Source organism: Polypterus senegalus, chromosome 10, assembly GCF_016835505.1.
Source record: "Polypterus senegalus isolate Bchr_013 chromosome 10, ASM1683550v1, whole genome shotgun sequence".
Classification (NCBI taxonomy): Eukaryota; Metazoa; Chordata; class Cladistia; order Polypteriformes; family Polypteridae; genus Polypterus; species Polypterus senegalus.
Window position 1 is genome coordinate 148,400,976 of NC_053163.1, and position 113,418 is coordinate 148,514,393.

At 40.8% G+C, this 113,418-nt stretch overlaps 2 protein-coding genes across 5 annotated transcripts; one reads left to right on the forward strand and one right to left on the reverse strand.

Moving 5' to 3' along the window:
- Window positions 1-15,554: 15,554 nt before the first annotated feature.
- Window positions 15,555-66,373, forward strand: ctns (cystinosin, lysosomal cystine transporter). 4 transcript variants are annotated; one of them, XR_005635393.1, is made up of 12 exons: window positions 15,555-15,623; window positions 16,816-16,946; window positions 22,528-22,606; window positions 23,058-23,142; window positions 32,373-32,476; window positions 36,147-36,284; window positions 36,362-36,461; window positions 44,919-45,038; window positions 48,302-48,472; window positions 58,304-58,421; window positions 58,514-58,761; window positions 66,336-66,373. XR_005635393.1 is itself a non-coding variant. In XM_039767035.1 (11 exons), exons 2-11 carry the CDS (start codon window positions 16,886-16,888, stop codon window positions 58,645-58,647), a joined length of 1,110 nt encoding a protein of 369 aa, XP_039622969.1. In that variant the 5' UTR covers window positions 15,555-15,623; window positions 16,816-16,885; the 3' UTR covers window positions 58,648-59,825. The 4 variants fall into 4 exon arrangements, 3 of the variants coding, with proteins under 3 accessions (XP_039622969.1, XP_039622970.1, XP_039622971.1); XM_039767035.1 differs by lacking the exon at window positions 66,336-66,373 and having other exon boundaries at window positions 58,514-59,825; XM_039767036.1 differs by lacking the exons at window positions 15,555-15,623; window positions 16,816-16,946; window positions 66,336-66,373 and adding an exon at window positions 16,960-17,019 and having other exon boundaries at window positions 58,514-59,825.
- A 10,633-nt stretch (window positions 66,374-77,006) lies between these two features.
- On the reverse strand, window positions 77,007-95,875 carry tax1bp3 (Tax1 (human T-cell leukemia virus type I) binding protein 3). Its single transcript, XM_039767039.1, has 4 exons — window positions 95,734-95,875; window positions 85,092-85,211; window positions 82,736-82,813; window positions 77,007-79,641 (listed from the first exon to the last, which is right to left on the reverse strand). The coding sequence occupies exons 1-4, from the start codon at window positions 95,770-95,772 to the stop codon at window positions 79,504-79,506; spliced, it is 375 nt and encodes a 124-aa protein (XP_039622973.1). The 5' UTR covers window positions 95,773-95,875; the 3' UTR covers window positions 77,007-79,503.
- Between the last annotated feature and the right edge of the window lie 17,543 nt (window positions 95,876-113,418).

Genomic DNA, 113,418 nt, shown 5'->3' on the forward strand with positions numbered 1-113,418 from the left:
TGTTAGCGCTGCTGCCTCGCAGTGAGGAGACCTGGGTTCACTTCCCGGGTCCTTCCTGCGTGGAGTTTGCATGTTCTCCCTGTGTCTGCGTGAGTTTCCTCCCATAGTCCACAGACATGCAGGTTAGGTGCATTGGCGATCTTAAATTGTCCTTAGTGTGTGTGTTCAGAACTGCCATAATTCTTCAGATCGTAGATTCAGCAAGGTGCTGGAAATATTCCTCAGGGATTTTGCTCCGTATTGACATGATAGCATCACCCAGTTGCTGCAGATTTGTCGGCTGCACATCCATGATGTAAATCTCCCGTTCTGCCACATACCAAAGGTGCTCCATGGGATTTAGATGTGGGGACTGTGGAGGGCATTTGAGTGCAGTGAACTCCTTGTCATGTTCAAGAAACCAGTCTGAGATGATTTGAGTTTTGTGACATAGTGTGATATGCTGTTGGAAGTGGCTATCAGAAGATGGGCACATGTGGTCACAAACAGATGGACATGTCCAGCAACAATATACAGGTAAGGCTGTGGCATTTAAACAACACTCAGTTGGTACTAAGGGGCCCAAAGTATACCAAGAAAATATCCCCCACCCCATTACACCACCAGCCTGAATCGTTGATACAAGTTAGGATGGATCCCTGCTTTCATGTTGTTGGCACCAAATTCTGACTCATGTGAATTGTTGCCTCAGTTGCCTGTTCTTAGCTGACAGGAGTGGCACCCATGTGGTCTCCTTCTGCTGTAGCCCATCAGCTTCAAGGTTTGATGCTCTTCTGCACACCTCGGTTGTAATGAGTGCTTATATGATTTACTGTTGCCTTTCTATCAGCTCAGACCAGTCTGGCCATTCTCCTCTGACCTCTGCCATCAATCAACAAGGCATTATATACATAAACTAGCAAAATACCCGCGCTTCGCAGCGGAGAAGTGGTGTGTTAAAGAAGTAATAAAAAAGAAAAGGAAACATTTTAATAATAACGTAACATGATTGACATTGTAATTGTGTTGTCATTGTCATGAGTGTTGCTGGCATATATATATATATATATATATATATATATATATATATATATATATATATATATATATATATATATATATATATATATATATACACACACACACACACACATATAAACATATATATACACATCATATATACTTACAGTGGTGCGAAAAACTTTTTGCCCCCTTCCTGATTTCTTATTCTTTTGCATGTCTTTTGCAGGGCCATGTAGGTTTGGATTTTTTTTCTCCCTAAATAATAAAAACCATCATTTAAAAACTGTATTTTGTGTTTACTTGTGTTATATTTGACTAATGGTTAAATGTGTTTGATGATCAGAAACATTTTGTGTGACAAACATGCAAAAGAATAAGAAATCAGGAAGAGGGCAAATAGTTTTTCACACCACTGTATATACATACATATATACATATAGACATATATATATATACATATATACACATATATACACACACATATATATACATATACATATCAACATATATACTGTATATACACATATATATATATATACAAATCTACATATATATATCTACATATATATATTAGGGGTGGGACTCGATTAAAAAAATTTATCTAATTAATTAGAGGCTGTGTAATAATTAATCTTGATTAATCGTATGTAATCACACATGAAAATTTGCCCCAAATCGGAAATGTTTTTTTTTCAATTTAAAAGGGTTTTAGTGGGCGACAGAATCAAATAATAGACATGGACATGAATATTGTAAACTCAAGCTCTTTTAATTTCTGGAAAAAAAAATGCTTTTAAACTGCATTTCAATTCAAAACAGAAACAAAAATATCATCCCTGGCTAAAATTGGGTAGACTTAAAAATAAAGTGGTAGTTTAAGTACTTTAAGTACATTTTCAGAATGGTATTGTCTTTAAATAATAAGAACCAAAATTTCAACATAAAGTGCAGTTTTTCTTCTTAAAAAAATAAGTCAGAAACATAAAAGGTAATTTGACCAGCTTCACCTTTAAACTCTGAGTAACCTTAGCAAAAATTATTTTGTACATTTGGCTAAAACAGTGTGATCATTGAACATTTTGTAATTAGATGTAATCAGAATTACTAACGGTCACGGAAGTCCAATGATCCCCAGCTAGAGCCACAAAGTCCGCTTTCTGTAATGCATTTAATTTTGCTTGCTTTTCAGTGTGCATCAATGTAATCGATGTTCAGGGCCGCTGCTGGCCAAATCGGTGCCCTAAGCAGAAATTTACTTTTGTGCCCCCTCCCCCAAGTATTACAGAAGTAAAAATAAAATAATAAAAAAAAACACCTACTATAGGGGCCAAAATAGAACTTCATTCAAATAAAAGTAAATACATAAATAAATTGTATCATTTATAAATTACAATTGTAGCTCTACAGCAAAAAATACAAACTAAAATTACACTTTAAATAAAACATTCATAATAAATAAAATAAACAATAATAAACTGAAATAAAATCAACACTGTCATCTGCTGGAGCTTTCCAAAGTTCAAAATTTACAAAGGCACACTTCTGCTTTTTCTTGAGGCAAAGTCGTAAATGAGCTCTTCATATGATAAAGCCTTTGCTAATTCAGAGTTGATGCTGACAATTGCCAGACCACTCATGCGCTCTTGTGCCAAAGATGAGCGCAAGTACATTTTGATGAGCTTCATTTTAGAAAAACTTCGCTCAGCAGAGGCAACAGTTACAGGGAGCGTCACTGCTATGCGCAGAGCAGTCTAGAGATTTGGTTACATGCACGGGCTTCATCTTGGTCTTTTTTTTCTTTCGTTTCTCGGCGCCGGACTGTTGATGTCTCTTTCCAGGAGCAGGCATATTGTTCAATAATTATTATTTTTGACCAAATAGGCTGCCGTAACAGAGGTGAGGGCGAGCGCGTCATTACGTGTGCTTAGCCTACTCTGCGTTCACCTGCAATATATACATTTATATTTTTGTTTATTTGTATATGTATATTACTAATATTAATTTATTATTATAATATATAAAAACGATTTTTTTTGAGCAGCTGGGATGGTGCCCCCCTGGGAGTTGGTGCCCTACGCAGACTGCGTACTCTGCGTATAGGGAGCGGCGGTACTGTCGATGTACCAGGAAATCATGCATTGACAAAAGTTCCCCTTTCCTTGGAATTGAAAGTGTGATTAAATGCGTTATTTTTTTTAACGCGTTATGGAGTACATGCGTCAAAGCTTCTCAGCTGTGCTTGTGCTAAGAAAGGGAAACATTTCAAAAATAACGTAACATGATTCTGCATTAACTGCATATTTTTTCATACGTCTCAAACCAAGGGGATGCGAGGCTAAAATGAATCGGGAAGCACGCTTACACACTCAGTGAATCCCCTCTCGGGAATCAAACCTCGGATTTCAGCACTAGAGGCAAAGCCCCTACCATTGCGCCACGGTGTGTGGCTTATCTATTTGAGAGTATGTAGATCGAGGTATAGATATACATATATATATATATATATATATATATATATATATATATATATATATATATATATATATCTATACTAATAAAAGGCAAAGCCCTCACTCACTCACTCACTCACTCACTCACTCACTCACTGACTCATCACTAATTCTCCAACTTCCCGTGTGGGTGGAAGGCTGAAATTTGGCAGGTTCATTCCTTACAGCTTCCTTACAAAAGTTGGGCAGGTTTTATATCGAAATTCTACGCGTAATGGTCATAACTGGAAGCAGTTTTTCTCCATTTACTGTAATGGAGATTAGCTTCAACGCCGTGGGGCGGAGTTTCGTGTGACATCATCACGCCCCCACGTAATCACGCAGTACATAGAAAACCAGGAAGACCTCAAAAAAGCGCTGAAGAAAACATGCATTATATAATTGAGAAGGCAGCGAAACAATAAGAAGCGTGCGAGTGACATATACAACCATATTCATGAGTTCTGCTACTGGAAACAAAGCACGATGTAAACCTACACTTTAAATTAAGTTCATAGACAGGCTGCCGCTGGCGTTTGTAATTTAGTGCCTGCCCATATAAGGCCGTCCGTCAGCGGCAATCCAATAGCAAACTAAAGCTAAATACTAAAGCTACAAAACTAAGGTAAATATTCACGGGTGAAGGACTGTGCTTATGGAGAGGAAGATGAGATGGTCAGGGTGGTGTTTGACACAAACTCAGCAAAACTGCGAGAGAAAGTTTTAAGTGCCAGGACTAAGGTAACATTAAATACAGCCATGGACATAGCACGAGATGGCACCAGCACAGCTGGGAAACTTCGATGCATGTACACCGAGTGGCTCACGTGAACTGACGCAGTGCACAGATAAAAGGCAACAGTTCCAAAGAGCGCTGAACAAAAACCGAATTACACAATTGAAAAGGCAGCAAAAATATGAAGCGTCTGATAAGCATATTCATAAATGCAGCTACTGTGGAAACAAAGCACACGGTGGAAAAAGTCAATGTCCCGCTAAAGGAAGACAGTGTAAAAAAAAACCCGTGCATGCAGTGTGTCAGGTCTCAGATAAAGAAGAAGACGAGCTGTTTATTGATGCAGTAAGAAACGAATCGATGAATGAAACCTGTCATCTTTACAACGATTGACAAACACGGAATGTAACTTGAACACAACACATCCTACAAATACGAACCTGATTGAAAGAAATAATGATAATCAAATCCTTGATGACAGCAACACTCAGTAACACTCACAAAACAAATACTGTATATTGACAGTCATGTTACGTTATTTTTAAAATGTTCCCTTTTCTTTTTCTACCTTTTTAACACACTACTTCTCCTGCGACGCGGGTATATATATATGTATATATATATCCCGCTCTACAAACTGGAATAATGGATACTTTATTCGCCATCAATGATTGTTTTGGTAAAGCCATACTCAGTGTATTCATTAGATGAACGGTAAAAAAGGAAGAGCTAGGGGAGGATGACTTATTGAGGCATGCAGGCTGTAGTGCGTCAACTCTATCTGAATTGCGCGATCACATTTGAAAAATATATCTTTTCAAGTTCTATTTAGTCCATATGTGTCAAACTCAAGGGTCGCGGGCCACATCCGGCCCGGCATGTAATTATATCCGCCCGAGATCATTTTATATACTGTATTATTGTTATTAAAGCCCAGGTATATGAAGCGCTGGTAACACAATAAACTACAGATCCCATAATGCAGCGCTTCAGCTGCCTTGCCGAACAGTTACCGCGTTAATCAAGTCTACCTTATGATGCTGCAAGTTATTGCGAAGCTAGAGTTATTGCGCACTGAGTTTGCACGGCGCTTTGGTGACTTTGAAGAACAAAAAAAGTCCGTCTACATGCAGCTCGAACCTTGTGCATGTTTGGTAGCACATATCTGTGTGAGAAGCTCTTCTCAGTGATAAAGACTAACAAAACAGCACACAGGAGTCGCCTCACTGATGAGCACCTGCAATCCATCCTGAGAATCTCCACAACACAGAACCTCACAGCAAACAGAAACGAACTTGTGGCCAAAAAAAGATGCCAGGCGTCCAGCTCTAAAATGACATCTGAGCAAAGACAACTGAATGATTTGATTTGTTATTGCACGTAAGAGCGGGATGTCAACCGTTTTAACAAACAGCGTATTGCACTGATACGAAATAGCTGTGTGTGTATATATGTAGATATGTATGTATATGTATATATATGTTTATATATGTGTGTGTGTATGTATGTATATATATATATATATGTATTTGTGTGTATATATGTGTGTGTATGTATGTATGTGTGTGTATATATGTGTGTGTATATATCTAGATATATATATGTATGTATATATGTGTATATGTATAGATATGTATATATATATATGTTTATGTGTGTGTGTGTAAATATATATATATATATATGACAACAACACTCATCACTCACAACAGTGACAAAACAATTACATTGACAATCAGGTTATATATATATATATATATATACTAGCAAAATACCCGCGTTTCGCAGCAGAGAAGTAGTGTTAAAGAAGTTATGAAAAAGAAAAGGGAACATTTTAAAAATAATGTAACATGATTGTCAATATACAGTAATTGTTTTGTGAGTGTTGCTGTCATCAAGGATTTGATCATCATTATTTCTTGCAATCAGGTTCGTATTTGGAGGATGTGTTTATTTAATGGTAGCTAAGACCCAGCACTTAAACATTTCTTGCTACAGCAATTTTAACTCCGTTACAAAGTCATCCAAAGTCTCATTTATACCTCGTGTCTTCTCGGTAAGACGTCGTAGGCATGACAAACGGCAGCGGGAGTGTGTCTATAAACTTAACGTAAACTTACGGTTCACGCCATGCTTTGTTTTTCCGCAGTAGCTGCACTTATGAATATGCACTGGACTCGCTCACTGAGTGTAAGGAAAAAAAATAAAGTGTAGCCTATAAGTTATTAATAGTAAAACATTAACGTTTTGTTCAGTTTCTTGCTACAGCAATTTTAACTCCGTTACAAAGTGATCCAAAGTCTCGTTTATACCTCGTGTCTTCTCGGTAAACTTGTATCTGGCGAATACCATCATTCGCCGTAGGCATGACAAACGGCAGCGGGAGTGTGTCTATAAACTTAATATAAACTTACGGTTCACACCGTGCTTTGTTTCCGCAGTAGCTGTACTTATGAATATGCTTGTATATTATGAATATGCTTGTATGCATCACTTGCTTAATAATCTTTTTCTGCCTTCTCAATTGTGAAATGGCGTTTTTTGTTCAGCGCTGTTTGAAGGTCTTCCTTGTTCTCTACGTACTTACGTAGGAGGCGTGATGATGTCACACGAAACTCCGCCCCCCCACGGCCATCCAGCTCAACTCCATTACATTATATGGAGAAAAATAGCTTCCAGTTATGACCATTACGCGTAGAATTTCAAAATGAAACCTGCCCAACTTTTGTAAGTAAGCTGTAAGGAATGAGCCTGCCAAATTTCAGCCTTCTACCCACACGGGAAGTTGGAGAATTAGTGATCAGTGAGTGAGTGAGTCAGTGAGTGAGGGCTTTGCCTTTTATTAATATAGATGTATTGTTAGAAATCCACAAATGGAGAAGATGACTCATGTATCTTAAAATAGTTTTTTATTCCTGAATTTTCAGCTTCTATCAGCAGTCATCATCAGAAGGGCTTCTACCCAGCCGGGTTGAATTCTTAAGGAAAGGACTGAGGATAGGAGGTTGCACAGAGAAGTACCTCCCCTGGAACGACAGAGGGCAGTCCCCCTGGCTTGCTTGCAATGGAAGCTCAACCCTTTTGGGGGCTGAGGCCACTGCCAGGGGGCACATGGGGAACAGCTGAGCCCTTCTCTGCAGGGCTGCTGCTACACCTGAAAATACACCAGGAAGGAGATTCTGGTACACCATACAGTACTTCCATGTGCTCTATAAAAGGAACAACCTCATTCCATTCATGAAGCCAGAGTCGTGAGGGAGGGAGACGAAGCTTGCCAGGAGAAGTGGAGGCAGAAAGAAAGAAAGAAAGACAGAAAGAAACAAACAAACAAACAAACAAACAAAGTGCTGTGTGCTGTTTTCCTAGGGTTTTGTACTGTGCTACACTGGTGGGAAACCTGGGAAATGTTTCTCACAGCTGAATAAAGCATGTGTTGTGCTGGGCCTTCTGCTTGTGTCTGTTGTGTTTGGGAAGCTATGCATCCCCTGGTGGTCACAATATCCGCACACACACACATACAGTACATATATTTTTATGTTAGCTACGTAAGCCTGTGGATTCTGGCACTTCAATCAATCAATCGCATCAGTTGTGTATTAGCAACTAAGCGAGGTTCTCTCTCCTCTGAGGTTTTGTTTTGCTGGTGTGCTCACCTCACTTGTGTATTAGCGGCTAAGCATGTTTCTCTTTTCTCGGCGGTTTCACTTTGGCAACAGAGTCGCTTTGTTTGAGCTTCATGCTGTAGCCACGTACTTCCGGGCCGGACAAACAGACACCACACTTCCACGCGTAGATGTTTATATATAAGTCAATGAAACTTCTGGGCTATTGATCTGGTCAGTTAAGTAGCAGAGCGGCTTGTTCATCAGTTTCAGCTGCTTAGCTGTACTAAAGGGGCAACAATGAGATGACCCCCAAAACAGGAATGAATGGTTTAACAGGTGGAAGGAGGCCACTGACATGTTTCTCTCCTCGTCTGATTTTTCACTAGTTTTGTATTTGGCTACGGTCAGTGTCACTGCTGGATCCTACAGAGGTGGCATACGTAGTTCAACTTCTCCAGGATGGCACATCAATACCACGTGCCATTGCCAGAAGGTCTGCTGTGTCTCCCAGCACAGTCTCAAGGGCAAGGAGGAGATTCCAGGAGACAGGCAGTTACTCTAGGAGAGCTGGACAGGGCCACTCGTAGAAGGTCCATGAGTAGGACCTTTGGGCAAGGAGGAACAGGGTGAGAACTGCCAGAGCCTACAAAATGACCTCCAGCAGGCCACTGGTGTGAATGTCTCTAACCAAACAATCAGAAACAGACTTCAAGAGGGTCCTGTGCTCACTGCCCAGCACCTTGGAGATCAATGGGCATTTGCTATAGAATACCAGAATTGGCAGGTCCACCACTGGCGCCCTGTGCTTTTCACAGATGACAGCAGGTTCACTCTGAACACATGTAACAGACGTGAAAAGGTCTGGAGAAGCCGTGGAGAACGTTATGCTGTCTGTAACATCGTTTAGCATGACCGGTTTGGTGGTGGGTCAGTGAAGGTATATCTGGGGAGGCATATTCATGGAGTGACGCACAGACCTCTACAGGATAGACAAAGGCACCTTGACTGCAATTTTGGTATCGGGATAAAATCTTTGGACGCTTTGTCAGACTCTGTGCTGGCACATTGGGTATTGGGTTCCTCCTGGTGCACGGCAATGCCAGCCTCATGTAGTGAGAGTATGGAGGCAGTTCTTGAAGGATGAAGGAATTGATACCACTGACTGGCCCCTACACTCACTGGCCTGACCAAAATCCAATAGAACACCTCTGGGACATTATGTTTGGGTTTACCCAACGCCACCAAGTTGCACCTCACACTGTCCAGGAGTTCAGTGATGCCCTGGTCCAGATCTGGGGGGAGATCCCCCAGAACACCATCTGTCATCTTATTAGGAGAATGCCCTCCCCAGCATTGTCAGGAATGCATACAAGCACGTAGGGGGCCATACAAACTACTGAGTACAATTTGGAGTTGCTGCATTGAAATTTGCAAAATGGGCTCACCTGCCAGCCACATCATTTTTTCATATATATATATATTGTCACGCACGCGTGCATGGGAGGCAGCTAAAGGGCTCGAGTGAAGGCAGTTCTGAGGCATGCCGGGATGTGGCAGAGTGCACTAACTCTCTTTCTCACTTCCCTGTAGACCAAACCCGGGAGGCTCCACCTGGCTCTCTTGACATCACTTCTGGGACCGAACCAATGGAAACAGACCTTACCAGCTCCGGCCCCCCTGATGCCTGATCCAATGAATAATGAACAGGTGCCCGATCCTTATGACCTCACTTCCTGTCTTCCCCTTTAAAAGCATACCCTTTTCCCTTCTCCCCCAGTCTGGTTTTGGACTCCATTGTATGCACTTCAGTGCTAGTTGCTTTAAAAAAACGACTTTTGCAGCCAGGATACCAAATTATATGGGTGGCTGGCTCAAACCTTTATCTGTCTTTGTGTCGTTTTGTGACTATATATATATATAGAAAAATAATTGAAATGCAGAGTCGGCGATTTCGTTTTGCGGATGTGCTCGCCCTCCTTATCTATCAGCGGCTAAGTGAGTTTCTCTCTCGTTTGTCTTTCCTCGGCAGTTTCACTTTGGCGTCCGGAGTCGCTTTCTTTCTGCTTCATGGTGTAGCCTTGTACTTCTTTCTTCTTCTGACTCATTAACTTGGGACTGCCTTGTTAGCTCTTTGAGCTTCATGCTTAGATTAGCACTTGCGGGCTGGACAGACAAACACACACACTTCCATGCACAGACGTTTATATATAAGATATCAGCCTGCATAATAATTGACTCTACTTTCAACAAAAAAGATAACAGTCTTTCATTTCCTAGTTCCTATGAAATGTGTCTTTCATTTCATAGGAACATAGGAGTACTCGGGTGTTTTCCGAACAAAGATTTTTAGTGAATCAGTATTTAGTTGTATGAAATTAAATCAAATGTGAAAAACTGGCTGTGCAAAAATGTTGGTCCCCTTGTAATTTTGCTGATTTGAACGCCTGTCACTGATCAATGCTGATTACTTGCAACATCAAATTGGTTGGATGAGCTGGTTAAGCCTTGAACTTCATAGACAGGAGTGTCCAATCATGAGTGGTAAAAGGTATTTAAGGTGGTCAGTTGCAAGTTGTGCTTCCCTTTGACTCTCCTCTGAAGAACGACAGACAGCATGGGATCCTCAAAGCAACTCTCAAAAGATCTGAAAACAAAGATTGTTGAGTCTCCTGGTTTAGGAGAAGGCTACAAAAAACTATCTGAGAGGTTTAAACTGTCAGTTTCAAATGTAAGGAATGGAATCAGGAAATGGAAGGCCACAGGCATAGTTGCTGTTAAACTCAGCAGGTCTGGCAGGCCAAGAAAAATACAGGAGCGGCATATGTGTAGGATTGTGAGAATGGTTACAGACAAGCCACAGATCACCTCCAAAGACCTGCAAGAACATCTCGCTGCAGATGGTGTATCTGTACATCGATCTACAATTCAGCACAATTTGCACAAAGAACATCTGTATGGTAGGTTGATGAGAAAGAAGCCCTTTCTGCACTCACGCCACAAACAGAGTCGCTTGTTGTATGCCAATGCTCATTTAGACAAGCCAGAGTCATTTTGGAACAAAGTGCTTTGGACTGATGAGACAAAAATGAGTTATTTGGTCATAACAAAAAGCACTTTGCATGGCAGAAGAAGAACATCGCATTGCAAGAAAAACACCTGCTACCTACTGTCAAATTTGGTGGAGGTCCCATCATGCTCTGGGGCTGTGTGGCTAGTTCAGGGACTGGGGCCCTTGTTAAAGTCGAGGGTCAGATGATTTCAACCCAATATCAACAAATTCTTCAGGATAATGTTCAAGCATCAGTCACAAAGTTGAAGTCACTCAGGGGTTGGATATTCCAACAAGACAATGACCCAAAACACAGTTCGAAATCTACAAAGGCATTCACACAGACGGAGAAGTACAATGTTCTGGAATGGCCATCACAGTCCCCTGACTTGAATATCATCGAAAATCTATGGGATGATTTGAAGCAGGCTGTTCATGCTCGGCAGCCATCAAATTGAACTGAACTGGAGAGATTTTGTATGAAGAATGGTCAACAATACCTCCATCCAGAATCCAGACACTCATCAAAGGCTATAGGAGGACAGCGTCTAGAGGTTGTTAGATTAGCAAAAGGAGGCTCAACTTGATGTCATATCTCTGTTGTGGTACCCAGATTTATGCACCTGTCTAATTTTGTTATGATGCATATTGCATATTTTCTGTTAATCCAATAAACTTAATGTCACTGCTGACATACTACTGTTTCCATAAGGCCTGTCATATTTTAAAAGGAAGTTGCTACTTTGAAAGCTCAGCCAATGATAAACAAAAATCCAAACAATTAAGAGGTGTTCCCAAACTTTATCATATGATTGTATGTGCACAGTGACACCATTTTCATAATTTTGGCTCTGTATGCCACCACAATGGATTTTAAATGAAGAAATCATTCCATGATTGAAGTGTAGTCTTTCAGCATTAATTCAAAGGGTTAAACAGAAATATCATATGAATCATTTAGGAATGACAGCCATTTTATACATGGTCCCGTCATTTTCAGAGGCTCATTTTGGACATTTGACTGACAAGCTGTTCCATAGCCAGGGGGGCACAGGCCCCACATTATTTCATTATCTATTAAGCACATAGAAGGTCTGGAGTTGATTCCGACTGTGGAATTTGCATATGGAGGCTGTCACTGTGAACTGTCAATATGAGGTCCAAAGAGCTGTCCATGCAAATAAAAACAGGCCATCATTAGGCTGAGGAAACCAAACATACCCATCAGAGAGACAGAAGAAACACCAGGACTGGTCACATCAACCATCTGGTACATTCTTAAAGAGAAGGAACACACCGGTGAGCTCAGCAACTCTAGGAGGTCTGGACAACCACGGAAGACAACTGTGCTGGATGATTACAGAATTCTTTCCTTAACGACGTATAACCCCCTTTAACAAAATTTAGTCAAACCAAGACCACTCACTGGGAGGTAGGCCTGTCATTGGCAAAGTCTACAATCAAGAGAAGACTTCATGAAAGCAAAGACAGAGGGTTTACTACAAGATGCAAACCACTGGTAAACCTCAAGCATAGGAAGCACAGATTAGACTTGAAAAGAAAACAGTGATATTTTGGAATAGTTTTCTTTGGACAAATGAATTAAGATCAACATGTACCATAATGATGGATAGAGTAGAGTATGGAGAAGAGAAGGAACGGCTCGTGATCTGTAGCCTACCACATCATCTGTGAAACATGGCGGTGGCCGTGTTATGGTCCGATCATACGTGACTGCTAATGGAAGTTGGTCACCGGTGTTTATTGATGATGTGACTGCTGACAGAAGTCTACTGTCTGCTCAGATTCAGACAAATGCTGCAGAACTGACAGAAACACACTGGGACAGCAAACCAAGTGCTTTACAACACAAAGTAGTGGAATATTCTTCAATGGCCAAGTCAATCAACTGACCTCAACCCAAGTGGCTATGCATTTCACTTGTGAAGACAGTAGCAGTAAAGGCCTGGCAAAGTATCACTGGGGTGGAAACCCAGCACGTGGAGATGGCCGGGGTTCAGACTTCAGGCAGCCATTGACTGGAAAGGACTTTCAAGAAAAGTATTGAAAATGTTTGTCAGTCAGACAGTCTTTGTCCAACCTGCTATATCGTAACACAGGGTCACAGGGGTCTGCTGGAGCCAATCCCCAGCCAACACAGGGCGTAAGGCAGGAACAAATCCCGGGCAGGGCGCCAGCCCACTGCAGGGCACACACCCACACACCAAGCACACACTAGGGACAATTTAGGATCACAAATGCACCTAACCTGCATGTCTTTTGGATCCTCAAAACTAAAGTTATGTAACACATCTGCTTCCATACTTAGTAGAGATAAGGCATCTAGCCTACCTCTATTATTATTATTGTTATTATGGGATATATATGTCCCATAAGTAATTTTTTTTTTCATTTAACATGGAAGCCACTTTTTGTGGTACCTGGTCCAGCTGCATTATTTACAGTTTTACACCATATGATCCATGGTAAGTGGTGATGGAAAATTTCTGTGGCGCCCAATTCCCTTTATGTCCTAAGCACAGGCTTATTTTGCTTAATGGTTAATCCAGCCCTGGTATGTTTTATTTAAAAGACACAAACAAGGGACTTCAAACACTTCAGCAACAAACGTGTCTAACATCAAATATCGTGAGTCCTCAAACAGAACCTTAATGTTAAGTACCAAGATGCATAATTATTTGCAGTAACAGAAATGTAACCTCTGAAACAGAAGCTTACAGTTTATATCGGAGCAGGTTAACGACCTTGGCAGTTCAAAATCACCGCCCCTGCTTTGAGCGCCGCCTTCATGAAGCGTTGGACTGGTTTAGAAATGTGAAACTCAGTGAGCCATCTAGTTGTTTCCACCCAATTTTAAGCAAAATTCACTCATGGCTGTCTCCAGATGTATATACTGTACGTGTGGCTTCAGTTTTCCTAAATCCAATATACGCGCCCGAGGTCCAGTAGAGTTTGTCTTGAAGTGAAACCAATATATGATCCAGCATTGAAGTGTGCTGAATCCAAGACGTGCTACAAATCAACAGAATTGTGCTTAAGCAGAACCCATACATGCACCAGCATTTCAACCTAGCCATACACTAAAAATGCACACTTTTTTTTTCCATCTTAATAGAGTCAGTTCTTCCCAGTTGGAGCTCTAGTGGAGGCTTTGGGCTGCAGAGACATATGCAAGGACCTGGGTGGTCAGGAATGAGCTGTTGTAGTATATCCATCCATCCATTATCCAACCCGCTATATCCTAACTACAGGGTCATGGGGGGTCTGCTGGAGCCAATCCCAGCCAGCACAGGGCGCAAGGCAGAAAACAAACCCCAGGGCAGGGCGCCAGCCCACACACACACTTGGGACGAAACCCACGCAGAGAGGACCTGGGGAGTGAACCCAGGTCTCTTAACTGTGAGGCAGCAGCGCTACCCACTGCGTCACTGTGCCGCCTGTTGTAGCATATAGAAGTATGAAATAACTTTTGACCTTGGAGCAACATATACATAATCAACGGACAAGCAAGAGATACTTAAAAAACTAGATAAATAAATAATAATAATAAATAATGCGTAAGAGAATAGATAGTAATTATGAATAGATAGTATTAACAAAAGTAATAAGATAGTAATAATAATCCACTAACTTCTCATATAAAGATTTACAAAACTGTAAATACATTTTAATGTTACAGAATAATAAATTCAAACACATTATCACTAAAATAGAATACTTATTTTTAACTATAGTGCGAAAGCAAAAACCTATAACTGACAGCTAAAAAGTGTCTTTTGTGGAAAAAAATGTTACATGATGGGAAAAATGTTTTTCGTTTTTTAATTCAGTACCCAAAAATATAAAGAAACACATGAAGCATTGGAAATATTTTTTTCAGCGTATACCTGTGTATCAAATGGATAGTAAATCCTAACCACTGTGCGGTGTCTCCAGCATCCTCTGTTCCTTTAATTGGGACCCTGGTGGCAGAGTGATTGCTACTAAAGAAATAGAAAGTCTTTGGAAATAAACATCCATCCATTCATTATCCAACCCGCTATATCCTAACTACAGGGTCATGGGGGTCTGCTGGAGCCAATCCGGAAATGAACAGGTGTTCAGAAAGTAGTTTTAACACAATATGGACTGGCGAGTGGCGACACATCCCGGACTGGCTCCTGCCTTATGACAATTTACTGCTAAGACAACTAAATTTCTTCCATGAACTCGTAATGTTTAAGATCAGCTCATAACTTTGGCAGATTCAACGGAAATATTACTGTTCTCATACAAAATGCATAATCCTTTTAATGTAACAGACTTTACTCAGATCTGTGATATTAGAATTTCGGTAAAATATACAAAAGCAATTTAAAAATCGTAGCACATATTAGACGAGTCTTCTTTTATGAATATAAGAAAGCTGAAACAGCGCCTCCTTCTAATGATACGTTTTCGCGGAACGCACTTAACCTCGTGGTCATCTAATGACCGTGAAAGTCCAATAACGAACTTGTCAACTCAGGTACTACAACTGCAGCATGAGCCTGGCTCAATCAAACGTCAATTATTCCGAGGTCCTCTTTTGTGTTTCTATTGGTTACTACTGCTATTGAGGCGTGGCCACCAGCCCTAATCCCGCCCACGGAGCAGCGGATGATTTGTATCACGTGAATGCCTTCAGTCACTAACCAGGAAGCAGGTTAAAAAGTGGAAGTATATTGTAAAACTGCAAGCACGTAAGCGTTGTGATTTGTACATCTGTTTATAAATTTGTATTTTTTTCATTGATGAATATCTTATTTTTATTCGCCGTCATTAATTTACCTGTTAGTATTTGTTACAACGATGCTTTAACTAGTTAGGCAAATGTTTCAGCTAACGGGAATTCTACAGTAACTCGTTTTAACCTCGGTTTTTAATAATTGAGTGCGGCATGCAGCGCTACGGTTTCCGCTGCTGCTGCATACACCCGATGCTCGGAGTTCGAATCTTTCACCTGTAAATTGTGCGCGTGGAGTTTGTATGATCTCTCTGTGACGACGTAATCCCTCGTCTGTTTTAATAAGAATTTGCGTGTGGGTGAGTAAGAAGAGTCTGCGATGGACTAGTATCCGCTCCTGGGCTTACGGGATAGGCTCAGGAGATGATGATGATTTTGCTGTAACTGGGCAAAGATTTGACAAATGCAATGGCAAGTTACTCCAAATGACATTTATTTAATAAAGAAACACTAAACTGAGCCAAACAAACGGAGAACCATTATTTCACACAAGTCATGATATGTATGGTGACACTGTGGTTAAGGATCTGTTTTGGTATAGGAGAGGTTGCCGGTTCAAATCATGTTACAGCCAGAAGGGATCCTGTTCCGTTGGGCAGTTGATCAAGTCGCTTAACTTGAAAATTACTCCTGGGTTGCTGTACTATGGCTGTCTCTGCACTCAGACCGCTCAGGAATTAACAAAGTACTGTATATCAAATGAAAAAGGTCCAAAAAAAAAGTGTGCCAACATACGCATTATATACTTTATTTTTAAATTCCTGTCCAGGGCGGTTTGTCCTAAGGTCTTTGTGATTTTTTTTTTTTTTTTTTGCAGTGCTGCTGACTCGGGTGTTTTTTTCGTTTTTATTTAGCTGACTGGCCTACAGTACAAGTCTGAATATGTTTAGTTGTTTTAATGTCTGGTCTCATGCCAAGAGTGGCATTTGAGTAGCTTATGGCACCATGCCTCTTCACCCTGCCCCACTTGACAATTTGTTTCCAGCTGACAGGCAATTTACCTGTCAAATCGTACTTCTTTATTTATATACCATGTCTGCTTGTCGATTTGGATCTGTTTCATTTTTACTTGTCTGAGGTAAAACATTCACTTCTGTATTTTTGTGTGCATATTCATCAGGTTTTTTTTTCATCTTTTCTTCTTTTAGATAATCATTTGCTGAAGGAGGCATGTTTCCACTTTGTTTTTAGCAGTTACAAACTGGTGTTTTCAGGAAGATGACACCGTGCCAGATGTTGACACTTTTCAGCTTCTTCTGCGCATTATTTGCTGTTGAAGGTGAGAGAGAGCTTCTGCGAATTCTAATTACACATTCCACCAGTTAACCACTGGGCTATGTTAACTAAGCAAGGTAATACAAACCTCATCTTATTAGCACTGCATGCCAGTGCCATTTTAAAAACAAGTATATTGTGCTAGTTTACAACGTTAGGTTTGGTGCTGTTTTTTGTTTTTTTTAAGCTCGGCTAATTACAAAGCAACTTGGTATACAAGCCGATGCTGCTGTAGTTGGTCTCACTTATGTGTTTCTATCTCGCAGCTCTTTAAATAAGAATAAAACGCATCAGTTCAGCATAGGAAGTGTTGTTGGCAGGAAAAGATCAAGAAAAAATGCACAGTATGCAACAATTACAGGCTATCCATCCATCCATTATCCAACCTGCTATATCCTAACTACAGGGCCACAGGGGTCTCCTGGAGCCAACACAGGGCACAAGGCAGGAAACAAACCCCGGGCAGGGCGCCAGCCCACCGCAGCATTACATGCTAATACAGAAAAAGTAGTAATGTGCTTAATAAAAGTAAATTGTTGATTTAATTTTTTTCAGTACTAGCTGAGTTACCTGACATTGCCTGGATTAGACAGTGGAAAGGTGTAAAAAGAAATAATAATAATTACAAGTTATCTATTCCATCCATCTGTTTTCTGCTGCTTGTCTGGGTCATGGAGGCAGCAGTCTGAGCAAAGATGCCCAGGTGTCCCTTTTCCCTGCCAAGTCTTTGAACTCCCCCAGGGGGGATACTGAGGCGTTCCTAGACCAGCTGAAAGATCTAACCTCTCCAGTGTGTCCTGAGTCAATCCTGAGGTCTTCTCCTGGTTGGACATGTGTGAAACACCTCTTAAGGGAGGCATCCTAATCAGATGCTCCAAACAAAAACCGCAACAATATTTATTTATTTCAAAAGCACATTTTCATACAAATGGTGTTGCTCAGTGTGCTCTACAAGGTGAAGAAAGAAAAGTTTATCCATCCATTATCCAACCCGCTATATCCTAACTACAAGGTCACGGGGGGTCTGCTGGAGCCAATAACAGCCAACACAGGGTGCAAGGCAGCAAACAAACCCCGGGCAGGGCGCCAGCCCACCACAGAGAAAAGTTTATATGAAACAGAAATAAAAATTGGCAATACAAGTACAGTGGAACCTCGGTTTGCGAGCATAATTCGTTCCAGAAACGCGCTCGCAGTCCAAAGCACTCGTATATCAAATTGAATTTCCCCGTAAGAAATAATGGAAACTTAGATGATTCGTTCCACAACCCAAAACTATTCATATAAAAATGATTAATACAAAATATAAGTTAAAAATACATAAAACAAATTAACCTGCACTTTACGTTTAAAAAGAATCATGGCTGGTGTGAGTGAGTTTCTAAACTCTTGTGGGATTCCACCCAACGGGACGACACGCGGAAGAGCGTCCCAAAGCAACCGCAGGCTCCAATCGCTGTAGCAGTTCGCCGTATAAGCGTATCCAAAAAGATCGCGTATATGCAGACGGAGAATAAGAGACGATTGCCCGAGAGAGATAGAGAGAGATATATATATATATATATATATGCACGCGTGCGCGAGAGAGACGAACCATCAGCTCAATTGTGATCACATGACGCTCAGCAGACAAAATGTATCCATACTACTCGTATTGCAAGATATCGCTCATTTATCAAGTCAAAATTTATTAAAAAAATTAGCTCGTCTTGCAAAACACCCGGAAACCAAGTTACTCGCAAACCGAAGTTCCACTGTATAACTAGGGTGTGAAAAAAAAAAAAAAAAAATGAAAAAAATCCTTACCTTTATTACTTCTCACATCTCAATTTTTTTAAGTTTTTATGGGAGTGAGTGTTGTAAATCTGAAACGTTGTATGTCAAGACGTTGTAACTCGAGGACTCTCTGTATTGCACAAACCTGCACATGCATACACAAACACACACAGGTGTGTGCACAGGTTGGAGAGCCTGCACTGGTACAGCGCGTTACCACACGCATCACATGGTGAAACAGCTTGGCATCCTGGTTGGCAACCCCCCAGGCAGACACGCGGTCCAGTCCAACCCTCTGGAAATGAGCCTCTTTCTGCTACAGCCAGGTTTTTTGTAGGTATCCCCTTGGCCTGGTCTAGCCACTCAGGTCCTCAACAATGAGGAACCTGCGAGCCCGATTACCCTCGGGGACACTGATGTCGCACTTTCCCCAACCCTCGGCCTGTAGCCTCTGTTTCGGATTAACGCAAATAAATCATTCTAGCAAGTGAACTATGATACTTAGCGTGATGAACCGGAATTTTCAAACATAGAAAAAAAAATCTATATCCGTTAAGTAGATCTCAAGTGAAAAGCAGACAGACAGACATTGGGTTTTAAATATATATACCAGTAACGATGCACTGCACAACAACATGCAGTGAATACACTTGACTTGAGCATTCATAGCTTTCATCCTCTTTCTCTGTACGTTTAGCATTTGTTTGCTCAGAGGTTGATGCGATTGCTGCTTCCTGAGCAGCTCTTGTTTACTCCACCCTAGCAGCCCGCTTCTCTTCTTTCGTCGGCATCTTTTTGCTTTAAAACTGATTAAGTCAGTGTTTGTTTTGCAATTACTAAGTACGTTTTCTTTAATTTTTCACTTGAGCTGGCACTTCAGTCTGCTTCAAGAATGATTTAAGATATGAAGAGGTAGGGGAAGTGACGGCGAAGGTGGTAGGGATGAGAATGGCACCCGTACACATGCACCACATGGCCACCCTGCTGGTCACTGCCAAGAGTTGATTCTACAATAACATAAAATAAATATAAAAGGAGGAATAACCTTGGAGGTCAATCATCACCCCAAAAGTGGATAGTAGAGGTCATGTAGTATATGTGTACCAAATTTCAGGTCAGTAGTTCAAATGGTTTGCAAGCTACAGGTGATTTAAAATCCTGGACAGACAAACTGAACAGCCACGGAAGCGTATTATATAAGAGGACAGAGATATGAAATATAAAGCAAATGCAGTCCTAGCTCAAGAATACTGGATATGCAAAATATTTAAGATCTGTTCATATATACTATAAAATATACTTTTTATGGTGCAGTTGGCTTATAATGTGGAAAGCACCTACTGTGGTTGTCATGTTTGTCTATATAAACAACATTTGGCTTTTAGTGGACCAAGTTTGTTGGAATTTGGCACACTAATTGTTCAAAGAAATTTGTCTGCACAGTTGCCTTTTTTTTTTTTTTTTTTAGAAATATCGCCATTAGGCACATGGTTTACATTTTTGAAATTTCAAAATCGCCCATTGAAAAACACTGATGAATTTTCAAACTCATCTGTCATAACACAGAAAACAAAAAAACCCAATCTAAATCCGTTAAGTAGTTCTCTCATGAAAAGTGGATGCACAGACAGACAGACATTGGATCTATACTAATAAAAGGCAAAGCCCTCACTCACTCACTCATCACTAATTCTCCAACTTCCCGTGTAGGTAGAAGGCTGAAATTTGGCAGGCTTATTTCTTACAGCTTACTTACAAAAGTTGGGGAGGTTTCATTTCGAAATTCTACACGTAATAGTCATAACTGGAACCTATTTTTTCGTCCATATACTATAATAGACTTCTGCTCGATGCCCATGGGAGGCGGAGTTACGCCTCCCACATAATTTAGTGCCTGCCCATATAAGGCCGTCCGTCAGCGGCAATCCAATAGAAACACTGCCGCTAAATATTCACGGGTGAAGGACTGTGCTTATGCAGAGGAAGATGAGATGGTCAGGGTGGTGTTTGGCACAAACTCGGCGAAACTGCGAGAGAAACTTTAAATAACATTAAATACAGCCGTGGACATCGCACGAGATGGCACAAGAAAACAGCTGGAAACCTTCGATGCATGTACACCGAGCGGCTCACGTGAACTGACGCAGTGCACAGACAAAAAGCAACAGTTCCAAAGAGTGCTGAACAAAAACCGAATTACACAATTGAGAAGGCAGCAAAAAAATATGAAGCGTGTGATACATACAAGCATATTCATAAGTGCAGCTACTGCGGAAACAAAGCACACGGTGGAAAAAGTCAACGTCCAGCTAAAGGAACAAAGTGTTTATAAAAAAAAACCCGTGCATGCAGTGTGTCACGTCTCAGATAAAGAGGAAGACGAGCTGTTTATTGATGCAGTAAGAAACGAATCGATGAATGAAACCTGTTATCTTTATAACGATTGACAAACGCGGAATGTAACTTGAACACATCCTACAAATATGAACCTGATCGAAAGAAATAATGATAATCAAATCCTTGATGACAGCAACACTCCTAACACTCACAAAACAATTACTGTATGTTGACACTCATGTTACGTTATTTGTAAAATGTTCCCTTTTCTTTTTCATAACTTCTTTAACACACTACGTCTCCGCTGTGAAGCGCGGATATATATATATATATATATATATATATATATATATATGTACACTCCAATCTACATACTCCCAAATAGATAAACCACATTTTAATTATTTAGGAATGGATAAATAAATTAAGATTTTGTACAAATAATGGTTTTCATTTTTCTTCCATGATGGATTCTGCCAGCAACAGTTGCTCGCACCCCAAAGAGTGTATGTATGTATATATATATATATATATGATAGCAACACTCATCACTCACAACAGTGACAAAACAATTACATTGACAATCATGTTACGTTATTTTCAGAATGTTTCCTTTTCTTTTTCATAACTTCTTTAACACACTACTTCTCAGCTGCGAAGCGCGGGTATTTTGCTAGTTTTATATATATAGAGAGATAAGGGACTTGCGCATCTGCAGATTTCCGTATCCACAGGGGATCCTGGAACCAAACCCCTGTGGATGCGGAGGGCCATCTGCACATAGTTTTCCTTCCATATGCCTAAGCCGTGCAGATTAAGTTGTTTGGTGACTCTAAATTGGCCCGGTGTTAATGTTGGTATATAAGTGCCTGTGCCCTGCAATCGGCTGGTGCTCCATCTAGGGTTCAAGCTTATTACCACGTGCACACTGCACAATGAGCATCTATTTTACATATCTCACCCAGACTATTATCAGTAGTATAAAGAGTATAGTTAGCAGAGAAAGGCCTTATGAAATTCACTGTCAAGGTGGCTAAGTAATTTTAAGATTAGGCAGATGTATAATTCTGTGAGAAATTTTGTTGTGAGGTCTTGAGAGCAAAGTTTCAAGGTAAGGTAGTTATATCACTAATCATGACATCGGAGAGTGGCAATGTGCTACATGTTGCTTAGTACATGCATGTTAAGAATTTTGCAGTACCCAGTACACATGAACGTAATGATCATATCACTAACACCATGTAAGATATTCAAAGAACGTACATTAGGTGTAATCAAGCAGTAGTCAGTATGAGACTGCCTTGTTTCCATACTATAGGTTACCAGCAACCGTGCAACTCCTAACTGGAATAAAGAGGCTTAGAAAATTATCTTTTTAAAACTTTGGCAGGATGAAAATATTGTTCAGTTGCAAATTTTTTTTTTTTTTTTTACTTCATTCATCATTTTTCTTTTGTATTTATTTGTTTTAGAAGCAAGTGTCACTCTTTTGGCTCCTGCTGTTACAACCTTACAAAATGGTAGTTCACATAATATAACTATCCAGCCAAGGTAAGCAAAGATAATAAAGTACTGGCCTTCTGAGTCTTGAATACTTGCATTCATGAGTATATTCTGTCTTTCTTGCATTTTAATATCTGTAGATGGCCACTGGTTGCATGGTGTCTGGGAGTGGCGCTGGTAAATTACAGATTAAGGATGATCAATTTTTACACTCATTTTGGAGTCACATAGAAAGGCAGAGAGAAACTACTTTATCAGTTGTCTTCTGCTATGTAATAAATCAATGTCAAGCTAGAGGTTTGATGAACTTTACAGAATACAAAATCTTACACAGAAATGCAACTTTTGTATTTAAAATAATTGGAAGTTTTCCATTGTTTGTAGGCCACTTTGGACTGTTAATCATTCATATCTCTGATTATTTAAAATATATTCTGTGTGTAACTCTTTCTTCTTTTCTGACCTTGCTTTATTGTTTGTCTTTCCAATGCTCCCACAGTGTACCAGTCAGTGTGACAACAGTGATCACATTAAATGTCACCTTTTCTTCAAAGACCACCAGCATTGTGATACTGCCTGCTCAGGTAGGTGTTTAAAGCAGAAAAATATTTTCCTTGAAATGGTACCTGCCTGTCGTAGAGCATTCCTTATATTTTGCTTTCCAATATTGTAATGTAAACGAAGAAACAAGGGTCATATATATTCTTAAACAATTTGCAGTTTACTTTGTAGTACTAGGATGTTGTACTGTGTTCGCCATTATGAATGTAGTAAGAAGTAAAGCAAATTGACACCTTTTATTGGCTAACTAGAAAGATTACAATATGCAGGCTTTCAAGGCAACTTCGGCCTCTTCCTCAGGCAAGACGTAATACAGGAACTGGCGTTCCCTGTGTTTGTATAGACACCTGGGGCCTCGTGTATAATGTCGTGCGTAGAACTCACACTATAACTTGGTGTAAGCACAAAAGCGAGAATGTGCGTACGCACAGAAAAATCCAGATGCAGGAATCTGTGTGTACGCAAACTTCCACATTCTTCCACTACATAAATCCCGATCAGCGTAAAAAGTAACGCTCGTGCACGCGCCTGCTGTCCCACCCCAACTCCTTTCAGAATTACGCCTCTTTGAATATGTAAATCAATATAAATAGCCATTAAGATCAGCCTTCTGTGAAAGACAATGGGAAAAGCATGGGAAAAATATAAGAATTTCAGCGAATACCAAGTGGAGGCAAGGAAAAACGTACCATTTGTTGGTTTAAACGGTGGTATAAACAATAAAAGGAAGTTGATCGAGTGACAGAGAGTGTCGGAGAACCTCGAAAGCTCAAGTTCACAAAGTCGCACAGTGCCGAAATAAAAAAGTTGTCACATATCAAAGTCGCCGTGAAAAGGCGAGTCGTAGCCCACCGTCTGAGTGTCATATGAAAGAGAGCAAAATATTATAAGTTATTTAAGGTTTGAGTTGATTTATCCTGGAATAATATTCTGTCGACTAAATAAAAATTCCTTCTATTTAAAATTTAAATAGAACTTGAACAGAAACGATAGTTCATAATATCCACGCAGACTTGCACATAAGAGCGGGAGTCATCCGTTTTAACAAGCAGCGTATTGCGCTGATACGAAATAGCCTGCCCATTTAATTATTTAGGAATGGATAAATTAAGATTTTGTACAAATAATGTTTTTAATTTTTCTTCCTTCATGGATTCTGGCACCCCCAGCAACAGTTGCTCGCACCCCAAAGACTGTATATATATATGTGTGTGTGTGTGTGTGTATATATGTGTATGTGTGTGTGTGTATATATATATATATATATATGTGGATGTATTTGTATGTATGTATATGTAGATATGTAGATACATCCAGAATATGGATTATTTAAATGAAGTTAAAGTTTTACCTGTATAATATAATAAACATATTTTGCTGCATTTCATCTTAAAAATGATATCGTCATCAAATGTAAATACGCGCTTTATAAAGTGGCTCATGTTGTGCAATATTGTAACTGTAGTGCAAGTTTACAGTGAGGTAACTGTACTTATAAGTACAAACAGTTCTACAAGGAGCACTTGATGGAGTGCGTTTATAGTTTTTGGGATGAAACTCTTTCTGAACCGCGAGGTCCATACAGGAAAGGCTTTGAAACGTTTGCCGTGTGAAAGCAGTTCAATAGACAGCATGGCTGAGGCAGCGTGTGCTTGGTGCTGTATACCTGATAATTCTCTTTCTCAGCTGCTGTAGGTCTGTGATTCCCCACTCAGATGCAGTGATAAAAATACTCTGAGTGTTTCAGTGAGAGTAATATGGAAAAAGATGATCCGCTGTGGCAACTCCTAACGGGAGCAGCTGAAAGAAGAAGGTGCAGTGAGAGTAACAACGCTAAAGCAGCTATTGTATTTAGAACAGTTTGGCCATTCCGTGGACCATTATATTGTTACTGGTTAATTACAATCAGATGCATTAAACTAATAAACAATATGCGGTTAATTTCAGTATATTTATAAAGCCGCGTCAGGGATGTTGATCTAAAAAAGAAAGGGTAACCACACAGGAACAGTAGCACTGCTTTGAAGCTGGGTGCCGCCAGTCTGCAAAACCGAGCGCAGAACTTGCGTACGACAGGGTATGAAGTACCGTGGAAATGTGTGTGGCTTTATGGCAAGTTTAGGTTTTATACATCGCGATTTGAACGTGGAAATGTTCTTACGCAACATTTCTGTGCATATGCACCATTTATACATGAGGCCCCAGGACTGAGGCAGCATTGGAAAAACTTAGCCTGGAGAGGTCTGTTAATTTTTTACATCTAAGATGTCTAAGATTCATTTAGCAAGAGTGGAGAACAATGTATAGTAAAGATCTTTAGATAAGATAACTGTCCAACATCGTCTTTTTATGTTCCTGATGAGTTTTTCCATACAATGTGGATCTGTGGTCAGGTTGTCTGGGTCAGTCCGAGGGATGCAAACAATCCTCATATCTGGCCATAAAACTCTTGTCTCGATTTTAAACCACATTCACATCTTGCCTGAAGAAGGGGCCTGAGTTGCCACAAAAGCTTGCCTTTTGTAATCTTTTTAGTTAGCCAATTAAAAGGTATAATTTTGCTTGACGTCTCACTACAGTTTACTTTGTTAAAGTTATTCTATTTTATTCAGCATTTAGGTTTTGATAAAAAGAAGCAGAGAAACAGATCATATATAGCTAGTCTTGTATGGTATTTTTGTAGATCCGATTATTAGTAATTTTAGCTACAAGCTTTGCTCTTTTAACAGACATGCATACTTGCACCTCATTCTTGATCTGCCATGCATTTGAAATTTTGCAAAGCTATTTAATATTGTTTTGTAATTAGTTTTTGTTATTTGCATTTTGGCTAATTCTATTCAAAGTATACTACAACATGATGCCATATGAAAACTTGTGTGCGTGTTACTCTCATCATTTACATGAAATATTCCATGAAGTTATGATATGAAAAAAAATGATCAACTGTGGCAAACCCTAACGGGAGCAGCCGAAAGAAGAAGATTCAATGAAGTTTTGAATGATACTTTTTAACCACTACACTTAAGACATTTTACTTATTTGGTTGATGCTTTTATTCAAGGTTATTGCCACATTTGTGATGCAATACATTATTTTTTTTTTTCCTCATTTGGAGCACAAACGGGTGAAGTGATCACCTCACGATCACAAAGTGTCATTAATGGGATTTGAACCCACAGCCTCAGTGTTTGAAGTCAAGCACCTTAACTACTATGCCACACTGCCTGCCAATTTAGTGTGACAGTTTAATATTTTTTATACATGTTACAACACTTGGACCAAATTGGCCTTTGACTTTGTCATCATTCCTTCTTAATAAAGACATTAAACACTTTTAGGGGCAGGTAAATTAAAGTGCTGTACTGCCCATATGTGGCAAACATTATCTTGCACAATTTGTAGGAAGAGCCGAAGGCTATTGTGCTCTTACATCTTGAGAAGGCAGAAGGTATTCCTCTACCTGCAGATGCGAGCAGTCCTCGTGCTGCTGGTGATTATGTGACGGCGACAGCACATACCATTCATTTAGATTCTGGGATGGAGTGCTACCAACCCCTGTATTTGAGACAAGGATCGAAGGTAAACAGCAAGCGCACATCCCATTTATGTCACAGACAATGTGCATAATATTATAAAGCACAGCTAACACAGCATTGACACCCTGGCTGTGTGGTGCATTGGCGGGTAATAATCGATGATTAATTTCCCGATCATCAATTTGGGAAAGGGGCATTTATGCCGAATATACTTTTTACTTTACCTTACCTTGCTCTTTGCCTGTAATTCTAGTTCTTGTTCTAAATAGCTCACATGTAAATAATTACACTGCTAATCACTTTTATATTTGACTTGAATTAAACAGACGAGTGGCAATATACTGCATTGTCTGTTATACCTGCATACCTGCATTTTTATCACTCTTTAATATTGTTTTTTATCTTATGCTGCTGCTGGAGTATGTGAATTTCCCCTTGGGATTAATAAAGTCTATCTATCTATCTATCTATCTATCTATCTATCTATCTATCTATCTATCTATCTATCTATCTATCTATCTATCTATCTATCTATCTATCTATCTATCTATCTATCTATCTATCTATCTATCTATCTATCTATCTATCTATCTATCTATCTATCTATCTATCTATCGTGACTTAAGAATCTGTACATGCGACATTAAACTTGCGCATGAACCTTAACCAGATGAAACCTTTTATATGAAGCATGTCAAGCATTTATATGCATTTAGGGACACTCATAAACAAACTCAACTGGCCTCAAGTAAGTAACTAGGTATTTAATGCACAGTGTCACTAAATTAGTTAATCAGCCTGTTAAGTGCATTGTGTAAACTTAAAATGCTGAAAATGATCCTTCCATTCATTTTTCCATACCCACTCATCCATTGAGATTCACAGGTGGCTGAAGCCTTTGCCTATGTTATTGAATGCATGGCAGGAATCATTCCTGACTATGGTTATGGTGCCAGGTCACTGGAAGGCATATTCTTACAAATACCCATTACCCACTCATGTCATGCTAATTTAGAGAAGCTATTTGACATAACCTGCTCATCTGTGGGATGTAACTGGAAAAATGGGGAGTGGTCTCCCCTAGACTTTCTCATATACTCAGGATATGGGGATGGATATTTGAGGAGTAAACCACAAGACAATGATTACATTTTTATATTACCTACATTAAAGGACCATCAACAACAAATTAATATATTGAACAATTATTATAAAAGTAAAGTTGAATAAATCGGACTGTGCGGCTGCATGAATAAAAAAGTACCAGTTCCGGGTTAGTGGAAATAGCCCAAAAGTTGATAGAAATCTATGTTTTGTACCTAATACATTGTATGCAAAATTTAGTTGATCTAAGTGCAAGCGTATTCAGTTTATCATGTTTACACATACTCGCACAGACATAATTCCAAAAATGGTATTTTCGGACTCAGGGAGGTCTAAAACATCGAGCTTCATCAAAATCTCGAAATCAAATATTTGGAAGATTACAATACTTTCCTTGTACTTCATATACGAGAAAGTAAAAAGGAGTATCCAGAGAAATACCCATGTGAACATGTGAGGGGGTGGGTGTGCAAGGTCAACACAACCAGCGACTGATCTGGTGGCTACAGTGCTAACTATCCAGTTGTGCTGCTGTTATTATTAGAGTCTCCTCTGCTCATTGCACACCCCTCTTCAGGGAGTGATCCGCATGAGCAGATCAATGTGCTATTTGTTTAAAAGAATGGCTTGTACTAAACATGCAAATAGAAATCCAAATAGCTTGCCAATGACACAAGCTGAAAATTCAAGCAAATAATACTGATGATTAAGCAATACTGAAGAAGAGACTGCCTGTCACGTTCCTAGATCTTGGCACTAAAATTTGATACTATTGACTGCCAGTTCCAGACATGGACAAATTTGTTGGTACCACCTCCACGAAAAAATAAGAACCCACAATTGCCTCTGAAATAACTTGAAACTGAAAAAATGTAATTGGCACCCATCATTTTTATTCCATATTTAACAAAATATGATGGCACAGAATATTTCAAATGATAAAACAAATGAAAATGACACAGATAAAAATGATAGGACCTTTATCCTTAACCTGATATTTTGTTGCACAACCTTTAGAGGCAATTGCTGCCAAAAAGTGACTCCTGTAGTTAGCAATGAGATTTCTGCTCCTGTCCAGTTTGAAGGGGTCTTCTCCAGACTGCATGTTTCAATTCTTTCCATAGATGTTCAATAGGATTCAAATCAGGGCTCCTAGCAGGTCACTTCAGAACAGTCCAGTGTTGAGTTCTTTGCCATTCTTGGGTGCTTTTAGCCATCTGTTTTGGCTCATTAGCCTGTTGGAAGATCCATGACTCGAGACTAAGACAGAACTTATTGATACTGGGCAGTACGATTTGCTCCAGAATGTCTTGATAATTCATGAAATTTTATATTTGCCTGTGCATATTCAAGGCACTCTGTGCCAGACACAGCAAATCAACCCCAAAACATAACCAAGGCTCTTCCATGTTTCACATAACGTATGCTTCATTTTTTCATCTGTGGAGATGGAGCTGATGTGACTTGTACAAAACCCAGTTTTGTCTCCTCTGTCTAAAGGACATTCGCTCAGAAGCATTGTGTCTTGTCAATATGCATTTTAGCAAATTCCAGCCTGGCTGTCAAGAGTGTAGTCCTCCTGGGTCTTCTTCCATTGAGCGTAATGTCACTCAATAAGCGACTGATGGTGTTAATTAGACACTGATGGACCTTGACCTTGGATTCAGCTGGTATCTCTTTGGTAGTCATCCTTGGCATTTTGTTTCCGATTCTCATTCTTTTTCAGCCAATTTTGGGGTTGATTTTCCTCTTGCAGCCGTGTCCAGGGAGGTTGGCTACAGTCCCATGAACCTTAAATGTCTTAATAATAACTGTTGTCACAAGAACATCAAGCTGCTTGGAGATGATGGTCTTCTAGCCTTTGTCTTTAACATGCTTGTCAGTGTGAGGGACACAATAGAGTGGCTACTTGTCTCCATTTAAATCCGCTGAATGACTGATTGCACAATTTGAAACATGTGTGATAGTAATTGAAGAAAACAGCTAGTTTTAAAAAATTACTCGGGTCCAATTATTTATGATCTTTTCTAGGGCTACCAAAAATGTGTCCAGGCCATTTTAAAATATATTTGTAGAATATGCAATACTTTTCACACTTGCTTTGCTTTACCCAAGGGCATATCAAAGGCATGCAGGGAGACATGGGACAGTTTCTTTTCATTTAATCACTTTTCAGGAGGCATACAACACGTTAATGAGCTGTAAAAGTAATAAAACGTTTGTCCATATCTGTATGATTCCATATTGACTACGTCATTGTAGCCAGTGATCTCAAAGAACAACAATGGGACATTAAATACATGAGAACATCAAATTAGGCATTTATGGTTAAAAAAAAAAACAAACTTCAAAGTCACATTTTTCTGTGTTATATATAGTTTAGGGGGTACACCCGTTTCTACCCGTTGTGTGTTGCAATAGGACATGAAGCATACCTAACTTTTGTAAGTACACTGCAAGGAATGAGCATGCGAATTTCAGTTTCCCAGTATATGGAAAGTGGAAGAATTAGTGATGAGTCAGTGAGGGCTATACAGTTGTACTTGAAAGTTTGTGAACCCTTTAGAATTTTCTATATTTCTGCATAAATATGACCTAAAACATCATCAGATTTTCACTCAAGTCCTAAAAGTAGATAAAGAGAAGCCAGATAAACAAATGAGACAAAAATATTATACTTGGTCATTTATTTATTAAGGAAAATGATCGAATATTACATATTTGTGAGTGGCAAAAGCATGTGAACCTTTGCTTTCAGTATCTGGTGTGACCCCCCAATAACTGCAACTAAAGGTTTCCGGTTACTTTTGATCAGTCCGGCACACTGGATGGAGGAATTTCAGCCCATTCCTCCGTACAGAAGAGCTTCAACTCTGAGATGTTGGTGGGTTTCCTCACATGAACTGCTCGCTTCAGGTCCTTCCACAACATTTCGATTGGATTAAGGTCAGGACTTTGACTTGGCCATTCCAAAACATTAACTTTATTCTTCTTTAACCATTCTTTGATAGAACGACTTGTGTGCTTAGGGTCGTTGTCTTGCTGCATGACCCACCTTCTCCTGAGATTCAGTTCATGGACAGATGTCCTGACATTTTCCTTTAGAATTCTCTGATATAATTCAGAATTCATTGTTCCATCAATGAAGGCAAGCTGTCCTGGCCCGGATGCAGCAAAACAGGCCCAAGCCATGATACTATCACCACCATGTTTCACAGATGGGATAAGGTTCTTATTCTGGAATGCAGTGTTTTCCTTTCTCCAAACATAACGCTTTTTATTTAAACCAAAAAGTTCTATTTTGGTCTCATCCATCCACAAAACATTCTTCCAATAGCCTTCTGTTTTGGCAACGTGATCTTTAGCAAACTGCAGATGAGCAGCAATGTTTTTTTTTGGAGAGCAGTGGCTTTCTCCTTGCAACCCTGCCATGCACACCATTGTTGTTCGGGGTTCTCCTGATGGTGGACACATGAACATGAACATTAGCCAATGTGAGAGAGGCCTTCAGTTGCTTAGAAGCTACCCTGTGGTCCTTTGTGACCTTGCCGGCTATTACACGCCCTGCTCTTGGAGTGATCTTTGTTGGTCGACCACTCCTGGGGAGGGTCACAATGGTCTTGAATTTCCTCCATTTGTACACAGTCTGTCTGACTGTGGATTGGTGGAGTCCAAACTCTTTAGAGATGGTTTTGTAACCTTTTCCAGCCTGATGAGCTTCAACAACTCCTTTTGTGAGGTCCTCAGAAATCTCCTTTGTTCGTGCCCTGATACACTTCCACAAACATGTGTTGTGAAGAGCAGACTGATAGATCCTGTTCTTTAAATAACACAGGGTGCCCACTCACAGCTGATTGGCATCCCACCGGACTCGAATTTCACCTTCACACTAACTGATAATCCGTGAGGTTCATATACTTTTGCCACTCACAAATATGTAATATTCGATCATTTTCCTCAATAAATAAATGACCAAGTGTAATATTTTTGTCTTATTTGTTTAACTGGTTTATCTTGATCTACTTTTAGGACTTGAGTGAAAATCTGATAATGTTTTAGGTCAAATTTATGCAGAAATATAGAAAATTCTAAAGGGTTCACAAACTTTCAAGCACAACTGTAAATATGTTCATAACTAAATTACAGCGAGGAGAGAATTTAAAATTATTGATAAATAGTAAGACTTCTGTACAGTGTGGTTTATAATGAAAGAAGATTATAGAATAAATCTGGACCTTTTTTAGATTCAGTCTGACCATGCTTTTTGGTATTTAATATTTGTTCTCTAAAATGTCTACTGCTGTGCTGCTGTTAGTGGTAAACTGTAACTCCAACAGGTAACATTGAGGTTCCCTTCACTGGATGTTCTCTCCTGCTATTAGCCATTGCTTTTATTTACTTATTGAATTGGCTTTTTTTCTCTCTCAAAATAACAGTCACTCTGAAGCCCAGTTCACGATACTGTACATGTCACGCATAATATTAAACCATTTAGAAAAACTGATCTTGCCAAAATAACTTGACAGCTATGTGATTTCTAGCTTGGCTTCCACTTTTCCTACTTCAAGTCCCAAACAACAAACACCTAATTCATTGTTCTCTTATTACAGGTGACACTGCTACCCAAAGCAGTTTCTGTTGACTTTGAAGTTTTGGCTGTAGATATTGGTCAAGTCACTACATATCTTGACTGCAATAACACCAATGTGTCCAGGTATGCAAGGCTGTGTTCTACGTTTTGTTTTTATTGTGTCAGAAAATAGGCATACTACTAGCACAGGGTTATCTGGCACACACAGCTCTTGAAACATGGCAGGAAGCCTTTTTTGTTTTAAATTTTACAATATAATTGTTACTTGGATTATAGGAGCATCAGATTTCACATGGTAAAACTGGCCATGTTTTATGTAATAATGAAAATACATATTGTTTATCTGGTACAGGCAGCTATAGAATGTGTCCCACAAGACAGCAACCAACTTTAGATTTAACACAAATATCCGTAATGAGAACCTGCTCCAGAGGGCTCTGGAATTCAAATTTGGCTGAAAGTCCACCTTCCAACAGGACAGTAACCCTAAGCACAAAGCACAAAGCACAGACAACATAGGAGTGGCTTAAGGGACGACTCTGGAAATGTCCTTGAGTTGCTCAGCCAGAGCCCAAACTTGAACCTAATTGAACATCTCTGTCCGCCACTGATCTCTAGCCAACCTGACAAAATGGCAAATATCTGCAAGTCCAGGTGTGTAAAGCCTTTCACGTCATATCCAAGAAGATTCCAGGTGGTAATCACTGACAGAGGTGCGTCAACTAAGTACTGAGTAAAACGTATGAATACTTGTGTCAATGTGAGATTATTATTACTATTTTTTTTTTAATAAGTTGGCAAATATTTCTAAAATCTTGTCATTCTGGGGTATCAAGTGCTGCTTAATGAGGGAAACAATTAATTTAAATGATGTTAGCACAAGCCTGCAACATAATAAAATCTGAAAACATTGAAGGAGTAAAAATACTTTCTTAATAAACAGTATGTGCATATTAAAACTCCATTCATTCTTCTTCAACCTGCTAAATTTAATTTCACGGTTACAGGGGCTGGAACCTATCCTGGCAGCATGGGCATAAGGTAGTAACCAACCAACCAGTTTCCAACCCGCTGAATCCGAACACAGGGTCACGGGGGTCTGCTGGAGCCAATCCCAGCCAACACAGGGCGCAAGGCAGGAACCAATCCCATGCAGGGTGCCAACCCACCGCAGGACGCACACAAACACACCCACACACCAAGCACACACTAGGGCCAATTTAGAATCGTCAATCCACCTAACCGGCATGTCTTTGGACTGTGGGAGGAAACGCAGACACGGGGAGAACATGCAAACTCCACGCAGGGAGGACCCGGGAAGCAAACCCGGGTGTCCTAACTGAGAGACAGCAGCGCTACCACTGTGCCACCGTGCTGCCCAGGTAGTAACCAACCCCCTGTAAATATGTATATATTGTAAAGTGAATAGCCTTGACACACTTACTTAAGAAGGTTTGGGGCAGCCACCCATATATTGTCCCTGGCTGCAAAAGGGTTTTGACACAGCACTCGTATGCACTATTTTGAGTTCTCCACTGAACTGACTAGTGGTGGAAAGATGGCAGCTTTCTAAGGCGGAAATGATGTCTAGGGGCCGGAACCGGAAGTGACTTCAGTCTAGGGGCCGGGACCGGAAGTGACTTCAGTCTAGGGGCCGGAACTGGAAGTGTCATTACATCAGGCAGGTTTTCCCATTTTTGGCCTGTAAAGATAGCAGAGGTAGGTTTATTGCACCCCGCCACCCCCTGGCCTGGCAAGTAATTACCTCCACTTGGTCCCTTGGTCCACTCGGCTCACTCCTAGTCACACATGTGACACGCACCCCCAGCCCAGAACAAATCGGGTTGGATGTACCTGGTCGTGAGGTTGTGGCTTCGGGAAAGGATATCAGCAATGGCCTGCAGTACATCACGATGATAAATAACTGAAAACTTGTAAGGCTGTAGGTCTAAAAACCACCTTGTGACTCGTGGATTCGAATCCCTGTATAACGCTATCCATTGTAATGGTGAATGGTCGGTCACCAGGGTGAACTCGCATCCCAGGAGGTAGTACATCAGCTGAATAATTGACCATTTTATCGCCAAAGCTTCCAGCTCCACTGCCGCATACCTCGTCTTCCGGTCCAACAGTTTCCGGCTCCAGTTACATTACAGGGTATTCTACTCCATCAACGCTCTGGCTCAGTACGGCACCAACACCTGTGTCCGAAGTATCCGTCTGGAGAATGAAAGGCAAAGAAAAATCAGCTGCTTGCAAAATAGGAGCTGACATAAGGGCCTGCTTACCACTAGAATTACCAGAGCCTACGAAAAAACTCGTAAATCCGTCCCACCTTAAATCGCTTCTTAAAATCGTTCACAGCTCTCCACCAGCGTCTTTTGTCATCTAAATGTGCTGATAAAAATCAGGCTGCAAATCAGCCGGCTATTCCATCCCCCCACCGACTTAGAATGTGCACAAACTTCTCCCAGCTCATGCCTTGATTGATTTTCTGGGAGTGAAGTGGAGTTTTAGAGTGGAAATAATAGATCGTTGTTTGGAACACACGCATTTCATGTCCTATTTCTACAGTAATCTGTGTAAACACATTGTTAAAACAGAAACGTTTTTTATATTCTACTAGTAGATGACAAAATGTAGGCATAAACTATATAATGTATGAAGCCTGAAGTATCACACAAATACTTTCACAAAAGCTACAAATCTAACACAGCAGTTGCGCTTTTATTCAAAAATATACTGGAGAAACAAAAAGCCACCTTAACATGCGACATTGACACCCGTTTATTATGACTGCCTCCGTAGCGCAATCGAATCAGCCGGCGACTGGGAATCAAAAGGTTGCGAGTTCGATCCTGCACCACTCCGTTTTGAGAAGCAAACTGTTCTTAGTCTTACAATTTTAGAATAAAAACATACATTTGATTTCAGTCTGTAACAGCCGGTGTAATAATTATGATACTTGTAAAGGTTAGCTTTGTTTTTTTTTAGTCAGTTTTATTATCTCAGCCGCGTTCACGAGCCCAAATACACCCCACCCCCGCATCTGATACTGTGACACTGCTGTTTTCACATATACGCGCTGTAACAGAGATAAACTCAGCTCCCTTCTACATCGGAGCAAGAATGCACATACCATTGCTTGCATACTAAAGTGTCAGCAGGCACTTTTCGTGGCATTACACACAGTTTTGCGCATGCCCTCTGCACACTACTTGTGACTTTAGGCTTTAGGAAGTAAGTAAATAAATAAAGGTAAATCGTGTTGGTAGAATCGGCTACAGCCCCATGTGGACATAGACTCCAAAAGTGGGCTTGGAAAAAATAATTTAAAGATATTCATAATACTAAAACTGGTAATCCTAATATGTAAGCGGATGTTATTACCATTGAAAAACTATTCAGTGTGTTTTTAAAATCCATCCAGAAGAAAATTCTATTCAGCATTTCAAAGAGAAAGCAAGTTCATACCTGAGAGGCCCATCAGAAATTGTGAATAACTTAAGATGTACTTTGACCAGTGCCACCTCATGCCTTTTAGATGTGACCCTGCATTGTTAAGTAAGTAAAGAGAGACCCTGGTTCACAGGTAAATAGATCCGCTAAGAAATGTACCCCAGTTTAATATTTGACATATCCCATTTTTTTCCTTTGTGGAGGATAAAATAATTATTCTGTTTTTAGGTTATGTCAGATACTCTCAGGGAACATTTTTGCTTTAATAGTTAAGTTGAGAAAGTGTTGAAATATTTGCACTGAAAATTATAAGATTTTTTTTTTTTTATTTCAGCCCTAGTGCCAGGCTTCGATTTATGGTGGTGCACAGTTCAGTCCTTTCTATTATTAATCAAGTAATTGGCTGGATTTACTTTGTGGCCTGGTCAGTTTCATTCTACCCTCAAGTGTATGAAAACTGGAAAAGAAAAAGGTAAAATAAGTCCTCTTGTGTGCTTGTTTATATGCCTATTAGATCCTAACCTAATTTTGTCCTCTTTTTCATTGTAGTGTGGTTGGCTTGAATTTGGACTATGTGGCCTTAAACCTTACTGGCTTTATTGCTTACAGTGTCTTTAATGTTGGTCTTTTCTGGGTTGACTATATTAAGGTAAGCATTTTATTTTTTTGTGGTTGAAGTTCATTACCTTGACTCCAGAAAAGTCCTCTCGGCTAAGAGGGATCTGCAACATTGAAAGGAAATGTTTAGTCACTTAGGTGAAAATGCTATAACTATTCTTAATTTTTTTGGTGATACATGCATGTTCATTTTTCAGTAATTTTGCAATAAACTTAGTATAAAGTTTCCTAGATTCAGACATTTTGTTTACACTTGCATACTGGAGTGAAATATGCCATCATAAATATTTTCATCTCCTGAAAGTTAATGCAAAGCACATGAAGCACAATGTTAGATCATTAAAATCTGAAAGAAATCCTATTGTTACTTTAAATATAGAGAGTGTTCTCATAGTGAGATCAGAGTGAGTGGTGGGAATGTCATTATTCTTATCCTATTCCTTACCAACATTGAAGGGGTCATGACCAACATCAGCATAGATGAACCCAGTGGACTCAATAAAAGCATATGAAGGACCACATCATTCTTACAAATCTCATGGTGCCACCATGCAACCAAACTGAATGTTTTAATGATGAATAGGTATGCCAACCAGCAATGTCAACATCAGTAAATTCAAGATTAAAGCAATCATTGTGATTACATTTCTTAAGACTCCAATCAGCAAAGTCAAGGGAGACCAAAAGATAGCAATACAAACGTGATAAGATCATAGGGTGCTTTTTTTTTTAACACCTTTGAATTGTTTCAATGAGCAAACAACTCAACTCTTGTCTTGTCTCAAGCTGAAATCAAACAAAACAAACTACCAGATAATATTTATCCTATTTATCCTCGAGTTCTTAAGGAGGCTAGTGAATACAGATATAAACTCTTAACACAAATATAGGAAATCACTGTGCACTGGAGAGAATCCGAAGGACTGGAAAATGGCAAATACCATCCCATTAAATAAAAAGGGTGACAGGGCAGATCTAAGCAACTGTAGGCCAGTAAGCTTAACATGCATCACAGGAAAATTAATGGAAGAATTTATTAAGGATAAGATTGAGCGACACATGGCAAGGACAAGATATTATTCTGAACAGTCAGCATGGGTTCAGAAGAAGGAGGTCGTATTTTACTAACATGCTGGGATTCTATGAGGAGGCAACAAAAGGATACGATCAGAGTGGAGCAGATGATATTCTTTATCTGGACTTTCATTATGTATTTGATAAGGTGCCACATGAGAGGTTGGGCATCAAATTAAAAGAAGTGGGAGTTCAGGGTGATGTTTTTAGATGTGTGCAGAATTGGCTCAGACACAGGAAGCAGAGGGTGAGGGTGCGAGGAACCTCATCAGAATTGGCCGATGTTAAGAGTGGTGACCAGCAGGGGTCAGTGCTGGGGCTGCTGCTATTTTTAATATATATAAATGATTTAGATAGGAATATAAGTAACAAGCTGGTTAAGTTTGCAGATGATACCAAAACAGGTGGATTAGCAGATAATTTGGAATCCGTTATATCATCACAGAAGGACTTGGATAGCATACAGGCTTGGGCAGATTTGTGGATGATAAAATTTAATGTCAGTAAATGTAAAGAATTACACATAGGAAGTAAAAATGTGAGGTTTGAATACACAATGGGCAGTCAGAAAATCAAGAGTACACCTTATGAGAAGGATTTAGGAGTCGTAGTGGACTCTAAGCTATCAACTTCCCGACAGTATTCAGAAGCCATTAAGAAGGCTAACGGAATGTCAGGTTATATAGCGCCTTGATGTGTGGAGTACAAGTCATGGGAGGTTCTGCTCCAGCTTTATAACACACTGGTGAGTCCTCATCTGGAGTCCTATGTGCAGTTTTGGTCTCCAGGCTACAAAAAGGACATAGCAGCACTAAACAAGGTCCAGAGAAGAGCAATAGAGCTGATTCCAGGGCTACAGGGGTTGAATTATGAGGAAAGATTAAAAGAGCTAAGCCAAAAGAAGATTAAGGGGTGACATGAGTGAAGTGTTTAAAATTATGGACGGAATTAGTGCAGTGGATCAAGTCTGGGACTTTAAAATGAGTTCATCAAGAACACGTGGACACAGTTGGGAACTTGTTAAGATTAAATTCAGCACAAACATTAAGAAGTTTTTCTTTACACAAAGAACGATAGATACTTGGAATAAGCTACCAAGTAGTGTGGTAGACAGTAAGACGTTAGGGACTCTCAAAACACGACTTGATGTTTTTTTTTGGAAGAAATAAGTGGGATAGGCCTGGTGAGCTTTGTTGGGCTGAATGGCTTGTTCTCTTCTCTAGAGTGTTCTAATGTTCTTAAAACTATATACAACAACATTGAATCTGTTTTTCTGCATTATTCACATCATCCAAGCTGTCATGAGAAAGCTAGTGTCATATAACCCCTTTTTAAAATTATATTATACATATATATAAAATGCTAAGAGTTGTATCTGTCTGTCACACAATTTCTTGTGAACCACCTAGGCTAGAACCTTAAACTTGGTAATAATCAAAATCTTATAATGTGATACATGCTGGTTAAGCAAAACATGTGCTCAACAGCAACCTCTGAGAAGTTATCTGTGTACGTACCATTCTTATGGTAGACTGCAAAGGCAAACTGATCGAGGAGGTTACATGAGGAGGAGGAAAAATAAAGATCAGCAAGATCTGCTGAGCATTAAGGCGAATTGCAGAAGCTGATTACTTGACAGGAAGAAGAAGAATGACATTGGCGGCATTCGCTGCATATCAGTTACATACAGCATGGCAAATCACTTGTACTCATAAACTGCTATGGCTGGAACCTTGATCTTGGGAGGACCAGAGGTCCCAGTGTTTCCTAGTATGGTTGTCTGTCATAAAGAGAGTTAGCCATCAAACTCTAAACTATACTAATAAAAGGCAAAGCCCTCACTGACTGACTGACTGACTGACTCATCACTAATTCTCCAACTTCCCGTGTAGGTAGAAGGCTGAAATTTGGCAGGCTTATTCCTTACAGCTTACTTACAAAAGTTAAGCAGGTTTCATTTCGAAATTCTACACGTAACGGTCATAACGGTCGACAACGTCCGCCATGTTGAACTTTCTTATTTATGGCCCCATCTTCACGAAATTTGGTAGGCGGCTTCCCTGCGCTAACCGAAACCGATGTACGTACTTATTTCGATGGTATGACGCCACTGTCGGCCGCCATATTGAACTTTCAAACGTCACTAATTTTCCAACTTCCCGTGTAGGTAGAAGGCTGAAATTTGGCAGGCTCATTCCTTACAGCTTACTTACAAAAGTTAAGCAGGTTTGATTTCGAAATTCAATGCGTAACAGTCAACAACATCCGCCATGTTGAACTTTCTTATTCATGGCTTCATCTTCACGAAATTTGGTAGGCAGCTACCGCTACTGCGCTAACCGAAACCAATGTACGTACTTTTTTCAGTGGTATGACGCCACTGTCAGCCGCCATATTGAAATTACCAACGTCACTAATTCTCCAACTTCCCATGAAGGTAGAAGGCTGAAATTTGGTACTTATTTCGGTGGTATGATGCCACTGTCGGCCGCCATATTGAACTTTTCAACAGTCTTTGTTACTTATGGGCCCATCTTCAAGAAATTTGGTACGCGGGTTCCCAACGCTTACTGAATCCTACTTACGTACATATACACGTCCATAGCCTGCAGCTCGGTCACCGTATGAGACGGCATTGGGTCCCCCATCCCAACGCCTCCCACATTGTTGGCTGCCTTCCTATATAAGGACGTCCGTCGCTCCGATCTCTACATTCCCTTCCTTGCTTCGCCACGGGATTCACGTCTCCCTGCTGATAACTACAGCCTTTTATTTAATCCACAGCTACTCCGCTGTTTTATTGTTCATTTATTACAATTATAGTTATTGTGTAGGTATTTTAGACTTACTTTACATTGTTCAGGTACCCATTTCCTTTATCATTCCAACCGTACCCCCATTAACATGTCTATTGAGGTGATCACCATCGATCAAAGAACTGTCACTTACCAAGTGGTTTCCATGCCCGGAGATGGCACCTACCTTTTCCATTCTCTTTGTTACATATTGCACGGCCATATCAGGCTCACTCTTGATATCCGGAGGAACATTGTGTCTTATGTATTGAATGACTGGGACAGGTTCAAGGTGTGGACTGATAACGGTACAGGAGATAATTAGACTACACAGGAGCACTAGAAGAGTGAAATGCTTAAGCCCTTCACCTATGCTTCTGCTTGTGAGTTGATGGCTGCCGCTGAATTGTTCGGTTATCGCTTTCAAGTGTACCGAAATGGCCAAATATTTTACACCTTTGGACAAACGCCAATGCCTATTAAACACCTTAGATTCACAGGTGACGATTTCAGTAGTGGACACTTTGATGTTTATGAATGTTTAAACTCTCAAAAGCTGGATGTGAAGTTATCGATGACACTGGTTGTATACTTACAACGCTTGACAGATGCTAAATGTCACTTCAACACAAGTCCTACAAATACTGTCGTAATTGAAACAAACCATGAAAATCAAACCGATTATTACAGCAGCAATCCAAGCTGTGAGATTTGAGACAAGATTACTGTTCACATGGCCGACTGTACGTTACATGCTTAAGAGTAAGCTCAGCACACAGGAGGGCCGAACTCACAATGTGGTATACAAAGAGATCCTTAACAAATAATTATTGGTATATTTTCCCTCAGTTTAAAAAGGTTTAATTTTCTTCTTTTTATTTATTTATTTATTTATTTTAATATTTTTATTTTTTATTAATTTTATTACAATCCATACAAAGCAATCAAGTTTTTACAAAAAGAAAAATTGAGTTAAGAACAAATTGATCCCCACCACTGAGAGAGAGAGCAAGCCAAACGGCGTAAAATTTAAGGCTTGTAAACATACCTAAATTATTAAATTCTCGGTGCTTTATAAACTTATTTTAAAATATTAATGATTAGATCCTGCCATGTTTTGAAAAAAGTCTGTACGGATCCTCTAACTTAGTATTTGATTTTTTCCAATTTCAAATAATATAACACATCGGTTTCTCACTGACTTAAAAGAGGAGAGTTTTGGTTCTTCCAGTTTATCAGAATGAGTCTGCGTGCCAAGATTGTAGTGAATGCCATCACAATTTGTTTGTCCTTCTCCACTTTAAACCCCTCTGGAAGAACCCCAAACACAGCTGTTAATGGATTAGGTGGGATTGTGAGTCCAAGGCTGTCTGAGAGGTAATTAAAAATTTTTGTCCAGAACAATGTTAATTTGGTGCAGGCCCAGAACATGTGACCCAGTGAGTCTGTGACTTGATTGCAACGTTCACAGGTTGGATCATACCTGGAAACATTTTGGAGAGTTTTAGTCGAGACAGATGTGCTCGATATATAATTTTGAGTTGTATAATTGTATGCTTTGCGCATATGGAGCTCGAGTGAATTCTCTGCATTGCTACTTTCCACTCCTTTTCTGATATATTAATTGAGAGATCTTTTTCCCAGTGTCCTCTTGGATCTTTGAAAGGAAGGGATTGTAAAATGATTTTATATATTGTTGAGATGGAGTCTACTTCCTTGAGATTGAGCAATATTTTTTCCAGCGTGGATGAGGGTGCAAGATGTGGAAAATCTGAAAGGTTCTGTTTAACAAAGTTTCTGATTTGAAGATAGTGAAAGAAATTTGTAGCTGGAATGTTAAATTTGGAATGTAATTGTTCATAGGATGCAAAGACGTTGTCTATATAAAAATCTCTAATTAATTTTCTTGTTAATAAAACTTTTTGGGCAGTACTTCGCCGCTGCGAAGCGGGTATTTTGCTAGTATATATATGACAGCAACACTCATCACTCACAACAGTGACAAAACAATTACATTGACAGTCATGTTATTTTCAAAATGTTTCCTTTTCTTTTTCATTACTTCTTTAACACACTACTTCTCCGCAGCGAAGCGCGGGTATTTTGCTAGTATGTGTTTATTTGCATGTGTATAAAGTAATAATTTGCCTAGCTGTCATTTTAGGAAATCCCCAGTTTGTTGCGTTTGTTTATTTATCACAAATAAAATGTACAATTACTTTAATAACCTACGACCTGGGTGATGACAATAAGTTTTCGTCTAATTTTTGCTTTGCGCATTCCCCCACCATAACCTATTGTCTATGGGGGAGGAGAGAACGCTTTAGATTCTTCAAAAATTTCGATCTTCGGTTTTCAACAGATCGCGACATTTTAGGAAAAACATTTATATCTATTGGTGAGTGTGTTTCGTTTGTGTGTCACAGTTTCTTAAGGACAGTCTACAGCTAAAACGGCTGAACGGAAAAATACCATACTTGAGACTTAAGCCTGCATGACAATGTGGTGATTAGTTTTTAAACCAAAGCGTGCTAGAGGAACCCTCAAATGAATTTTTGCTAATATCTTGAGAATTATGGTAAATACTGTAATTCTGCAATGAATTATGAATTCTTCTCATCAGTTGCTATTTTATAATAAGAAAGATCAACATCAGAGCTGTAAATAATCACTGAAATGTTATAGAATACTTTGGGTAACTTGGTCCCTAGGGCACAAAGCCTGCTGACACTCATGTTCAAATTTTTTTATTTTATTTTTGAGATCTAAAATGGATACGTTTTTTCACATCAGCAGCATGCAAAACGGCACACTGCCACATCAGTTTAGGCCACACGTGGCAGAGTTTGCCCCTTTCATTAATGGTTTTCCTCTGAATTTTAATATATTTAAAATGTGACTGTGATTTAAAAAAAAAACAAAAAGGAATTACTGTAATTTCCTTTATTTCATTCTCTCCAGTTCTGCTGTTACTTGTCTCCTGCTGGTTTCAGAAGTCGGCAGCTAAGATGTTAATGAAGACTAACAAAAGAGCCCACAATATATGAGGGACATTAAAGTTTCCGCACTTTTAACTCTATTTATTTTCAAAATCAAATGAAATCACTTTTCTACATAGTCACCTTCCTTTGCGATGCAATTTTCCCAGGGTCATATCAACTTTTTAATGCTATCATCAAAAAAAATGTTTTTGGTTGAGCGTATAACCACTGATGCACTGCTGCTTTCACATCAGGGTTCTTCATTCCTCGTGGTCATGGCTGTAGCTGAACATCCGGAGTGCTCTGCATCCGTCAAACTAGTATGGCCATTTTCGAACATTTCAGTCCATTCATAGACGACTCTACAAGAGAGAACTTTATCCCCATACTGAGCCCACATACAGAGGTATGTTCCTCTTTGGTGCAATTTATACATTTCGCCACCATCTTCACCACATGGTGACAACTCAAATAATAAACTGCCAGACAGAACTAGTAACATGACACTCTCAGACACAACCAGTTACTACTCCTGCCTTCATCGTTTCCAGCAAAACCTTTTGAACGTCCCTCGTACCATTCCAAATTTTTTTCCCCACTGGCTGACAATTTATTTTTGAAACCTACTTTATATTTTACTTGCTTTAATATTTTTGCCTGTTTTGTGTCAAACTACAGTAATCCCTCGCTATATCGCACTTTGACTTTCGCGGCTTCACTCTATCGCGGATTTTGAATGTAAGCATATCTAAATATATATCACGGATTTTTCGCTGGTTCCCAGATTTCTGCGGACAATGGGTCTTTTAATTTATGGTACATGCTTCCTCAGTTTGTTTGCCCAGTTGATTTCATACAAGGGACGCTATTGGCGGATGGCTTAGAAGCTACCCAATCAGAGCATGTATTACATATTAACTAAAACTCCTCAATGATATAAGATATGCTTCCCGCGCGGTGCTTGATTGTTTGCTTCTCTCTATCTCTCTCACTCTCTCTGCCTGACGGAGGGGGTGTGAGCAGAGGGGCTGTTTGCACAGAGGCTGTTTGCCTAGAAGATACAGACGCTCCTCTACAAAATGCCGCTTTATCGCGGTGCTTCTGCATACTTAAGAGCACGTATTGATTTTTTGATTGTTTGCTTTTCTTAGTGAGCGCTCTCTCTGACATTCTCTGCTCCTGACGAAGCTCATTTGAAGAGAAGATATGTTTGCATTCTTTTAATTGTGAGAAAGAACTGCCATCTCTGTCTTGTCATGGAGCACAGTTTAAACTTTTGACTAAAGGGTGTTATTTCATGTCTAGAGGCCTCTAATAATGTTAACAGTGTGGGAGAGTTTATAAGGGCTTAAATATATAAAAATTACCATACAAACATATAGTTTCTACTTCGCGGATTTTCATCGAGGAGGGATTACTGTACATATCTAAGTTGCTGGAGTCCTAAAATAGAGAGAGCATCATGATAAAATGAACACTTGATTTACTACTAAAGGTAAAAGGGACCTTCCCTTGTTTTCCTTATTCCTTCCTTCCTTCTTTCTTTCCTTCCTTCACTTCATTTCCTCTTGTATTGCTAATATTTTATTATTTTGGTAAACAGTTTCTTATTGTTGATTGTGTATCCTATATAAACAGGAGGAATTTCTGAAAAAGTATCCCAATGGTGTGAATCCTGTGGCAGCCAATGACGTTTTCTTCAGCCTTCATGCAGTTACCTTGGTTTTGGTTATCGTCCTTCAAGCGAGTATCTATGAGGCAAGTTTCCCTACCAAAGGGCCTTTATGTCCATGTCTTGAAATGCCAGCAGTGTGTCTGACAAGTTTAACAAAATTTCTCTCTAACTCCCATAAGTCTACTTTTTAGCTTAGACAACATGCTAAATGGGAATGCACATTAAAATCATGGGAATATTGTACATTTTGTTTCATTCTGTTTTTTTTGTGCACCTCTTCTCAAATGCAGGCAAACCACAAGCAAAAAGTGAAAATATTAATACTAAGAAATATAAAGCAAATGCTCTCCTTGCACAAGAATACTGGATATACAACATCCTAAATATGTAAGCTATGTTGAGATACAACAGAAAATTTCCCTTTTATGTTGCAATTCGCTTATAATACGGAAAGCACCTACTACGGCTAGCATGTCGCTCAGTCTGACTGTTTTGCCATCAGAATCTAATTTGCCGTGAGAAGCGGCTGTCCGAATACTAAAAGAGGTAAATACTGTTTAAAAAATATACATGTGGAAATAACCTCTCTCATGGTAAATGTTGAAATGGTAAACTAATCTGCAGTTAAAACTTCACGGAATGTTTCTCTGTGTTATGACAGATGAGTTTGAAAATTCATCAGTTTTTTCAATAGGCGATTTTGAAATTTCAAAAATGTAAACTGCACACTTATTTGCAATATTTCTTAAAAACGAAAAATGCAACTGCGCAGACAAATTTCTTTGAACAATTAGTGTGCCAAATTTCAACAAACTTGGTCCACTAAAAGCCAAGATTTGTATATACAGACCGACATGACAACTGCAGTAGGTGCTTTTCGCATTATATGCTAACTGCAATATAAAAAGTTTATTTTATAATATATCTGAACGTATCTTAAATATTTTGGATATTTTGCATATCTAGTATTCTTGTGCCAGGAGTGCATTTGCTTTATATTTCATATCTCTCTCTCTCTCTCTCTCTCTCTCTATATATATATCTATATATATATATATATATATATATATATATATATATATATATATATATATATATATATATATATATATATATAAAAATTTTTGGTCGAGACGTGATCATCTCGGAGAGACACTTTGACATCACGCGAGACTAGACATTAGGAATTAAGACCTGTGAGACAGTTTTTCACGTCACACCCTACTTACAAACAATTTCTCAGAGAAACTTTGAAGTCCCGCAAGACAAGGAAGTAAGACAAAATTTACAGCTGCTGTACAGGCTTTTAAATGATCAATGCGCACCGTGACATGCAGATCACGCAGCACGGCACAAGAGGCAGCTGGGGAGGGAGAATAACTCATTTACTACAGCTTTATTACTGGCAAATATCAAGTAATAAAAAATGAATGAAAATGAATGAAATGAAAATAATCTCTTTAAATTGTATATCCGGTTCACCAAACCCGGTGAACTTCACGGATTTAGGTTGGGTTTTTTTCTATAATTTGCTTGAACATTCTGGTTGATTTTGCAACTTCTCTCATCCTGCTAAGAACCATAGTTTGCTTGAGGGAGTGATATATTCGTTCTTATCCGAGACAGAGGCTGCAGGCCGAGGAGAGGGGAAGCGTGACGTCAGGAGTGGGGAGCCTGGCAGGGCCCTCCTCGCTGTCCTGTTTCACTACTATGCAGGCAGAGCCACATCGGTTGGCTAGTTATTAATATTTTCACTTGTTTGCTTGCTGTTTGCCTACATTTGATTCATGCAGGTGAAAACGTGACACTTGAAAACACGGCTCTTCAACAAAAGCAGGATTGTCAACATGCATAACCAAACAGAAAGTAGGATGATGCCCAGGTCACATACAAAAAAACAGACATAAATCATGATTGGTCAATTACATTATTTTAAAAAAAAAACACAGCAGGTGACTACAGATTAGGCATGCAGGACCTCACCTGATATTAATTAATCTTATATGTCAAATGCAGTCATTTGTTGTTTTTTCTTCCTTTTTATAGTATACACCTAGTGGACCACTGACTGGTATCGCCGGACCTAATTAGGTACTTCATAGCACTGGACTCTAGTTGAGTGTTGTTGACAGGAACCAACAGTCAATGAATAACATTCAGGACTTCTGGTTACAGCAAAAATGTTATACAGATGACCAAAATGCTTTTCTTTCATTACCTCTTTGTTTTAAGCATTGGGTATTAAATGAGGGGGCCACATAAAGCACTTAACTGTGTGATGAATGCGTTTAGGATGAGGGAGCTAAACAACCACTGCTGAAATTGAAAAAGATGTTAAAAAATTGTGACTTTGAAGCCATAGCAACAGAAAAATCTGAAGAATTGTGCTCTATAAAAACATTCAAATGCGGGATGAAGAAATGCAAGTGAACTTGTATCCCATTTGATCCAACATCAAAGAGATTTGTAAAACTCTGCAAGTCTTAGCTAAGTTAAGATATTGATAGATATTGTTGGGTTCTGTTTACAGTGCCTTCCCTCCTTAATGTTTGGGACAAAGACCTATTTTTTCATTGATTTACCCCTCTGCTCCACGGTTTAAAATTAAACAATTCGGACATTGTGATTAAAGTACACATGACAGCCTTTCATTTAAGGATATTTGCAGACATTTCCGTCACACCGTATAGAAATGACAACACTTTGTCTTCACTGTCCTTCCATTTCAGGGCACCATAATGTTTTGCACACAGCAGTGACAGACGTATTAAATCAGTTATATTTACTAATTTGTTGCATATCCTTTACATGCAGTGACAGCTTGAAGCCTGTGATTCATAGGCGTCACTACAAGGCTGTTATGCAAATGCTGGTGTGTTGAGCAGAAATGTGGAAAACCCTGGTGTGGTTAATTATAATTATTAATCTGTCACTGGTGTCACTGCTTCTGTAACCACCCTAGCTTTATCAGTATAACTGGAGCAGACACTCCATGCTGATTGCAGATTTTCTAAACAATGAAAAGTTAAAACCTGTTTCATTAATTGCAGGTCTTTAAAGGGCTTTGACTGTTTCATTGTTGATGGGTATTTTGGATGCCATATTTTTAAATGTTCTGTCACCTTGCTGTTATTAGACGATCTATCCTAGAGGTGAGGACTGGTTCAGGACCCTTTAAGGTTGTCTGTGTAATCTCGGGCACTAACTCAGTCTCCATTAAACCCCTTACAATTTTCTAAGTTGCTTGTCATAAAAATGTGTGCTAAATAAATACATGTAAAGAAGTGGCATTAAAAAACTTCTGTAGATCATATTGCTGAGTGTGAAATCTGTTTGTTTGGTGCAGAGAGATAATCAGAAGGTGTCCAAGATAGCCATTGGACTGCTGGTGATTGCATGGGCCTTTGCCTTCTTCTCCATGTTTGTGGCCATTGCTGGGACCATCACATGGTTGGATTACCTGTATTACTTCTCCTACATTAAACTGGGGGTCACGCTGGTAAAGTACATTCCTCAGGTAAGTATAAAGGAAACTTATAAATCAGTCAACTGCAGTTATCCAACTGGGTGATATTTCTTTTAAAATATTGTGCTGTATGTTCATGTCACACTCCTTTTCAACATATCCTTTTATTTAAATGGTTAAGTAATATTTATTTTTTTGCTTATGGTCAGATTTTATAACCAGGTGCATTATGGGATTGTAGAATTGGAGAAAATGTGTTTTGAGAGTAATTTCTCTAACTTGGAGGAGTGTTTTGGAAGACATTGTCACAGAAAGTGGAATAAAATCGGATTCATACATTTTTGCAATTGGAAAAAAAAAAATGCACAGTTTGGTTGCCCTTCTATCATTCACTCCACTAAATTATATTCTGCAAGTTGACCAGTAACACAACCACAGTCATCCTTTTTTTTTTTTTTTTTAATTCCTCTTTGTATTTTTTTAATTTATTCAAAAATAAAATGTGTTTTTGAAATCAGATTTTTTTTTTTTTTTGGCTGTACTTCCTTTCATTAAAATGTAACTAGTAGGCCAGTTTGAAAGTTAACACAGCATGCTGCTCTGGCACATTTTGCAGAAAGGTTTATGAAAAAGAACCAATTGATTAATATCCTAGGAAGAAAGTACTAAAATGTGGCACTTTTCTCAAATGGTTTAGGCCCGTTGGTACGGAGCAGGAGGAGGGCTGCCCTTCCTTGAACATTTCTGCAGGAGAGTTTTTCTAACATTTCGCTATTAAAACAGGCATAGACTTGTACATCACATCTGCCACAGGCCATGTTTCTAGTGACTATGTAAACCACATGTGCCTCAGAGAGACACATAGTCGCCTACCTGCACTTGTGCACTACTGTCATGGACATGAAGCAGCCATTATGGCTTACTTAGCTGAAATACCCAGCGTTGCCCGGGAGGAAAATAAGATTTTTTTTTAATTGTTTGAGAAAAATATAATTAAAAAGACACAACTTGACAGATCAATATTTGTGGTGTAGTAATAGGTTTTTACATGCAGAAGTTTTGACGGCGAAAAAAAAGTCAATTAAATGAGTATTATTATTAGGTTGATTTAATTTTATTACCACTGCAACATTGTTATAATAAGAATAATGCAAGATGAAAATATAGTTAACAAAAATAAATATTAAACGATGAACAAATAATACTTCTGATTTTTCATGATAAAACTGTCGGTCGCTTTTACAGAGCACACCAGAAACATTCCGAGCGTCGACTGGATGATAACATACATACAAGACCGTAAGATTGTTACAGTCTGCTTTATATACTGTGTAAGATAATACTTCCAGCCAGCCCTTCTTACAAATTACACTACTGACAATGTCATTAACTATTGTTTCATTATAAAACAGATACTTTGCCCACACATCTCCTCTACATTTTGTTGGCACCAGTTGCCCTGCTGTGCAGTGCTTGTTTCATTGTCAGTATGTTAAGGAATTAAATTGAGATTCTTAATGGGAAGCACTACATGGCAGTGTCATGATTTAAGGCAGCTCATCGAAGTTATTGTCAGCTTCAACCAAGAGTACTACTTGTTAACTTGAAATTCTGTCTGAATTCTGTTCTTTTTCTAATTGTGTTACATTTTATCAGCACGTAGTAAAAAAACTGCAGTAAATATCCAACATTTGCTAGGACCAGAGACACAATTCTGATCTTCAAGAACAGGTTAGTACACACGCTATTACTTCTCATACCGAGAAAGACTTAAGAGTTAACTCAAAAAGACACCATGACATAACCTAAAACAAATTTTAAGCTGAAGAGTTGTTCATGGCTCAAGCGCTTCCTTTTTTATGTGACTAATAAAAATGTTTTACTGAAAGTTGACATTTAGTTACAATCAATGATGGGTTCAGAGTACAACAACAACATTTATTTCTGTAGCACATTTTCATACAACAATGTAGCTCAAAGTGCTTTACAAGATGACAAAAAGAAAGTTACAAGACAAGAAAAACAATTAGGATTAGGCAATAATATTAAAGAATAAGTAACAGCAAGACAAGATAAGAACAAATGGCCAGGAGGACAGTAAAAAAAAAAAACTCTAGTCAGGCTGGAGGAAAAAAAATGTGCAGGGGTTCCAAGGCAAAGTCTGCCAGCCCCCAGTGGGCATTCTACCTAACAAAAATGTTCCTCTTGGTTTTCATGCTTAACATGATAGAATTTGATAAAGTTGGTCTTTTGGACAGCTGAGATCACCCGCCTTCATTTCGTCTTCTCAAGGAGCTGCATGGTACCACCTTAAAAGAGCCAGAAGGGACCGCAGAAAATAGCGAGGAATAGCTCAGTTTGCTGAAGAATATGATAATTCTATGCCTATATCATCTATTAATAATACAACTAAAATGTAGCTATGGGAATCCAAATTAAAATAATGGGTTTTTAGAAGTTTTCTAAAATGTTCCACAGTATCAGCCTTTCGAATTTCTAAAGGTGAAGTTTTCCTGATTTTAGGTGCATAACAGCAAAAGGCTGTCTCACCACCTCTTTTAAGATTATGGCTCTTGGAATTATAAGCAGACCACCATTCAAAGATCTAAGGTTACGACTGTGAGTGTAGGGAGTCAAGCATTCCACAATATAGGACAGCTTTATAAATATTAGTGGGATTTTAAAGTCAATTCTGAACAACACTATGTGGAAGACAGCCCGGAGACAGACAGGTGGACAGCAATGGTTCAGCCCACAAATGTTTATTATACATAATATTTACAAATAAAGTGCCACACACAACCCCCCCCAAAAGTCCAGGGGCCTCATGCATAACGGCGTGCGTAGAATTCACACTATAACATGGCGTAAGCACAAAAGTCGAAATGTGCTTACTCACAGAAAAATCCAGATGCAGGAATCTGTGCGTACTCCAACTTCCACGTTCTTCCGCTACATAAATCCCGGTCAGCGTGAAAACTAACGCTCGTGCACGCGCCTTATGTCCCGCCCCAACTTCTGCCAGAATTACGCCTCTTTGAATATGCAAATCAATATAAATCGCCCTTAAGCTCAGCCTTCTGTGAAAAGACAATGGGAAAAGCACGGGGGAAAATATAAGAATTTCAGCGAATACCAAGTGGAGGCAAAGGAAAAACATACTATTTGTTGATTTAAACAGTGGGATAATCAACAAAAGGAAGTTGATCGAGTGACATAGCGTGTTGGAGAAACTTGAAAACTCACATATCAAAGTCGCCGTGAAAAGGCGAGTTGTAGCCCACCGTCTGAGTGTCATATGAAAGCTTATTAGGGTACAGGCAAAAAAAATAGGCACACAGTAGGAAAAAAAGCACAACATGTCAACTTCGGTCTGGAAATTTCCACTTTAATCATGTAGTTTATTTTGTCATTAAAGTAGAATATCATAAACGTCATCTTAAAATCGTTTAATTAACCAGTTTCTCAAATCACATCATAATCAAAGTAGCACGTTAAAATGCTTTTGTATGTGATCTTCTATGTGCTCTATGTGTGTGAATCACTACTTGTTTCTTAAACCGGCTCTCTTCCTCCGACTGGACACAGAATCCATTACATTCGTGATATTACAGCTCTCTGAATAACTAAAATACTGAGATGTATACGTGATATCATTTTCATGATGATAGGAGCTAAAGCACGTTATTAAACATGGGTTTCACGGCGCAGTGATTGTGTGCGACCTTCGATGAAATTATTTCTTGCAGCAGGTGGCCCGCCAATGTCAATATGGTATCTTATGCACGGCGGATGGCCACATCCATTGCGGACACTGCATAGCCACCTCGTGCTCATGACACAAGCGTTTAACTTTTGTCGAAATTTGCCGCTGCGTTTTTAGCTGTGTCGTTATTTTCTCTTTCTGTTTTATATTCAATATATATTGGCGTGGCTGCCCCTGCAGTTCTTGCTTTTCTTTCTCCAAGTAACCGATCGCCATACAATCAGCTCTGTAATAGATGTTAAGCCATCTGTAAGCTTAACGCCGATTCTGCAAAACGTTTAAGGAACATTGAAATATCTTCGTAGTACATGTTTAATTATTCTATCCCCTTCACGCCAGTCCCAGTAAAGAATATGGATTATTTAAATGAAGTTAAAGTTTTACCTGTATAATATAATAAACATATTTTGCTGCATTTCATCTTAAAAATGATATCGTCATCAAATGTAAATACGCGCTTTATAAAGTGGCTCAGGTTGTGCAATATTATAACTGTAGAGCAAGTTTACAGTGGGGTAATTGTACTTATAAGTACTAACAGTTCTACAAGGTGCAATTGATTGAGTGCATTTAGAGTTCTTGGGATGAAACTGTTTCTGAACCGCGAGGTCCATACAGGAAAGGCTTTGAAACGTTTTGCCGTGGCTGAGGTAGCGTGTGCTTAATTCTGTATCCCGACAATTCCCTTTCCGATCAGCTGCTGCTGTGATTCACACTCCGATACAGTGATATAAATACTCTGAGTGGTGCAGTGAGAGTAATATGGAAAAAGATGATCCGCTGTGGCAACTCCTAATGGGAGCAACTGAAAGAAGGAGAAGTGAGAGTAACAACACTAAAGCAGTTATGGTATTTGGAATAATATGGCTATTCCCTGGACCATTATATTGTTACAAGTTAATTACAATCAGATGCATTACACTAATAAACAATATGCGATTAGTTTCAGTGTATTTATAAAGCCGTGTCATGAAAATAAGGAGTAATCACACAGGTACAGTACCATTGCTTTGACGCTGGGTGCCGCCAGTCTGCAAAACCGACCAGAGAACTTGTCTACGACAAGGTATGAGGTACCGTGGAAAAGTGCGTGGCTTTACGCCAAGTGTAGGTTTTATAAATCGCGATTTAAACGTGGAAAAGTTCTTACGCAACATTTCTGTGCGTACGCACCTATTATACATGAGGCCCCAGGCCCCTAGCCAATGCCTCTTTCTTTAGGCCACCTCCACTCCTCTCCAACAAGACTTGGTCCTCTCCTCACCCGAATCCAGCCCCCGAATGGAGGGAGACGGCCCCTTTTATCATCACCCAGATGTGCTCCAGGTGCCTCCCGATAATCTTCCGCCAGCCCTCCCTAGTGTGGCGGAAATACCGGCTGCGCACCTGGAAGCACTCCAGGTGTCCCTGGTCTTCCTTCCCCTGGCACTTCCGGGTGTGGCGGAAGTGCTGATGGCCAGGGCTCCTCCGGCATTGGGGCGCCCCCTGGTGGTGACCACGGGCCCCCATAGGGTTGAGCTTCCATGCTCAGTTCCCGTGGTCTCCAAAGCCACCAGGGTTGTCGTCCCCTCGTGGTCTGGAGGAGGCGCAATCCCTCCTCTGGTCCTTCCGGGCATCCCGGCTGGGTGCCACCCCCAGCAGCTTGCCACACCTGCTAACCAATGTAACGATGCTGAAACTGATAAGATGTGCTCAAATTGTTTTTTTCTAGTTAAGATTCTGACTGCTGATTTCTGCACTAATTGCAATGGATTTTTGTCCTTCTTAGTTAGTCCTGTTAGGAATGCATTATCCTAATCTAGTCAACTAAAAAAAAAAAAGGAGTTAAGTCATTTTTCAACATCTTGTAAAGTTATTTTAGCTGTATTCCTTAAGTGAAAAAATGCAGTCTAAATAATCTGGTTAATGTAAGATTTAAAGGTTAGGTCAGGGACAATGAATACCCCTAAATTCTTTACCTCCGCCTTTATTTTTGGACCTAAAGTTTATTTCTAATATCCTCCCTATATCTGTGTCTGCCAATCACTCAGTTTTCTATTTTTATTTGACCAACAGAACCAATTTAATGTGCATTTAAACAAAAATAGGCAGGTGCATACATTTGGATGCCCCAAAGGAATAATTCCATCAATGTTTAATGGAGCCTCCTTTTGCTGAAATAACAGCCTGTCGACGCTTCCGATAGCCACTGTAACAAGTCCCTGACTTCTGGCCGGTGGTATTTTGGACCCTTCTTCCACACAAAATGCCTCCAGTTCAATGAGATTTGATGGCTTCTGAGCGTGGACAGCCTCCTTCAAAACAATCCATTGTGGCAGACGGCCGTGTCCTATGCCCGGCCGGGACGCCCCTTCGATGTGTATTCAGGGGGAGCAGCCCTGGACGGTGCAATTCCTCCCGCTGGACGCTGGATGGCCGCCCCTGGGATGGAGCTGTGCCTCAGTCTCTCACAGGGCTTCATGGGAGATCATGTTCTCCACAGCCCTGTTGGGGTCTGGGGTGGCTGCCAGGGGGCCCGGCATGGGTCCCTGAGCCCAGCTGGACTAATCTTCAGCCCCACCCGGAAGTGCAACCGGAAACAGGTGATCAAGCACCTGAAGCACTTCTGGTTGGGCCATAAAAGGAGCCAGCAACCACCACTCAGGGGCCAGAGCCAGGTAGAAGGAGGCCAAAGCTGTGGTGGTGAAAGAGAGAGGAGTGTGGTGATTTAATGTTTAGTGCTTGGGACTGTGTTGTGGCTGGGGGGGTTCACAGGGAAGACATGCCCTCCAGCTGAAGAAAAATAAAAGTCTTTTTATTTTATACGTGCCTCCCGTGTCAAGTCTGTGCCGGTTTGGGGCGCAATATAGCGCCTTTCTTACACCATACGTTTTCAATGATGTTCAGGTCTGGGGACTGGGATGGCCATTCTAGAACATTGTACTTGTGCCTCTGCATGAATTCCTTGGTAGATTTTGGATCATTGTTATGCTGAAACATCCAACCCCGGCAACAACTTCTACTTTGTGACTTGACTCTTGAACATTCTTATCAAGAATCTGCTGATACGGGAGGAATTCATGCGGCCCTCAACTTTAACAAGGTTTCCTGTATCTGTGCTAGCCATACAGCCCCATAACATGATGGACCCTCCACCAAATTTTACAGTAGGCAGCAAGTTCTTCTCCTGGAATGCTGTGTGTTTTGTTCACTATGCATAGCGCCTCTGGTTGTGACCAAATAACTCGACCTTAGTCTCATCTGTCCACAGTATTTTTTTTTTTTCCAGAATGTTTCTGGTTTGTCCAGATGCACTTTTGCACAACTCATGCGACTCTTCTTGTGGTGAGGACTCTGAAAAGGTCTTTTGCACATCACTGTTCCACCAAGCTGTTCTCGGTGCAAAGTGCCGCCAGATGTTCTTGTAGCTCTTTGGAGGTGGTCTATGACCATTCTAACCAGTGCCTTTCAGATATTGTTCTTGGCCTACCACATCTTTCCTTCACAAGGAGGACTGTTCCTGTGGCCATCCTAGATTTCTGACTGTGGAGACTGACAGTCCAAACCTTTGTGATAATTTCTTGTACCCTTCTCGTAATTCATAATGACAAATTAGTTTTAGTTTTTAGGTCAGTAGAGAGTTCTTTAGAGGGTCCCATGTTGCTACTGTCTAAGAGAGAACCAAGAACAATCACAACTAGCAATTACCGATGTGAAATAACCTTTTTCATGCTTGGTTCCATCTGTCTTTGTAGTTTAAGGTCTAATGATCTAATCAAAGCAATTCTGTGCTGCAACCTGTCAGCATTAAATGATTACAGGTCTTCAAATTAATGCAATTAAAAGGGTGCGAAAACTTTTGCACATCCCATTTTTTACATTTTATTTTATTTCATACAACTCAATAATGCTGCACTTAGAATTATGGTCTGATAAACATCACCTTGTCTACATTTCTCTAGTAGAAAAAATGGCATATTGCTGTGATCTTACGAACATTATCATGCAACCTCAGAGGGGTGCCCGAACTTTTACATAGCACTGTAGAAGATGACAAAGGACAGTATGGGGAGTTTCAGAGAATTCTCTATTTTTTTTGTATTTCTTTGACCCATTGCTTTCATTTCAAAGCCCAAGTCGCTACTATTCTGCAGTGAAATCAACAGGTAGCTACAGTAACATGACATGTTCAAGGACAGACATGGAATTAGTTGTTCGAATTGACTGTCCAGCCTTTTGATTCACGGGCCAGTGCCACAGCCGCTAGGGATTACAGGGCACCCCTGACTTCAAATTTGTAGACCGTTGATTAAGATAATATAATTTTATAGTCATTGTCTCCAGAAGAAGTTAATTATTTTAGTGTAACGCCCACCTTTGTAAGACAGTAGGGCAGGGGTCTCCAACCTTTTGTTCCCCTGAGAGCTACTTTTACAAAATGAAAATGGCCGAGAGCTCCTCCTGTCTTCTAACGTTTAACCTCATAGCTTATTTCAACCCAAACAAACTGAATAAGCTTGTTTTGCCTGAACATTTACAAAATGTTGGTGTTCACAACTCACATTTTGCATTAAAGCATCACAAAAAATATTGAGTTCACCTGCGAGTACATTTTGTATGTCTAGTGTATCTCACACTATTGAATTAAAACATGAATGGTGTCAAAACCAAACAATGCAATTCCAAATCCACAGGTACAGTATGACGCAGGGCTGTGGAGTTGGTAGATAAATCCTTCGACTCCGACTCTGACTCCTTAGTTTCCGGTACTTCTAACTCCGACTCCTCTGTATTTAATATGCTAATGTATTTTCCATGTTGATTGAAGGCAGGCAACATCCACGTCATTTAACCACAGAACTAACTACTGGCTAGGAAGCTGACTGTCTATCGTATTGGCCAGTTTAAACAAAAGACAAAAACCCCTGAACACCCATCAGGCCATAGCACACACTTCCACCTATGTCATTACACTTATTTACACTCCTATTAACTTGTTAAATACATTATATCTGAAATAAAATGAAAACACTTTTTGTAATGTATCGTAATTCAGATTACAATATGTCAGGTTGTATAATCGCTCAGCTGAACTTCACACTAGTAGTACCACAACTAAGCACTGGGCTTTCTTCTTACATCAGAGAAGTACTTAATTATGAATATTGTTTGTGTAATGACACATTTGAACTTGCTTACAATTTCAATTTATTTGGAGTCGGAGTCGCTACATTTTTTGCCGACCCCGACTCCAGGTACCCAAAATTGTCTCTGACTCCGACTCCACAGCTCTGATATGACTTATTCATTTGTCATTTTGTTCCACAATAATAATTCATTACATTTATATAGCGCTTTTCTCAGTACTCAAAGCGCTATCCACACAGGGAGGAACCGGGAAGCAAACCCACAATCTTCCACAGTCTCGTTACTCCAAAGCAGCAGCACTACCACTGCGCCACCTGTGAGGACAAATGTCACTGCGCCATTTTATTCACTCGTCTAGTTGCATGTGTGATGTGTTTTTTAGTTAGTCAGATGACTTGCACTGAGGTGTATGGTGGAGTGGAGGTTCACTCTGATGGAGTCATTTAAATGTTCGTCTGTCAGTCTTGTTCTGAACTTTGATTTCGTGACATTCATGTCAGACTCACAGAGGTATGGAGACCCAAACATAGCCGACATTTTCAGAGCTGCTTGGTGAAGCTTCAGGGCGTGTGCCTTAACTCCACTTAGCTAGCGAACGAGAGACCAATTGAATTCAACTTTGTTTGATATTTAAAATAAAGTGTTACTTGGGTCTTGATGAGGTTGAGTCCAGATATTCTCTTAAGTCTATGCCACATTGAAAAGAGAGATTGCAATTCAGATTGTAGATCGTGATTTTGTGTTAAAAGGATCGTGATACGATTTTTTTGGAAAGATCGCCCATCCCTAATTTGACTAGTCAAGTTTTCAAATTTATGTAGGATTCATTAATCCTTTGGCGAGCTACTTGGAAAGGGGTTAGCTCGCGAGCGATGTGTTGGAGACCCCTGTAGTAGGGTATACTTAGTCCTCTATTTGCTGTCTTCTCACATAGTAGCCCTAGGATAGACAAACCCTCAAATAAATGATTGATTATTCTTATGTTCCAGGCCTACATGAACTATAGAAGAAAAAGTACGATGGGCTGGAGCATCGGCAACGTCCTGCTGGATTTCACGGGGGGCCTATTCAGCCTTTTGCAGATGTTTCTACAGTCTTATAACAATGGTGAGCAGACACGACAGTGTTAGTCTTTGTAAAATGAAGCCTTTGAAATCAGAATGTAACACTAGTTCTCTGTTTCATATTTCATGTTCCAGATGAGTGGACGCTGATTTTTGGAGACCCAACAAAGTTTGGCTTAGGTGTCTTCAGCATTATTTTTGACGTCGTCTTTATTGTTCAGCACTACTGCCTCTATAAGGAGGCGCACTTAGAATACCGAAATATTTAATAGTCGACGGGAGAGCACAGAGTTCAAAGTAAGCTCTCACTGAAGATCTAGTCAGCTGTACTACAATGGCGTATTGTCATCCTCTCTGTGCCTTCAGCTAAGTTAAACAAGCAGGTATTCTTTGGTTTGTTAATGTACTGTGCATCTAACAGATGATTTATACAGCAGAGCTGCCACATTTTGTAATGCCTCTATTTAGTAATGACAACTATTTTTGTAAATTACTTGTACAGTCCCTTGTTTAAAATATTGTCCTCTTGCTGACTTTTTTAAAGTTAATATAAGTAAGTTAAAAAATGAAGTAAATACAATGCATATGAAACAACAGAAATACAGAACTTAAAAGTACATTGTTGTTCGCTAGCACACAATCATAAAGGTTTTGCCTCTATGAGGCTTAAACAGGATTATAAAATGCAATTGGAGGTCAGGCGTTTCCATACACTTCTTAAAGCTCACCTTATAACCCTCCAAAGATTTTATACTAATAAACTATGGCACAATTCTGGAGGTCTGCTTGGGGTCCTCGTCCATTTGGAATTCTCATTTGTCACTGAGCTGCAACTTCCTTGCCGAGCTCTTGAGATCTTGCTGCAGTATATCTCCCATCATTTTCCTTCCTCATGATGCCCTCTATTATATGAAGTGCTCCCATCCCTCCTGCAGCAAAGCACCCCCACAACACGATGCTCCCATCCCCATGCTTGACAATTGAGATGGTGTTCTTCAGTTTGTAAACCTCACCCTTTTTCCTTCAAACATAACCATAATCATTATGGCCAAACAGTTAGATCTTGGATTCATCAGACCAGAAGACATTTCTCCAGAAGGTAAGATCTTTGGCCCCATGTGCCATTGCAATCTGCATCTGTTTTTTTTTTTTATGGATGCTTTGGAGCAGTGGCTTCCTCCTTGCTGAGCAGCCTTTCAGGTTATGTCGATATCAGACTCATTTTACTGTGGATATCGAGACTTGTCTACCTGTGTCCTCCAGCATCTTCACAGGGTCCTTTGCTGTTGTTCTGGTATTGATTTGCACTTTTTGAGCCAAAGTCCGTTCTTGTCTAGGAGACAGAGTGTGTCACCTTCCTGAGTGCTATGATACCTGTGTGGTCCCATTGTGTTTATACTTTTATATTACGGTGGGATGCAAAAGTTTGGGCAACCTTGTTAATAGTCATTATATTCCTGTATAAATCGTTGGTTGTTACGATAAAAAATGTCAGTTAAATATATCATATAGGAGACACACACAGTGATATTTGAGAAGTGAAATGAAGTTTATTAGATTTACAGAAAGTGTGCAATAATTGTTCAAACAAAATCAGGCAGGTGCATAAACTTGGGCACCACAAAAAGAAATGAAATCAATATTTAGTAGATCCGCCTTTTGCAGAAATTACAGCCTCTAAACGCTTCCTGTAGGTTCCAATGAGAGTCTGGATTGTGGTTGAAGGTATTTTGGACCATTCCTCTTTACAAAACATCTCGAGTTCATTCAGGTTTGATGGCTTCCGAGCATGGACAGCTCTCTTTAACTCACACCACAGATTTTCAATTCTATTCAGGTCTGGGGACTGAGATGGCCATTCCAGAACGTTGTACTTGTTCCTCTGCATGAATGCCTCAGTGGATTTTGAGCAGTGTTTCGGGTCGTTGTCTTGTTGAAAGATCCAGCCCGCGCAGCTTCAGCTTTGTCACTGATTCCTGGACATTGGTCTCCAGAATCTGCTGATACTGAGTGGAATCCATGCGTCCCTCAACTTTGACAAGATTCCCAGTCCCTGCACTGGCCACACAGCCCCACAGCATGATGGAACCACCACCATATTTTACTGTAGGTAGCAGGTGTTTTTCTTGAATAAGCTGTGTTCTTTTTCCTCCATGCATAACGCCCTTGTTATGCCCAAATAACTCCATTTTAGTTTCATCAGTCCACAGCACCTTATTCCAAAATGAAGCTGGCTTGTCCAAATGTGCTTGAGCAGACCTCAAGCGGCTCTGTTTGTGCTTCCTCTGCATCACTCTCGCATACAGCATCTCCTTGTGTAAAGTGCGCTGAATGGTTGAACGATGCACAGTGACTCCATCTGCTGCAAGATGATGTTGGAGGTCTTTGGTGCTGGTCTGTGGGTTGATGTTCTCACCATTCGTCACTTCTGTCTATCCGAAATCTTTCTTGGTCTGCCACTTCGAGCCTTAACTTGAACTGAGCCTGTGGTCTTCCATTTCCTCAATATGTTCCTAACTGTGGAAACAGACAGCTTCAATCTCTGGGACAGCTTTCTGTATCCTTCCCCTAAACCATGATGGTGAACAATCTTTGTCTTCAGGTCATTTGAGAGTTGTTTTGTGACCCCCATGTTGCTACTCTTCAGAGAAACTTACAATGGACCCCCTTAAATACTCGGATTCACCTGTGTATGTCGGTCAGGGGTCACTGAGCTTACCAAGCCAATTGGAGTTCCAATAATTAGTTCTAAAAGTTTTGGAATCAATAAAATGACAACGGTGCCCAAATTTATGCACCTGCCTGATTTTGTTTGAACAATTATTGCACACTTTCTGTAAATCCAATAAACTTCATTTCACTTCTCAAATATCAGTGTGTGTGTCTCCTATATGATATATTTAACTGACATTTTTTATCGTAACAACCAACGATTTATACAGGAAAATAATGACTATTAACAAGGTTGCCCAAACTTTTGCATCCCACTTTGTGTAGATGAACGTGAAACCTTCAGGCGCCTGGGAATTATTCCCAAGGATGAACCAGATCTGTGGAGGTCCACAACTTTTTTTCTGAGGTCTTGAATGATTTTTTTTCCCCCTTTATGTCAAGCAGTGAGTTTGATGGTCGGCATTAACATCCATCCACATATTGACTCAAGTTAGGCTCACTGGCTTTTAGAAGCTAAATGTCTGATTGCCTAAAGTAGGGATCTCAAAGTCCGGTCCTGGAGGGCCGCAGTGGCTGCAGGTTTTCATTCTAACCCTTTTCTTAATTAGTGACCTGTTTTTGCTGCTAATTAACTTCTTTTGAATTCAGGCACCTTAATTGTTTCTTTTTCCTTAATTAGACGCCAAACAATAATGAGATACAAAATTAAACCAACCATGAGCAGCAAATTGTGACCATCATACAATATCTGAAAATAAAGAAAGATGAAGGTCTCAGAAATGTTGATCTGTTCAGGTCCCCAGTGCTCTTAGAAAAGAGAAAATCAACATTTTCATAAATGCCTGCTAATGCACCACAAGAGCGGCAACAAGCCATGAAATTACAGAACGGGTTTAATTAACAACAAGACTCGGAGCCTAAATAAGCAACTGGCTGGAGTTTGAAGCCCCGACTTAGCTGGTCTTGTGTTGGCTCACTCACCTCACTTTTCATTTCTATTTGAGTGCCGTTTAAGGAAAGAAATGAAACAATTCAGAGGAACGATGGAAGAAATTCAGGGGAACACATCTTCACTGTTTCAGGGCAGATGTCGACTTTTGTCAGCAGGGAGGGGTTGAGAGCCGTAAGCAACTGCAAACGGTGACAAAACTCGCCGTCATGTTTTAGTTCGACTCCCTTTGCTAGAAGGAAAGTTAGCTTTGTTGGTTTGACCGAGATTCCCTGCGCTTGCTGGGGTAGCGATGTGCAAACAACGACAAGAATGGCATCGATATCTGGCGAGAGATCAAATCGAATACACAAAACAAAGTACTGCGTGGATGATGTTTTGTACATTATCGCTGAATTGGACTCTGACTTGTCAGACTCCAGTTTTGATGCAAGTGATCTGGAGATTGATATCGAAAACGAAAGCGAGGTACCAGCATCAGCTGATTAGTCTCCAGCTAATCGTGGTGCCGAACATGCTAGTGTTGATGAAGACCGCCACTCATGATGACATGAGGTACAAACCAGATTGTGTAGCACTGCGACCGCGACTGCTGCTGCCATCCTCGCCCCCGTCATGCAAAGACAGCCTGGCTGCCAGCCATCACACTGCCAGTAACTCTGAACTGGCGGCTACAGCACCCAACAACTGGTATTTTATGTTGATTTATGGGTGAGACCCTTGCTTTGGGTGCTTTTCAGAAAACTGCATTTTTTGGAAAAAAGAATTAAAAAAAAAAAAAAAAAGTGAATTAAAATTAATTTAAAAGAAGTTAATTAACAGCAAGAACAGTGAACTAATTAAGAAAATGGTTAGAATGATAACCTGCAGCCACTGCGGCCCTCCATGACCAGAGTTTGAGACCCCCTGGCCTAAAGAACATTAGAACAATCTAGACGAGCACAGGCCATTCAGCCCAACAAAGCTTGCCAGTCCTATCCACTTGTATCCTCCAAGAAAACATCAAGTCGAGTTTTGAAAGTCCCTAATGTCTTACTGTCTACCACACTACTTGGTCGCTTATTCCAAGTGTCTATCGTTCTTTGTGTAAAGAAAAACTTCCTAATGTTTGTGCGAAATTTACCCTTAACAAGTTTCCAACTGTGTCCCCGTGTTCTTGATGAGCTCATTTTAAAATACAAGTCTCGATCCACTGGACTAATTCCCTTCATAATTTTAAACACTTCAATCAGGTCTCCTCTTAATCTTCTTTTGCTTAAACTGTAAAGGCTCAGCTCTTTTAATCTTTCCTCCTAACTCAACCCCTGTAGACCTGGAATCAGCCTAGTCGCTCTTCTCTGGACCTTTTCTAGTGCTGCTATGTCCTTTTTGTAGCCTGGAGACCAAAACTGCACACAGTACTCAAGATGAGGCCTCACCAGTGTGTTATAAAGGTTGAGCAGAACCTCCTGTGACTTGTACTCCACAGATCGTGCTATATAACCTGACATTCTGTTAGCCTTCTTAATGGCTTCTGAACACTGTTGGGAAGTTGATAGCTTGGAGTCCACTATGACTCCTAAATCCTTCTCATAAGATGGACTCTCGATTTTCCGACCGCTCATTGTGTATACAAACCTAATATTTTTACTTCCTATGTGTAATACTTTACATTTACTGACATTAAATTTCATCTGCTTGACATCTTTTTCTGGAATTTTCCAGGCTGCTTATAGGCACAGTTAACAAAGTGTATGTAAACTTGTGAGCCACTGGAATTGTGACACAGTCAATAAAAAGTGATACACTCTGAGGTCTGTTGGAAAAATGACTTCTGCCCTGCACAGAGAAGACCAGCGCTTCCCAAACTCGGTCCTCGGGACCCCCTGTGGACCCCCTGTGGCTGTGGGTTTTTGTTCCAAGCAGCTTCTGTTTTTAATTGGACTCCTGGGCTAATTAAGAGATATGTTATTTCCCAAGTTCTTTATTTTGGGAATAATATAGAAATTAGAAAACTAAGTTTGGTTAAAAAAAAAATTAATTAAAATGTACCAAGCAGTTATATGGGAATAAGGTTTTTTGTTTTTTTTCTTTTTAACCATATTTTCTTTTTGATTTTCATTCTACTTTTCCAGATGTTCTAATTGTTTAATTAATCTATGATTGACTGATTATTGCCTCTGACGGTCAAGTAGTTGCAGCCTTTCATGGTTCAGTGTTGTTTGACTGGGTCGGGGTGGGCAGCGTTGGTCCTGGAGGGCCACAGTGGCTGCTGTTTTTTTTTTATTTGCAATCCAATTGCTTCATTAAAAAGTGTTGCCCCTTATTTTTATTTGGCTGGTTAGTCTACAATGTTAGGTTTTTATTTTGTAGATTTTTTTTTTTCCATTCCAAGGATATCATCCAAACCCCTGCCCAGGATTTGTTCCTGCCTTGCGCCCTGTGTTGGCTGGGATTGGCTCCAGCAGACCCCGTGACCCTGTAGTTCGGATATAGCGGGTTGGACAGACTGACTGACTGACTGATTTGAAGCCTAAAACTGAACATTTTCAGTCTGTCACATTTAAGTGTTTTATTAAATCAAACAGAGCATGATGAACACACACAGATGTAAATGGAAACAATTTAGATGGAGAACTTCTGGCTGCTTTGTCATTTACATCTTAGTGCTAATAAGGAGCCATTAAAACAGTGAATGCAGCTGCTTAAGAGTGAAATAAGCAATTAAGGGTGGGGAACCTTAACAAGCGAGACCACTAAAATGAAGCATCAAATTATTATTTAAGCAACTAGCCATGTGCGCCCAACTACGTTGCGTGTGTTAAAGTTGTCTGTGACGGGCTCCCTGTTTAAACGCGGCTGCCAGTCGTGAACTGGGCCCTTTGTCGTACAGCATTATGATTTTTTATAAGGGAAACAAAATTACAAAAGAAAACCCTTGGACATTGATTTGATAGGAACGGCCTACTCGGAATCACTGTCCGAATCGTAATTATGTGGCGGTGTAGGAGCATTTCTGCTTCTGTCCGTTCACAGTCCGTCTTGTTTTCATGACGCTATCGTTTCCTCTCACGATCTCTTCTCAACCTTTCTCCAATCTCGCAGGTTGCTTTGTGGCAATCCAAAGAGTAAGGCAATATACACGGAGCAATGGTTATAAAAGGGGGACACATAGGTATCCAGGCTCTTTAAAGCATAAATAGGGATCACTTCACTGACATGTGAGCAAGCCACGGTACAACTGTGAGACACGCAGCACTCGCCGGCTACAAAGTAACAATAATAATTTCCGGAACGTGCTGTTACGTTGTCATTCATTTTACCCACTGACTTTCTTTCATTCATATGTTACGTAGGCACGTACCTTTCATCTTCGGCAATCTCACTCTCTAACCAGGCCTCAGGAGCTAACCAGCGTAACACTGTCCACCACCTCTTTCGTTATTCTGGCACATTATTATTGACATCCGTGAGTAACAACAACGTACTAAACTGGAAGGTGGTCTACGCATGCATGGAATTCGCGGACAAACAAAGATCAAGATCTAAATGAAGATCTCTTTAGTTAATTTAAAGCACAACAATTTGTTTAGTTTGAATGCCTGTGTTTTGAGGTGTGACTGGCGTACTACAGTCTTCAGTAGTATAAGCCTGGAGGAGATTCTTAATGCAATGCCTATGTTTTAGCTGCCTCTCTACTGCCATCTAGTGCTTCTTCTTCTAATTCATTCACGGACAAACAAAGATCAAGATCCAAATGAAGATTATATACTCACCTAAAGGATTATTAGGAACACCACACTAATACGGTGTTTGACCCCCTTTCGCCTTCAGAAATGCCTTAATTCTACGTGGCATTGATTCAACAAGGTGCTGAAAGCATTCTTTAGAAATGGTGGCCCATATTGATAGGATAGCATCTTGCAGTTGATGGAGATTTGTGGGATGCACATCCAGGGCACGAAGCTCCCGTTCCACCACATCCCAAAGATGTGTTGAGATCTGGTGACTGTGGGGGCCATTTTAGTACAGTGAACTCATTGTCACGTTCAAGAAACCAATTTGAAATGATTCGAGCTTTGTGACATGGTGCATTATCCTGCTGGAAGTAGCCATCAGAGGATGGGTACATGGTGGTCATGAAGGGATGGACATGGTCAGAAACAATGCTCAGGTAGCCCGTGGCATTTAAACGATGCCCAATTGGCACTAAGGGGCCTAAAGTGTGCCAAGAAAACATCCCCACACCATTACACCACCACCACCAGCCTGCACAGTGGTAACAAGGCATGATGGATCCATGTTCTCATTCTGTTTACGCCAAATTCTGACTCCACCATTTGAATGTCTCAACAGAAATCGAGACTCATCAGACCAGGCAACATTTTTCCAGTCTTCAACTGTCCAATTTTGGTGAGCTCATGCAAATTGTATCCTCTTTTTCCTATTTGTAGTGGAGATGAGTGGTACCCGGTGGGGTCTTCTGCTGTTGTAGCCCATCCGCCTCAAGGTTGTGTGTGTTGTGGCTTCACAAATTGCTTTGCTGCATACCTCGGTTGTAACGAGTGGTTATTTCAGTCAAATTTGCTCTTCTATCAGCTTGAATCAGTCAGCCCATTCTCCTCTGACCTCTAGCATCAACAAGGCATTTTCGCCCACAGGACTGCCGCATACTGGATGTTTTTCCCTTTTCACACCATTCTTTGTAAACCTTAGAAATGGTTGTGCGTGAAAATCCCAGTAACTGAGCAGATTGTGAAATACTCAGACCGGCCCGTCTGGCACCAACAACCATGCCACGCTCCAAATTGCTTAAATCACCTTTCTTTCCCATTCTGACATTCAGTTTGGAGTTCAGGAGATTGTCTTGACCAGGACCACACCACTAAATGCATTGAAGCAACTGCCATGTGATTGGTTGATTAGATAATTGCATTAATGAGAGATTGAACAGGTGTTCCTAATAATCCTTTAGGTGAGTGTACATAGAGATAAGAGCTTCATCAGCAATAATTGACTTCTCATTAAGAAACTGGGTTGGAACAAAAACCTGCTGCTCTCCTGGAGCGACGCTGCCCACCCGATGCCTGGGTGTCTGCTCTGCTCGTTTTTAATTGTCATTAATAAGATGCAATAAAGGGGGAAAACTGCACAGAGAAAGGGCAAAATATAATGAAATCAGCAAAGGAGTTAAGCATTTAAATCTATAGAAAAAGCAGAAATATTTCTAAATGTCTTATAAATCTGTGGTGGGTAGGCACCCTGCCTGGGATTGGTTCCTGCCTTGTGCCCTGTGTTGGCTGGGATTGGCTCCAGCAGACCCCGTGACCCTGTGTTCAGATTCAGCAGGTTGGAAAATCGATGGGTGGATGGATGTCTTATAAATGTAAGAATCACCCTGCTGTGCTTTTCTGAATGTAGAATAAAAAAAAAAAATCATCCCAGCTAATTAAATGAGATCAGCGTTATCAGGTGTTGTCACTGATTAGGAATCTGGTTGGATCAAAAACCTGCAGCCACAGGGGGTCCCCAGGACCGAGTTTGGGTATTACTGGAGTAGACGTCTTAAAAGATGTGCTAAATTTATAGTTTGTTAGTATAAAATCTGTGGAGGGTTTATAAAGTGAGTTTTAAAGAATTCACCCAAAGTGGATGTAAACTTGTGATGTCAACTGCATTTGGGTCTTGTTCAAAAAGCAGACGGCACTTGTTTTTTGTTGGAATCCTCTATATTTTAGTACTAGTACACAAATAATCTTAAACTACACTACAGAGGATTAAACATAGTCATTTCTAGCATTATTTGCTCGAATACGTCCTTTCCAGCATATCGTTGGCGCCACCTAAATTCACACAGATATGAATCTAGAAGGGCCCTTGACGTCCCACATTCTACCTTGTTTCTTCGTTTTGCGAGGGCCCACAGACCTTCGACAGTATTATTAGTATGCACCCCAGTAACTGGATCTCGAAAATTCGCAGAGTGATTTACAGTCGAATGCATGAAATTGTAGCCTTCAAGATGGTGAGAGAGGACATGCAGTTGATGGGTGTAACAGAACAAGATGCAGAGGACAGAAAGATATGGAAGAAGATGATCCGCTGTGGCGACCCCTAACGGGAGCAGCCGAAGGAAGAAGAAGAAGAAGAAGAAAGATGATTCTGTTATAACTTGCCCAACAGTCAGATACTATTAATATTAACTATTCACAGTGGCTCTAAAATCTGTACTGACCCCAACTCTCTTTCTGTTTCTTTTTCCGGTTTCTTTGTGGTGGCGGCCTGCGCCACCACCACCTACTCAAAGCATCATGATGCTCCAACATTGATGGACTGAAAGCCAGAAGTCTACGTGACCATCATCATCAGGTCCTTCCATGAAAACCCTAAATACAAAGAGGACTGTTTGACTTATGTTAGGTAGAATGCCCAGAGGGGACTGGGTGGTCTCTTGGTCTGGAACCCCTACAGATTTTATTTTTTTCTCCAGCCTTTGGAGTTTTTTTTTGTTTTTTCTGTCCACCCTGGCCATCGGACCTTACTCTTATTCTATGTTAATTAATGTTGACTTATGTTTATTTTTTATTGTGTCTTCTATTTTTCTATTGATTTTGTAAAGCACTTTGAACTACATTTTATTGTATGAAAATGTGCTATATAAATAAATGTTGATTGATTGATTGATTGATTAATGTCCCTGGACGGATACATTCTTTAATAACATATGTGAACTTTGACCCGGACACACACACACTGTTTATTTATAAAGACTACATGCACTACAAACCCCAGTGCCTCTTGCACCGATTCCCCAAAGTCCAGGCCTCGCTCTTCCAGTCAGTCAGTCAGTCACACACTCTCTCTCTCTCTCTCTCTCTGTCTCTCTCTTTCTCTCGCTCGCTCGTGCTCTCTCTTGCTCTCTCTCCTCTCTCTCTCTCTCTCTCTCTCTCTCTCTCTCTCTCTCGCTCGCTCGTGCTCTCTCTCTCTCTCGCTCGCTCGCTCGTGCTCTCTCTTGCTCTCTCTCCCTCTCTCGCTCTCTTGCTCTCTCTCCCTCTCTCTCTTGCTCGCTCGTGTTCTCTCTCTCTCTCTCTCTCGCTCTCTCTTGCTCTCTCCCTCTCTCTCTCTCTCTCTCTCTCTCCTCCACTGCTCACTGAAGGGAGGCGGTCCCCTTTATAGATGCTTCCCGGACGAGCACCAGGTGTTCCCGGCATTCTTCCCTTGGCCACGCCCTAGCGTGGCAGAAGTCCTGGGCTCCCGGGATAATCAGGTACTGGGGCGCCGCCTGGCGCTGGCCACGGGTCCCTACAAGGCTGGGCTTCCAAGCCCTCTACCCGAGGCCTCCAGTATAACCAGGACGGACGCCTTCTCTCGGTCTGGAGGAGGCACAAGCCCTCCTCTGGTCCTCCTGGGCGTCCCGGCCGGGGACCACACATTTAATAACGTACCTGCTGTTCTATCGGGCACTGGGTATATAAAACACTCCCTTTTCTCTCGGCAAATATCTCAGAAAACCCATTGTTCTGGATACATTCTGCCTATATTAGACTTTCGTAGTGAAAAGACACTTTCGTCAATTTCTACTGTTAAATCATCTCTGTTTGGATTCTGCACTAAGGAATACGCACAAACTTATCAAACAAAGATTTTTCCAGTCAGTTACTGACACACTGCCCATTCCAAACTCTTTGTTACAGAACTTGAATGAATTATACTGCCTAGTCCAACTGTACAGGAAGTACACAAGAGTCTCCTAATGAATTTTGCTGAACTCCGACCATGTATCCTGTCAAAGAACCAAGTGGCGTCCGCTTTTTGAACAAGACCCCTGCATTTATAAGAATACCCTCGCCATCTGCCATGAGGGTTAGGGTTAGCGTGTGGTGTGTGTCAATGCTCTTGCACTATAGAAGAGCTCTTCGGCTTTGAAATCTAGAAATTGGGATCAGCAAAGTTTGTTCCTAGAGAGCCACAGCGCAGCAGGCATTGATCTCCGCTAAATCAGAATCCGAGATAAATTACGCCTGCTATCAAGTCTCGTTTTCATTGAAGCTTCGCGGTTAACGTTTATTGTCTTGTTTTTGTTTTGTCGAGCAATCCTACAAACAGTAACATTTACACCGATATTTTACGGGAAGGACAACGTTCATGTTACTAGTTTCTTTTCTGTTTGAGAGTAGGATTAACATAGACGACAGTTTAGCAATACAGTGCCTATAAAAAGTATTCACCCCCTTTTTTAAAGGTTTCACGTTTTCTTGTTATACAACACTGAATCCCAGTGGATTTCATTTGCCCTTTTTGACACTGAAAACGACTCTTTTAAATTTCAAAGTGAAAACAGATCTGAGTGGAGTGCTCTAAATTAATTACAAATGTAAAACACAAAATAATTGATTGCATAAGTTAGCTGTACGTACCTCTGGCAGCCATGACAGCCTCCAGTCTGTGTGTTTTCTCTTAGCTTGGCATATCTGGACGCTGACATTTTTCCCCCCCCGATTCTTCTTTACTAAACTGCTCAGCTCTGTCATGGTGGTCGTGAGCGCACAGCCACCGATTCTCAGTCGGATTGAAATCTCTGCTCCGACTCGGCCACAACACAATGTTAACATTGTTGGCTAGAAGCCATTCCTGTGTAGCTTTGGCTTCATGGTTGGTGTCTTTATCTTGTCAGTAAACATCTTTTCCCAAGACATCGTTTTTTTTTCCAGACTACATGAAGTTTTCACCCAGGATGTCCCCATATTTTGCTGCATTCATTTTCTTCTCAAGCTTTCCAGGGCCTGCCATAGGGAAACGTCCCCACAGCCTGGTGCTGCCACCTCCATGCTCCTCAAATGGGTCCTCAAATGCAATGTTCAAACATGGCGCTAAGTCTAATGGCCAAAAACTCAATTTTGGTCTCCTCAGAACCTTCTTCCAGAGTCTGCCATGTGCCTTCTGCTGAGATGTCCTCTGTTTTTTTTCTCTTTGCCACTCTCTCATAAAGCTGTGACTAGTGAAGCACCCTGGCAGTTGTTGTCTGCACCATCTCCTCAGTGTTCACATAGGCTTCTTGGTGGCCTCCCCACACTCATCTTCTTCTTACACGATCTGCTCTAGCAGATTTACATCTCTGCCATACTCTCTCCATGATCGGTTTAACTAGATATTTGGTTGATTTGGTTACTTTCTTGTCTCCATCTCCTTTTCATAGAGATGTTTGGAGTGTTCATTTTGTCTTTAAAGTTAGGCCACCATACTCACTCACCACCACATGTCGGCCCCTCCACATTCAGGTGAATTTATACTGCAATCGAATGAAACCCCAGACAAGTGACCTCCATTGAACTAATTCTTCTCTTTCTAAAACCAACTGACTGCACCAGTCTTAGGGGTGTCATATTAATATACTTATGCAATCCATTATTTAATATTTGTAACTAGCTGTCCCCCGGGCTCTGCCCATATAGTAGTGAAACTGGACAAACTTTATAAATCAATAAAAAAAATGTAATTCTGGCCAAACGGAAGGGTAGGTCCGCTCGATGATAATGTCTGCTAAACAAACAGGTATTGCTAGCTAAGCGGAGGCGAGGTACACTCCAACACGAGAGGTAGAGCAACTCGAACGGAGGCTGGCGCGTGAGTAAGGAGGGCCTCGGCCCACCACCCCCCTCTCTCGGATTTGCGCAAATAAATCGGTACTGCAACCAAACTACGATACTTAGCGTAATGCGAGAAGTCGCAAAATCAACCGGAATGTTCAAGCAAATTATAGAAAAAAAAAATATCTAAATCTGTTAAGTAGTTCTCTCGTGAAAAGTGGACAGACAGACACTGGATTTATAAGTATATACAGTGGTGTGAAAAACTATTTGCCCCCTTCCTGATTTCTTATTCTTTTGCATGTTTGTCACACAAAATGTTTCTGATCATCAAACACATGTAACCATTAGTCAAATATAACACAAGTAAACACAAAATGCAGTTTTTAAATGATGGTTTTTATTATTTAGGGAGAAAAAAATCCAAACCTACATGGCCCTGTGTGAAAAAGTAATTGCCCCCTGAACCTAATAACTGGTTGGGCCACCCTTAGCAGCAATAACTGCAATCAAGCGTTTGTGATAACTTGCAATGAGTCTTTTACGGCGCTCTGGAGGAATTTTGACCCACTCATCTTTGCAGAATTGTTGTAATTCAGCTTTATTTAAGGGTTTTCTAACATGAACCGCCTTTTTAAGGTCATGCCATAGCATCTCAATTGGATTCAGGTCAGGACTTTGACTAGGCCACTCCAAAGTCTTCATTTTGTTTTTCTTCAGCCATTCAGAGGTGGATTTGCTGGTGTGTTTTGGGTCATTGTCCTGTTACAGCACCCAAGATCGCTTCAGCTTGAGTTGACGAACAGATGGCCAGACATTCTCCTTCAGGATTTTTTGGTAGACAGTAGAATTCATGGTTCCATCTATCACAGCAAGCCTTCCAGGTCCTGAAGCAGCAAAACAACCCCAGACCATCACACTACCACCACCATATTTTACTGTTGGTATGATGTTCTTTTCTGAAATGCTGTGTTCCTTTTACGCCAGATGTAACGGGACATTTGCCTTCCAAAATGTTCAACTTTTGTCTCATCAGTCCACAAGGTATTTTCCCAAAAGTCTTGGCAATCATTGAGATGTTTCTTAGCAAAATTGAGACGAGCCCTAATGTTCTTTTGCTTAACAGTGGTTTGCGTCTTGGAAATCTGCCATGCAGGCCGTTTTTGCCCAGTCTCTTTCTTATGGTGGAGTCGTGAACACTGACCTTAATTGAGGCAAGTGAGGCCTGCAGTTCTTTAGACGTTGTCCTGGGGTCTTTGTGACCTCTCGGATGAGTCGTCTCTGCGCTCTTGGGGTAATTTTGGTCGGCCGGCCACTCCTGGGAAGGTTCACCACTGTTCCATGTTTTTGCCATTTGTGGATAATGGCTCTCACTGTGGTTCGCTGGAGTCCCAAAGCTTTAGAAATGGCTTTATAACCTTTACCAGACTGATAGATCTCAATTACTTCTGTTCTCATTTGTTCCTGAATTTTTTTGGATCTTGGCATGATGTCTAGCTTTTGAGGTGCTTTTGGTCTACTTCTCTGTGTCAGGCAGCTCCTATTTAAGTGATTTCTTGATTGAAACAGGTGTGGCAGTAATCAGCATGGGGGTGGCTACGGAAATTGAACTCAGGTGTGATACACCACAGTTAGGTTATTTTTTAACAAGGGGGCAATTACTTTTTCACACAGGGCCATGTAGGTTTGGATTTTTTTTCTCCCTAAATAATAAAAACCATCATTTAAAAACTGCATTTTGTGTTCACTTGTGTTATATTTGACTAATGGTTAAATGTGTTTGATGATCAGAAACATTTTGTGTGACAAACATGCAAAAGAATAAGAAATCAGGAAGGCGGCAAATAGTTTTTCACACCACTGTAACATGCCATATATTCTTTCTTCTTGAAATGGTGTCTAAAAGCACCTCCGCGACCATACACAGGCAAGACAACAATAATCAGCACAAATCTCTCCTCCACTCCTCCGGCTCGCTTGCTGGGTCTCCACCCGTCCTTTACATAGCCCTTGACCCGGGTCAGATGGACAACTGTATTTTTCTTCAGCCCAGCTATGTAAACAGTAGGGATTTGGCAGTCTCCCTGCAGTGTCTCCTGGCGGCACCCACATTACCCAGCAGGGCTGTGTTGCCGAACTCCAAGTCCCATAGTGCCCTGCAGGCATCTGGAGCACCACTGCAGTTCAGGGAAGCTGCCATCTATCGTCCTAGGGGAGGCAGTGTCCCTGATAAGCTGCCTTCCCTCATCCTTGCGTTACTGGGGCATCCTGGCCAGGCTAAACTGCCGGCCATCCCTTACAATATATATAGATATATACAGTAGATTAATTTAGATGACTTTGAAGAGATCTGTTTTCATTTTGACAGTGTTTTTTTTTTTCTCTCTTAATATCAGAAAAGCGGGCGGTACAGTGGCGCAGTGGGTAGCGCTGCTGCCTCGCTTCTCTGGTCCTCCCTGCGTGCCGTTTGCATGTTCTCCCCTTGTCCAAAGACATGTAGGTTAGCTGGATTGGCGATTCTAAATTGTCCCGTGGGTGTGTGTGTGCGCCCTGCATTGGGCTGGCGCCCTGCCCGGGGTTTGTTTCCTGCCTTGCGCCCTGTGTTGGCAGGGATTGGCTCCAGCAGACCCCCCGTGACCCTGTAGTTAGGATATAGCAGGTTGGATAATGGATGGATGGATATCAGAAAAGCCAAGTGAAAATCCACTCTGATTCAGTGTTGTGTAGCAATAAAATGTGAAAACCTCCATGAGTACTTTTTATAGGCACTGTAATATGTTTGATTATAAATTTGAATGTATTTCCTGAATGATTAGAATGACATCCTGCATCCCCAGTTTTAAAACTTCAGCCCCTGGAATGGCACACCGGCGGGGTTGCAGCTTCATACCATTTAATCCTAATTGTGAAACTTTGGAGGATCCCATACCTCACATGCTTAGCTGTCATCTTGAGTGGCAACTCTAAAGCTAGAGGGTGCCCCAAAACTCGTAATACTGGATATAAAGTGTGTTGAAAAGCTGGACAAACTGTGAGAAAATTTTAAAAAGGGACCCTTGCACGTTGTGTCTTTCTGCTGGTTTAACATTACTACATGCACTAGAAGTACTGACTTACCTTTTTGTGTGTGAAACTGAGAAAGTACTCTTCATACATTTTTTTTATCATGGACTCTGTCAGGACTTTGGTTGGAGTTGGCTGGTACGTGTGACGGTCTGGCACCTTGGGGTTTTAATATAATTTTTTTTTACTATGCAAATACCTTTCTGTAAATGTTAATCAAACATAAAATAGAAAGGAAAAAAAAAATAAAGAAAAATGATAAAATGATTTAGTATCAAAGTAGCTAGTAATCTCCCGTTACTGCCCATCTCTCAATCCTGAGGTGGTTGTTTAAAATCAATTTCACATCACATACACGACTCACGACAGCCACACAGGTTCAGGGAGTCCCTGGGATTTTCTGGTTACACTTTACAAGTCCGGCAAAGTTTAAGAATGCAGATGGAGATCCTGGGACATTAGATAAATAGAGCCTTGCAGAAGACAAAGGGGAGGTGGGGGGACCCTGGCGAGATGCACGGCCTGGCACAATGGACGACAACTGGGGGCACTGAAAGAGTGAACGCGATTTCAGAAAATCATTCCATTTCACTATAACTTATTTTATGAGGCGTTTCCTATTGCTGTGACCACAAGAAGGCGATTCATCTGGAAGTTCTGCTGTGGATCATCCATCCATTTTCTAAACTCATTTAAACCTGAGTGGGGAAAGTCTACAGGACGGTAGTAAGACCAGCTGTGTTATATGGGCTGGAGATGGTGGCATTGACCAGAATGCAGGAGACAGCTGGAGGTGGCAGAGTTAAAGATGCTAAGATTTGCATTGGGTGTGACGAGGATGGACAGGATTAGAAAGGAGGACATTAGAAGGTCAGCTCAGATGGGACAGTTTGAAGACAAACTCAGAGAGGCGAGATTACGTTGGTTTGGACATGTGCAGAGGAGAAATGAGGGGTATATCAGGAGGAGGATGCTAAGGATAGAGCTGTCATGTAAGGGGAAGAGAGGAAGGCCTAAGAGAAGGTTTATGGATGTGGTGAACGAGGACACGTAGGTGATGGGTGTGACAGAGGAAGATGACGAGGACAGGAACTGATGGAAAAAGGTGATCCTATTACCAACGGGAGTAGCCGAAAGAAGCCGAAGGGTCACAGGGAAGTTGCAGACTATCACAGCAAGCACTGGGTACCAAACAGGATCAATCCCCGGATCATTCATTTTTAATAAACGTGCTGGTTTCAGGCTTTAATCTCATACAGTGAATGTGTGTGTGCCTGTCAGTCGTTCCACTTTAGTCTCATTACAGTATCATTCTTCATGTTGTTGCAAAGTGGCAACAATAATGTGCAGCGTAGTGCAATATCCTACCTTTTTATGATTATTACTAGCAGTGTTACCTTTCTAAGACAGATTGAACTTAAAAGTGACTGATGTAGACCTCAAGCGTTAACATCTGAAGTGCACCATGCAATGTACACACCTCTGTTATATGCCATTTGGTACAGGATTTCTTAAAGCAGTGCTGAGGTTTGTGATGCACCATCTGTTCGAATGACAGACACTCGTTCTTTTAATAAGGGTATACTGGCTTTGCTACCCATGTAAGACCGCTAGAAATCTAAGCAATCGACGGAGATCTCAGAGTTGACATTTGCAGTGCTGATGTCTGTTATGTGCCATTCGGTATGGGATTCATAAAAGCAGTGTTTGTAATGCGCCATCTACTAGAATGACTGAGACACAGCAATCAGGCAGACACTCATCCTTTTATTAACCTTTGTGGTGAAGAAATAGCGTTAATATCAGAAAACTACAAAGCGTTGTCATTTCCAAGGAAACTCTAAAACATCATCTTGAGTACCACTTTGGGGCTTGGACTGCCGTAAAATCATCAAGTCATTCATTTTCAAACTCAACCTGGCTGGGAGTACGAGCAGGACACTTCATGCCTCTCACGTCCTCACCCAAAGTAGGACAAGTTCTTATCTGTACTCAGACTTTTAGTGCAATTTCTAGAAGTGATTCTGAGATACTTGATAAATTCGAGCCCTGGTCACCAACTTGTCTGTCCGAGTCACTGGGGATGTCGGACTACATGACCGCAACGGCCTCTAACTGACACTGCGACTGAAAATTACAAGAAAAAAAGCAGAGTTGACAGACCAGTACTTTGACTACAGAAATATGAACAGATTTAAAACCACATTGAGTAAAAATTCATCAGCTAAATGTTAAATTCAAAAATCCCATTGCAAAGTTTGTAAGGCCAAAGTGCAACTGCATGAGGCACACTAAGAATTTGATTGTCTTGAAGACAATAACTGGCATATGCCCAGTCTACTAGTCCCCCAAGCACAAAATTAGAGGCAGAGCACAATTATGTAAGAAAATGTTTTAATATTGTAGCAGCAAAACACAAAACCTGATTAATCTGCTAAAACAGGAGTTTCTGCTCACTACTGTATACAAAATGTTTGACCCCCGCAGCAGACAACTTAGTGTTTTAATCACACGTTAAGTATAAAAAGGCAGATTATTGCAGTGTTTTTAGCTGAAATTAAAAACACAAGCAGAATAAAAGCATTTTTGTAAGAAATGAGGCTGGAGGAGCAGTAATGGAGACAATGGCTGAATGACTAACCGTCTAGTTCTGAGTAAAATGTGAGTGAAGGCACTGCATTTAAAACATGAGGACCCTGCTACACTAAAACATTGAAGGATGTTCACCGAAAAGGAAATCACCAGTTCAGGCACGTCAGGCAATTTTCAAATGGGCAGTTAAAGCAAATCTGCGCAATCGGCAGTCAGTCCCTAAGTTTGGCTTCACTTAGTTTATCTCCGTTGTGGCCAAACGTCTTGCAATTCAGATCATTTAATATATATATATATATATATATATATATATATATATATATATATATATATCAGATACAAAAAAAGCTCTGTAGTTATGTAATTGCATACTATATGGCAGGGGATTTAAAATACAAAATTTCAGCAAAATGTAAGAAATCCTAACCCCCCAAACAACTAATTTTAAATAATGATTCCAGTGTGAAACTATAAATCACAAAAACATACAACGATGAAATGGCTAACAGAATTAGAAATAAAGCTCTTTCTTATATCCATTGATATTGTGACTCCCTAAACATCACAGCGTTAGGCATTTGGTCTTCTTGAATTGGTTTTTATAAAAACACAACAATCAGGTCCACATTTAAAACGCAAAAGAAAATCAAAATGGCAGCAGGTCAGGCACATTGTTCGTATTGGTAGAATGATTTGCAGTCAGTCACTTTAGAATGGCGTTTGTTCTGAGAGTATGGGATTGGATATCAACGGTTACCGCTTCACACAATTATAAAATGACCCGAGATTCAAAGGGTCTTGGACAGACCAAACAGATTGATCAGACGATCAGGAAACAAAACGCAGGCAGTAGATTTTAAGAGCCGCCGTGTACAAAACACACACATTCTTAAAATTTGCCAAAGTGATCCAACAAAACAGATGGGATCCAGACAGTGCCAGGATTGTTTTACATGTACAGAGGATTTGAATCATTCTGGGCCGATTGCTGATGCGAGCCGGGTGCGCTTTACATGATTTTTATCCCACTTTGAAAGCAAGCGTGCATGTAAACGCAATCGAGACAGTTCGAGACAGGCGTTACGTCCTCCGCACACTTCTTTCAAAGATAAACATTTCTGAAAGGTCTAATTTCTTTTAAAATATTTTTTTCAACCGTGCAGCAAAGCATCCTTTTAAACTGGAATGTCTTATGTGGGTGCCAATGTTTATAAAAGGTACAAACCCAAGTAAGGTTCCTGACATGTGTGGCACAGAAAAGAGGCATTGCTACTTTAGTAAAAACATGGAGGCAGTTCTGGAGCGGTGAACGAGTGCTCGTCTTTTAGCCACACTGACCCAGTCGTACTTTAGTTTTGGCCTCCATGATTACTGTGTACCCCCATAGTAATTTATCTTTTAAGTATACACTAACAATGCACAGTCACAGTTGCCGTTACTCAGAGTATGTGCCAAGCGTTCTATAATAATAATAATATAAAGTTACTGTGACTTACACAGTAGATGTGCAAAGCTCAAATGTGACCCAGAAACGCTTTGTGACGGCAAAGCAGGTGCCCGACTGATCAGTTCCCACGCTGATAAATATTTAAGGCATGCTTGGTTCCACATTCTTATTGGTAATTAAAGTTAAAAGGCAAAAATTGGACTTCAGGTAGATTATGGATGGGATGCCCAATACATGGATAAAACCAGTCTGGCTGTTGTATCCAAAGACTTGAGTGCCCAGGTGTGCTTACATGAACAAATGGAAGGCTAAGTATTTAATGCCCAAATGCTGCTTTTGTTTGCACTTTACCCAAACAGGGGATTTTTGTTTTGGTCAAATATTGACTTAGTTTGCTGCCATCAAGTTAAGGCACATAATACTTATTACACAATACTGATTTTTTTTTTTTTTATGGGAAAAACTGATGTAGCCAAGAGGGTGGTGAGGGGAGTTGTTAGTGCATAGCATTGTGGAAAAGATCTGCTTAGGAATGTCATGTTTTAATTTAATGCAGAAGGCTTCGAAAAGGGTTGAAAAGGCAGTGGAAGTATTTCAAGGTGACTGGCTTACACTTCACCAGGGTCTGCTAAACCAGTAATTTACAACTAGGTGGACAGAGGCTGCCAAGTTAAATTTTCAAATGTGGCCCTTTTTCTGGTAATGTACATTTGCCATATTTGTTTTTTGTTTTTTTTTACTTAGCACTTATCCCTTTGACTTCTTCACCCCACATCACCATTGACTAGAAATTGTTCCCTCTTTGCCTCAAAACACTTGATTTTTTTTTAATCTTTTACTGTAGCATGGATTGACGGACTACATCTTGCAGAGACTTCCGGGTCACTAGTAGCCGCACAACATCTTCGTTTTTCTTTGTGAGGCGTTTTCTGGCCTGGTCGTGGGTTACCATCGTCATATCCCATCCATTTACCTTTCAATTAAAAAAAAAAAAAAAAAGACAGAAATTAGAAACCTAAAAACATGAAACATTGCACTGAATGTGAAACCTTCATAGCATGGCTTAGTACGTCGTGTAGCTGCTTGTGCCAAGTAAACGCGAAGCTACCAAGAAGTTGCTCAATACGAGGGGCAGAACACTCCAAACACACTTAAACATCCCTTTATAGAACCCACTACTGATACTCCAATTTCTCCACCAGTAAACCATTTATGTGAGATACTGCATTCAGTGATTTCTTTTTATGATTTGTTTTTCCTTTATAGCATAAAATTTTTTCATTCTACTACTTGAAGATGTGATTATTTCTGTCTTGGAAAGACAGCCTCTCCATTTTGTGTGCAGACACGGCTTCAAAAATTAAATAGCTAGATAGATACTTTATTAATCCCAAGGGGAAATTCACATACTCCAGCAGCAGCATACTGATAAACAATATTAAAGAGTGATAACAATGCAGGTATAACAGACAATAACTTTGTATAATGTGAAAATTTAACCCCCGTCGCTGTAGCTTCTCCTCTGTTTGGAAATGATCCTGTATGATTGACAGGAGTCTGCTCAGCACCCGTCGCTCTGCCACAGATGTCAAACTGTTCAGCTCCGTGCATACTACAGAGCCTGCCTTCCTCACCAGTTTGTCAAGCCGTGAGGCGTCCATCTTCTTTATGCTGCCTCCCCAACACACCACCGCGTAGAAGAGGGCGCTCACCACAACCGTCTGATAGAACATCTGCAGCATCTTATTGCAGATGTTGAAGGACGCCAGCCTTCTAAGGAAGTACAGTCGGCTCTGTCCTTTCTTGCACAGAGCATCAGCATTGGCAGTCCAGTCCAATTTATCATCCAGCTGCACTCCCAGGTATTTATAGGTCTGTACCCTCTGCAAACAGTCACCTCTGTTAATCGCGAGGTCCAGGGTCTTCTAAAATCCACCACCAGCTCCTTGGTTTTGCTGATGTTCAAGTGTAAGACACACTTTTGTGATCACTAACCCATGTGGCATCTCCAGTGCTATGGAGAAAGCCAGCATTAACCAAAGAAAAGGAAAAGAACACACCACGCAGGTAATGTGTTGGCTGAAAGTCACGATGTGTTACTTTGAACTTGTCACGATTTAAAAGACTTCACCAACATATGAAAGACCCAGATGTAAAACAAGAACATTCATGGAGACACTCCTCTGGGCATGCCACATTGTCTGATAGTGGTCTGACGGATGACATTTCTCAGGGCAGCGCTTGGTAAAGGAGTTGCGCGCTTCAGCGTTGATTGTTCATTCAGGCAGGGGCACGACGTTTTCAGCAATTTGTCTGCCTTTTTCTGCTTCTTAAATATTGCTACTGGGATCAGCACTTCTGTCGGGACATTTATGGCCTTTGATCTTATGATTGGATGTGCTGCTTCTTAATTATGGCAACCTCAAATTGTTAAATTGGTCGTGTTAAACTTGCAGGTTAGTTTAAGGGCATTGGTTGCCCCATTAACTGAGCTGGATTTTGTCAAACCTTTCTTTCTGGAATAGGCAAAGTCTGAGCTGGATCTAAGAAGCATTTAGAAAGCGAAAGAAAGCAGTAGATAAGGTACCACATAAGAAGTTGAGCATCACATTAGGGTTAGAAGTGGGAGGTCATGGTAATGTTTGTAGATGGGTACAGAATTGGCTCAGACACAGGAAGAAGAGGGTTACAGTGTCAGGGATGTTATCAGGATTGGCTGATGTTAAGAAGGGTGGTCAACAGGGGTCAGTGCTAAGGCTGCTGCATTATATATATTATATATGAGGGTGGTCCAAATCTAATTATGCAATTTTAAATAACACTATAACTTAAGTTTATTACATAGAAAAATCACCCTAAAAATCCCGGACAATCGAGAAGTCATGAAGAATTGTCTTTGTGCCGAACTGGAATCGTCCCCGCATAAATCAAAGTCATCCAGACGATCTGGACCACCCTGTATAGGCAAATAATTTCGAATCCATTAAATCATTACAGGCTTGGGTGGATTTGTAGCAGAAGAACTTTAACGTTAGTAAATGTAAAGTATTACACAACAAGTAAAAATGTTAGGTGTGAATATGCAATGGGCATTCTGAAAAATCGAGAGTCCACCTTATGAGAAGGACTTGGGAATCGTAGTGGACTCAACACTGTCAAATGCCAGACAGTGTTCAGAAGCCATTAAGCAGGCTAACAGAATATCAGCTTATATAGCGCATTGATGTGTGGAGTACAAGTCAAAGGAGGTTCTGCTCAGACTTTATAACTCACTGGTGAGGCCTCATCTGGAGTCCTGTGTGCAGTTTTGGTCTCCAGGCTACAAAAAGGTCATAGCAGCACTAGAAAAAGGTCCAGAGAAGAGCAACAGGGCTGATTCAGGGCTACAGGGGATGAGTTATAAGGAAAGATTAAAAGAGCTGAGCCTTTACAGTTTAAGCAAAAGATCATGAAGAGGTGACATGACTGAAGTGTTTAAACTTATGAAGTGAATTAGTCCAGTGGATCAAGACGGTGACTTTAAAACGAGTTCATCAAGAACACAGGGACACAGTTGGAATCTTGTGAAGGGTAAATTTCACACAAACATTAGGAAGTTTCTCATTACACAGAGAACCGCAGACACTTGGAATAAATGACCAAGTAGTGTGGTAGACAGTAGGATTTTAGGGACTTTCAGGACTAGACCTGATGGTTCTTTTTTTAGAAGAACTGGATAGGACTGGCGAGCTTTGTTGGGCTAAATGGCCTGCTCTCATCTAGAGTGTTCTAATGTTCTTAAAAAAAGGAAAAAAAAAGCAGACTTGGTGAGTCATCCACATCTTTGGCCTGACAGATCACGCAAGTATGACTTAATCTGTTCCAGAAATGCAGATTTGGCTAAATCCAGGTTTTCTTAAATAAAATAAAATTTCGATGAATACCAATTTACTTTAGTCAGATTTTATACTAATCCTGCTTTCTGGAACAGATCCCTTGGGGAGAGGTTTGACAAGGTATAAATATACTTTCTTAAATATAAGACCAAAAAAAAAAAAAAGCCATTAAAAAGATTCCCAAATTTTTACCTGCATTATTTTGTCTCCCACTAGGAGCCCTGCAACCTCAGCAGGTCCCCCTTCCGTCACTCTGGTAACATAAATACCCTAAAAGAAAAAGAAAAATGACAAAACATCTAACTTGAATGACCTATGAGTTCTCATCTGCCATTACATTTAATATCACAGATGTTTAGCACTAAATACATGTAAAAGCTGTAATGGCCTAGCATGCCAGCTAAAACTGGTGCCTAAACTGCACTCAATATTGCCACCATGGGTTGCTGTTCCCCTATTCCCTTGTACAGAAATATGCAGATTACAAAAATAAATGGTTAAATACAGGGTGCCATCAAGTAAGTGAGATTAAATATTCATAACATGCCTGGCAAAAATGTTATCCAAAAAAAAAAAAAAAAGTAAATTTCAGTGTAAATCTGTGTCAGTTCTAATGAAAGAAAGCACTAGAAACAAACATTTAGCAATTGGAACCAAAAAAAAAAAAAAAAACACACACACCATAACAATGATTCTACCATTTTGTAATCCCACTTAACCCTGAGCAGGGTCAAAGGGGGCCAGAGCCTATCCCAGCAAGCATAAAGTGCAAGGCAGGAGCAATCTCCAGCCTATCCATCACACTCCAGTGCACTCTCTCACACACACAAAGCAACTTTTAACATTCAGTCAATTCTACCAGTTTTTTTTTTAACCCTTTGGTCCGGTTCCAACTTCTTGGGGTGGAGGGAATACAGTAAAAAGGAATTTATTTGAATGGTCGTCGGGGTGAACATTATTAACTCGGGCAGATGTCAACTTTTGTCAGTAGAAGGGGTTAACGGTAGTAATCAACCGTAAACTGTGACAAAACCCGCCATTCTGTCAGAGTTGGATTCGCTTTACCAGAAGGAAAGTTAGCTTCATCGGTTTGACCGCGATTCCCTGTGCTTGAGCGAGTAGCAAGGCGCAAACGGCAAAAATGACATCGACATCTGGCAGGAGATCAAAGCGATTGTGCAAAGCAAAATACTCCCGTGTACATTTCGGAAAATGATTGCTGAACTGGAATCTTGAGTTGTCAAACTCAGATTTCGATATCATTGATCAACAACAAATGTGAGGTAGCAGCATCAGCTGATCGTGGTGCAGAGCGGGTTTGTAAAGCTGTCACTGCCAACGGGAGGACTGCCACTTACCGTGACAAGAGATCGTGATACACTGCGACCGCCACTGCCGCCTCGCCCATGCCATATGAAGACAGCCTGCCAACCGGCCTGCCACTCTTTCCTGGCAAACTGGTGGCCACAGCACTCAGCAACAGATGTTTTATGATAGATAGATACTTTATTAATCCCAAGGGGAAATTCACATTATGTTCCTTTCTGTGAGAAACCATTGCTTGGTGTGCTTTTCAGAAAACTTTTTTTTTTGGAAAAAATATTCAACCCAGGCCAGGGAGTACAGAAAAAAAAAAAAAAAAAACTCCAGCCAAATCTGTAGGGGTTCCACGCCATGAGACCGCCCAGCCCCCTCTAGGCATTCTACCGAACATAAATGATCAGTCCTCATTGTATTTTGAACTTGATGGCGGTCTTGATGGGCTTCTGGCCTTTAATCCATCAATGTAGTGACACCAGGTGGGCACGACACAGACGGGTGTGGGACACAAGTGTTTTTATTTTTATTTTTTTCCCCCCTTGTGGGAGATGTCTTCCCGTTCCCCACAAGTATAACACAATCCCCAAGCAGTTTTCTTCCTTCTCTTATCTCTTCTCCTCCACTCCTCCTCAGGCAAGCTTTATCCACCTCCTCCCAACTCTGGCTCCGAGTAGTGGCTGCTGGCTCCTTTTATAGGGCACCCAGAACTTCTCCAGGTGCTCGTTCCAGCAGCACTTCCGGGTGTGGAAGAAGAGCTGCACTCCATGGCTCAGTGTACTAAAGAACCGACTCCATCCAGTTCCATGGCTTTTTCTGTGTGTAGTCTCTTCTGTTGTCTCCTCACTTGGTCATCAGTTATGGACAGCTCTTACTGTTGATCACAGGTAGAAGCAGGGATGGTATAACAGGACTGGTCATTGGAAGGTGGTGGTGGTGGAAGGAGGGAAAAATGTATTTTAAAAAACTGGTTCAGGGTGTTAGCTTTACCACCTTCTCTTCGAGCACTGGAGCCCTGGATTTTTGGAGTCCAATAATTATCCCAAATCTATTCTCCAAATGTTACTTGTAAACTCTAGTGTTCTTACTTTTACATCATCCCTCTTTCACACCGATCACCAGAACCCCTCCTGCGTTTTTTCCTCCCACACCATATGAGGTCTCTGTCTGCTCAAATAAGGTGAAATCCATCAACCATTTAAAACAGTGCAATGCCCAAGCACACCCTTACCTTGTCAGTTTTATCTTCAGTATATGGATTCTGTCCTGGGTCTTGATCAATTCCACCGCCAATGCTAAATCCAAGTATAAGATTTTCTCCATGACGTAACTTATGAATTTCAATGCGTTGCTAAGAAGACAAAAATGAAACGTTAACTTCTGTATATGCAAATGAGAAAACATTTTCTTCAATAGATTCCTTTTACAACCACATAAAAATGACAAAATGAATGACTTTAAGGCATGTTTTGGAACAGCATCTTCAAAACCTTTTATCCACACTACCCCAGCATTTCTAAACAACGAAAATATTTTTTTGAAAATGCCTCCGGCTCAGCACTGAACTGAGGGTGGGTGAAAATGGAGAGTTTTGAAAATAATGATTCTAATCAGGCTCAGATTGGCTAATGCTCATTACCTGGCCCTTCCACGTTTGGATCCTGCTCATTACAACTTCTTATTCCTTGATTGGTCACCCAAGATTACGCAAAAATATCAAAAGAAGCTCTCCTAGGTCATCAGTATCAAGGTGGTGTGTGTGTGACGATGCGGGTTCTCTTCAGGCTCCCAACGTCCTGATGGGGTCCTGAACCCAACACCGTCAATAATGTCACCGAGATGAGCTGACAAATGGGGACAAATCTCACATGGAGCCAGGATCGCGCCCACAAAGAACGGCACGGCTATGCAGATTTAAAAAAAAAACCCGTCCCTTTTTCTTGAAGCCGCGGACCCGCTATACCACAGTGTGAATGGTGCGGATCCTGGTCCATGCTCCCCGTCCACATTGGGAGCCTGTCCAACCCAACACCGTCGGTAATGCAACCGGATGAGCTGTGCAATGAGGACAAATCATACTGAGCAAGGGGATGGTGTAAAGGTGCGAAAGTGTTTTTATTAAAAACTAAAACCAAACAGTGTCCAATTAAAGTGCAGTGCCTCAAGGTGTCCATAAATAAATAATCCATCAATAAAAAGGTAAAAACCCCCAAATATTTAAAACAAGGCTAAAACACAAGAATAAAACCTGCAGAAGACATTGGGGCCACACCAGCCAAACACAGCTCCTTCCCAATCTCTCCAGCTCACCCAAGGTTTTCTCAGCTGAAGAGACTTCAGCAGTCCTCTCGCTAACCGACCCCTGTCTTGGCTGCCTCCACCACACCGCTTGGGGTCGGTTTTCCTCCCGTCTTCCTTCTCGCACACATAGTCGTCCCTCAGATCCCTAGGCAGGACTCCACCTCAATCGAACCCACTCCTACACGTTGTTATTGGGTGTGATCCATCCCTCGAGCACCGATCCTTCACTCCATATGGGACCGCTGACCTCTCTCTTTCAGCTGGCAGGCTTGTCCACTCTCTTACATTGCCCCAATGCCGCACTCTCACTCTCCAAACCTTTCCCCTCTTCCATTCTCTTTTCCACCTCTTTTCTCTCTCTCTGTGCCAGCCTGTACTCCTACGGCTCAATCTCACACCGCTGGAAGCCGATTAAGCAATTGAGAACAATCGCATGCATGCATACATGCATATACATATAAAAATCTTCATTTGGATCTTGATCTTTGTCCGCGAATTAATTAGAAGAAGCACTAGATGGCAGTAGAGAGACAGCTAAAACATAGGCATTGCATTAAGAATCTCCTCCAGGCTTATACTACTGAAGACTGTAGTACGCCAGTCACACCTCAAAACACAGACATTCAAACTAAACAAATTGTTGTGCTTTAAATTAACTAAAGAGATCTTCATTTAGATCTTGATCTTTATTTGTCCGCGAATTCCACGCATGCGTAGACCACCTTCCAGTTAAGTATGTTGTTGTTACTCACGGATGTCAATAATGTGCCGGAATAACGAAAGTGGTGGTGGACAGTGTTACGCTGGTTAGCTTCTGAGGCCTGGTTAGAGAATGAGATTGACAAAGATAAAAGGTACATGTCTACGTAACATATGGATGAAAGAAAGACAGTGGGTAAAATGAATGACAACGTAACAGCACGTTCTGGAAATTATTATTGTTACGTTGTAGCCGGCGAGTACTGCGCATCTCACAGTTGTACCGTGGCTTGCTCACATGTCAGTGAAGTGATCCCTATTTATGCTTTAAAGAGCCTGGATACCTATGTGTCCCCCTTTTATAACCATTGCTCCGTGTATATTGCCTTACTCTTTGGATTGCCACAAAGCAACCTGCGAGATTGGAGAACGGTTGAGAAGAGATCGTGAGAGGAGACGACAGCGTCGTGAAAACGAGACAGACTGTGAACGGACAGAAGCAGAAATGCTGCTACACCACCATATAATTACGCTTCGGACAGTGATTCCGAGTAGGCTGTTCCTATCGAATCAATGTCCAAGGGTTTTCTTTCGTAATTTTGTTTCCCTTATAAAAAAAAAAAATCATAATGCTGTGCGACAAAGGGCCCAGTTCACGACTGGCAGCTGCGTTTAAACAGGGAGCCCGTCACAGACAACTTTAACACGCGCAATAACTAGTTGTGTGTGTGTGTGTGTGTGTGTGTATATATATAATATATACACACACACACACACACACACACACACACACAGTTAAATGGGAATAATGTATTTTTTTCTTTTTAACAATATTTTCATCTTGCTTTTCATTCTACTTTTATAGGTGTTCTAATTGTTTAATTAATCCATTATTTATTAATTAGTGGGTCTGACACTAAAGTAGTTGCAGCCTTTGATGATTTAGTATTGTTTGCCAGCGTGTCTCTCTGCTCATTTTTAATTCTCATTAATAACAAAGGGGGCAAACTACACAGAGAAAGGGCAAAATATAACGAAATCAACAAAAGTACGTATTTAAATCTATATCAAAAGCAGAAATATTTCTAAAAGGTTGTATAAGTGTAAAAAAATCATGCTGCTGTGCTTTTCTGAATGTAGAAGAAAAATAATCCCAGCTAATTAAATAAGATCAGTGCTATAAGGTGTTGTCAATGATTAGGAATCTGCTTGGAATAAAAACCTGCAGCCACAGTGTGCCTCACAGGACTGAGGTTGGGAAACAATGATCTCCTCTAAATCAACAGTTCCGGCCTGCATAGTGAATATAAACATTCATTTTTATCTGACCCTCACAGACCTCCTGAAACCCATCTATGAATCCACGGACCTCAGGTTAAGAACCCTGGCACTAAAGCAACCATTAATCTTTCAGGCCTTGTCAATGGTAGCCCACAAGAAGTGTTTATTGTCATCATCCCAAAGTTCAGGTCACGCCTAGTGATGGCAGAGGAACATTATGCAATTTGCTGAGAATGTAAACCTCAAAAACAATAAACACACACACAAACACACTTGACAAGTGCCAACAATTCCGTTCCCACATTAGCGGCAACTTTTCCCACCATTCAGCCTCTCTCTGGTATATATACAGGTAGTCGTTTACGAAGTGCCCTGCCCAGTGAGAAGTACTGCAAACACAATACAGGACACAGGTGGTACAGTGGTTAGTGCCGTTACCTCACGGCTCCGGAGAAACAGACACTGCCTTTGTGGAGCTCGCTTGCAGATTTCTTGCCGACATTCCAGAGATGTGCAGGTTTGTTGAACTGACAATTCCAAATTGTCTCAAGTGTAGCGTGTACAGGAGTGTGCCCTGTGACCAACTGGCACCATGCCATGGGCTGGTTTTTGCCTTATGCCCAAACGACTGGAGATTCATAACCGACTTTATAATGGTATGCAAAACATGTCAGGGCTTTAGATGCAACAGATACTGAAAATAGGTGAACAGGCGGTGACCCTTTGGTTTGACAGGATTCAGCTGGATTCCTTCAACATCCCCTCAAGGCAGAGACCACCTCACAACCACCAACCATTTAGAACTTACACATCTTTTACAACTGGTCAGCAACAGCTGTGCCTGAATTGCAGAAGACATTTCAGAGTTAACAAGGACGCTTAGTTTTTCCAAGTGCATGTCTACATCCTGTTCATCTTGTTTTCTATACCATTTTCTTTTCTGCATAAAGTAGTACTAGGGTGTTGTACCGTGTTAGCCATTCTGAGTGTAGTGAGAAGTCAAGCAAAATGACACCTTTTATTCGCTAACTAAAAAGATTACAATGTGCAAGCTTTCAAGGCAACTCAGGCCCCTTCTTCAGGCAAGTTGTAATACAGAAACTGAAGTTCCTGGTGTTTATACATACACTAGGGCAAAAAAAAAAAAAAAAGTAAAAAAATATATAAATGTAATTATTTAATTTGGATTATTACAGAGATTCACATCTTTTAATTAATGGGCACCTTGCCAACTGTAGGTCCTCCTGCCAAAGGCAGCAGATGACTCGATCGCCTCTCACCTTCTCAGACAGATAAGACACCATCACCCAGAACAGCTAGTCTGTTGTGCATAAATACAGATGGTTGCTAAGGCGCTGGCTCCTGTTCGCTCTAGTTCACGATTACATTAAACATGTACACACAATGAGTTTCTTACACATCCCAAAATAGCCGATAGGGGAAAAAAAAAAATAGAAAAAAAAAAAAAGTACAAATTTTAGCAGCAATGTGTGCACATGTGAGAAACAAAGGAGATTCTAATCAGGTCCTGGAATTAGGGATGTCTCACTTCCTGGTGGCCAGCATAACGCTTAACCTCCAATATAAGAATATAAGAAACTTGACAAATGGGAAGAAACCATCGAGTGCATCAAACACATTTGTTTAGCTGATACAGTCCCGATCAGAAGTTTAAGACCACTTGAAAACTGGCAAAAAAATCATTTTTGCATGGTTGGATCTTAACAAGGTTCCAATTAGAGCTTCAACATGGAACAAGAAGAAATGGGAGCGAGACACAACATTTTTTGAGCATTCAATTAATTGAAAATAACGATTAAATTAAAACAGGATCGGGACTGTATCTCATCCAGATGGGTCTTAAAGGTTAAAGTTTCTGCTTCAACTCCATGGCTTAGTAATTTGTTCCAGACACTACCCCACAAGTGTGACCCAAGGATGTCAGATTCTCTACTTAGTTACTCCAATTGTTTTCCCGATAGGCATAATGCAGTGGGTCCAAGTGGTCTTTCACAAAAGGACTCGTATACTCCAGTCCATGGAGTGAGGTGTACTACTTAATTCATCTCCTTTTATACTTTTTTCTTACCTCATTGTAAGCATCAGATCATCGGACTCTCTGGAATCCCACAAAAATGTATCCATCGCTTACAACTTATTCAAAATTCTGCTAATTACCTGTTCTAAATCCACTGAACATATTACACCTATTTGCTCTCAACTTCACTGGCTCCCTGTTTACTACCGAATACAATACAAAATACTGCTCTTAACGTTTAAAGCTCTCGCAGTCTCGCTCTTCCCTACCTCACTGATCTCCTACAGACCTACACTCCCCCTCGCACCCTCAGATCCTCATCTGCAGCTCGACTTTCTGTACCACACATCAAACTCTGTTCTATGGGAGCTCGAGTGTCCTCTTAGTGCTCCTCGACTCAGGAATTATCTTCCCTCTCGTATCCGTCAACTAGACTCAATAACAGATTTTAAACCTGCCCTCAAAATCTCTTTTCAAACTGGCGTACCAATTGTGAATTTTACACTGTTACTGCCGGTTATCTTTGTTTGTTTGCTACTTATTGCTTTTTGATTTATCGTGCTTTGTTTTTATTTTATTACTGTTGTTTAATTTCATTGTAAGTTGACTCTGAGTGTTAAAGGCACATATTAAATTTATTATTATTATAATTAAAATGCAGAACTTTATCACCTCCTCCGATAGTTTCTGACTTGTGTCAATTCTCCCATTATTCTAAATGCCGATTCATTCAGAGGGGTGTTCAGCAGATACTAGTTAAACGCAAAGCACTGTGGGCATTACAACTCTCCTGTTCACATTCAAAATGCAGAGTTTTCAGGAAGCAACTGTTAATAATGCAGCATAAAATGCAAACATTTTACACGTTTTGACTATACAAAGGATAACAGACATGTGGATTATGGGACACGAGTTAGCAAGGTTGTTTTTTTTCTTCTCCTTGGACTTTTTCACATTGTCTGTGTTCTCCAGAACTGGTCACCACATGGTTCCATCAAGTTTGAATCTTCAACATGTAATTTGTCCATGAAAATGTGACCTAAAAAAATTCTCAGCCACCACTGCAAACTACATGTGGCAAGTAACAAAAAAAAAAAAAATTTAAAATTTGTGAATGGAGCTCCTTTAAGCCCACATCACCCATGACCCCCTTCTGCATATATGGGATTTTCAGTTAATATATCATAATCCTTAACAATGTATTACAAGTGTGTAGATTGCGACTCAGGCCTAAGAATGCAATACTCTGATCATTACCTTGTCAAGTAAGCAAGGCAGCTACTGTGGCAGAACGTCAGAGGTTTCGCCTCAGGCGCGGTAATCTAAGGTTTGAACCCCGTAAGGGGATGCAAAAGTGAGTATACCTATTAAGACCCCTTAAGGGCGAAACATGTGTTGTGTACTCTTTGTATTATTTGGCAAATACTATATAATATACAAACACAAAGCTCTAACAGAATGAATTCTCTCTCTATTATAATAAAACAATTCTGGGACAAGACTTTTTAGCCTGGGACGAGACACTTTCACATCCCAAGAGACGAGACTTTGTGCCAAGAGATTTAACCACGCCTGGAGCTGGAAATAAAAGACAAAGAGTAGATGACAAAGTAGAATGTCCTAAAGAATTCAAAAATGTTGGCATGATACACATGCAGAGCATGTAATGGATAGATAATGGAAGTACGAAAAGTTGAAAGTCTCAAAAAAATGATACTAAAAGGTCACATTAACGCAAATATTACTCGGTGAAATAACAGAACAGCAAAATGAGATTGAACATATTGTTTGGATATAAACTTTAAGACGGAGACTTGTAGATCGTCTAATTCATGTTGCCATCTGGGAAAAGCAGTGTTTCTTCCCAATGAAGAGGCGTAACCCCGAGAATTAAAAGATTTGTTGTTTGGTGAATGTGATATCCACATACGTGAGCGACAGAGACACAAAGTGGCTGGCGCGTAGCACAGGCCAGGGGAGGTTGGCAAGCAAAGCCCCCAGTTAAACATAATGAAATGGACTGACTGTAACTCAAGGGTAAACAAAATAGACATTAGGTCTCTGCTTCATCATAGAGAAGCCACCAACATAATTTTCCTCAAGGTCAGAATGAGGTAAATGAGTAACAAACACCCCTCTTGAATTCGGGGATAAACGGATAGGAAAGCCCATACACCCCTCCTATGAAGTGGTGCTAAGAATAATGGGAGAATCCACTAATCACCCCTCTTAACAGAATAATGGGAGAATTGGCAAAGGTCAGAAGCTATTGGAGGAGGAGGTGATAAAGTTCTGCATATTAAGAGTCAGATGATGTGATGTAGAGGATGAGGTAATGGTAATAAGTAAAAAAAGGAGATGAATTAAATTGTACACTTCACTCCATGGACTGAAACATTTGCACAAATCAGCAATTGCTCTGCATTCTCATCTGGATTCTGGAACTACCTTGTTTGAAGATAAAAGTTTCTTCCACAACTCGTGCTACTCAACAGGCCTCGTTCTATTTAGAACGTCCCAGCAGTACATATATCCAAGCCACCGTTGGCTTTCAATTTAGCGATTACCCAAATAATTCCCAATATACTACCATTTGAGTAAAAACCATTTGATTTTTCGACTAATTATCCTTGCAACAGTGTCTGAATGAATGAAAACAGTGTAACTTTAGTCACAGCTATTCCTGAATTGTTACTGATGCATGCCATGCCTCCCTTGGTGATCTCTCTTATCTTCTGCAAGGCTCTATTTCTCCAATGCCCCTACAGACTCCATCTGCCTTCTTGAACATTCTCAGGCTTATAACGTGTAATGCGAACACTCCAAAAGGTTCACGAAATACAGAGCTCAGCATACCTGTGTGACATGTTGCGGTCAATCACATATCCATCCCTGCCCTATGTTCAGAGAGAAATGCCGACTACTAAAATGCAGTTTGCATCTCTGACCACCTGATCACTTGGATGCAGCTGGCTTTAATGTTACCTCACACAGAGTGGTGAGGAAAATGTAGAAATCTGCCTGCTACCTCACACATTGCAATCGCATTCAAAGTTGGGTACAATACTTGACAAACGGTTGATTGTGACATACCCAAATTATTGTGATTGCAAAGCTGCTCCCCGTGGCCAAAAAACAATGTTATCAACACGATCATTTCGGCTGAGAGAACATGGCTTTTACATGTATATTGAGCAATCATGACAAATACAAGATTTGTTATAAATGTTAATCCATCTTTGTCAAATCTGTATCTTTGAATGAGTTCATTGTTGTCTAGCGTTTCCAAAACATTCAACCTCTCCCAGGATATATGTGTCGATCTCTAGCAGCTCCTATCGAGTTCGGACAACTCATAAGCTCTTCTAAATCCTGGTGAAGTTAAGAGTAGTTTCCAAAATTAGAAAATCTGATAAAACACTTTTACTCCTACTATTAACAGCGAGACCAAATTTGCCTCACTCAGACTTTTGAGACATTTAGGACCATTTTAATACTCTGAGACACTTGATAAAAATGGTGTATGTGAACAGACAACCAAATGATGGCTCACCTGGAAGTACAATACATAGAACACAACATCGAGGAATAAGGAACACAGGGGTAGGACCTCCTAAAGAATTTCCCCATGGGATTAATAAAGTTTATCTAACTTAATTAACAGACAAAAAGCTTGTCTGTCTGATGTTGCACATTTTACACAACGATGGAAAAAAAAGGGACAAAATGCAGCTAAACTTGCTGTACCAGTTAACCCCTCATATTGTTACTGGTTCCATTAGGTAGCATGCTATTGGTTTCCAGGAAAAGAGGCTAGCATGACAGTACTGCTCGGCCTTCAGTCGCGTAATCGGACATACCCAGCGATTTTCAAGCGTGTAAATTGACACAGCGTGGTGAAAAGATCAGCAACTGCGACGTACACTACTGTATTGACTTGTGTAAATATGTATGCAGGCCGGCACCTAGGAAATTCTGGGCCCTAGGCAGCTAACAGAGTTCGGGCCCCTTGTGCGTTTCAAATATGTGCGTATATTTTAAAACGCCACTTAAAGGGTGGACCCCTAACAAGTGTCATGGTTGTCTCCCCCAGGTGCGGGCCTGACGTATGGGATGCAGACTACAAGTAGAATCTGTGTTATGAGACATTGACTTCATATATATTAGAGCAAAATTTAGACAATTTGATTGAAATATAGCGTATATGCTATGTACATAATTCCCCCCTTTCCTCTTACTAAATCTTCACCCCCACCCCAGGGTCCAATTATAAAAGTTGTGGGTAGGCCGGTTTCTATCCCACCAACATTTCTAAACTCAAATCATTCACTTCTTCAGGGCCACGGCACCCTGGAACCTATCACAGCAACCGTGGCATTTATGTTGCACAGATACACAATGTCAGATTTGCATCGAATGCTACTAAAGTTGACAAAAAGATGCATTTACCCTGCAACCTCATTAGTTTCCAGCAGAATACATGGAGGAAACCCTCAACCCAGCATCTCTAGCCTTGTGATGCAAACTATGGTACCTTTTGCCACAATGCCCATCCACCTTCCAAATTAAAAGCTTCAGATTGTGGTTTGAAAACTAAGGTTAACTGGCAACTCAACAAACAAAAAAAAAAAAAATGGCCCACTTTGACTGCATGTGTGTGAAACATTTCACCAGATAAACTGGCACCCTATCCAGCACTGGTGTGCACCTTGTGCCCAATAAGCACCAGTTCCTCAGGAATCTGTGCAGTACAAGCATGTAACGAAATGGACATACACATGGGGTGCTGAAGCCACTTTCTGCAGCTGAACGTTGGAGTTAAAATGGCACGCTAATCCAACACTGGGCACACTAAGCTGGGTTTGGCTGCCACTCAATTTAACTGCCTAGCCTTATCTGGGATCCCACCCATTGTTCAAACACTGGGAGAATATGCAAATTCCACATACAAACCACATAAGCCTGGTATCAAAGTGGGGATCAACAACTTTATATACAGCACACATTAAATTATGACATTCTTACTTCAAGAAACCAAACTGAATATTCACGTAGCGCGTATATCTGCGCAAAGCGGGACTCGGGGGGGAAAAAAAACACCACGTCTGCGAAGCGTTGCGGTGCAGAAATCTGGGCGTCCATAAATAACAAATTGCATATTCAGGCAGCTCCGTGACATTTTTTTTCTATTCATTGAAACAGTTAGTACCTTAAGCGGTGCGTATTTAGTTTCTACATACCGTTCTTCGTCTTTTTAAAAACTTTGTATGACGTTTTAGTCATCAACACACCCACCCACAGACTTTCATTACGAATGCATCGCCTTCGTTGGAGAGGAACAAAAAAGTTAATGGTAGAAAGTAAAAGTTGAGCAACAACGAAAGACCGTTCGCCAACCGGCCGGGCCTCCGTAATCGTTTGATCCGACTGCCTCTCCAGGCGACGCCCCTGCTTCCTTGGGGCCTGAGAGGTGAAAAGTAATAATCTGACTGTAAATGAACACACCAACACGTCCACTAGCTCTCTCAATGCCGCCACGACCGAACTCGCTTACCACTACGGCCGTGACCGGCTGTCCCGGGATATGAGCCATCCTGTAGTCCGCTCCGAGCCGCGCCTCTTCACGGTTCTCTTTCTCAACGAGAGGGCACGGCGACGCCGCACTGCCCAGGCTGGCTCACGGACTCCTGAAGACTTGGATTTGTTTATTCATAAGCCCGTCTCATGAATTATTCATGAGTGCGAAAGGCGTGGTCCATTGTCCTGACATGCTCGGGCGGTGGCGCCGGCGTTCTTAGCTTAATGTAAATCTTTTAGGCTCCTGACACAAAGGTAACTGTTTGCTTTTTTGTGAACTTTGATCTTATATATCGACATATGTTTTACATTTCACTTTACCAAACTCTTGAGTGCAGAGGCAGTGTGTGTCAAATACGGAGATTCGCAAGCAGCGCGTCTCAAAAACTTCGAGTCGAGGGGTGCCGAGAAGCGAACTCTCTTAATTTGTTTTAAATTTGAAATCTCAGTTTTTACTTTCAATAGAAAACAAATAAATCTGTAATTAGCCAAACACTAAGATTCGAATACAGTACTCGCATCAAAAATAAGTGTATATTAAAATATAATGGAACCTAGTTTAAACATTCTTGGTGCTACATATACTGTACCTTTGTACCGTACGTGTTTTTCATATTTCCTCTTATTAAAATCTTTACATTTTTATTCGCGGAGCGTATTAAAAGCATATAATGCATAGTGCACTTTTTTTTAAATTGTAACAACATCTATTCATCCATCCATTATCCAACCCACTGTATCCTAACTACTGGGTCACGGGGGTCTGATGGAGTCAATCCCAGCCAACACAGAGCGCAAGGCAGGAAACAAACCCCGGGCAGGGCGCACACACAGTAGGGACAATTTAGGATAGAATTGTAACAACATTCAATATATATTAGTAATGCAAATATTCTATTAACATGGAAGTCAAATATTAAAAACAAATTTAGTAATAATTTACATTCAGGGTCACAACAGTTACACAAAAGAATGAGAGATTCAGAGATTAACACCACTGACATTCAAAAAAAGAACTGAAAACCTACCACAATTTTTTTCTTTGTAGTTTTTCTTAATGATCTTTCTAGCTTTTTAATGTCCATACAAAAAATGCAATTTAAGATTTAACATTTTAAACTTTAGATTTATGTACACAACATTTAATAAGTAAGGAAGGCATATGTGATTGATTGTATTATCTATCACTTAATCTTCCAGCTTGTAAACAGAAAACAGAAGTATATTCTTATTCTAGAAGTTAATAAAAAATATCAGTTTCTAAGCCCACGCTCTTAATAATAAAGGTAATCAGGGCCGTCTTAACAGCATCACAGACCCCTGCGGAAAGTAGTGCACTGGGGTCCTTGTTTTGATTGCAAAACAGAAACATACATAGGAATCAGAAACATTGTGGGCCCCTATGCTCCTGGGGCCCCCGGGCAGTGCCCATTATGCCGATACGTTAAGACGGCCCTGTACGAGGGTTGTTCTTCAGAGTGATGCCATAGGGGAACTGTTTTTGGTTTCCAAAAGACCCATCCACATGAAGGTTACAGAAAAAAACTTTTATTGATTTACACCCATAGCTGGCTCCATACAGTAAATAACCATGAAGAGATTGTAACTAATTTGTGAAATACAAAGAGGTTATGATTTAAAAAGGGATTGTCACTGCTTACAATAACACAGGATATGTTCTGGCTTTCTTAATCCGCATTGTGTCCTGCTAGGTAGCCTACCCCATTAAAGACTTCAGTATTATTCCTGATATTGGGAAGTTTTTCAAACCACAAATTGCCCACTTCATACTCAAAGAACCCTTCCCAGAATGAAATGGTGCTTTGAGAAGCAATAGTTCTATGAGGAACCCTACCACCCAGTAAAGAACCCTAAACTTCCATTAAATAATAATAATAATAATAATAATGATAACAATAATAATAATCTATATATATATAATTCACTAAGGCAAGACAACCATGGAACGCACGCCGGAAGGGGCGTGGATTCACTGAGCCGCCGACAAGTAAGACACCTATGGCGCACGCAGGAAGGAGCCATGTTGACTGTTCATAGAGGCGTGTTTCTCGCGGAGGTGAATCGCCAAATGCAGCGTGTAAAACGGTTTGTGAGGGGTATCCCATGGTATCCTTAAAACAGTCCTTTACAACTGAGGTTAAAACACAATGAAGTAAGTAGTCTTTAAAAACCCAGTATTTGTCGGTTACGACGCACGACCGCGTGCACCATAGCAAGCTGTTTTACACGCTACATACAGCAATTCGCATCCGCAACAAACATGCGTCTTCTTAGATGCTCCTGCAGGAACACGGAAAGTCTACGTGAGTCACAGGTGCATCTGGACTGTGCAAAGACGACAGCGACTCGAGTGACGAGTTGGAGGTGAGCACATGAGCAGGCAGTGCATACTGAATGAGAAATCAGCAGACTAGCATGACGGAGGGAGCAGAGTGGACGTCCTTCTCCTCTCCTCCCGTTCCACCCTCAGCGCTGTCCACCTCCATCCCTCCGTCTGGGAGGAGAAGGCGCGATGGCGATGCACAAGGAACCAGCACTTAGTAGGGTTGCAGGGGCTGGAGCCTATCTCAGCAAGCATAAAGTGTAAGGCAGGAACAATCCCTGGGCAGGACACCAGACCTTCACAGGGTGGACACACAGGCACTGTAGTGTCACCAGTTCACTTAAGCTGCATGTCTTTGGAGTTTGGGAGAAACCCATGGAGACACGGGGAGAACATGCAAAGTACACACAGACAACCACAGGGCACGAATCCTGGTCTCCTTACTGCAAGGCAGAAGCATTATCACTGCACCATTTTGCCCAACAAAAAATACACAACCGTTCGAAGGTATGGTGTCACCCAGAAATGTTCATGTTTTGATAGACATTAATACCTTTTATTATCCACATACCTGTAACTTGATATAAAAATATAGCCAAGATATCCAGGATGCTGCACTCAATACACTTTTCCAGTCATCTTCAGTTCAATGCCTGCGTTCTTTTGCCCATTTTAACATTTTCTTCCTGTTTGCCAGTTTCACATTGGCCTTTTTCTTTGCAACTCTGACTTTAACGCCAGCATCCCAGAGTCATCTTTTCTCTGTTGCAGATGACACTTGTATTTAGCGTGTATTTAAAGAAGAAGTCAACTGAGGACCTCCAAGGCATTTGTTGCTCAAACTTGTAGTGGACTAAAAAACCCAGCTAATAGTCACACCGTCGATGTGATGATGATTTATTTATTTTTTAGGTGGGGGTCCCAGGAACACACCCAGCCTTGGCACGATTCACACACACTACCTCACAGAGACAATAAAACAACCAGTACTAAAACAGAAGTGAAAAAATGTGTTAAACAATAATAAATGAAATATATGCAACTACAATGATCCCACCCCAGTTCCCCTTATGGAAATATCCAATAAACACGAATTGAACAATGACAGACCACTAACAAAAAACAAACACTATGAAGTCCATGAAAACACCAACTGATGAAATGAAATGATGGAGGTAGATAGTCCAGAGATCAGCACGCAGTACATGAATGTAAAGATCAGTCCTACCGGTATTTCCTGATGAGATGATGGCATGTTAATGGGATCAGAAGCCCTCCTTTCTTCGCAGGATGACAACAAATCCTCATGTAACAGGAAGACACCAGACAGTCCATACCCCCAAAACAGGAGACGATCCAGAACAAAACAAGAATCCACATCAAAACGGGAAGGCAAACAGACAGGCAACTCAACACACAAAACTTCTTCTATTCGGCTGCTCTTGTTAGGGGTTTCCACAGCAGATCATCTTCTTCCATATCTTCCTGTCCTTGTCATCTTAATCCTTTACACCCATCACCTGCATGTCCTTTCTCACCACATCCATAAACCTTCTCTTAGCAGCTCTTCTTCTCTGGCAGCTCTATTCTTAGTATCCTTCTCCCAATATACCCAGCATCTCTCCGCTGCACATGTCCAAATCAGCACAATCTCGCCTCTCTGACTTTGTCTTCCAACCGTCCCACCTGAGCTGACCCTCTAATGTCCTTATTTCTAATCCTGTCCATCTTCGTCACACCCAGTGCAAATATTAGCATCTTTAACTCTGCCATCTCCAACTCTGTCTCCTGCTTTCTGGTCGGTGCCACCATCTCCAGCCCATATAACATAGCTGGTCTCACTATTGTCCTGTAGACCTTCCCTTTCACTCTTGCTGATACCCATCTGTCACAAAAAGACTTTCCTCTTTGTAGAACTGACCTTCTTTTAAATGTCGCGCCAGCCTCCTTGACCTCAGCAACCCCTGCCCCCTCAGCAGACAACCAATCCAAGCCACTGCAGGGACTTCTGGGAGTTGAAATTTCATTCCCCTCTAGCACCGCTACAAACTACAGATTCCGATGTTGTTCTCCTCTTATGCAGTTGTGAATCTCAGCCTTCCCTTATTTTTCTGTACTAGTTAGATCCATTTTGCCCTCTTCTCTCAAGACAGTAATAGACGCCTTTGTAAGAAATCTTCAGTTTCTTGTGTGAACGTTAGAGGGCGCTGTTGCCCCGTGAAACCCAACATACAGATGCTCAGGACACAAGTTTAAAAGCACTAAGCAGAATTTTAATTATTTTCTTCAATATAGTGCCTCTAAAGCACCACATCCACCCAACACAATCAATAAACACGTTAATTCTCGCTTTCGATCCTCCCAGCAGCTCTGTCACACTCCTTCCCAACTCTGGCTCTCTTGCTGGGTCTCCACCAGTCCTTTATATAGTCCTTGACCTGGAAATGCTTCTGTACTTCCATCCATGTGATTCGTCAGCACTTCTCGGGTCAGATGGAGATTTGTATTTTCTTCAGCCGGAAGTACTTCTGTTCTTCGACCCTCTTGACATGGGAGTACTTCCGGGCTATATGGGAAAAAAAAATCCCCGTGTCTCCCTGCAGCATCACACGGCGGCACCCACGGTACCCAACAGGGCCGTGAAGCTGAACTCCATCTCCCATGGTGCCCTGTGTGATTCCGGGGCACCTCTAAGCTGCAGGGAAGTCGGCATCTAGTGTCCTGGGTGTGTCGGCCGGGTTGAGCAGCTCAACCCGGCCATCCATCACACTTGATAATCTGTCACATGGAAAAGCCTTCAATCTACAAAGAAATAAAAACAATAGACCAACCTGTTTCTTCAGAAAGCTATTTCACTGAGGTCATGTTTGAACCCAGAACTGAACTTTTGGAATGTCAGGACCTTGCAGCCCAAGTGAACAGGATAATAGGTGTCAGCAGAAAGGCTTCTCTGATAACCAATTCGCATTTATACATGACTAACTAAGGAGAAGCTTTGGGAGTTTACTATTAGGACAATGAAGATTGGCGTGCCCAGCACTGACTCAGCTCAGATTGGTCAGTAGGGGGAGGCAGCTTGCTGTTCGAGGTCTCCAGGACTCTGACTGTGTCTGTCTGCCTGTCTGACTCCTTGTCTACAATCTGGCTGTGGTTCTGTAATCAGCTGATGGCCGGACGTTGTTGCTTTTCATTTATGCTCATTAGTTTCTACTTTGTTTTTCAAAGTATTTGAACAGATCTGTGTCCTCATGTTTGGTAGTTCTGTATTTAGTGAGTGGTATTATCTATTCTTCCATTTTACCTTGAGATTTGTTGTAGCAGCCTGCACCTGGTGAGGTGGCACCTGGCACTGTGTAAGAACAAAGTCGTTTGTACCGTTGTGTTGTATTTCTGAAGTGGCCATGATAGACTGGCCATTGGGCGCTGTGAAGAGGATTATTTGTGTTCTGTTTTATGCATTGTATTTACCTCTTTTTTTTGACACCCTTTGCATACCCAACCTACCTAGAAGGGGGTCTCTCTCTGAATTGCCCTACCCAAGGTTTCTTCCATCTATTTTTCCTTAAAAGTTTTTTTTTGGGAATGAGAGGGTTCGTCTTGTTATATTGAAGAGTCAAGGCTGAGGGGCTGTCAAAAAACAGTTAAAGCCCATTGAGGCATTCCTTGTGTGATTTTGGATATACAATTAATACATTGTTGTTGTTGTATAACAGAAGCGTAGCAACCAGATAGACACACAGACACTTGACTTTTCATTAAGGTGGATATAAGCTTAACAGGCACTGTGCCCTCTAGTAGCACAGCTGTAAACCACAGCACTGCTTGTTCACTAAACCGAGGGTGTCCAGCGGGGGCGCACACTTAAGGGAATATGTTCATTACAGGTTGCAGGTTTTACTAAACCAAAAGTTCATATATATAAAATCCAACATCTGTCTGTCTGCTTTTCACGAGGGAACTACTTAACAGATTTAGATGGGGTGTTTTTCTATAATTTGCTTGAACATTCCAGTTGATTTTGTAACTTCTCTCACTGCGCTAAGAATCACAGTTTGCTTGTGGTACCGATTTATTTGCGCGAATCTGAGAGAGAGGCTGTAGGGGGTCAGGGCCCTCCTCACTCACACGCCAGCCTCCATTTGAGTTGCTCTACCTCTCGCCACATTGTGGAGTGTACCTTGCCTCTGCTTACCTAGCGATTCCTGTTTGTTTAGCAGACATTATCATCTACACATTTTTAAGGAGTAACGTTTGACGTTTTTCTGAGAGAGATCAGAGCTACGTGTGTTTTAGAGGGTAGCTGCTGATTGGCAGAGATATGACGGCCACGTGATTTTCTCCCCATGCGGGAGCTGAACACGATCATATACAGTTTGAGCGTACCTGCCTTCTGCTTTGCCAGAATTACATTTTTCTATTTTTGTATTGATTTTTAGAGTTTGTCCTGTTTCAATACTACGTGGCCGGAGCAGCGGGAAACTAACCCTAACCCTGTGAGCCCCACAGTCGACTGATGCCATCCATCCATCCATTTTCTAACCCGCTGAATCCGAATACAGGGTCACGGGGGTCTGCTGGAGCCAATCCCAGCCAACACAGGGCACAAGTCAGGAACCAATCCTGGGCAGGGTGCCAACCCACCGCAGGACACACACAAACACACCCACACACCAAGCACACACTAGGGCCAATTTAGAATCGCCAATCCACCTAACCTGCATGTCTTTGGATTGTGGGAGGAAACCGGAGCGCCCGGAGGAAACCCATGCAGACACGGGGAGAACATGCAAACTCCACTCAGGGAGGACCCGAGAAGCGAACCCGGGTCTCCTAACTGTGAGGCAGCAGCGCTACCACTGCGCCACCATGCCGCCCGTCGACTGATGCTTTTAAACGAAACCTAAAAACTTATCTATTTAGAAAGTAATTTTGTTAAATTATTTCTATAGATTATCTTGTTTGTTAATTTATTCTTATTTTGTAGTACTTTTTAAATATAAAGCGCAATATAAATAAAATTTATTATTGTTATTATATATAATTTATATATCTCTATTATAAAAAAAAATCCTGTGGGAGGGAATGACTAGGAGACGATACGTGATCTTCACGTTAAGATCACGTAAGACAAATCAAAGACCTGCGAGACGGCCAGCAAAAAATATCAGTAGTGCAAAGGGACACACAGATACAGGGGTCTCAGTGCATATAAAGCGTATAAAGGACATTTATGTTATAAATGAAACGTTGATGACTAAAAGATCACATTAGCACAAACAAAAGGAAATTAATTAGCAGGAACAGGTGTAATTGAAAAAATAGCTGGAGAAAGCAAGGTCAGAAATAAAAGGCAAAGAGCAGAAAACAAAGTCTTTTTGTATTTGTATCATTCAATGCAGAAAAAGTAGATTTACACAATAATGGACCATACGCTATGAGAATCTGTGGTCCCGCAACAGTTAAAGCAACGACAAGTTTCACTTCAATTCGGTCAGGTGTATATTTAGGATCACGGAGAAGCGATTACAACGTGAGCAGCAGAGACATGAAGTGGCAAAAAGGACAGCGGCTGTACAGGCTTTAAAAAGATCGACGGGCAGCACGACAGCAGCTGCCTCCACCCCTTCACAACACGAGCAGCATTATACGTCCTGATGGGAAAGAAATTTAACCACGCCCGGGGCCAGAAATAAAGGACAATTATTGTTTTTACAACATCACGTGAGATAAGGCAGTGAGCCATCATTTAAAACAAGTCCACAGACATCTAACCTAGCAGTTGTTGGTATGCTTTTGGCAGACACGCATTTGTGCTCACAGCTCTTAAAACAACGTCATGCGACAAGCAGAACAAGCAGCTCGCCGGCAGCAGAAAGACAGCAGATGATCTGACAGCATCTCCTTAGTGTGCGTTCAGCCGCCTCAACCCCCACCCCCCTCACAACGCAAGCAGCGTTATACGTCTGCCGAGAAAGAGATGTAACCACACATGGGACCGGAAATAAAGGACAAGTATTGTTTTTACAAAAGTTTTTAAAGTAAAAGTGAAAGTAATGCATATGTAACAATTCCCATGAAAATAACAATCTCTTTAAATTGTATATCCTGTAAACCAAACACAGGGTGGGCCATCGTAGCAAGCAGGGGAAGGAGCCCCCTAGTATATATATATATATATATATATATATATATATATATATATATATATATATATATATATATATATATATATATATATATATATATATATATATATATATATATATATATATATATATATATATATATATATATACAGGGGGTCCTCAGGTTACAATGTTTCAACATTCGACATTTCAAGTTTACAACACTCACTCCCATAAAAACTTAAAAAAACTGAGATGTGAGTCTTTTGGCTTACGGCGTTGGCGTCGTACTTACAGACTACGTGGGCGAATTAGTTTGGATGCGTGCGGAGGAAGTATGCGGCATTTGAGTGAAGGAGTTGGTGAAGGAGTTTGGTTTGAGTGCATATGAAGTGTTCTGTTTGTGTTGCTTTGTTTGGTCACTATGTGGCCCTTATCATGGCTCCTAAATGAAAGTCAGAGTCTTCAAATTGTAGTGCTTCGAAGATGAGGAAAGCCATCACGATGGAAGTGAAATTAGACATTGTAAATTGAACAGAAGGAATAAAGGTAAGGAATTTTTTTTACTCATTTTTTGTCATTTTTTCTCTAACTACAGTACAGTGTACAGTACAGTATATTTATGTTCTTTTCCTTTTTCTGTAGCTTAGTTGTTTTTTTATGTTCTAGATTATGATTTTGCAAATGTGTTAGGATAGGTAAGTGACTTAGGCTAGGGTGTTTTTCGACTTACACCAAAATTTGGGTTACATCACTGTTGTAGGAACAGAACTGTGTCATAACCTGAGGACCCCCTGTATATATATTGTGGCCCACCAGGCTGGCGCCGCCAGCTGAACCCGACACAGACAAGCGCGGGACACAAGTTCAAGGCACACCGGTTTTTATTTTCTTTTTCCCTTGTGGGAAACGCCTTCCTCATTCCCCCACAAGTATAACACAGTCCAAGCACAGCACAATGCCCAACAATAAATCCCCTCCTTAACTCTTTTCCTTCCTTCACTCCTTGGGTCAAGTTTTGTCGCTCCTCCTCCCGCCTCTGGCTTCCTGAGTAGTGGCTGCTGGCTCATTTTATAAGGCACCTGGAATTGCTCCAGGTGCTTGTTGACTCATTTCCGGCAGCACTTCCAGGTTTGGCGAAAGAACTGCCCATAAGGGCTCAGCAGGAGACCCCCTGGAGGCACCTGCGGATCCCAATAGGGCTACACCACACTCCAACTCCCAATAATTGTGTCCCCTACTGGTGAATATACAGTAGACTCCCGCAAAGTTGCGGTTCAGAGTTTGCGGCCTCAGTCATTCGCAGATATTTCCTTAGAACCTATCTAATAATTGTTAGCGGAAACCGCAAATATCCTGCACTGTAGAGAGAACAGGAAGCGACTGTAGAGAAAAACGCAGCTTGGGATGGTGAGAGTAGCCAGTAAAAATTGAAACTGGAACTCCCAGAAGTCCCTGCAGTGGCTTTGATTGGTCTTCTGCTGAGGGTGCTGAGGTTGTTGGGGTCAAAGGACGTCAGCGTGGCTTTTAGAAGAGGGCCGGTGACCAAAAGTAAAAAAAAAGTTTTTGTAATTTGTGCTACAAGTTCCTGTCTGTCTGCCTTCTGTTGGGTTACCTGTACTTGTTCATTTTATCCTGGATCGTGTCGAGGTTGGGGTCTGGATTGTCTGCCGTCTGCCTGTGTACATGAGGACTGTAAGTGGATTCATGGCCATCCTGCAAAGAAAGGAGCGCTCTTGAACCAATCCACCCGTCTTCACCATTTCAAGTAGGACTATCTTTACATTCCCATTCAACGTGTGGATCTCTGGACTATCTATCTCATCATTACATTCCATTCATTACCGTTTTTATGAATGTTTTTCATGGTTTACTGTGTGTGTTTTGTTTGTGCTTTTTTTTATTTAATGTGTAATCGCCATAAGGGGAACAAGGGTGGTATCATTGTTTTCATTTATTTCATTTGTTTTCATTACATTCTTTATTTGATGTTTGATTACCGTTTTGCTTTGTTTTTGTCTCTGTTTGTGAGCGTGTGCGGGTCGGGCCAAGGCTGGGTGCGTCCATGGAATCTCCACCATAAAAAGAAATAAATCACCATCTTCTCGACAGTGTGAATCTTAGCGGCACTGGACTGCTACAGCGTTATTAATTTCTCCTTGCTGCTGATTGACTGTAATGCATCTCCAGCTGAGTGTTCTGGTGTTTTCCATTTTGTTCCTCTTAACCCTTAAACCACCACAACCGGCTATAGTCATTTACCAGTGCCATTTGCGAGCACACAGGAGATGATCAGTCAGTGCTGTACATTCGTTGAGCAGTCAGCTCATGACCACTGCCACTGTGAGCAGGGGAGCTGAACGCACCCCTAGAAGACACGGACACTCCTCAAAAACACCCTCTTAAAAACGCTGATAGACTACTTTCATATTTCTCCCTTCCTTGCGGCTGGTCTGTCGCGTAATATGCTTCTCGTGCAACGCTACGCATACTTAAAAAACTGAACAGCAGCTGTCCTTTTTGGCTGATTGCTTTGTTTCTCTCTCCTCCCCCAGACATCCTCTGCTCCTTTTGTGGGTTGTGCTCCCCTATGATGTTTGTCTATTCTTTAATTGATAACTAACTGCATACTGAGCTCCTTTTACTTCTGAAAGAGACATGTTAGTTTATAGTGTTTGAATAAAGTTCCTGTCTCTGCAAACTCCTGTGTTTCTGTGCAAATCTGTGACCCAAGCGTGACACCCTGCAGTACTGCAGCCTCACTGTCCCTGGGATTGAACCGCTGCTCTAGACGAGCCTGCCAGCATCAGCGCTTACCTCTGTGTGCTCGAGTGCAGCCAGTTCAAGCGCAGTTGAAGCGCCTTTATTTTTAGGTAATGTATTAAGTTGAGTTTGAAATTAAAGTGTTTTGGAGGCATATTTAGGGTTTAAACTATGAAAATAGGCATTTTTTAACCACATCCAAAATTTGCGGTTTTTCACAATTTGCTGGTGCTCTAGGAACGTAACTTCCGCAAATTTTGGTGATGTACTGTATATATATATATATATATATATATATATATATATATATATATATATATATATATATATATATATATATATAGGTGGCCCATATTTATGTATATGACGTTTCACAGGCTGTAGCATTTAAACTACTGTGCGAAAAGATTTGTGGCATGCAAAAGTTTGGGCACCCTTGTTTAAAATGTCTATTACTGTGAAAAGTAAGGAGAAAAGAAGGTGAACTGATCACCAAAAGTCATAAATTTAAAAATGACACATTTCTTTAGTATTTTAAACAAGATTACATTTTATTTCTGTAACTCACAGGTACAAAATACCAAAAAAATGAAAAGGGCCTGAAGCAAAAGTTTGGACCCCCAACATGGTCAGTACTTAGTACTTAGACCCCCACCTCTGTCAAGTATCACAGCTTGTAAACACATTTTGTAGCCAGAATATAGTCTTTCAGTTCTTACTTGGGGTCTTTTCTCCCATTCATCCTTGCAAAAGGCTTCTAATTCTGCAAAGATTCTTGAGCCAACTTGCATGCACTGCTCTTTTGAGATCTCTCCACTGATCTTCAATGATGTTTAGGTCAGGGGACTGTGAGGGCCGTGGCAAAACCGTCAGCTTGTGCCTCCTGAGGTATTCCATTGTAGATCTTGAGATGTGTTTCAGATCATTATCTTCTTGTAGGACACATCTTCTTTTTAACTTCAACATTTTGCAGATGGTGTGACCTTTGCTTCCGGAATTTGCTGGTGTTTATTTGAATCCATTCTTCCCTCCAACAATGACATGTTCCCTGTGTCCCCGGCTGCAATACAATACAACAGAACACAGTCAGTGCTGTGCCAGTTCACAATCACAATAACTATAGCTCAAAGTTCAGTTTGCACAGATTAAAACGAATAAATTCACATTCATAGTTCACCATTTCAGTTTTGAACTAGTTCATGTTCAGTTCATTTTGTATTTTTTTAAGGTGTGAGAATAAATGACCCGTGAGTTTACTTTTTTCAATTTTCATTCTCCTTCAAGATTTTTTGGTAGACAGTAGAATTCATGGTTCCATCTATCACAGCAAGCCTTCCAGGTCCTGAAGCAGCAAAACAACCCCAGACCATCACACTACCACCACCATATTTTACTGTTGGTATGATGTTCTTTTTCTGAAATGCTGTGTTCCTTTTACGCCAGATGTAACGGGACATTTGCCTTCCAAAAAGTTCAACTTTTGTCTCATCAGTCCACAAGGTATTTTCCCAAAAGTCTTGGCAATCATTGAGATGTTTCTTAGCAAAATTGAGACGAGCCCTAATGTTCTTTTTGCTTAACAGTGGTTTGCGTCTTGGAAATCTGCCATGCAGGCCGTTTTTGCCCAGTCTCTTTCTTATGGTGGAGTCGTGAACACTGATCTTAATTGAGGCAAGTGAGGCCTGCAGTTCTTTAGACGTTGTCCTGGGGTCTTTTGTGACCTCTCGGATGAGTCGTCTCTGCGCTCTTGGGGTCATTTTGGTCGGCCAGCCACTCCTGGGAAGGTTCACCACTGTTCCATGTTTTTGCCATTTGTGGATAATGGCTCTCACTGTGGTTCGCTGGAGTCCCACAGCTTTAGAAATGGCTTTATAACCTTTACCAGACTGATAGATCTCAATTACTTCTGTTCTCATTTGTTCCTGAATTTCTTTGGATCTTGGCATGATGTCTAGCTTTTGAGGTGCTTTTGGTCTACTTCTCTGTGTCAGGCAGCTCCTGTTTAAGTGATTTCTTGATTGAAACAGGTGTGGCAGTAATCAAGCCTGGGGGGGGCTACGGAAATTGAACTCAGGTGTGATATACCACAGTTAGGTTATTTTTTAACAAGGGGGCAATTACCTTTTCACACAGGGCCATGTAGGTTTGGATTTTTTTTGGATTTTTTTTTTTTGGATTTAAAAACTGCATTTTGTGTTTACTTGTGTTATATTTGACTAATGGTTAAATGTGTTTGATGATCAGAAACATTTTGTGTGACAAACATGCAAAAGAATAAGAAATCAGGAAGGGGGCAAATAGTTTTTCACACCACTGTATTCTAATATCCTCCCGGTCAAAAAAGAAATTAAATAGATGCAAGTATTCATATAAATGACTGCTCTGTTTCCAACACAAATGGTGACTGTGGCACCAGCGTTAAGTGAACTAACCAATTACGCTGCCGGTCAAAATTTGCGTCACAAATTGCATGTCCAACGGGGAAAATATCAAGTGGCCTCGCGAAGTCTAACGTTATTGTAAAAGAGAAAGCGGAGCTTCACCGTGTGCTCCTGTCAGCAGGGTGCAGCTTAAGCACAAGCAGGCAGACACAGACGGTGCCAATTTGATTTGATTTTACGTAATTTTTTCAGCATACAAATAAATGGCAAAAAAATTCATACAAAATAAATATTTATAAAAATCCACTATTTGTGCTTATCAGAATACCGTATTCGTAATCGGCTCCACCCCTACATTACAGGATAAGGCAAGATATTTAATGAGGACCTTAACCCGATCCAGAATGTCACCTAAAACTGAACTCGCTCACGTTCAAGTTTTTCACTTGCAAAGACGTTATGTTAAGTTCACCGTTCGTAGAAACATGAATGTGCTCTTTTGAACTTGTCCAAGCACAACACTGAACACAACACAAGACAAGACAAGTCTGATTGATCCACCCAATGCTTAATAGTTATAGACGTCTTCTTTTTCCTGGAATTTTGTCCCCTTTGTTCTTCAAACACACCTTTGCACATTGGGACCAAAAGGTTCTATTTTGATTTCATCAATCCACAGGACTCGTTTCCAAAATGCATCAGACTTGTTTCGATGTTTATTTCCAAACTTCAGGCGCTGAAGTTTGTGGTGAGGGCACAGGAAAGGTTTTCTTCTCCTGACTCTTCCATGAAGGTCAAATTTATTCAGGCGTCACTGCGCAGTAGAACAGTGGACCACCACTCCAGAGTCTGCTAAAACCTCATGAAGGTCTTTTGCAGCAGTGGCGTAGCAAGGGGCGGGCGGAGGGGGCGGTCTGCCCATGCGCGGAACATTTTTAGGGACGGCATTATTGGCCAAAAGGTTCAGTGCAATTCGTGTGTAAGCAGCAGGGTTCGGAAAAATATCACTCATGAATGAAAAAAGTAAAATTCTCTGGGTTTTATCCACAAATGCTTCAAAAATAATGTTCTGTGACGGCATCAGACACAGCAGTTGAAATTTTCTGAGGCAATAAAAAAAATAAACAGAAACATTACCTCGATAATAAACAACTAATTTACAATTCATAATTTTGTTTCATTATCAATCCAAATGCGTTCTTGCTCTGCGCAGAAAACATCCCCACCTATCACTCGTACACTACACTGGTTCAGGTTTTAATTATATTAAACTAATGATTAGAACGCGGCTTATCAGTGCGTCTATTCTTGTCTAGTTGATGCTTACAAATAATTATAGGCCTATGTGAAAAATTTATTGCTGTTTCTCTATATATGAATAAATCTATGTAAAATTTATCTTAATTTATCTGTATACGTCATTTTAGTTTTCTGTTTAAATAGGTTAACATATTCAGATATGTTGGCGGGCAGCAGATTGAAGCACCGCCCCGCCCTGAGCAGCACAAACTCGAGCTATGCCACTGTTTTGCAGTCAAATGGGGGTTTTATTTACATTTTTAGCAATCCAACTAGAAGTTCTTTCAGAAAGTTTTCGTGGTCTTCCAGACCTCAACTTGTTAGCTTCCTGTTAACTGTAATTACTCAGGTGGTGAACCAGCTTAGGCGGGGAAAGCCTGCAGGAATCTGTGGTCTCCAGGGTGAACTTCTCCAGGCCGGTGGTAAGGCTGTCCTCCTGGCATTGCAAGCAGTCTTTGCTTCCATTTTAGACTGGCATCATCCCAACTGACTGGAAAAGGGAAGGGTGATCTCCTGGATTGCGGCCACTACAGGGGGATAACACTGCTCTCAGTGGCAGGTAAGGTCCTTGCTAGGGTCGTCAATAGGATCCGTGATCACTTGCTCACCTACCAGCGACCAGAACAGTCTGGTTTTATGCCTAAGAAGTCTACCATCGACCTCATCCTGGCACTGAAGGTTGGAGCGCAAACGAGAATATCGTCAGAGTTACTTTGCAGCCTTTGCCGATTTTTGAAAAGCGTTTGACTCAGTTGATCGAGGTGCCCTGTGGGACATTCTGAGGGTTCACGGGATCCCCTCACGGTTGCTGGATATCATGGCCGGCCTGTACACTGGTACTGTGTGTCCTTTGCAGAGTGCAGACAGAACCACTGTGTTTTCCCAGTTGATTCTGGGGTTCATCAGGGGTATGTTTTTGCTCCTACTCTGTTCAAAGCTTGTATGGACTGGGTGTTGGGTGGGTCGTAGGGTCCAGAGGCTGTGGGGCATCTGTTGGTGAAGAAAGATTCACTGATCTTGACTTTGCTGATGATGCTGTGATCTTTATGGAGTCAATAGAGGCTCTGATTGGGGGTCTTGAGAAACTGAGTGTCTGGGCTTGTGAGTGTCCTGGATAAAAACCAACATCCAGGCCTTTGCTGACCTCTTAGGCACAACCATCAGCAGTTTGTCTGTCTGAGTGTCGACCTCATCGAGAGGTTTACTTACCTTGGCAGTGACATTCATGTCTCTGGTGACTCTTCCTATGAAGTCAGTAGATGGATTGGGAAAGTATGGGGGGTTATGAGGTCGCTTCCTGTCTTGCTATATGGTTGCGAGATATGAACGCTATCCAGTGACCTGAGACGAAGACTGGACTCCTTTGGTACTGTGTATCTCCGGAAAATCCTTGGGTACCGTTGGTTTGACTTTGTGTCAGATGAGCGGTTTCTCATGGAGTCTCATTGCCTGCATTGTGAGGGAGCGTCAGTTACGGCACTACGGCCATGTGGCGCGTTTCCCTGAGAGTGATCCAGTCCGTAAGATCCTCATTGTTGGGGACCCGAGTGGCTGGACCCCAACCTTTCGTCACTGTGTATTTTACCACGCTTATATTAACTTCACCTGTTTGTTGTCTGGTACAAATCTTGTAATCGATATTTAACACACTTCCTATTGTCCAATGACTTAAAATTCTGCACACGTACACACTTCCGATGACAATACATAAATCAATAATCATCCATCCATCATCAGTTTCACTAATTGATCAATTAATCCATGTTAATTAAGACATAAAACTTTCATATGAAGAATAGTTCAAGATTTCACCAATAGATGGTGCTAGTAATGGATAGAAATATTAAAGGAAGTGTTAAAATATTGATTACACAATTATACTAAAACAAACCCAAGACTAAAAAGTTGAAAAATAATATATATAAAAAAAAGTACTTTTTAAAAACCACGCTTTGTGGACTGTGCCCGGCAGAGTATTCCGGCCATGTCCCCCAGGCCGCCAGATGGAGCCCTCCCTGCAGTATGGAGGTGCCCCAAAGACCAGCAGGGAGTCATGGACTTTGTAGTTTTTATCCTCAGCCCTGCTGGATACCACAGGGGCCGCAAGAGGGAGCAGCAGGGAGGACCAAAGACTTTTTTTTGCCCTATACCCCGGAAGTACTTCCAGGTCACATGAGCGGAAGGGATGATGTGCTTCCAGGGTGAAGATAAGGACTATTTACCCTGACCCGGAAGGAATAAGGACTTGTGGACTGTTGGGCAGGAACACCTCCGGGTCAGGGGGTATAAAAGGACCATAGGAACTCCCAGACAATGAGCTGAGCTGGGTGGTAGGAGGGCAACGCGTCTGGGAGTGGAGGATTGATTATTGATTTAGTATTGTGTTTATTCATGAATAGTGTAGAGTGGAGGGTGCTTAGTGCACATTATTATAATAAAGAGAATAATTGTAGCACTTTTACCAGGTGTTTGGCGTGGTACCTGAGGGTTCAAGGGAGCGATACTGCCCCCTACTGCAACAGCTTATATTAAGTTAAAAAGTGTACTAAAAATAAGTCTCTCATACATCACTTGAAAAAAAAGAAAAGCAAGGGCGCTTTTCATCAATCAACATTTAGAAAGTGCCCACGCTTTTATTTTTTTTACAAGTGATATATGAGAGAGTTAATTTTTACTTTTTAGTACACTTTTTATTTCAATATAAGTGTGGTTTTTAAAAAGTATTTTTTTATTTAAAAGCTGGATTAGTT

Coding starts and splice junctions, on each gene's coding strand:
- ctns (XM_039767035.1), top strand. CDS start 16,886: ATGACACCGTGCCAGATGTTGACACTTTTCAGCTTCTTCTGCGCATTA. Junction 23,143..32,372: donor TTGTGATACTGCCTGCTCAG/GTAGGTGTTTAA, acceptor CTCTTATTACAG/GTGACACTGCTACCCAAAGC. Junction 45,039..48,301: donor TTCAAGCGAGTATCTATGAG/GCAAGTTTCCCT, acceptor TGTTTGGTGCAG/AGAGATAATCAGAAGGTGTC.
- tax1bp3 (XM_039767039.1), bottom strand. CDS start 95,772: ATGGCTCATATCCCGGGACAGCCGGTCACGGCCGTAGTG. Junction 82,814..85,091: donor CTGAAGATAAAACTGACAAG/GTAAGGGTGTGC, acceptor TTTTTCTTTTAG/GGTATTTATGTTACCAGAGT. Junction 79,642..82,735: donor TGGGAGACAAAATAATGCAG/GTAAAAATTTGG, acceptor TTTAATTGAAAG/GTAAATGGATGGGATATGAC.